The 124,588-nt window shown below is 39.3% G+C and overlaps 13 protein-coding genes across 27 annotated transcripts; 5 read left to right on the top strand and 8 right to left on the bottom strand.

Moving 5' to 3' along the window:
- Positions 1 to 3,671: 3,671 nt before the first annotated feature.
- Positions 3,672 to 12,160, bottom strand: gabrr3a (gamma-aminobutyric acid type A receptor subunit rho3a). The gene is made up of 9 exons (XM_031320476.2): positions 11,706 to 12,160; positions 10,895 to 11,007; positions 7,759 to 7,826; positions 7,434 to 7,657; positions 6,491 to 6,573; positions 5,673 to 5,810; positions 4,698 to 4,850; positions 4,185 to 4,378; positions 3,672 to 4,063 (listed from the first exon to the last, which is right to left on the bottom strand). Exons 1-9 carry the CDS (start codon positions 11,840 to 11,842, stop codon positions 3,761 to 3,763), a joined length of 1,413 nt encoding a protein of 470 aa, XP_031176336.1. The 5' UTR covers positions 11,843 to 12,160; the 3' UTR covers positions 3,672 to 3,760.
- A 12,012-nt stretch (positions 12,161 to 24,172) lies between these two features.
- On the top strand, positions 24,173 to 40,172 carry phldb2a (pleckstrin homology-like domain, family B, member 2a). 6 transcript variants are annotated; one of them, XR_004894920.1, is made up of 18 exons: positions 24,173 to 24,456; positions 26,131 to 26,255; positions 27,422 to 28,392; positions 28,518 to 28,850; positions 31,956 to 32,090; positions 32,354 to 32,491; positions 33,503 to 33,649; positions 34,541 to 34,651; positions 34,725 to 34,820; positions 34,977 to 35,108; positions 35,488 to 35,587; positions 36,315 to 36,513; positions 37,128 to 37,218; positions 37,305 to 37,451; positions 37,563 to 37,782; positions 37,933 to 38,018; positions 38,279 to 38,503; positions 38,622 to 40,172. XR_004894920.1 is itself a non-coding variant. In XM_035990871.1 (17 exons), the coding sequence occupies exons 2-17, from the start codon at positions 26,201 to 26,203 to the stop codon at positions 38,417 to 38,419; spliced, it is 3,057 nt and encodes a 1,018-aa protein (XP_035846764.1). In that variant the 5' UTR covers positions 24,173 to 24,456; positions 26,131 to 26,200; the 3' UTR covers positions 38,420 to 38,565. The 6 variants fall into 6 exon arrangements, 5 of the variants coding, with proteins under 5 accessions (XP_035846764.1, XP_031175842.1, XP_031175839.1 ...); XM_035990871.1 differs by lacking the exon at positions 38,622 to 40,172 and having other exon boundaries at positions 33,548 to 33,649; positions 38,279 to 38,565; XM_031319982.2 differs by lacking the exon at positions 38,622 to 40,172 and having other exon boundaries at positions 34,725 to 34,814; positions 34,989 to 35,108; positions 38,279 to 38,565.
- A 2,822-nt stretch (positions 40,173 to 42,994) lies between these two features.
- Positions 42,995 to 47,307, bottom strand: si:ch211-244c8.4 (APC membrane recruitment protein 2). Its single transcript, XM_036008923.1, has one exon. The coding sequence runs from the start codon at positions 47,029 to 47,031 to the stop codon at positions 43,912 to 43,914; it is 3,120 nt and encodes a 1,039-aa protein (XP_035864816.1). The 5' UTR covers positions 47,032 to 47,307; the 3' UTR covers positions 42,995 to 43,911.
- A 3,478-nt stretch (positions 47,308 to 50,785) lies between these two features.
- Positions 50,786 to 54,267, bottom strand: LOC116064755 (organic solute transporter subunit alpha-like). Its single transcript, XM_031319986.2, has 8 exons — positions 54,057 to 54,267; positions 53,596 to 53,747; positions 53,345 to 53,418; positions 52,253 to 52,411; positions 51,928 to 52,039; positions 51,689 to 51,835; positions 51,233 to 51,338; positions 50,786 to 51,137 (listed from the first exon to the last, which is right to left on the bottom strand). Exons 1-8 carry the CDS (start codon positions 54,133 to 54,135, stop codon positions 50,977 to 50,979), a joined length of 990 nt encoding a protein of 329 aa, XP_031175846.1. The 5' UTR covers positions 54,136 to 54,267; the 3' UTR covers positions 50,786 to 50,976.
- A 1,933-nt stretch (positions 54,268 to 56,200) lies between these two features.
- On the bottom strand, positions 56,201 to 63,324 carry LOC116064754 (palmitoyltransferase ZDHHC20-like). 2 transcript variants are annotated; one of them, XM_036008924.1, is made up of 13 exons: positions 63,177 to 63,324; positions 61,299 to 61,325; positions 61,096 to 61,190; positions 60,794 to 60,914; positions 60,127 to 60,196; positions 59,649 to 59,681; positions 59,363 to 59,483; positions 58,770 to 58,902; positions 58,544 to 58,670; positions 58,196 to 58,282; positions 58,016 to 58,095; positions 57,823 to 57,905; positions 56,201 to 57,736 (listed from the first exon to the last, which is right to left on the bottom strand). In XM_036008924.1, the coding sequence occupies exons 1-12, from the start codon at positions 63,292 to 63,294 to the stop codon at positions 57,826 to 57,828; spliced, it is 1,092 nt and encodes a 363-aa protein (XP_035864817.1). In that variant the 5' UTR covers positions 63,295 to 63,324; the 3' UTR covers positions 56,201 to 57,736; positions 57,823 to 57,825. The 2 variants fall into 2 exon arrangements, with proteins under 2 accessions (XP_035864817.1, XP_031175844.1); XM_031319984.2 differs by having other exon boundaries at positions 56,596 to 57,736; positions 57,823 to 57,869.
- Positions 63,325 to 64,960: 1,636 nt separating this feature from the next.
- On the bottom strand, positions 64,961 to 70,297 carry LOC116064716 (choline-phosphate cytidylyltransferase B-like). The gene is made up of 8 exons (XM_031319905.2): positions 69,957 to 70,297; positions 68,685 to 68,784; positions 67,738 to 67,854; positions 67,369 to 67,520; positions 67,194 to 67,272; positions 66,962 to 67,104; positions 66,655 to 66,843; positions 64,961 to 65,382 (listed from the first exon to the last, which is right to left on the bottom strand). The coding sequence occupies exons 1-8, from the start codon at positions 70,035 to 70,037 to the stop codon at positions 65,161 to 65,163; spliced, it is 1,083 nt and encodes a 360-aa protein (XP_031175765.1). The 5' UTR covers positions 70,038 to 70,297; the 3' UTR covers positions 64,961 to 65,160.
- Positions 70,298 to 72,021: 1,724 nt separating this feature from the next.
- On the top strand, positions 72,022 to 78,910 carry lipia (lipase, member Ia). Of its 3 annotated transcripts, XR_004899143.1 has the most exons (12): positions 72,022 to 72,283; positions 72,757 to 72,840; positions 74,582 to 74,952; positions 75,039 to 75,147; positions 76,114 to 76,215; positions 76,331 to 76,420; positions 76,834 to 77,001; positions 77,154 to 77,243; positions 77,794 to 77,902; positions 78,014 to 78,187; positions 78,299 to 78,466; positions 78,641 to 78,910. XR_004899143.1 is itself a non-coding variant. In XM_031319903.2 (11 exons), exons 2-11 carry the CDS (start codon positions 72,783 to 72,785, stop codon positions 78,381 to 78,383), a joined length of 1,356 nt encoding a protein of 451 aa, XP_031175763.1. In that variant the 5' UTR covers positions 72,022 to 72,283; positions 72,757 to 72,782; the 3' UTR covers positions 78,384 to 78,910. The 3 variants fall into 3 exon arrangements, 2 of the variants coding, with proteins under 2 accessions (XP_031175763.1, XP_031175764.1); XM_031319903.2 differs by having other exon boundaries at positions 78,299 to 78,910; XM_031319904.2 differs by lacking the exon at positions 72,022 to 72,283 and adding an exon at positions 72,347 to 72,572 and having other exon boundaries at positions 78,299 to 78,910.
- Positions 78,911 to 79,093: 183 nt separating this feature from the next.
- On the bottom strand, positions 79,094 to 82,019 carry si:dkey-71d15.2 (SH3 domain-containing kinase-binding protein 1). 2 transcript variants are annotated; one of them, XM_036008694.1, is made up of 8 exons: positions 81,845 to 82,019; positions 81,402 to 81,499; positions 81,076 to 81,176; positions 80,598 to 80,708; positions 80,292 to 80,491; positions 80,100 to 80,163; positions 79,770 to 79,931; positions 79,094 to 79,697 (listed from the first exon to the last, which is right to left on the bottom strand). In XM_036008694.1, exons 1-7 carry the CDS (start codon positions 81,904 to 81,906, stop codon positions 79,893 to 79,895), a joined length of 675 nt encoding a protein of 224 aa, XP_035864587.1. In that variant the 5' UTR covers positions 81,907 to 82,019; the 3' UTR covers positions 79,094 to 79,697; positions 79,770 to 79,892. The 2 variants fall into 2 exon arrangements, with proteins under 2 accessions (XP_035864587.1, XP_035864588.1); XM_036008695.1 differs by having other exon boundaries at positions 81,124 to 81,176; positions 81,845 to 82,014.
- An 814-nt stretch (positions 82,020 to 82,833) lies between these two features.
- si:ch211-114c12.2 (uncharacterized protein LOC336578 homolog) lies at positions 82,834 to 92,435 on the bottom strand. The gene is made up of 10 exons (XM_036008693.1): positions 92,278 to 92,435; positions 89,534 to 89,595; positions 88,650 to 89,339; positions 87,671 to 88,309; positions 84,703 to 84,818; positions 84,468 to 84,579; positions 84,256 to 84,328; positions 83,728 to 83,799; positions 83,474 to 83,623; positions 82,834 to 83,374 (listed from the first exon to the last, which is right to left on the bottom strand). The coding sequence occupies exons 2-9, from the start codon at positions 89,572 to 89,574 to the stop codon at positions 83,483 to 83,485; spliced, it is 1,884 nt and encodes a 627-aa protein (XP_035864586.1). The 5' UTR covers positions 89,575 to 89,595; positions 92,278 to 92,435; the 3' UTR covers positions 82,834 to 83,374; positions 83,474 to 83,482.
- A 1,127-nt stretch (positions 92,436 to 93,562) lies between these two features.
- LOC116064781 (MAP7 domain-containing protein 2-like) lies at positions 93,563 to 107,138 on the bottom strand. 5 transcript variants are annotated; one of them, XM_031320023.2, is made up of 17 exons: positions 106,691 to 107,138; positions 104,864 to 104,956; positions 104,319 to 104,405; positions 104,141 to 104,218; positions 103,420 to 103,583; positions 103,066 to 103,162; positions 102,317 to 102,406; positions 99,998 to 100,104; positions 99,762 to 99,877; positions 98,530 to 98,912; positions 98,286 to 98,433; positions 98,010 to 98,184; positions 97,766 to 97,870; positions 97,599 to 97,649; positions 97,350 to 97,389; positions 95,964 to 96,615; positions 93,563 to 95,858 (listed from the first exon to the last, which is right to left on the bottom strand). In XM_031320023.2, the coding sequence occupies exons 1-17, from the start codon at positions 106,725 to 106,727 to the stop codon at positions 95,600 to 95,602; spliced, it is 2,682 nt and encodes an 893-aa protein (XP_031175883.1). In that variant the 5' UTR covers positions 106,728 to 107,138; the 3' UTR covers positions 93,563 to 95,599. The 5 variants fall into 5 exon arrangements, with proteins under 5 accessions (XP_031175883.1, XP_031175882.1, XP_031175881.1 ...); XM_031320022.2 differs by having other exon boundaries at positions 97,350 to 97,386; positions 104,310 to 104,405; positions 106,691 to 107,136; XM_031320021.2 differs by having other exon boundaries at positions 104,310 to 104,405; positions 106,691 to 107,135.
- Positions 107,139 to 107,739: 601 nt separating this feature from the next.
- pdha1a (pyruvate dehydrogenase E1 subunit alpha 1a) lies at positions 107,740 to 116,305 on the top strand. Of its 2 annotated transcripts, XM_031320027.2 has the most exons (13): positions 107,740 to 107,822; positions 107,856 to 107,927; positions 108,969 to 109,037; positions 109,134 to 109,307; positions 109,559 to 109,685; positions 109,837 to 109,928; positions 110,488 to 110,580; positions 112,121 to 112,276; positions 112,710 to 112,781; positions 112,868 to 112,935; positions 113,565 to 113,673; positions 114,536 to 114,749; positions 114,787 to 116,305. In XM_031320027.2, exons 2-12 carry the CDS (start codon positions 107,880 to 107,882, stop codon positions 114,698 to 114,700), a joined length of 1,173 nt encoding a protein of 390 aa, XP_031175887.1. In that variant the 5' UTR covers positions 107,740 to 107,822; positions 107,856 to 107,879; the 3' UTR covers positions 114,701 to 114,749; positions 114,787 to 116,305. The 2 variants fall into 2 exon arrangements, with proteins under 2 accessions (XP_031175887.1, XP_031175886.1); XM_031320026.2 differs by having other exon boundaries at positions 114,536 to 116,305.
- Positions 116,306 to 117,241: 936 nt separating this feature from the next.
- On the top strand, positions 117,242 to 121,187 carry prdx4 (peroxiredoxin 4). Its single transcript, XM_031319993.2, has 7 exons — positions 117,242 to 117,578; positions 118,479 to 118,596; positions 118,693 to 118,809; positions 119,113 to 119,235; positions 120,396 to 120,526; positions 120,641 to 120,675; positions 121,061 to 121,187. Exons 1-7 carry the CDS (start codon positions 117,371 to 117,373, stop codon positions 121,109 to 121,111), a joined length of 783 nt encoding a protein of 260 aa, XP_031175853.1. The 5' UTR covers positions 117,242 to 117,370; the 3' UTR covers positions 121,112 to 121,187.
- A 1,453-nt stretch (positions 121,188 to 122,640) lies between these two features.
- Positions 122,641 to 124,077, top strand: LOC116064762 (diamine acetyltransferase 1-like). The gene is made up of 6 exons (XM_031319996.2): positions 122,641 to 122,900; positions 123,040 to 123,091; positions 123,212 to 123,292; positions 123,389 to 123,490; positions 123,652 to 123,692; positions 123,802 to 124,077. Exons 1-6 carry the CDS (start codon positions 122,835 to 122,837, stop codon positions 123,967 to 123,969), a joined length of 510 nt encoding a protein of 169 aa, XP_031175856.1. The 5' UTR covers positions 122,641 to 122,834; the 3' UTR covers positions 123,970 to 124,077.
- Positions 124,078 to 124,588: the final 511 nt, after the last annotated feature.

Genomic DNA, 124,588 nt, shown 5'->3' with positions numbered 1-124,588 from the left:
GCACACACACACACACACACACACACACACACACACACACAATATATTTCCCTACTAATTTACCCATAACCTGTTATTCTTCTGATGGCTGTCTGTTTCTTAACTACACAAAACTTCACAATGCTGTAACTTCTTTGTAGAGTAGTATACAGTTACACCCTGAAGAGTGCACACACACTCACCCTAACCCTAACCCTAACCTGAAAAAAAAACCTAACTAAATATAGGCCTATATCATATATTAAAAACACAAGGAGGAGGCCAAACTGTCAGTGGGAGGGTTCATTAACTAAATAAAGTTATAAATAAGGATAAAATGACAAACGATGCTGGCAGAGGAAGTAAACAAAGGAAACCTGAATTTGATCCTTCATGTCCTGGTAACCCAGAGATTTGTTAATTATGGATTATAAATGATAACTATTGATCTGCAAACCATTAATGATTTGAAAACCATAGTAAGTTAGTTAGTAACAACCCTTGTGAGTACACCCTTTTGTATAGTGGTACCAAACAGATTTGATGCTGTACCAGCTTGAGTTTGGTGTAAATGAGATAAAGATGGAAAAAGAAGAAAAACAGCTGTAGTTCTCTATATGTACACCAGGGGGAGTCAGGAGGCTAAAGATAATCACAAGCCAAGTTTTTATATCTGTTAGAATCTAACCTACTTGTACCACAGTTTGAGAACCAGTGTGTTAGATGGTTGGGAACCATAGTGATGGCAGAGCAGATCCAAATAATGTCTTTCTTTCAGTGGCGTCTTTATTCTGTTTGAAGTGAGATGTAAAAGGGTTTAATTGCATTATCTGTTTAATTTCTGCTGCTGATTATTGTGCATGATGTCCCATACTGCAGCATTCACCTTCACCAGAAGAGATCACCAAATGCAGTCACACCCTAATAGTTGTATATCTAAAATGGTCCATTGTTAGTGAGACTTGTATAACATGTATAGACTACTGTGCAAATACAGTACAAAGGGGGTGAGAAGATATTCATATTATTGAAGCACCACACAGTGGATGTTGTTTGTAATATATATATATATATATATATATATATATATATATATATATATATATATTTCAACTCAGAGGGGCGGATCTATTGACAGAAATGGAATACAGTATTCATAAATTAATGTTTTCATTAGTGTATAATCAACTTAAATTAAGAATCTTTGTGTTTTCGTCAACTTAGAATGAGCCCTTCATATCTGGGCAGCGGGTCCTCTTCCACTGAGTCCGCCCTGTTGCACTGCCATGTGTCTACAGTAGCCCAGAACAGACAAGCAAAACACTGGCTCTAGAGAGGGCATTTCACTTTTTTATGTTACCTAAAAGCCACTGTAGGTTCTCTACACGCTTGGAAGGGGAGGCGTGAGTGGAGGAGTATTCATGCAATTTACAACCTGTCTGCTAGATGCCACTACATCCTACACACTGGTCCTTTAATACCTAATGGTCACTTTTAGCTATACTTTTTTTAATTTATGATGAACCCCCCCCCATCACCACACAAACACACACACACACACACACACACACACACACACACACACACACACACACACACACACACACACACCAGGGCTCTAGTCACATTTCATCACATTATCCATCAATCACCTTTGATTAATCTGACATCCTGCTGGCTTCATGTACCATAGCATATGTTATGCAAGCAGAGTTAACTGACTTAATGGCATGTAATCCCCTCTCTCCATCTTTTCTCCAGGTTGGCTGGTGATTGCTGAGTGAGCACACCTGCGTTCACTCAGCTCCCTGAATAAAGGAGGGAGGAGACCCCACGACTGCCCTTCTCCCCATGTGTTTGCCGGCAGTTGAGCTATGCTTGTGTTTTTGGTTTTGTGATTCCTGTTGCATATTTTCTTTTTTATTGTTGATAAATTGTGTAGATAACTTTTCAATCCTCTCATCCTTCCTTAGCCCACTTAACATCAAATGTTAATCCCTAATTCCAATTCGGGACAGAACATATTTGGGGGCTCGTCCAGAATTTGAGGGAGGTGAGGAGATTGTTTGTCGTTTTGTTTTTGTTAAACCGAGCATGTGTTTAAGCATTTCCTGTGGCTGCAGTGGTGAGAATTGGTTGGTGTCAATTGTCTGGTTTTAATTGCCAATTAGAGAAATAGCTTCCTCAGAAGAGTTGGGGCGAGTGATCAGCTGGGCTGTTGTCACCTTTCCTTTCGAACACTCCTTTTATTATCTTACCTTTCTTGTTTGAGGTAATCCTGGGAAGGGGGGTTAATCTCCCGAGCCTGGCACGCCTCAGAAGATATACAAGTGAATTCAGTAGGGTCTAGGGAAGTTTGTGTGTGTGACACTCTGCATAAGAGCTATTACTTGTGTCTGCTGGTTAATGTTGAAACTTACTGTAATTGTACGGGTGTGATACATACAACATACATATGATATACATAATACAAACCCCCTACGTAACACCTGATCTACTAATTTCTATTTTACATAAATTAGCATAAAATGTGGTCTTTTTTGTATTGTACACAGTATAGCAAAACCACATAATACATTTTGCACTATTAGGGATATTAAAATATTACACTGAATATTTCACTACTAACACTGAGACATTTATAGAATACAATATAAACACTGAGATATTTATAGAATAAGCAATATCAAACATCAATTAATCGAAATGTTACGGTATCACAAATGTAGGGTTAAAAGCCTCCAGCACAGGCAAATGAAAGCTTGCATCCTGATTCACATGCATAAACTGTATATGTCTAATATTGTTGTCTTGCATGCCTGCTGTAATCTTTTTGTATGATTGTGTGTGCATATGTGTCATGCATCTGTTCTATACACAGCATTAATTAGTTGAGAAAACAGACCTCAAGGTCCATTTAGTAGCTGTTCTAGAGCTTTTGATCATTAATTGCATGATTATCATAAGCAGATGGAGGTATGGCTTTGATGCTTTAGGTATTACATTTTTTCTCAACTGCTGTTTCCAAGGTCAATAATGAACTTTAAATCCTTAGCTTTTAAGCCAACGTCAACAAGTCCTTAATGAATCACATGACTATGTGAAAGGAGTCGCTCATTTAAGCTTCTTTTAGCTCATGTTTCGGTTTTAAGGCTGCACCTTTACTGTTTTGGTTCAGTCTCAGCTGCAGCAGTGGGCCATAGATAAAAATTAGCCTTGTAGCTAAATCTGACACATGTACATAACATTGATGTTGTGTGCTGATTGAGATAAACAAAAAGCTAAATAAAGTGAAGTAAAGTAAATATTTGTCAGAAAATGTTTAGCTCCACACATACCTTTAAGACCATCCATTTATTTTTCAAGACAATGTACAGTTATACAATTTGATGTTTTGTGTCTAATTAAGAAATATATATATATATATATATATATATATATATATATATATATATATATATATACCTATCTGTTTGAATAAAACTTTTTCGCTTATAAAACAGGCATGCCAAAAACACACGTAAACATCCACAAAAGTAACAGCCATTCAGTGCAAAGATCTCAGATTTTCTCCAAGTGACAACTGAACACTCCTTGAGTAGAAGACATCATGCAATATATCTACTGTATGCCCATCAGCAGACACTGTGCAAACATGAGGTCATATCCCACAGCAGAACAGTTTTGTTTACATTATCTTTGCAGCCTGTTGGTGTTACACTGTATAATGGTGAAAATTGTCAAAAAGGAATACTGTTTATTCTGCTGCATAGTTTATGTACTATGCATACATACTCCAGTAAATTATGTTGAACAGCAGGTAAGTCAGGGGAAATATGACTCTGGAGTAGGAGTCGATCATGTAGCTGTTGCTCATAATGAAGCTGAGGTTTAGCTTTAAAGGTTCTTTTCGGCGTAGCCTGGTGCCTTCTGTGGGTACGGAGACAGTAGAGTTTCGAGACTGGGTGTTCCTCTCTGTATTTGGGGTGCTGGAGACCTCTGGAAAAGAAGTCAGGTCGATGTCATTGTCATGGAAACAGCCATCGAATGCCATAGCCTGGGTGGCGTTATAGGAGTTGGGGATCTGAAGCAACATAGGAAAAAGAGGAGAGTTCAGATGGTAGGAAATTATTTTCTGCCAGACTAAGATGATGATTTAAGAAGATGCTATATTCTAGGCCACATAAAAACTTAATAGGAATGACCTTTGCCCTCTTGAGCTTCTTCATCTCTTCCACTGTGGTGAAATAGTTGACAGCAGCATACTCAATGACAGACAGGAAGACAAACAGGAAGCTTGCCCACAAGTAGATATCCACGGCTTTGACGTAAGACACCTGTGGCATAGAGGCTGAGACACCAGTGATGATAGTGGACATTGTCAGAACCGTGGTGATGCCTAGATACAGAAAGCACCAATAAAACACAAGAGTATTAAAAATTACCTCACAAATAAGCAATTAGTAAGCAATAGGCATAATGAAATACTCAAGTTGCATGGTAAAAATGGTCCTTTGTACTAATTAAACAAATGAGATAAAACATGTAATTAGTGAGCTTCAGGGGTGCTCGTAGGCAGAGCCAGGCTATAAAACAGAAAAAACTAAGCGTGGTGATATTTTTGTACCAATTTTAGATAAAAATACAAGTTGCATAGTATTTTCTGAATAAATATGTCAACATGTGTTAAAGGCCATATTGACACATGGTCTCAGTACCCAGAGAGACACGGGCAGGTACGGCCCTCCTGTCTATCCAGAAAGACACCCAGGACAGCATCACCATTAGCATGGTGGGAAAGTACGTCTGAAGCATGAAGAAGAAGATATGCCTCCTGAGAATGAAGTTTATGTAGAGACGATTGTACGAGCCTAAAACAGAAATAAATGGACAGAAAGTGGAGGTGGGGCAGGCAGTGTGAGAAGCAGGGCATAATAACAGGGAGGGGCAGCAGACAACAAGACAATCACTCTGAAAAAAGGTGCAAAAAAACACAAGACCAACAGGCAGAACCTAGAACTTAGATGAGAAAGTGATTATTTTCTGGGACAGATCTGTCTAGAGCTGACGTTATATAACAATCTTAGAGCGGATAGGTCCCCAAGATTATTTCACACTGAAAATCTCCCTGGCCCCATTTCTATCTTTCTTTCTCACACTTAAAATGTGACAGTAGAAGCAGGCAGAGTTTCAAAAAGTGGGCTTCGCTGTTTCCCCCTGCTACCACTCATTATGCTAAGGTAAGCTAACTAGCTGCTGGCTTCATATTAAGATATATGGTAGGCCAACAAGAAAGTAAGCATATTTCCCCAAATGTGAAACTATTCCTTTAAAAGGACAGTTCGGATGTTTAGACATACAGTGTTACTGATACTTTGCTACGGAACAGATTGAGGTAAAAGAGCTCTGAAAAGAGAGGTCCAGTTGTATTTAGTTATTTTTACACACATGAATCTGATGCTACCATAAACTAGTCATCATCACACTTTTCTCACTGTTTTCTGTAGGTGTGTGTTTGGTGAACAAAATATTAGATTGTATGTGTAGGTGTAAATGTCTAAAATGTTCTTTTTTCAGAAAAACAGTAGAGATTGTTGTGGCATACACTGTATTTAGCTCAAATAAGGAGCTCTCTGATTGTTCCCAAACTGGGTTCAACTCAGAGGGGCCCTCAAAGCCCTAACTTCACATACCAGTACTGCTGTAGAAGGCAAGCCCAAAGGAAGGCTGGAAGTCTTCAATAAAAAACTGAGAGAGCACGATCTCGTCAGTCCTTAATGAATCATTCCCGTTCTTCCAGTAGAGCATTAGGTCGTTCTCATTGTAAGCATCTTTAAGAGAGAAGAGAAGGGGGGCGAGGGGTTGTAACACCTTTACATGTTGACTCTCATGGATGTTTTTCTCAGAGGAAAGGAGAGGGCGCACAGAAATGGGACTCCTGACTTTACTCTGAGAACAGGATCCATGCTTAAATCTATGTCCGGTAATTATAGAGAAAGAGATCAAGAGAAAAAAGCAGGCCTAAAGACAAAAGATTTCCCACATAGAAAGTAATCAGAATGAAAAACAGAATCCCTAAATCCTGCATCAGACAGAAAAGCACAAGTGTATAATAGACAGAGATTGATCTGATTGAGGATTATGATTTATTTAGTCAAAATGATGGCAATGATTACTGTGTGTTTATGAAGTATATAATGCATTGGACACTGTGTGTTTCTGCCACAGTAGGCTAGTATATTTAATAGTGTTTTTGACCAGCAGCATGGATACTGTTGTATGTAATTTAGTGAGCTCAGCAGTATCACTAGCCAGTGCCTTTAAAGTATAAATCAGTGTATCTAAAGTTGTGTGCTTTCCAGCAAAACATGCCAAGCAAGCACATTAGGTAAAGTAGATTTTTGTACAAATTTAATGCAACAAATTATACATAAATCCTCTGAAAAACGGCTTTGGATAACCTATCAGGCATTCGCAAAAAGAAATGTCCCAACTGAAGTTTGATACTCACAGCTCTCTAGCTCCAGAGAGCAATTCTGTGTGTCCAGAGGGAAACTACTGAAGTCCATTGAGCAAAGTGCAGTCACAGTGATCCTAAAACACAGCTTACAGTTAATGAAACATCCACATAAATCAAGCAATTCAGCATCTGCTACTGTGTTTACAGAAAATGTTATATTTATTTTAAGCTGCTTAGGCTACATTAATCTCAGTCAACTAGTAAGACATCAAAAAGGATATAAAGCAACATTACTGAACTGGTGGTAGAGGTGACATGAATTTGTTAATTGACTACTGTGTCTGTGCCTGACAGGCTCTGTCGCCGCAGCAAACTGTTAGGGATTATGCCATACTGCTGACATCTGTGGCTGAAATGGATATGATGATCTGAAAGCGTCTCATATTCCTTTCAGGCACTGCTCACTTAACCTTACATTAATATTCTAGTGGATTGTTTTTATATCTTGGTTGATATTTTAGTAATATTTAAATCATGACTCATGGACTTTATATGCACAGGTGCATTGACAGGTGAAGTTAAAGAGAGACAATGTAACCTTTGAAAAGAGAAATGACACACTCTACCTTTCACAAATATACAGTTGAATTCATATGCAATACAATGCACCATTGTTCATTTGTATATATATATATATATATATATATATATATATATATATATATATATATATATATATATGTATAGGGGATTTGCTGTTACTGCCACACTGCCATGCTAATGTTAGCAAACTGTGTAAATGTACTGCTGCTCTGGACTAAACTTTTGGGAAATAAAGTCAAATTCCATGTGCCATTATCCTGCAATTACCATTTGTGGCCATGGTAGGGCGCTGTTGATCGCTGTTCATCAAAAGTTAGTCTTGCTTTAATCATTCCTACTTTGATGGTGATCTCTTTATGAGTAACGTAAAGAGAAACTGTTTTTGTTTTACCTGACACTGTAGAGGATATTGCCATCAGGGAAAACCCTCAGCATGATGTTCTCCATGGTTGTGTCATGGATAAAAGAACGCTTGGAGTGTACAAAGAACACGTCAGGAACCCAAATCTTCTTCACAAGACGTGCATCGAAGGTACGACTCTTGTTGTTGCTGGAGGGGAAGGCCAGCCGATCGTCCTGCCAGTAATGCCTCAGGTACAAAGTCATGGTGAAGTCCTGAAAACAAACAAACAACAACACTGGTGCTCAAGCCCAGCAGAGAGAATGAGATATTGTATACTGGTTAGACAAACTGCAGAAACCCTAGTGGCACGTACCATGTTCACTTCAGATATGCTGTCAATGCTCTCCACCTGGACATCGATGCCGACAGGAATAGCTGTACCTGCAAAAGGTCAAACGTTGTAATGGATCAGCTTTGAGCAACAGCTGGATCACATCCTCCGTGAATCATCTGTTTTCTGCACATCTGCCAGAGATTATATATGTGTAAATCCCACTGCTGAGCTATACAACATACACTACATTTTACAGACTACAGAACAAAAGGTTGATGAAAGGGATGACATCATGTTGGTTCTTAAGCGTGACACAGCTTAGAGTTGTGATCATATCATTTTTTAATACATAAACAACAACATCACTTTATCAGTTACACACAACTGACATGGTTCATACACAACACCTTGGGTGAAGCAGTTACCCTCATCGTCATCTCTACAAGTCTGCTGCACATTACATAAGCACAAATAAGATGCTGCAAAATACTTGAAGGGTTTATAGATATATAATATTTAACTGTTCACTATAATACTATTTCAGAAAAATTAGAAAAATTGTATGTTTGTAAAAGATAACTAATCGTTGTGCTTTTAAAATGTGCAACGACATCACTTTATGAGAAATATAGATTTATTTTCCATGATTTTGGCTGACTAAAACAACCTACATGGATATAAATATCCCTTGCGTTACGTAGATTACCAAAACACTTATTTATTCATCAGGTTATGTTCTGTAACTGCTATTTCAATCAGAGTCTGAAGCCTATCCCATCATGCATTGAGACAAACAATCACTGACCCTAACAATCCTATCAGTGGGTCTTTTAGTTCATATGACCTGGAGTAGAGCCACACAAATACTGAGAGAAAATGTCAAAAGGGGTCAGAGCCAGGAAACAAACCAAGGCTTGTTATTGCTATACTGCCTGCGTTGGCCCGATTACTGAAACACTGTAACAAACAGGTTCAACTTAGACTCCAAGCACATATGCCAGCGCAGCAGTCTGGCTGGATAAACCCAAACATTTGGTCAAGAAACTGAAACATTACAATGCTATTTCAAATACCACTATATTGTACTCCATAAATATCCTATGTAGATTTTTTTTTTTGGAAGGTGGTGTTGGAAAAACCTCTAACAGAATCCCCACAACTATGTTGAGGGACACATCTCTTGTGCCACTTACTCTGCTCACTAAAGCAGAGTTTGGACTGACAGTAATAGGTTTTATTGTGGTGGCCAGGCTTATACGCAACTGGAAGAGCCCACATAGGCTAGAGTGTACAGAGTGGTTTAAACACATGACAGTGAGTGCTGCCTTTGAAAATATGATCGCCATGGTAAATAACCTCCCAAGCAAAACTAGCCAAATGTGGCAAATGTTTACATTAAAGGTGCAACATCTTGGAGAGGGCGCAGGGTACTTGTGGACAGGATGTGTATGTATGTATGTACTATATGTATATACTGAATATGTGTATGCATATATGTATATATGCATGTGTATATCTAAGAATTATTGGGGTGTGCCTGCCTTTTAAGTTGGGCATTTTTTTGTATAAAGTAATATGTTCAAATGAATAAAACCTAAATATAAAACAATTACCTATGTAGAGTATAGCTGGTCCTTATGTCATAGTCCAGTAGCAGAACACTGTAAACGTATGATGTGTACCGTAAACATCCTGTTCTCTCTGTGCCATTATCTAATGAGGGTTAGCACTCAGAACCATCAGTCTACGATTACAGTAGAGAAGTGAAATGGGGGGTGGGGGATTACATTGGGCAGGTAGGGTCCTAGAGGTAAAGGACTGTTATTTTTATTTTTTACAATGTTAGGTCACTGAGGTTATACTGTAGATAGGCATGAAACTCTCTAATACCAACAAAGAGCGACTGCAGTGAAAGGTCAAAGGTACAAGACTGTAAATGCAAACCTGAAGGACTCCAAGAAGCAAAGCAATGGGAAGCAATCCCAACACATTATTTTTGACTGAGCTGGAATTGCATTCATGATTCAGTAACAGCTGAATGGTTGAGTTTAGGAATCAGTCTCATTGACTAAGTGTCTTCAAAAGATTTGTCAAAAATGACTGGGGTGAACTCTTCACCTCCATTAACGCTGTCATTTCTTTAAACAAAATGTGACAGAGAAGAAGTAGAGTGCGAGGATCTCAAATGTGCAAAAAGAAAATCGTGCTGTAGGCACACTGGTACACAGGATTTTAATAGGAAAGGGTTTTACAGCGCAATCAAGCCAACCACCTACACTGATGATTTTGTAAGACCTTATACAAAGAAAACATGATGACGTAAGAGTTGACACAGTGACATACATACAGTTAAAATCAACTGGTCACAGGACAATGTTTTTGTATGGAATGCATATTTGCTGTGCTTTAAAAAAAAACTGGCTATATGGTACAACTGCTCTTAAAATGCTAAATGACAGTTAAGAGTCACAACTCCTTGGAGGCTTGTACTCAGAGAGGCCTGTTATTTGGAGCGTCTGCTGCATTTACTTTTCAAGAATAGTGTAACCTTACTGAGGATTGAGACAGCCACTCAACCATTTGCTGAACTTGCATCCCTTTCTGACTAGAGAAAAGAAGCCTTCGAGTCAGTCAACGTGAAATTGGAAAAGAAAAACATGCAGTGTCTGACGCACCAGAAAATATTTTTTTAATGTTAAGTTGTTCTGGTATGAATGATTCTGGTACACCATTTACTCGAATTAATAGCAAAAACAAAAACATTAAAACAAAATCCAGTGCTGAGTTTTGAGGCACATAAAGAATACAAAGTTTGCAGTATATAGATTTGCTGTACATATTCTACAGTCTCAGATATGGAAATTAAAATTAACATTCTAGTTTTTTTTAATATCCTCTAACATCAGGCTTTCCTTCCCCCCACAGAACCTGTACGCAGTTCAGATTATTTTATCTGTACTACTGTCTGCAGTCATTGTCTCACGCGGCAGACAATCTAGGTCACTAAAGGGTTTTTTGGTAGACGTAATACCAAAGACAGCACAGTAACCTACAATAACCCTACTGAGTTGCCAGGAAAACACACAGCCTTTAAAAATGACAAACTAAAATAAAAAGAAAGAAAGAATATTTCTACTGTATACAGTTAGACAAATAGATTAGATTTGTGTCTTACTTCCAAAGCCAGGCCGCATTGCAAAGTCATGGTCTTCAATCCGAAGCAGCTGCTCAGATTTAATTAGCAGAGACTTGGTGCTGTCCAGCTTTTTCATCTTAAGATCCACCCGTCTGAGAACCAAAGAGAACAATTAACAGCTTAATGTAGAAACTCTTTCTCTGTCTCTATCTGTCTCTTTCGAACACAGACACACACTTGAAGCAGAACTGACATCTGGTCAAGGGAGTTAGTGATAGTTAATTGGACATAAGCACTCTGATTGCAACCAAAGGCCTTGGTATTAAGAAAATGAAAGTTCTTTACTGATCTAACACAATTGTAACTGGGTCGGACATATTGTGGGGCCTCTCTTGTGTCTCTCTCATGCTTTGACCTTGCACCTGAATTGCTTATTTTTTTGAGAGACCAATCTGTCTGAACTGTCTTCTATAGAACTCCTCATGGCGAGGTTCAAGGGAACCAAAAATGTACTCTAATGATATTATTTTTGTTCATTTTCATTTTCCAATTACTAAGCGATATGTTTAACAATATGTTGACTAAGACTGAATATCATTTTATAATAAAAGAGAAAGTTAGTCTAATGAAATGCACAGATCACCTTACACCTCACATGATATATCACCTGCTCTTACCTTTCCATATTTGTAGGTCCATATTCTTAACCATATTTGTGATGACATTGTAAAGAAGCATACAGAGAAGCCTCCCACAAAGCCACAAAATAAAGTTGCCAAAGTAAATTTTTACAGCAAAAGCTGCTCCACAACAAAGCAAGGAGTCACACACATATCCCACTTTGGCTTACCCTCCATGCTTCTGTTTGGTGTTCTCTCCATATTGCTCCTTGTGTCTCCTCTTGTTTGGAAGGTGGCTGCTGTTGTGGCTGACGGGCCACAACCAGGCCAAGCACATCAGTCTTAGGGCCAGGAGGACCACTCTCATGGTTAAGCTGGAGCTTGAAAGATGAGAGGAACCCAATCGTTCCTCCCACTGCGTCAGTGCCTCGCCCAGGGAATGCCACAGCTGTCCCCGTCTTCTACTAGCACGTCCATGTCCCAGCAGCACTCATTCTGCCACACCACATACACACCCAGCTACTTCTGCATTATCCTGCTGTTTCATCTTCTCTAACATGGTGAACATCAGTCAGATATCCAATGCAAAGGCATCCCCTGGTTGAGTTTGCTTGCCACTGTGCCATCCCTCCGCTTACGTCTCTTGACAGAACATGTTGCTCCGACTCCCCACTGTCCCCACCCTCTGATTTAAAACCAAATATCAATTTATTCCTATAATGACAAAGGAATACCATTAATTCCTCTCTAATCTTCTTATGTGTGGTTGGTGAAATCTTTCAGTAACCTACAAACTGGAGGCAGCAGAGGGCGGGGAGAGGGATAATACAACCAGCAGTTTCATCATCATTCTGAACAGATAAAAATAAAAAGCCTGTGGCTTACTTTTATACATTGCAGGATTTTCCCTCGAATTGCACACTATGGTGGTGGGAGGACGGATCCCATCCAGAGGAGACTGACGCAAGCATATGTCTGAGCCACATCTGCAAATGTTGCACTTATGAGCAGATATCATTCACGGCAGAGAATATGATTCCAAAACTGAGGCTCTGAACTGTTTTTCCCCTCATCTAAATTTTAGAAAAAAAGGATTACGAATAAAGTCGGTGTTAGTGTTAGTACAATTGCTACTATGATCCCATGCAGAACAACATCAGTCACAACATGGAGTCAGATCATAAACTTAGACATGAAAGGTTTCAACTAAAGGTTGTGTATTGTGTTTTGTAATGTTTGACAATATTCACAAAACTGCACCTTCCTTTGTGATCCAGCATTTAAATCTTGTTAAAGGCCACAGGACCCCCTGCATTATGGGAAAATGGAAAAACTAAAGCAATGCTTAATAATATAATGCAATTCAGTGAAATCACCAAATATACACAGATAAAATATCATACAGTTGATTCAAGTCCTTTCTGAAACAAAAAGAACATTATGACATCTCAAAAAAAGCATTTGTTGCAAGGCTGTTTTAATGAATAATAGTCTTACTATTATTTTGTCCATCTTTGTACGTCTTCCGTGACAAACTACATGTTTATGATTATGCAGTTTAACCCCATTGTACCTGTCACTTCATCACCTCATGATCACATCCATGATGGACACTTCCCCAAACAAGCAGCTGGCATTCATTGACAGCACCACAGCAGCTTCTCCCTGGTTAAAAGGAAAGGGGAAAACTGTTTCTTCACCTTCCCCACCCCTGATCAAAAGCAACTGCTGCAAGTTTCCAGAGAGACCTGTGTATACATATGTTGATGTAGCTGATGTTTCTCAAAGGAATTTATTTTAACAATTTCAAAAATGTAAAGGAGACAAACGTTGATACTACTACTGAGGGCATTGAAAATCTCTAATAATTCAAGTATCAAAAAAAATGATGAGAAAAAACAATAGGCTCAAGCATGTTTAATGATACTGTATTAAATCATGAATAAAAACCTGGAACAGAGAAAGACATACTTCAGAATCCACGATAAAATCAAAACACAGGTGACGGGACTCCATTGTAGTGGCATGGCGCCTTTAATCTGGGATTAAAGTTGATTGAGGGCAGACATGAGCAATGCTATCTTGAAGAATCATGCACGTGGACCTTGGCTCTCTTGTACATGTGACCTTGCAGCTGCTGGACAGCAGGCGGCCATTCACATGTGGAAGTGACATCTCATCGGTGCCCTCTAGATGTCATCAACTGTCAAAATATATTAAGAGCTCTGTAGTGCAGCGGTCTTCAACGTTTTTTAAGCCAAGGACCCCTTAACTGAGAGAGAGACAGAGCAGGGACTCCCTACTACATACATTGTAAAAAATTAAGTTGCATAATAAACTGTATCTAGTAACATGTAGGGTGGCCTAAAGCCTTTATACATGCTTTTTTTGCAGATAATATTAAGCTATTAAAATTGCCTAATAATTGTTGGCATGATTTTATAAATCATGTTTTAATGTTAAAACATACCTGTGGCACAGTGAATCCTTAGGATGAACTGTATCTGTGGATGGCTACCTTAGTGACTACAGAACCTTACATATAGGCCAGTAAGCCCATCACCAGTGGGGATCTATATTTGCTAATAATATATTAGATTCATGTTAAGACTTTTCAATTTTTGAAAAAAAACTAATAATACAACACAACACAAAAATTAACAATAATTTGGAGGGCCCCCTGCATTGACTCTGAGGACCCTCTATGGGTCCCGGACCTCCTGTTAAAGATCCCTGCAGTAGTGCATTTGTATTCATGAACAGCCAAATGTATGTAGCCTATGTGTTTATACCAAAGTATCAAAATAACGGCATTATCAAAAATATCAAACTTTTGTAATTTCTTTTTTTTCACCTTCATTTACTGAGGGGGGAGTTTCACTATTTTTTTATTTTTTTATGTGAACACCCTGATCACATTCACACTGTTACACATTCACACCTGGAAGCTGTCCAGCACAATCACAGTCTGATCTGTTGGACACACAGTTGGGATTAGGGAAGGGCAAGCACTGCTTTTCACTTTCCCAAGCCAGATTTATCCTGCCAGTGATTGAACCAAGTAACAGTTACATTGAACAGTAAAAGTCCTCCATTGAAAATGTTACTTAAGTAAAAGTATGTAAGTATTATCAGGAAAATGTACTTAAAGTATTAAAAGTAAAAGTACTCAATGCAGAAAAATCCTCACATTTTAGAAACTGGAAACAATCACAACAGTTCTAAGTTTAATTATCTAATCATTTAAGTTATACTTGTAGAGCTATATATTGTTAATTAGATGAATTTATAACAAAACATCGTATTTTATAAACTGCATGTGGTTTGTATGCAAATAATCTTAATTTGTAAAGTATCTAGTAACTAAAACTGTCAGATTAATATAGTTGAGTAAAAAGTACAATATTTCCCTAAAAGACTCAAGTACAGTACAAGTACTTCAAATTTGTACTTAAGTACAGTACTTGTGAGTGAATGTACTTAGTTACATTCCACCACTGCTGAAATTGGTTTTGAGCCAAATTGAAATCACTAATACATCACTTCCATCCATATTTTTTACTCTGTAATGCCTGTGTGTAATGCCCTTCCAGCTGGCAATGAACAAAAGGGAAACATTTATACATAAAACAAGAGGATGTTTCAATCCTGTTTGAGACAATGTTTAAGTTTACTAAACACTATAATTTTACATCAGGTTAATAGAATTAATGAAATGTTTTGTAACAGTGTGATACCGTTTAAACTAGTGATATCTTGAGGTTGTGACAAAAGCTTTTGTTCAAAGTGCATATAACATACTAAGCATGTCTTTTTTTTAGGATATAGCCTCTTTAGACAAAAGTACTGTCTTGTTTAACTTCCTTCATCCATCCACTTACATGTTTTCCTCTGCTTTTTCTCTGCTCAGCAAGTCACTGTTTTCTGTCATTAGAGGATGTGTGATTCATAGGAGCTTCTCCATTCATACTGAACAACATTTTCAGACAGCAGAGATGGCATGTACTCATGAATGTGAATATAAAATAATATTACAGTGGGTGTTTTTGTGAACTATTTCAGTAGAGGTGTTGTGTAGTGAAGCATTCACAAGGAGGCTGGTTAAACTTTTACCTGCCTGGTTAATTAGTCTGTGTTTCAAGTGTTAGGAAGGATGTAAATTAGAATCACACAGAAACAGTTCACTGCACCCCAAACACTGTTACAGGATTAACAACTCAGCGCAGGCCGTCTGACATGGCAGAGACACACGGACTAATGATTATGCTGCTTATTATCTTGGAGAAATTGTTACTGACAAACTCAAAAGGTAACACTCAGCAGCTCTTCCTACAGTTCACAGATGAGTGATTTATTCTCAGCAAAGGGAATTAAATAGATAGGATGCTTTAAATAGCTTGCTGTGTACAATATGTTTTGCAGTATGTAAGAAAATGCTTAACTGTTTGGGCGGAATGCCTGAGTTGAGATTTATTTTGGTATCATTATCATTTGTCATGTAATTTTAAATTTGCAAAATCAAAAGGATTTGATGGTGAAAATGAGTTGAAATTGGAAACACTTCTTCGTAATTCTGGCAAATATTTACAAATCCTTGCAAAAAGGGGAAGGCGAATAAGGTTTTGTTCCATTGAAAAAGCAGTTTCAGGTAAATAATGATACTTGTTTTTGCTGACAGTGTACATGTTACTTCATAAGAGTATGTTTTTCACTATAGAAAGCACAAAGCTACGATACCCATCCATAAACTGATGATATCAATTTACGTAATTATTAATGTTGTAAATGCCAGACAGGCCACAGTAAGAGCACCGCATGGATATACACTAGATTTAATTCATATGTCAAGAAGTTAGTGTAATGTATTGTCAGTCGAGTATGTATTAAAGAATGACAACGGGCTTTAAAATTACAGCTGTTGCAGATAACATTAGTTTGCATTGATTTCCACAGCTGCACTGTGTCCTCAGCGCGCGTTACCCAGCTGTAACAGCTGCACACATCTGGGGGACTGAGCAATTATTTGGGGTAAAGTGTGACTCTGATAAAAAAAACAACTATTTGCAACAAACAGCTCAGATAGTTATTAGACCATAAAACACAGAAATAGAGGACAGAAACTCTTTTGTAAGAATTTTGCATTTCTTGTCATGCTGTTGTGAAATATCAGAAACGGAACCACAATTAAATGGTGCAAAAGTCGAGGATTCCTAATTCTGACACACTGTTGTTTTTGTCGTCGCCGCAGCAGCAGCAGATGTGTTTTTGAGGTCAAATGAAAAAATACTGAAAGCATGAGCAGTGCAGCAGCAGTGGCCTGATCACCAACAAAATAATAATAATCACAATATATATATATATATATATATATATATATATATATATATATATTTTTTTTTTTTCTTTTTTTTTTTTTCTCAGATTTCAGAGTTGAACAGTTATTTTTTCTAAACCTTTTGTGAAGTCTGTTGACTACAGACTTTTAAAAATTGCAAATCCAAAACACCACAGATGTGGCTGGAAAAGCCTACAAAAAATGTCTACAAGAATATGTAATTTTTAAGGAACTTGATGGTTACTTTTCTTGTTTTTGTCATACTGTAGAGAACAAACTTAAAAGACAAATTCTGAAACACAAATTTAAAACATGCAATGTAGACGTCTTAAATAGAATTTTAGATACAATTACAGATAACGTTATTGTCCATTAGATTTGCATAAAATGGAAATTTGGCACTGGCATACAGTACAAGACAACGCACTATAAACAACAGTACATAGCAATTGTGCATCTTAAAATCCTAAAGTGACAAAGTGGTCTAAATTTGGTTGTTGTAGCAGTACAGTAGAAACAACAGAAATAAATACAGATAAGTATGAAAAGCAACAGAAATAAATAATAAGAGGTAAAATAGAACAGAATAGAATGGTAAGAGACAAATGACATGATAAAGTGACAGTGGTGTGATTAATAACCGAGTTGACAGGTCTATGTAAACAGTGTACATTAGACTGATAAGGTTAAGTAATGGAACTTAAGTGTTTGTCTGTAATAATATAATAGAATATAGAAATGTAAACTAATATCACAACAATGCATGATGCTCAGCGGTGTTTAACAATACATACATAAATAAATGTACATTAAATGCAGTCATTACTCACTTATTATATGAAGAGAATCAAGATTTCTGACCCTTTTAACCCAGCAGTTAATTTTTTGATTGAACATTAAAAAATAATCCTAATTATATTATATAAGTGTTTTACAGAAAAATGACAAAACTGGAATAGATGTAGCAATACGTTTATTTTGATCAGCACAACTCTAAACTGTTAAGTTAGAATGACAAATGTATAAACAATGCAGTGCTCTTGAATCTTAACAGTAGCTTTATCATCTCAAAGTCTTATTACCAGATGCCAACGTCACCTGCATCATCCCTGACGACTGCATCCTGCCCTGTAGCTTCAGACCCACCGGCACTGTGGTGATCCACTGGTACAAGCAGCAAATCCCCGTTCACAGCTACTACTACAACAAGGACCAGTTTGGACTCCAGAACAAGCACTTCAGCGGAAGGACTTGCTTGTTCAACTCCCACATCCCTCACGGCAATGCCTCCCTGCTCCTCAGGAGGGTCAAAGTTCAAGACAAGGGCAGGTACAAATGTTACACGAGCACACGGAAGGGCAATCAGGAGATCTTTGTCAACCTAGAGGTGAAAGGTGAGTACAATTTGACAGCATTGCAGTATTAATAATTTTACCCATTTCACTATTCTTCCATGTTGTTTTTGGCTTTTTTTCTTTGGTCTAAAACTGATGAATTCGGCACTGATAAAGCTTTGAGTGGTAAAGCGTCTCCATTCATAAATTACACCCAGGGACGTGACAACAAGGTGGAACATTATGCACTCTTTTTTTCCTCCACTACTGCCCAGCAGAAAGGCTCTTGGCTGTGTCTTAATGGCAAAGCAGCTGGAAAGCAGACAGCAGCAATTAATGGTGGATTATCATGTTATCATATAGAGAAGTTATACACTCAGTTTCAGTTGTTGAAACAGTTTTAGATTTAGTTTTAGGTATTGATTCAACTTTATGGTTGTTTTAGAGGATGTAGTCTGTGGTGCTGTGGAATTGCATTGCAACTGAGTGTATTTATAAGGACAGGAAGGACAATTGCTTATTGTTTAAATGTTCTGGCATTAAGGAAGATAACTAGAAAAGAGCATTGATGCATTAAAGAAGAGATTTATAGAATTGTTGCATTTTAGCAGGATTTCTAACAAATCCTGAGAGGAGACTAATGCTAAAAAACATCCACATAAAAAGGGTGTATAAAAGGGTTAGTTTAATTTGTGACCTGGACACTGCGATGTCCAATCTAACAGTCTTCACTTTAAAACCTTCCATTATGTGCTAACAACAAGCGTCTGGATACAGTCTGCACTAGTTATGCCACGTTAGCCATCTGCCCAACTATAACTACAGTATAGCGAGCCAGGGCTTTGGAGTGCAGCAGAAAAGCACCATCTGTAGGATATTTGTATGAAAGAGCAGCTAAAGGCCAGCACTGTAAGGTACATGAGTGAGAGAACAACTTCTAGCATCACGTTCACTTAAAAACAAACGAGAATATGAGAATCACACTTACAAAGTTGTTGTAGCCAGTAGCCAGTGCCGCAAATGTAATCATATCCCCATTAAATGCTCACACTGTTGTCTTTTCTGCTTTTCTCCCAGCTCTCATCCAGTCAGTGATCATGGAGATGACTGATGAGATGGTCACCTGCTCCTCTCACAACATCTACCCCATCCCTCAGGTGATATGGGCCACAGATCCCCCCTCTGCCCAGGAAACTCTAGAAAATTCAACCATCAAATCAACAGACCACAAGGGTCTGCTCACTGTGGAGAGCACACTGAGGATTCTGGGTAATCTCTCCAATTATACCTACATCTGCTCTTTCATAGCGGCTGACAAGACCCAGGTGTGGACTGCCTCTCGGAAAAACAGAGGTGCGTTTTGGTTGCATAATGATGTAGTTTAATAAAGAGGATGATTTCTGACAAATAATAGCAAATATCTTTCAGAGGGTATAACACGGGAAGAAGGTCATGCGCTGACCATCCCATGCATCGCCCCGCACAGTCTTCAAAATTTCTCCCTCACCTGGACCTTCACCTCGTCCACTGAGCCCACAGTTATCTTGAGATATGACTCAAAAACCAGACACACCTTTAACCTGTGGGAGGGTCAAGCTGAACTGGACCAGGACCTGCTTCTTCTGGGAGATGGATCTCTTCTGCTTCACAAGCCAGACATTGAGGAGCACTCTGGGACATATACCTGCACCGTCTCAGGCCTGCAGAGCAGACACATCGTTCAAACCAAAGTAAACATCACTGTTGCATCAATAAGTGAGTATTAGAGTCTTCTGTTCTGTAAACTCAATGAATCCAGGACAGAAAATAGGAAAAAAATGCACTAAAAGAAATGTGCCGTGTTTGCCCTGCAGGTGTGGACGAGCAGAGTGTGCAGAGGTCATGGTGGAGCACTGCAGCTTCTGCAGCTTTTTTCTTGTTTACCATTACTGTAGCTCTCCCTCAATGTGTAAGGCAAAGAGGTATGTAAGATATTTACTCTGTGATGTATTCAAGCCTTTGTGATGAAAAGTGAGTGCATGTATCAATTGTAGCCCACTATGGTTCAAAGCTGTAAAATAGTTATTTGATTTCAGCAGCGTAGTCTGCTGGTATTTTATGGTAATATTATGAACGAGAAAGCATTCAGAGAGAACAAACCCCCACCACTGCCAAAGCCGCACTATAATCCTTAGGTAGAAAGGTTGTTAGTACAGATAAGTAAAACTGCATCCTGATCCAGATATGCATCAAAGCACAAAGTGACAGTCGTGCTGATTTATGGGGGATTGGACTACAAGAGTTGAAGTGAGTCCGACTCGTGACCTTTTGAATGGATCCTGTTACCTCTATTGGGAAAATAATATCTAATTTTGCTGGGCAGCTCGTATTTTGAGTTTGTTAGCAACTGCAAAATCACAATGTGTTGAAAATGATTTTTTTACAATAATTTGTATGAGTGTAGGTAAAAGTGTTTTGCAAAAAAAATGCAAACTGGAAGAAAGTGTATTTATTTGGAAATGGGTGTGGCCTATGTTGACAGAAACACTAGGATCCCGTAAAAAAAGATTTTTGCTTTCAAGCCCCAGAGTGCAGTGCAGATGAGTCCTTTATAAATGGCCATATGGTGGCATTGTCTGCACCAAAAACTCATCAGTTTTCAGGGCTGATGGCCAAACCTTTCGCTACTAATTAACAAACAAACAAATGGGGCCATTAACAACCTAATTGGTGGAAGCAATAATATTGCAAATTCAACAGCACAACCTTTTAATTGACTTAAGTATCGCTCAATATTACATGTGATATCTCATTGCCTTTCAGCTGTTGAATAACTCTTTTAGATTTTCTCATACAGGTACAGCAGTTGAGACCAGAAGTGCCTCACATAGATCCAATGGAGCAGGTTTTGTTGAAGGTGGGCTTCACAAACATCTAAGTGCCACAACTTCATACATAATCGGACAACATGGAGTTGAAGACAACAGACCACAACTTCAGTTTGAAGCACAGGATGAACTGGCAGGCAGTACGCCAAACACAGCGGAGGACTGTTCTGTGGCTTTACCACCAGGTACGAATACAGAACAAGAAGAAAAACCAGTAGGACCACCTGTGGAGGGAAATGATGGGCTGCAATCCATTAGTATGGAGAGGGATGGATGTGGAAACATTGAGGCTGGGCTTCATATAGCATGAACTTCAAATAACTCACAGTGGAGGATAATGCACGTATAAACTACCTCCAACAAATCTCCAGATCAAACATGTGATTCTGTAAAATGTATTAAGAGCATGTGCCTCACCATGTCTTCATCAGTGTACAGTACCTGTATCGTATACTGTGAAAAACTATTATTGACATTGAGTGTAAGCTTGTTTTCCTGCATTTAAATTAAAAAAAAGAAACGTATTGCAACATTTTCTGTACTGTGCTCCAATTTGCCTAATTTCATACTTTTTGTCGGTAATAAACAGAAAGCAATGTACAGATTAACTTTCTGCTATCTTACATCTTAATCATTCAAAGTTGGCCAGAATGGTTAATGACAAGTAGAGTAACATAAGTTGCAGAAGTAGCTAAACGTGTTGCTTTATTTCAGAGTGCACAAATACTGTATGTCTCCAAGGAGTTCCCTCCCACTAACTTCAGCTGTTATCGTCTCCTGGAGGATGAGTCATGATATCACCATGTGCAGCAGCATACAGAAAAGCAGCAGCTTACCAGTCCAAGCTTTCCTGTATCTTACACTGCCATTGCTTTTACACCCTTCAAAGTGACTCATTTGTGAAGACTGAACCAGCCAATGGAGGAACTTGCTTGCATGCCAAAAGTTAAATAACCCACAAGAAAACTACAAAAGGTCTGTGTCGACGGACTGCAGTTTGATTTTGACTATGAACAAATTGCCACTAAAGATAGGGACATGATTAAATTGTCTTTTGCCTACAAACATGACACTGCCCAAAGATGTCCAGACCACCGCCTACATTACACCACAGCCATATAAGCACAGGTTCAGTGGCATAACAAACACTCAAACATCTTGTTTTGTGGTTTCAAGTGGGCCTTAAGCCAATTTTCAAATTAAACTGAATCTGATCATCTAGATAAACCCTGCAATTAGCTTTGATGTGGGTTATCTTCACTATTGGCCCACATCCTGGTAATTTTCTTTATGGATATGGACTGTGGGATGACTCCCCAAAACGTCTTTGGGACTGGCTCATCTTGTCACTAAGTAAATAAACATCTTTCAATTGAAGCAGGTGTGTGTAGGTTGAGATGGGGGTTAAACATATAAGTATCCAGGACCAGGTGAGAAACATAGTTAGATTAGACAGAACAAAATGGAGGATGAGTCAACAAGGCCATACCTAACTACATTTAACACCAAAAATTGCCTATTGACTTCGGCCTCTTGTGATTGGGTGAGACACTTGAGACGTTTCACGCTGTGACTCAGACCTTCCAACAATTACCAGAGTTGATCGTAGCCTACACCCACTCCCACAATCTGACACACCAATTTTTCTTCCATCGTTCTCCTCTCTATCCTGCTTTTTTCCACAAACTTCACTCAAAATCACTAGATTCACTCTACATATGGTTTTAGTCTATTATAAAAAAAAAAAAATGCATACACATGCAACAATTTGCAGCAAATAGGCTGTTGGTGTGGCTGCTTAAAAATCTTACCTTTTTGAAAACTTTCTTTGGACAGGAAGTGGAGTATCATTCCAGCGCTCTATGACCATTACATCTTTGTGTTGGCAATAAATTTAAAGTGACCCACTTTTCAAATGAGACCTTCCTGGGATTTATGTGTCATTTTATTTTCCTGAAATTGTGAGGAATGAGAGAGAGGGATAGATAGATAGAGATAGAGAGAGAGAGAGAGAGAGAGAGAGAGAGAGAGAGAGAGAGAGAGAGAGAGAGAGAGAGCAAGAGGCAGACAGACTTGTGCGTGTGTGCACATATGTGTGTTTTTATGACAAAGACCCCGGCTCTGCGTCTGGAAGTAATCATCTTGTCCAGGCTGCACTCCGCAGCCCCCTCCCTATGATGTAATTGGAGTTTTTGTGCATGATTTTCAGTGGGATTCAGGGGATTTTTCAGGGAACGTTTCATTCATTCTACTACCTGAACTTTATACTCTACATTTAAATTGCTTGTTTTATACCTGCATGCTGTTTGGATCAGTTTAAGAAACAATCTATTACTGTAGATCAAATAATGATGAGAGTATTTGGTTTGTTTCATGTTGCAGTGTGGGTAATGTCTCCGACTGTTAGGGTTTTGACTCTTTGCAGGCACTTAGTAGGGGGAGTGAGGTTGGCTCTGTTTCAAACACAGCGATGGGGCCTCCTCCCGCCTCCACATACGGCTGAAACAACAATCTGAGAGTTGACTTTATTTATTTTTTACAACGTTGAGCATTAATACCTACTTTTGCCTTTGTGCGAGAACCGGGAATAGTTCATATTTTTGTAACAAACTGGCTGGACAGCAAGGAAACTGTTGCCATTACAAATATAATGTGAAATGTAGAGAGCAAAGTCTATGACAATGGAGATTAGACTCTGTCACATGACAAATACAGATTAGCAGTGACTTGCTCAAACCAGTGTCTCCATGCTGGAATATGATATAATGATAAAATGATGCTGCAGTTTATTGATCATTGTGAGGTCAGAGGTCTGAATCAGACAGAAAAACAAAATCTGTGCTAGAGGGGATTAAACATACGGATTCATTTGATGACACTTTTAATTAGAGCTAACAGCTTTAATGCTTCCTAATTTCCTTCCTTCTTGCCTTTTGTGTTTTTCTCGAGATAAGAGCAATCCCCTATCTAACCAGAGAGGGGCAGCAGCAGCGCCTGATGATGAAAAGTAAACACACACACACACACACACACACACACACACACACACACACACACACACACACACACACACATACACATACACACACACACACACACACACACACACACACACACACACACACACACACTCTCTCTCTTCTGGGGAGGAGAGTCTGAGCTAAAAGTTGAGGTGGGAGGTGGGATCCTGTCTGATCCTTTTTCATATTCCTTTGTCATATGAAGACTACTCTGCTGTTTCATATAAAGAGAGAGAGAGAGAGAGAGAGAGAGAGAGAGAGAGAGAGAGAGAGAGAGAGAGAGAGAGAGAGAGAGAGGGAGCGAGAGAGAGAGAGAGAGAGAGAGAGAGAGAGAGAGAGAGAGAGGGAGCGAGAGGAGTTCAGCTTCAGCAGCAACAGAGTACGCTAAAAAACTTGCAACTATGTGAATGGGACAAAAAGCAAAGGTTAGTCGCATTTCTTTTAATCGCAAAAGTAGATTCACTCTGCTCCTACTGTAAATGTCCTGGTCGAAATGATGCTCCGGGAGAATCACATGGCTGCACTTTATCTAATTTACACCGCTATGTCAGACTTAAAATAGGTTTGTTTATCATATGCTGCATGCACAGTTATTGCCAAATGTAGAGATGTGAACATACGCATAAAATGACAAATGACTTGAACTGAATTGTGTTTTTTGTAACTCAGGCAAAGAGACGTGCTAAAAGTCAAGGGATGGATTTTGAGCTGGTCACATTTATCTGTTTGGTTAAGAGGCTAAAAGGGGTGGTTCACTCTTGATGTTTAACATTGCTGGAAATTGACACAACCAATTAAAAGTGAATGACAGCCAACGGTGGTTATTAGTAGCCTAATTCTTCAAACTGTTGACTACATCGTGTGTGTTCTTGTCATGCCTTATGTTGAATCAGGTTCTCGTATTGTAAAATCAGCTGCATTGAGTTACGAGCTGAAATGGTTAGTTGATTAATCAATAAATTATCCAATCAATAAGTTGCTCCAAAACAAACCTTACTAATATGAGTATTTGCTGCTTTTTCTGTTTTTGTATCGTTGTGAACTGAATATTGGGTTTTGAATTGTTAGTCAGAAAAATTCTGACATTTGAAGATGTCACTTTGGCCTCTGGGAAATTGGAACAGCTATCACTATTTTCTGACTTTTTATAGACCTATGATTGAACTTAAAATAATCGTTATTTGCTGGTTCTAATTGATTTGAAGCTAATTTATTTTTACATCTAATATGTCCCATCTGATTTTTCTTTTTAAATTTTCATTGAATTATACATGTTTGTCTGGGCAGTGAGTGAAACTTGTAAGGCAAACTTATGCAGTGTGAAGGTATTTATTTTAGCAGATTATCCATGGCCATTCCTCAAACTGTTTACATCATTATTTATGATTTGCACTATCCTGTGAAGCCGGGGTCCCCCCCCACACCCCTTTTTTCAGGAGGTCTGGAGAATGAACTCATGCTGATTGATTGTGTGACTGTGTAAAAGGATACCCTACTTCCTGTAGGCCCTCACTCCAGACAGCAGGAGCAGAAAATCTTGGAGCTCTGTCTTTTTATGCAGTGTGTGTATGCTGTCTCGGCTCTGTGGGAATACTTTGGAGGGCTGGTCATGAGCTTGGGGCTAAAAGATTAAGGTGCAGAGTGCTGCTTTTCAGACTTGGATTTTATTGGTGACACTGAGCCAGGCATAAAAACTTTCCTCTGGATCTGTTTTCCTACTTAGTCTTCAGAATTTTTTTTTCTTTCCGTTTAAATATGCACATCTGAAATATCTGCTTGAATTGAGCTATTGTTGTAGAGCTGTTAGAGGATATGTTGGGGGGCCGCAAGGCATGGATTCAACTTCCTGTGATGTTCTTTAAATCTTTTGTTTCTAGATTGAAAATGCTGCTGTGTGATGTGGCAAGAATACTTGTATGTTAAGAAAGTTAAACTGATTCAATTGTTACGTTCAGTATTTATTTGAATTTCAATAGGTAAATGTATCCAATTTATATATGAGGTATAACTCCTTTTGACAATATTAAGAATACAAGACGTTGCAGTGTTTTCATGTTGTGTGAGTTTTATATTGACCCTTTCGCTTTTCTTCTTCTCAGGGAACAAAGCATGTAGGGCCCAGCTGAATCCTGCATCCTCAGACTGAATCAGAGAAAGCAGGTCAGTGTGATGAACAGCATGCTTCCTCAGAGGAGTGCTGTCACCACACTGGGCTACAGCTCAGGTAAGACAACATTCAAGAAAAGGTTTTGTTTTCTTGTCATATCTTCTAATATTGATCACTTTAATTGGACCATTGAGCAACGAACCTTACAGTAAACTTATATATCATACTTGTACATTTCACATCTAATATTTTATTGCATGTCATTATAATCTTTTAATCAAATCTACCCCCCACCTGTGTTCAAAGAATAGAATCAGCTGAATGACAATAAACGGGATCAGTTTAGCTGGCTAAAATCATGCAAATCTGGATTAGTTAAGTGCTTTATGAAGCTTTATTGAGTTGTCTGCATAACCTTTCTTAACCTGGAACCTGGAACAGCTTTTTTTGCATCAGTCCATGTTCAAGACTTGAAGAGCTTCTAGGTTTTAATCAAATCAGAAAAATGTCTCTTGGAACAGGCTTATAGCCTATATATTTTCTGAATAAACACACAAAATGCTGATAATTTTAGCTACAGCTGTTTTTAAAAGAGGACGATACAAGCTTTATTCCTTCAGGATCTCTGACAAGAAGTTAAGTTAAATCATTGTCACATATTTGCATGACGGTATTCAAGTTTATTTTGCAGCAAACCAGAATTCATTTATAAAACCCAAATTTATGAAGGAGTTTTTGTGACAAACAAGTACAGGAGGTGGACATTCTTTAATATATTCCTTTGGGATGTCATTTGGGTGTGCATTTTTTATATAAGCCATTACAGGTTTCTACCACATCCTCACATGTATTTTATATTTCTTCAATGTGATTTGTATTTATGTGTGTGAAACAAAATAAACTAAACTATCACAACTCAGCTTCCAGCCACCCATGACTCAGGGCACCGTCCTTACACTGCTTGCTAAGATATTTGAGCTGTGGTGGAAGTGATTTCTCTTGCAGTCGAGACTATGATGCATTTTGGCTTGTCTTGGTCCACCAGCATTCTTCCATTTTTAGAAGAAGCTTAACCACTGATTGAGCCAATGTTTGTATTGGGCTCAAAACTGTATGAGCGTACATTCTTCACTGGTTTCCCCTCCCCCTTACTCAGCATATGAGTGATAGCACTTCTCTTAGCTGAGCTGGTGCTTATTAAGTGGGTTACATTAAACTGATTTCATTACAGAGTCCAAAAAGGGACAGGATTTCATGCTCTACCAACTCTCTCTTTTCTACAGACTGTGTGAAGATTGAGCACAGCGGCAGTGGCTCAGTGGGTGGGACATTGCTGAGGGGCTCCCGCTCTAAAGCAGAGCTACAGGACCTGATGGAGACACTGCAGCGCAGGAAGAGTGCTCTGGAGGCCAGCTTGAGGGCAGCCGAGTGCAGCCGCACGTACCTCAGCGTGCCCTCACCTGTTGGATCCCAGTCCGCAAGGCCACCGTCAATCCTCAGCAATACCGAACGGCCCCCGTCTGCCTCCAGAACGTTTTCCTACATGACCAGCAGCAGCAGCGTGCCTCCATCACCTCGACAAGGTGAACGCCAGCTGAGCCCTAACGGCTTGCATCGTCATTCCCACTCTCGCCACCAGTCACAAGACAGTCTGCTCCTCTCTTACGCAGCAGATGGAAGCTCTCTGCTCTCTTCCTATGGGCAGCCCCTACCTCGTTCTCCCAGGGTCAAAAGTGGAGCAGCCAGCGTGCCGTCCAGTCCTCGCATGGGCCGCAGGCTCTACTCTCAGGGCAAAGCTGGACAAGACTCCCGGCAGAGGAAATACTCCACTGGCTCCCTCCACAGCCTGGGGACGCATAGCCGTTCTCTGCCACGTCTTCACAACGCAGCAGAGCCCCCTGCACTGTCGCTACCATCACGACACTCAGTGGGTTCCCACAGAGGAGTGGGCTCAGCAGGGCAGCGGCGCAGTCTCTCCTCCCTCGAGCAGCCACCAGATGTGACAGTACCAGCCAGCATGCCCAGCACTCCCAGGAGAGCCAGCCTGGTCTCTCTGAGCTCTCTGGGTGTAGAGATAGACGGGACAGGCTTAGATCTGGGCTTCGGAGAGAGGAGGTTATCCTTTGGGAAGGGTGGGCTGGGTCCAGGACAAAGGGTGGGCAGCATCAGCTCCTTGAATGGCAAAGAGGAGCTTAGAGACTATCACCAGCACCAGAGAGATGAACGACTCAGGGAGCAGAAAGTGCAGAGATTGGTGAGTTTCAGTTTGAACCTAATTCATCCACTTTTCGACTCAAACAACCTTTTAACACCTTGTTTGACCTTGTTTGAAAGCGTGAAAGTTAATAGTAAAGTAACTATAGCGTCACCTGTCTAAAGGAGTGCCAGCGTCTCGAGACCATCTTAAACCTGTGCACTGAGTTTGGCCATGTGGAGAGAGAGCCGGCGGGCTCAGCTGTTTCTGACCTGCAGAAGATCAATAAGGAATTGGAGAAGCTGCAGGTGTCAGAGGATGAGTCAGTGTTCTCTGACTCTCCCAGCAGCGCTGCTCCAGAGAGCTGCTTTGGAGCCAAAGCCAGAGACTTCCAACTCGCTGAGGATCAGCAGGTCAGCCAGCGTCAGCAGAGCGGCTACAGAGAGGCCAGGTCCCACTCACCTGCTATCAGCCTGAACAGCAGTGCCCCCTCACCATCGACCCACCACAGAGCCAAAGTAGGTGTTGCAAAATGCATGCTTATCTACAGGTCATCATAAACATCAGGTCAGGAGGGCGAGATTGAATATCGATCAATTATATGGAATTACAAATTAAATTAAATCCCAGTCAACCTTCAAATGTAAGCATTTTGTTATAAATGGGTCATTGTATTGTTAGATTCATTAGAAAAACAAGTCAAGTACATTTTATTTATAAAGCCCAAAATAATAAATCACAATTTTCCTCAAAGCTTATTTTCCTCTGCTTTACAACAGAACAAAAAAACAACAAAAAAAAGGAATAAAACTGCAACTCATTCTGCATTTTAAATAAATGAATTGTAAACTGATTTATCTCCAGGGACCATCTTAAACACATGCAGACCATCTAAAAAGCCATCCCTTCTGGGATGGTCTGCATGTTTTTATTTCAAGTACTCTACCCTTCATTGGTTAGTATTTGAGCTCTGAATACAATTTTTGCTAATCTGTAAAATCTGCCACAGGCAACCAAGAATACCACTAGGATATGTTCTATCCATTACAGTACGGTTCTACTACTCTACTTACATAGGTAGCCACTGACATTTTGTAACAGTAGAGCTGAATTAATTGATTTTCTTGGTACACTTTGGGACAGAACTCCATGATAAGCTAAGTAACAACTCCCACAGTGCACTATTAGCTAGCGTGTTAGCATACAGCTACTTATCCGGCAGCAGATAGGAAACAACGTTCATTTGGAGTCTTTTCTCTGGCCTCTTGACCAATATTCACTCTATTTTTATTGCAGTTTGTGTCTTCATGAACCTTTGACAAAAATATCTGTGGCTAAACTGCTTCACTACTCTATGTTCACTAGCTTGTCGCTAACTTTGTCTAATTTGCTAACTTTGGTGCTGGACAATGGGTTTACCAGGTTTTTCTCTGTAACTTTGTTACTGGGGCATTTGAATTGATCAGAGCCATGGTTAATGTTATTATAGTCTTGCATTGCCAGAACTTCTGTGTCAGCGCTGGAGTCCTATGTTCTTTTCCTACTGTGACAAGTCAAAATGTCTGCTTTGAAAAAGGCCTGTTAAATCTACAGGAAGTAAAGTTTCTGATTAGGCTGCATCACCTGAATGTTTTTGATGATGAAGGGAACATCTGCCCTAAGTATATCCACATCTTGTTCTCCTATTTGCTTTCCGAGTTAAAGTGAGTGAAGAGAGGATCAAGCTGTAGTGAGGACTAATGGGACACACCCCTCCTGTGGAATGCTGTTTATCAGACTGCTGATAGCTTGTTGATCTTTGCTTGTTTACATTTTGTAATATCAGGGTAAATCCTTTCCACATTTCCACAGAACATCATTTCAAAGTCTAGTGCAGACTACCAATTTTCCATATATCAAATGTGTCCGTATGTGAATACAATATGTGTATACAGTTATGTTCAAGACATCTAGAATATTTACAAATATATATATATATATATATATATATATATATATATATATATATATATTTGTTTCAAACTGGATTTGTCTCAATAAAAAGTGCAAACATGTGTGGCATGAAGCACTTGTGCAGGCTCTGAAAGAAATACTGGCATCCATGGTGGATGAATTTAGTGTGTGTCTTCCACAGTATTATTCAACATATAAACTTATGGTTGTCGACGCAGATTCCTCAAAATCACTGGGCTTTTATTCAGAGGTTTTGTACAGTGTGTGCAATCAGTTTGTACATTTCCTGTTTATGTGGGTTGTTCAGACAAATAAACAGGGAAATCACAGTTGCACAAGACCTCCTCACAGCTTTGATGTTACTACGATTTGACCTCGTTTTCTCTTATCAACTTTTTTAAATGTATAACAGTGGGAAGTTGTCGCAGTGGCCTCGTCACACATACTGAGAAATGAACGAACATGTTCAATTTACAAAAATAAATATATTGGATGTATCAAACACTGTGATATTAGCAGGCCCCCTCCTCCACTGTCCAAGTCCTAGTGCCGCTACTTTACTGTCTCTCAAACAGTGCAGCTTTTTTTCCACTCTCGCACAGTAACAACCTAATGGTGTGTCTGGTTTTAATGAAGAAGTCCTAGTTTTGTTTCAGCACTCAGCCATTCAAACTCGAGGGAACAGGAAATGACTTTATCCCAAGGAGAATTATTGTGTGTGTGTGTGTGTGTGTGTGTGTGTGTGTTTGTGTTTGTGCATGCACAACTGTGTGCGGGTGTGTGTGAGTGGAAGAATGCTAGTGTATATGCATAGCAAAGACATGCATTTTTTCCAGATGTTTTGAACTTTTATACTGAGGCTCTAAATGGATGGAAGACCTTGTGAAAGTCAGAATGTAGTGAACACATTTACTCAGCTATTCCATTTATTTCATGTGGAAGACACAATTTTCCAACACACCTAGAGTTTATTTAAATTATTTCCAAGTTGGGACCATCATTTCAGCAATGTGTCAATTGTGGCAGAGGTTTACAGACTCCAAATACCCTCTCTTCCACCATCTGCATTCCTCAGTGTGTGCAGGAAGAAAAGCGCTGACAACCCTCCTGGGGAACTATAAATCCTAGAGCTGCTGGCCACATGAGGCTGTGACCACCAAAACAAACCTCCTGACTCCTAAAATAAAGAATACCTGATAATAAAGGATCTCTTAAATGTACCTATGTATGAGTATGAATGAGTGTTTGTGGGACGTTGGTAGACCGTAGACGATTAAATATGTGGGAGAACTTTGGCGTGACTGGCAGTGGAGTGCACTGATAAAGATTTCCATTACACCAAGTGGAAAAGAATCCTGCCCCTGTTGTCAGCGATCCAGCTTTGGATGAGTTAAAACAGCAGCCGCTGTCGTTGTCTAATCCATAAAAAATGTATTCTACTGGCTGGCAAATTAGTTTATCAACATATTTAAAATGATCATGTTATACTTTATGTATGAAATATACAATCACCAAGAGAAGCTACTACCAATAGACTTTATGATGAGGATTTTTATGTGCATTTCTTAAATGTACATTAAGTATACTTATTTAGTTCTATGTGTGTATTCACAAAATGTGAAGTCTCCTGTACAGCCAAGCATTTATACGCATTCCTGATGTGACTACAGGCCTTTGAGAGAGTGCAGCTGAAACAGGAAGTAACGCATATAGAGGAAGAGAGGATTCAAGTTCTGAACAACATAGAGGAGCTGGAGCAGAAGATCAAAGACCTGGACAACCAGATGGAGGAGTCTGTCCGAGAGGTAGACAGCACAATGCAGTATATAAACTGACACCTGAAGAGCTTGATAGAGTTTGTTCTCATCTAGTGTCTGATAAACTGATGACTTTTTGATAACTCAAGCGTAAATTGTACAGTCGTTTATCACTCAAGCTCATTACAGTAAAGCTGATGAAGTGAGCTGCAGAAATCCCACATTTTACTCTTTTGTTTATCTTATTCTATCTGATTATCTATTTAATTAAGTTTGGGTTTTTTTTTACTCTGTGCTGCTGTTTCTCGCAGATGGAGGTGGAGTGTGCTTTGCTGGAGGGGGAACAGGAGTCAGAGATGACCCAGCTGCAGAGGGAAAAGGAGCTTCTGGACAAACTTAAGAAAAATATGCATAGTATTGCGAAGACGAGCCACACTGAGAAGTCACAGGTAAAATATATAAAATGCTCAAGCCATGATAGGCTTTTGGCAGACATAGTATGTGGACATGGGTTCTTAGACACTAAAGCTACAGCTCAAGCAAGGATCAGTTCAGTTCAACCACAGGTTCCTCTAACATGGGTTACATTTCCTTTCAAACTAAACAAACAAATCAGGAGGAAATGCTTACAACACCAGATCAAGCAGGTTCATCACAAATTGGATCTGGCTAAAAGACATTTACCTAAAACTGTCCAAATGTGCAACAGAGAACAAAGAGCTGAAAATCTCCAAACAAAGTAATTAAACAGTGCTGTGTTTCTGCATGTAGACCTATTAGCTAACTTTCTCTGCAGCAGTATTCTTCTGGTAATCTACTGGACAGAACCCATAAACTCACTCCACCGGACAATACATGGCGGTTTATTCTGTATTCTCCAGATTTAGCTCATGTTAGCAAGACTCACAAAAAACTATCTCAGGTCTCATGTTTTATCTGTGCTGTCTGTTTTACTTTTCTTTTCTTCCCAATTTGTTTCTTTTTGCACCTGCATTATTTCTCTTAACTTTTTTCTTTCTAATCCTGGATCCCTTCCTTTACTTCCTGTCTCACATTCACTACTTCTGTTTTTGCCTTTGTATTCCTTAGACCCACATTTGGGAAGGGGCCCAAATAGTTACCATGTGTAAAAAAACAAAATGTCAGTCCATCTGACTACAATTTCGTGGAAAACTAAAATCACCTCAAAAACCTGACATCACTTGGAAGGACAAGATATTTAACACTTATTATTGTCCAAAACAAGTTAAATATTAATTAGGATGAATTACTTTGCTAAAAACACCAAGACTGTTTCCATTCATGGATTTCCATAGATACATGCACAATCTATCTAAAGTTATAGTTTGTTACTTGTGCCCAAAGTAGATCCAATTCTTAAGCAGGGTATTCTCATCTATGTATGTATTTTTATATTATTATTGGGGTATTGTTGTGTGTGCGTCTGCACTGCTTCTCAGGAGGCTGAGGAGCAGACAAAAAGTTTGGAGGATTTGGAGTTTCAGAAGCTGGAGAAAGAAATGAATCAGGATGAGGATAAAGAAAGTGAGAGCCAAGAGCTGCTGCGAGAGATTGCCGAGTGTCAGCGTCTTACAGTCACACGCAAGGTAAGGCGAGTGAGGTTTTGTGAGTGTGCATGTAGCATGTATTGCATGTTTAACATCGCAGGCAGGGCTGGCATCGCATCACTTTGAAATGTCTGATTTTTAGCCAGAAATATCTACAGTTCAATTACTAATGTGGGTATTTTGGAGCATGATAAGTTACAGAACACACCAACAGTGTCCATAAAGGAACCAAATTTACTCAAGATCTAAATGTGTACTGTTTTATTGTTTTATGGTGGTTGACTTCTTGTCAGTTGTAGTAACCCTAAAAACCAAAATGCTGAGTTTGAGCCTACTTTCTTATATTATCAGATGAAGTGCATTTATTTAAATGTTCTGACCTTAATCTGCCAGACCATATAAAGTTGAAGTACATTTAAACCCTTAAAACGTTTTGGTGGTCATCATTTTAAATTTTATTTTTGGGGGCTTTTTTCAATTACGACATTGTGGTCTGTCATTAATCTTACCACAGGTTGTGCATGAAAGTAAAGCTGCAAAATTGTGAGATTTGCAGCACAAAGCATGAACTAATTACAAGAAACAGCAATACCAACAATGGTAAGCATGAAATACTATTTACATAGTAATAAAGACAAAGAAAATGCATTGATTTTTCAATTGAAGGCAATTCCACAGAGAGGGGGCAGGAACAGCGTGAGAATATCACATTAACGTGTAAAGAAGATGTAGTTGTAGGACAATAAATCTCACAAAAAAATGATTTCCCATCCCAAAATGAGAATCGCTCTCTGCTGCTGCTGCTGCTGCTGCTGCTGCTGCTTCATAATAAAACACATCTGGAGTATCTGCTAATGTGACAACATTACTTTGTTTCATATAAATTTGCAGGATGTTGTGTCTTGATATTGTGCTTTTTTTTTGTCACAGGAAAGACTCACAACGCTGAAGAAACAGTCCTCACAGATTACGTTACAGGCTCAGCAAGAAAGAGAGAATTTCCAGAGAGAGAAAAACAATTTGCTCATCATGCTTCAGAAGGTAAGACAATTCTTTGCATGCTGATGTAGTAAATATTTGATTTCATTTACTTGAAGATCTTATCTTGATGCAGGAGAGAGAGAAACTGGCATCTTTGGAAGGAAAGTATGCAGAGTTATCTGAGGGGCAGACCTTCACCAACAACCCTGCAGCCATCAAAGAGGTAGGTGTAAGTTACAGCTACAATTAAACTTTATATTTCCACCAGCAGAGTGCTCGTCTGTCTCTGTCACACAGAGAATGACCTAAGTTTTAATGTCTCAGATGAAAAGTCCTGTTTTCATATTATTCTTTGTGATTCATCTGATTTCTGTGATCACTGCATAACTCTCTGAAGGAAAGGAGAAGAAGCAGCAAAGAAAACTCTTCCCACCCAATTGACAGCCTACCTCATAAGAGGAGCCAGCAGCTCCTCACATCTTACGGCAGATCCCTGGGACGCACGCTTCCTCCAAAGGTCATAATCTTTTTGTCAAAAGTAATCTCAGAAGTCATTAAATGTAGTAGAATCAATCATTATCTAAAGAATACTGTAATACTACGGTAAAGGCCTTACAGCAAGAATAACCCAGATTGAAAAAAAGTTTCAAAATAATGGCGCTCGTTCTGATTCTGGAATGCAAAAGAGGGGATTTCACTGCCCTTATTATTTGTATAGAGAAATTGTTTGAACTTGTGGTCCCTTGAGAATGGTCCACCCAAACAGGAATTCACAGTTTCAGTCTGGCTTGCAACACCAATCCAGCTCATACTTTGCAAATGAGAGAAGTTCGTAGTTGGGTGAAGGTTGTAGATCCTGATTCTGAACAGCATGTGTGCTGCTGTTTCCTCCTCAGCCCCACTTGCCTCTGTCCCAAAGCTCGAGCTGTGGCAGCGTCATCTCACAAGGCTTCAGCTTCTCCCCCAGGGACCTGAGCACCCGTCGCCTGTCCAAAAGTGAGTCAGAGTACCAGATAGTCGCATGTTGTCTGCATCAAATCTAAACTGTGTGACTGGCTTTGAACCTCAGGCATTATACATGTAGGAAAGCAAATGCTGAACAGAAGCAATAATCTGTAGCGCAGCACTAAGAGAGACACATTTAGTCCAAATCTGATATCAAAGAGGACATGTTTGTCTCAACAGAGTACTGTACATTATACCAGATAGGAATTTGTGATTGTGAGGCAAATTACTTGTTTGCGCAGCTTGCTCAAAACTTATACAAAGTATGTTCATTGGTAATGGCAATATATAATTCATTAGATATTGTATGTGTAATGAGGTTTTGAGAAGAACTTGTCAGCAGTTATTACTAAGGAAAGCATGATGTTTTATACTGTAGCATAATAGCCATACCGTTTTTTTTTTTTAGAAGATTGAGTGTTTTATGCTAAAGAGCAATTCTACAAATTAAACAGCCTAATACAGTAGACATACAGTAGGTCGTGTTGACTCAAATCACATATAATAACAGCCTTTGTCTTTCTTTATCCAGTTTAATCACTATTACTTGGCCCGGTTGTTGCAGACAGATTTTCATAAGATTATCATGAAAGTAAAAAAGAACTATAAAAGATGCAATCCCATTTAGCCAACTAATGAATGAACTGACACCCTGCCATTTAGATCCTGCATGCTGAGGGTATTTCCACTGTCTTACTGTAATATTTTCTTCTGTCAGCAGGCAACAGCCGTGCACACATGAATGATGACAGACAGAGAAGAAGTGATTTTTGCAGCAGGATGATCTCTGAGCCCAGCGTGTTCTTGGACTCCTTCTCCTACCCGGACAACAGCCAGGCCTCAGATACTGTCAGTGTGGACAGCTCTGACAGCCTGGAGACCAGCTTCTCCGCCTGCTCCCCAGACAATATCTCCAGGTAAGAGAGAAAACGCAATGATGTAGAGATGAAAGGTTACTTTGAAAAGTTTAGATAGAGCAAATATGTGTGTGTGTGAGTGAGAAGACGAGGAGTTGTATTTTTAGAAAAGACATTGGAGTAAAGGCTGCAAAAGATGATCAGGAGAGATATTCTGAAGAGCAAACAGAAAGAGGAAATGCTTTATAAAGAGGCTGTGATGCTCTCTGTTTGTGTCAGATGATACAAACATATCCATATATCTAGCTCTCCTTACGCTTTCTCACAAACAGTTACATACACATTAGCAAATTCAGTCACAGCCTTTGTAAAAGTGTACGTGGAAATTTGTCTTGGGGCTTACAAGTTCATTTTCAGGGATGTCCCGGTGTTATTAGAATCCCCTTTTCCCTGAACCTGAAAACTTTTTATGTTAGGTATTCGTACAAATGAGTTGAGTTTGTTTGCATGGCGTCGTTTTTAGTTTACTCATTACAGTGTATTTTATCACCTTGATTTGTTTTGTTGTTTTAGCTGATGATATGTGTTCCACAAACAGGAGTGTCTTCCCCCCCTTATTAGAGAAATCTGGTTCTTTTTTTTTTTGACAACTCGTGTTTTCAATGTTTCATCAGTGCCAGTACGTCCAATATGGCAAAGATCGAGGAGATGGAGCGTTTACTTCGAGAGGCCCAGGCTGAGAAGCATAAGCTCCTCGAGAATCGGGTAATGTGCCAAACCTAACCAAAACATCCTGTGTATATAGATGTGTGTGTGTTTGATGATGGATGTAATTTACACTATATGTGCAGGAGCGTGAGATGGAGATGCGCAGGCATGCTCTGGAAGAGGAGCGGAGAAGAAGGGAGGAACTGGAGAAGCGACTGCAGGAGGAGACAAGCCGAAGACAAAAACTTGTAGAAAGAGAGGTGAAGCTCAGGGAGAAACAAAGATCACAGGTATTCAGAATAACCGACAAGAAGAGGTTGAAATCTGATGTTCTCTTTTCACCATAAGCTTCGTGTAAATACTTCAATCTGTTGTTTAATTTCAATGTTTTTTTTCCATAGTCCCGGCTGTTGACTCGCTACCTCCCTGTAAGGAAAGACGACTTTGATCTTCACGGCCATATTGAGGCAGCTGGACACAACCCAGACGCCTGCTTCCATCTGGCCATCACTGATAAAACCTGTCGAGGCTTTCTGGTCAAAATGGGCGGCAAGATCAAGACCTGGAAGAAACGTTGGTTTGTCTTTGACCAGAATCGCAGGACGCTCACCTACTATGCAGGTGAGTAACTTCTGCTTTCAGTTCTCTGTTGAAAATGTGCAGTTTAAGATGTGAGACAAAGTTACTGCAACAGTGATGTCACTCTTAAATTATGCCAAGACCGAGCTTTGATCACAGTGCTGTCGGTTCTGTTTATATTCTCCGTTGCAGACAAACATGAGACCAAGATGAAAGGAGTCATTTACTTCCAAGCCATAGAGGAAGTGTACTATGACCATTTAAAGAGCGCACACAAAGTAAGTCAGTTTATGTGTGTGTGTGTGTGTGTGCGTGCGTGCGTGCGTGCGTGCGTGCGTGCGTGCGTGCGTGCGTGCGTGTGAATTTAGCATGTGTCTACACATGAATCATTTTCTTTGAATAATGTTGACATCTGCTTATCCTGTGCTTTTCTCCCTCCATTTGTCTTTCTCTCTCCCACACATGCATCATCTCACCCCTCTCCCCTCTATTTTTATTTCACTTTTCTTTCAACATTACATTCACTTCCGCACCCAAGAGCCCCAACCCCTCGCTGACGTTCAGTGTGAAGACCCACGATCGGGTGTACTACATGGTGGCTCCGTCGCCTGAGGCCATGCGTATATGGATGGATGTTATGGTTACGGGTGCAGAAGGACACATGCATTTCATGGTGTAACTGATCCCAACAGGTCAGGGTCCACACCACTAAATTCCATTAGTAAACGTTGTGTCACATGAGAAGTTTTGCAGCACTTTGCTTGTATCACCGTAACAGCAAACGCGTTGTGTAGAGCTGAGATTGATGTTCATCAGGTCAACAAAACAAATGAACTTCTGTTTACACACTCTATAATTTAATCATGTATAACAGATCAAAATAATTGATTTACAGGTTTTATAATTAAGCTGTTTAGTTATTTCTTTAGTTGTTTATGTACCGTGGTCCGTGAGAGGCTGAAGCGTCACTAAATCTTGCACCAGTTTAGTAGTTGCATTGTCCAACTTTATCCTTCCTTAAACAAAATCTCTGCCGTCTCATATTTCAGTCAACACTTGATCAGGGAAGCTTCTCAATGATTAGAGAGATCTGCAACATTTCTAAACTGCGGTACATACTGATGCTGCTTGTCTATAATAGATAGCATATCTACCAAACAGCTTTCTATAACCTAGCCTTTCGTAATATATGTAGCCGCCATGTACAAATCAGAGTTTAAGTTCTAGGTCCACCTCTGTTTCCTAGCCCTCTTCTTCTACCCTCCTCTTTACTTCTGGTTGGACGTCAGGCTGTATCAGTGGGTGACAACTTCTTCTTTTCCCAGATAAGATAATCCCTTCTGTACTTGTGTTTGCAAGAATGCACATTTTTATTTCAACTCAGATTTATTATTTCTATATTGTCACTAATATTCAAATGTAATTAGTGTGAGTATTATTTTACATGTTTAACTCAAGCATTTTATTGCTGCTGCCAGATGATAAGCATAAGCTTGTCTTGTCTGCTTATTTAAAGCAGGGCTGAATATCCACCATCAGTTTTCCTTCAAACCACATACATGTCTCTTTGCATCATTTTCATTCCAATGAGTCTTAATTTGGGCTTTTTCTTCACATATGCAAACTTCAGTCATGAAGGAGAGATGATTACAGGCACTTTTCAGGTTTTATTGTTATGAATTATTAGTAATTGTTGGCAAATATTCTAATCATAAAAGTAGAAAATCTGACCAAATCACAATGGTACTGGGTGTCATGCCTAACACTGTGCAGCTAGCTCCCTCTATCTATAGTAGAGGCTGCAGGCCTGATATGATGAGGCCATGTTGTGCAGCAGGGATACTATACTGTATGTACTGCGTCACCCGCATTTCATTCGTTTGTTCACCAGCAGAGGTCCTCAGTGCAGAGTTATTGCGCTGAAATGCCGTAATGCCCCTGCTTCAGGTCCATACTCCTCAATGATCCATGTTTTCTAATGCTTATATATCAAATATGTGCATGTATAAGCACATGCATATCAAGCTTCAGATTTGTTTTTTAGAAGCTAAACAAAAGTCATGTTCAGGATCTTGAGCACAAAATGATTTTTTTCTAATTTTGTTTTGAATGTTTTATAAAATACATATGTTTGATCTGTATTTATTTTTTTTTACTATTTGCAACAGTCAGACGGTATTTGGTAATTAAAGACCACCATAACACCAAGCTGTTGGTTTACAGACTGCAGAGTGCAGGTGAGGCTGCAGAGCTGACAGTGTTGCAGATAAGTTGTTGCCTTTCCTGGATGCTTCTTAGTAAACGGAGGTATCTGTCATGTAAACATCTGATCTGAAAACTGTAATCCACTGTATGAGACACAAGCCTTGAAACTAAACTAAAAATTACTGCATTTATATATATATATATATATATATATATATATATATATATATATATATATATATATGTGTATATATATATATGTATATATATATATATGTATATATATATATATATATATATATATATATATATATTAACACATTTAATTTTTTTGTGTATGAACAATGGTAATTTTAGTCGACTCTATACTACAGTTTTTTATATTTGACATCATGTCATGTTTCAATATGGATAAGAATAAATAATTTTGATTATGAATCATAATTGTGAAATGTCATGGTTACTTTGTGTGTTAGATGTGAACATTATGTTTCACAGGCTGTAAAAACCTGATCATGTTGAACAGTGGAGGTTATCCAGGCTCTTGCTAACCCTAACCCTAACACTAAACCCTTGATGAACTATTGCTTTGTATGTTGGAGCACTAAAAGGAATCTTTTTAAATTCCAACATGGCAAGATGATGTGTTTTCCCATGGATATTGAGTACCATAGCACTGTTATGCAGCCTAATAATAGCCATGATAAGAGCCACACTGTTATCCCAAATTAGTTGACTTTACTAGAAATTTGCGTTGAAACCCGTTGGCTTAAACCGTTTAAGTTTTTAGACAAGGTGAAACATAACAGGTCAAGTTGTATTAGCACAGACTGGTAGTTTGATGCAGTAGACAAATCACGTTCATACATGTATAAGTAGTCACTACTAAAAACCATTAGTAAACATGTTACCTTTGTTGAAATATAATAAATGTGAAACATGATGCTCTACTTATCATGACTGTAGAAAGAAATCAAACTTATAAATGTTTTTTTTTCCTTAAAACAGCAGAGTTTAAAGAACAATGTATTCAATACATTAGTTCCAGTAAAACAGAAAGGAACATGAAAGAATAAGTAGTGATCACTAAAACGTTTAATTACAACTAAATCTGGGTTTACAGTGCAATGCCACTATAACTCTGGCATGTTGTGTTAATTCATCAGCTCCCAGTATATCTGAAAACATTCTGAAATGTCTCAGAATCTCAAAAACAAGATTTTCTGGAAAAGTAATATCTATATTATGTGGTGCAGTCTTTTTCAAAACATTTAAACACATCTCTTTAAGTTTTATATTCGTAGGCATGTAGGATGGGTATTTTCTGTTTCGCTGCATCCACAGACAGAAAATTCAGCATTGTTGATTTTCTTTTAACATGGCTGGCTCAGGTCAATGTAAAAACGAAGTTTGGAAGCAAATTGATAATTTATTTAAAATATTTCTCAAAATTGTGAACCATTAGCAACATTATCTTAATTGTTATAATTTCATAATTCCATTAAAAATTGTGTAAGAAGTAATAACTGGTCTTATTAGCATGTACTGTATACTGTGAGTGTGCTCATTAAGGCGCTCATGTTTTTAAACTCCTCCTTCCGACACTTGTAGCCTTTCATTGGTTGACCTAGTGGGGTTGGCATGGAAACACAGAATAAGGCATGCTAAATTAGGTTCTAATGAGGAACATCGTCTCTCCAAAGGCAGAAGCAGACACAAACACATGCAGACCATAGAAAGCCAGGGTGGCCTCAGTGCATTATAGATGCTGTAATTTGTGTAACACATTTGGGGCAAGGAGCCTGGCCTTAAAGACACCCATACAACCTATAAACAGGCACTCCGAGACAGCTTTTGCAATATTGTTCAAAGGCTTATTCCAACATGTCCCCTGGTTGTACTTCACTCAAGTTGTCACTTATAAGCACGAAAGATTGCTGGGAAATCATGTGAATGTATGTTGACAGAAGGCAGCATTCACTAAATTTCAGGCATGTTCAGATTCAGATTCCTCTCCAGTATATATCATAGCATATTCATACCAACAGTTTCTATAATGAAGAGCATGATATGATGTATCACACTGTGTCACAATGTGAGCCCTCATAACCAACCCGATATCCGCTCTAAAAGGCGTGATTATAAATATACATGCTGTTTAAGACAATTTTTAAATGTTTAAATCCCAAACTGTAGGTGTTATGAAGAGGCAATCCTGTGTTGTGTCAGAGCCTCAGGGAGGATCTGTTATTTTCTCAGGGAGATGGTTATACCCTCTGTAGTCTGTGTCAGCACCTGATGGTGTGAAATCCTCGTGTTTTTCTCGGGCAAATGATGGTCTTCTCTACTCAGCTTGCAGCCTCTGGCTTCCTGAAGTACACAGAGGTCTTTTTGTGTCACCTCCGCACTGCTTTAAAAAAAAAAATTCACCCTTTGTCCTTTAGGCCTTATTCCCAACACCAGACTCCTCTTAACATTACCCCATGACTTAGATCAGCTTCCCATCCTTAACCTGAGGTTTTACTCTCACCCCTAGTAGCTGTTAGAGTTGCTTTTTAACGTGTTTTACCTACATTTTCTGTTTATAGAACATTATATTCTTTTCTGGTTCACTACAGCTTTTTCTGTAGAGTAACTCTGCATTTTGTTATTTTCTACAATGATATCAATTACCCACTCAGGAATTATGCAGCACATCCATCGGATGCATTTACACTAAGAATAGCAATGACACACATTCCCTAACCCTTTTCCTGATAATAAGGTATGCATGTTAAGCGTTTTCCCTTGCAGCTGATTGGCCGACCTCTGCTGACATTCATGTGCTCGCTTTTCAGGTCAGTGAGCTTCGAGTGTGGATGATGTTGGAATGAGGACACTCGGAGCTGTAGTAAGATCGTGAGCCACTGTGGGGATTTGCCGTGAAAATATAAAATGTTTGTCATATCTCTTTACTCTGATCTTTAAATTTCCCTCATGTAATTTCCTTCCACATAAAATTAAATATTGAAAACATGCAGGATATAATTCACAACTTAAACAGATCTCGTCTTGCGAAGTACTCATACTGTTTTATTGATTATATAGGAAACAGAACAACATAGATGAGATGATACACAGAGATATTGTTCTCATCTGAGTATAAGTGGGATAAGGATAAGGATGTGCCAGTGTATGAGAGATCTCTCAGCATCCTCTCTGTCTCGCCCAAACATCCACAGTGCCATTCATAATGGCTGCTGTCCACTGTCCTTTTCATTGTAAGGAGTGATTTCCATTCCTCCAACAAAACCAGTCTCTCTCAGAGTTCACAGTGAGATCTGATCATGTTACATATGAGCAGGCCGACACACAGGCGCTGTACAGTTCAACATCTTGTGTAAAATGTAATGGCACATTTTCTGCTACATAGATCCAGAGATAGGTGTGGAATGTAAATTTGGTTGTTGCATTAATTTATGGAGCTCCTGATGTTCTTCTCCTACCATAAATAAAAACAGGTTATTATCAAATAGACTTGCTGAAAAGAAAGACAAAAAGATTTAACGGTTCCTACAAAAAGTGGGAGTAACAAAAGTTAAAAGTACTGTAGAAAAGATTAATTCTGAGAGTCTGTCGGAAAAGCACCCTTTAAAAAGGCACTCGCCAATGTTGTGTGACTGTGTTCCCAGAAGACCTTTTATCTTGCTTATCCTTAGTTACCGATGCTGCTGTGTGTTCAGGTGTGACCCCGAACCTTTCCTGAGTGCATGTCCAGTTGGCTCAGCACCAAAGAGCCAGACTTGTTGTTCGGCTCCCTGTGGAGATGTTTTGTGCTTGAGTGCTGTCGGCCTCCTTGACTCTGTTACTGTTGCTTATGGTGTAGTGAAACCAGGAATTACAGTCTAGAAATATGAAAAAAAGGATGGTTGTGTAGTTATATTGGGAAAAAAGTTGCAGTCAAAGCCATAATCTGTGTCGTGTGTTTTATTTTCTTATCTGGGTGCTGCCACCAGCAGCTGCAGGTTTATTACCAGCCCTGCGGACAGGAACCTTGGACACGGGTATCTTGGTGCGAGAGGGTTCTTTAGCTTGAGGGATTTGGGAGGCAGTGTGAGACTGTGCGCCGTGCTTCACAGGGATTTTTGAGTCACGCGGTAAACTGGTGAGGACCTTCGGCTGGGGAAGCTGCTGACTCTCCTCCTGGGTGTGTTTTGAGGTGGGCACATTAGTCTCAACATTACCGATTTTATCTTTGCTCCCTGCATCATGTGAGTTGAAATGGGGCCTCTCTTCTTCTCGCACAGGAGTAGGTGGGTCCCTGCATGCTTCATCGTCAACATGTTGACTGTCCCGGACAGGTAGCTTGCCTGCTCTGCCCCCTCCTACTACAGGTATTTTGCTAAGTCCTGATGCCTTTGCTTGTGGTATCCTCCTTTCTCTGGAGGGACCCTGGAGGCTCTTTTGTGACTCATTATGCAGTTCCTCTGTTTTGGATGGTACGGTCTGGGCCCCCTGGGCACTTATGCTACTTGGACTAGTCAGTTGCCCATCGACTGATGCCTGTCCACTTCCTTCCTTCATCTTAGCAGAGACTGGGGCCTCACTCGGACAAGTTGCAGGGGTAGAAGGAAGAGAAGTGACAGGGCAAGGGACAGGGGTTGGTGCAGGAGGGGCTTTAGATACAGAATCTGGGATATGAACAGGAGCAGGAAGGTCAGTAGATACAGAAACGGGGATACAAGCAGGGGCAATTTGAGCTTTAAATTGGGAAACTTGAATTTGAGCAGGAGCAGGCGAATCTTTAGACACAGAAATTGTGATCTGAGCAGGGACAGGAGGGGGTTTTGATACAGAAATTGGGATCTGAGCAGGGACAGGAGGGGGCTTTGATACAGAAATTGGGATCTGAGCAGGAGCAGGAGGGGGTTTAGATTGAGAAACTTGCATTTGAGCAGGGGCAGGTGGATCTTTAGGTACAGAAATTGGGATTTGAGCAGAAACTGGAGGGGCTTTAGATTGAGAGACTTGGATCTGACCCGGAGGAGGTGTTGTGGATGCTGTAGAAACAACAGCATGAGTGGTAGGAGTTGGGGTCGATGTGGGAGCAGGGGGCATCTTATCTAATGAGACTGGTGCAGGAGTGGGTTTAGTCATGGGAGGAATCTTATCTAAGGAAGTTGAAGATGGAGTTGGGAGAGATGCAGCGGCACTGGGTTGGGTTCTAGTCCTGGGAGTAGGGGGAGAGTAAGGATAAATATCTGGAACACTTACAAGGGAGGGAGGGGTCTTATTTAAGTCCATTGGGCTAGAGGTAAGGGTAGGTATGTAAAGGGCCGCAGATACTGAGCCTGGGGTTGTAGTTAATGTGGGAACCATTGTCATCTTAGAGGGGATAACTGGTGCAGGAGAGGAGGGTTTGGTTGTAACTGCACAGGCCGGTGATACTATCACTGGGGCTTTAGATTCTCCTGCAGCTGAACTTAGGGAAAGTTTGTAGGAAGTGGAAGTTTGTGGGTTCAAACTGCTAACTGAATCCAATTTAGCAGGTGAAGGTTGGGTGTAAGCAACAGGGGTGGGAGGGCTATGGGTTACTGGTGGAGGTTTAGCTGACACAGGAGTTGGAGTGGTTACAGAGATGGGTTTACTTACTGAAGCAATCATTTGAGGAGGTGCTGCAATCGCTGAAGCCAATTTGCTAGCCTTACAGGTAAGAGTTGGGCTAATTGAGGGAGCCTTGACTACAGTGGCCGGGGTGTTTGGTGGAGCTGCAGTAGTAGTAGAGGTGGAGCTCAGTGCAGATTTAATTGTCATAGAAGGGGGAGACATTATTGGAGCCGAAAAGCTTGTTAAAGTTATAGGGGCTGTTGAGGGTTTTGTTGCAATGGGCGTAGAAGTCAATTTAATTTTAATGCTAGCAGAAGGCTCAGAAACTGAAGTAGAGTCTGAACTCAATTTCACTGAGTGAGTAGTCAAAGTGGAAGATTTGGTCAATGTTGTGATGATGGAGCTGGGCTTGGCAATGGGAGAAGAGGTTGAAGTTGTCTTTGTCAGAGGAGTAAAGGATTGGGTGGAGGCTGTCGTGGGGACGGCTACAGTTGAGGGTTTTGCCATAGTAGCAGTGCTGACAGAGGCAGAGGTCAGTGGAGTTGAGATGGTAGGTTTAGAGAAGAGAGATGTGGATGATGGCGTGACTTCCGTCACCACAGCACCGATGGGACTGCTGGCTTTTCCCCACTCTGCCTCCACATCAGCCATGATGTCGCCACCCCCTGAGATTGAGTCAAAGGTCAGGAGAGAGGAGATATCTGCCAGCAAGCAGCTCAGGCTGTTATCACCGGGTACCAAGGGTGGTTCAGAGGTGGGTAAAGGCGGCACATGCTTATTAGTTCTACTCACATTGCCTGCTGTCCCCTGGGGACTTATGGTCTCTGATGGGGATGTGGCTACACTGTCCTGTGTTGTTAAGCTCTTCTCAGGATCACAGCTCTCAGTCTCAGGGCTGTCCAGAGAGCGAGGCTGGAATTTAGGGGTAAGGGTGAGGTCCTCTTTGATGATTTCCACACTGTTGGCGCGGGACGACATGAGAAGAGGGCTCGGAGGGGCTTCCTCCTTCTCTTTATCTTTTGATCGGAACCTAACATTGTCAAAGAGACCCTTCAGCCCACGACGATGCCGACCCACTGGCTGGGACACGGTGTGGACTCTGCGGTCCCCCACTCCTCTCCGGCCACCCCTCAGCAGCGACAGGAAGCTGAGGGACTTGGCTGAGCTGGCTGAAGAAATGGAGGCGCGAGCAGGGGCAGCAGCCAGAGTGCCATCTTCACCGAGCGGCTCCTCCTCTGCCTGCTCCATCTCTCCTTGACTCACCTCCTGTCCCTTTTCCCTGTCCAGCTCCTGCTCTAAATCCTGTGCAGCTGTCTCAGATAATCCATCTATGGTAGTGCTCCTGATAACAGGTGACTTGTTGTTTCCATCTCCTTTGCTTCGAATAGAAAAGATGTTACCTGGCTTGCGTTTGCCAAACAGCTTGAATCCTTTTCTGATTTTTCCACTCGACTGGGATTCACAAGGCAGGGGGTCCATGTTCTCTGTTTGTACATCCATCTTCTCTCCGTGTCCCCCTTTCTCTGTATCCTCCAGTCACTTGCAGTTATTATTCCCCTGCCAGTGGAGTGAGCATTTATATCCAGACCGTATCTCTATCTCCGTCTGTAGCCTTGCTTTACCTCTTTTGCTCTCAGTGCGTTTCTTTAATGGCTGTCTGTATCCCTCCCTCTGTCTATCTTTCCCATCCAGCCCTTTCTCCTCTATTTCTCCCTTGAAAGCCCCTCCCCTTTGCCTCATTTTTGTCTGGCTGCTCTCCCTGGTTGCCATAGCAACTGAGGAGCTAAGCAGCTTTCGTCAGCAATGCAGAGCCAGGGGCTGTCATCAACCCACCCTGAACACAGCTTTCCCTTCCTCTCTTCCTCTCTGTCTGATGACTATGTTTACATAATAGCAAAGACAAATACTCCATTAATAGAGCCAAATTTTGAATTCCGAATGATCTGGCTTTATATAAAAAATCTTATCCAGATTAATGCAATGTACCTCTATATACAGCCTAATAATCTTTTAATAGAACAGATTTGCTTTTATTCTAAATAAATACATCAAGTGTGTCACAGCAACCTACATTAACTCACACCAGTCTGCTAAAAAATAAACAAAATGTAAGAAAAATTTAATTTTATAAAGAGTTATTGCAGTAAAGTGCAACCATTTATCACATTCACGTTTGGTAGATAATTAGCACATTGACCTACATGTATATTCCTATATGTACAGCATTTTCATCTTTCATTCTATCCACTATGCTGCATATTATTTCAAAATGCATAATTATAAGACCTATTAGAGAAACAAAGGTAATGCTTCTTGTGAAGTTCAGAAATTTCCCAGTTTGGGATCAGTGAAGTCCATTTATCTATCTAACTGTTGACGTTTCTTTTATAAATCAGGATCATGGTTGTGGGAGGGCGTGACCTTTTAACAACCTTAACAGAGTCCTGAAGACAAACAAGCCATTGACAATGATTACATAATTGTAAATGAATGGTAGTGTTAATATGATCTCTCTTATTGTCTGTTTTCTAAATGTTAATTTGAGCATTGTTTAGAATTCTAGCATTCAGTAAAAGGGAGATGTGATTTTTGGAAAACGTCAAATGCAATCCTCTAATTGACACAATGCTCAAGCCATTGTTTACTTTCACACCTTTTCAGATGATTGATGTGAATGTTGTTAGGAGTCTTATTAACCAGTCAATAGAAATAAATACCATATACAAATTACTTGAGAACCATTTTTAAATGACTTTAAGTATTCCTTTTGAAATAAGGAACTGTAAAACTAATGTGAAATTATATATATTGTTTAAAAATGTAATGATTTTGTTCTGGTTGCACTAAAAACAAATAATCAACATAAATTAATAATGTGAGTTAAGGAGAGGTGACTGGGTTTGGGGTGGAATGAGCACGGCCTCTTGTGGTTGCTTAAGAAACAACACGTGGCACAGTTTGACTGTAGATGGCTGTTAAGTGAACTGAGTCTGAAAATAAAGCTGCTGTCTCATCCGCATGCATTCCTTGTCCCAAATAAGTCTGAGTAAGTAGGTCAGCAATCTTTGAACAAATCTGGCTGTTTTTTCAGCCTGTTTTAAGACCATAGACTGTATATAAAAGGTTAAGAAACAGTAGGAGGTTTATGGGTATAGTCACACTGATACGCAGTTGAAGAGGACAACTAATAATGATTAGATTTCATTAATAAATTCAATAGTAAAAAGTATGTCTGTTTTTACAGGGAGCATACATTATTGCAGCAGAGATTGACGTGAGATTCACACTAAAATCGAATTGAAACCAAATTAAAAATGTACAGTGTACAAATACTTCCCTGTACATGCTGCTTGGTAAACAATAGAGAGAACAGATCATTTTTATCAAATACATTTATGTTTTGGTGCTTAGATTCTCAGTATAGGTTAATATATGCATCCTGGGTACTGTAATGAGTGCACACACACAAAAAAAACAGAATACTTTGTAGTTTGTAAGCATTTACTGCCAACTTTAGTACAAGAAAATACATCAGATGTTAATCTAGGCCTCATTTGAACATCCCCACACCTTGGCCAAAGTCACCAGTATTGTGGTTACACACACACACACACACACACACACACACACACACACTATACACACACATTACCACAAATAAATAGGTGTTTTTAATTACTGTTTTCATGGGCAAATGTAAAAATGTTGTCTTCAGCACACACATATTCATATACCAATGAAATCCAAATTTTACGCTTTTTGTCCACTCTGTTTTGTTTCAGTATGACATGCATATATATTAACTTTACAGTTACACTGTTGCACTTCTCTGTACATCATATCGGTATTTTGTAGGAAGGCTCCTAGTTACAGGCTGTTAACCTCCAATGTCTCTAATATTTATTTGTCTTTTGATACTAGTAAAGCTGAAGGAATAGTTTGTCATTATGGGAAATATTCATACTTGATTTCTTGCAGAGACGTAGATGAGAGATTGATACCACTCTCATATCTGTATGGTAAATACTGTATGAGATGCATTAGCAAGACCCCAGGAAGTCATTTTGCAAGCAAAGAAAAGGTCCTGTACATAACCCCCTGTAAAACCAGTCTTAATGCCAAGCTAAGCTAACTGGCAGTATAGCTTCATATTTGCTGTACATACACAAGAGTGGTGTCAATCAAAAGGAATAAGAAAAATGTCGTAAAATGTCAAACTATTCCTTTAAAGGGTCAATTCACTTAAATCAGAAAAATGAAAAAAATCCTCCTTCTTCTCTATCTACTATCTATCACATAGTATTGGCTAATTTGCACAAGTTTTGAGGTATCCATCTATGAATTTTTGCCTCCACTCCAGTACAATGGAAGTAAATGAAATTTTAATTTTGGTGCTCAAAACATTAAAAAACATGTAAACAATTAAAAAGCCAACATCTCTTTCCAGAATCACTGTCCTATCTACTCTGGGCAACCAACAAAGCTCACTCTTCAGAGAGACCATTCCTCAGGCAGAAAGTAATAATTTGGGTGAACCCTTTAAGTTTTGTTACCTACAGCAGTCATTCTGTATTGTCTTCATGTTATGTATTGTTGAATAATGGTAGGGAACCCAACATGACAAGCCCCCTGATGGTTTCTGGGTTCCCTTTGCATGCCCTTTTTTATTTAATGTATCTTAAATGTATCATTGTTTCTGTTGCTTTTTTGTGCTAAATAAATCAAATGATTTTTTGATTAAGAGAATACATCTCTTAATTGAAGATTAAGAGAATACATCCACATCTTAACAGTAAGTCAACTGTAACACCTAAACACTACATGTTGCAGATATGTAAGCGTGTTAACACTAGTTAGCAAGCGAGTACAGACATTTGAACAGTTAGCTAAAAGTAATAAATAAATGGTCAAAATGAATAGCCAAAAGTAAGGACTAAACAGTTCAAATGATAGCTGAAAGTAGTGAAGACGGTTAAAATTGAGTTAGTATTGGATAAATGGTTGAAACATTCAGCTTCACTCCAAGTAGTAGTAGCCTAGTAGGCTAGTAGTAGTAGTACGATTGCTAAATATCGATTGTTCAACAAGTATGAAAAAAATTAACAATATCCACTTTTATATAATGAATAGTGTTATACATTTGGAACATACATTGCAAACCGATGAAGTGAGTTCATCTGACAGGGCTGTGGGGATACCTCAGATCAAAAAGGTTGGGAACCACTGACCTACAGGATACCGATTTTGACAAAGGTCTGTGAGTGCTATGTGAAAAGGTCAAAGAAAAAAAGGGTTGAAAGTCACCAGAGTAGTGATGTTCTCTTCTGTTACATTTGAGTGACAGAATGAGGTAAAATGTTACATCATATCAAATTTGATGATAGATTATCTGATACTTCATTAAAGAGCTGTGTTGACTTCCACTCAATTATCACGTCTCCTCTTTTAGACGTCATGCTCCACGAGAGCAGTCTGCAGGGCGACTTTAGAATTCTGGTCGTTGTCATGTGCCTCAGAGGGAAGTGTCTCATATGTACGACGGTACAAACACCGATTGAGCAGAGTGAGGATGAACATCTCCATGATCATTATCTGCTGATTTAGCACTGCAGGACAGATAGAGAGAGAAAAGAAAGTTTGGGTTTCAGATGAATTATTTCACCTCACATGTGAGCAACAGACATTCAGAGATGGTTCTTACTGGAGCCACGAGCTTGAGAAGAGAAGGGAGGGGCACAGGCGATGGTTCCATCCAAGGCCACGATGTTAATGATTGATGTCTGCAGCTGACTCAGTACAAGTATTAACTAAGGAGAAAACCAATACTTGATCAGTTCCTGTACATGCAGTTAAAGGTACAGTGCTTGGCATCTCTAAATATCAATATATTTTTTTTATTTTTATATTGGTGTTAAAACTCTAGTTTATCAGTGGGTATGTGTGGTGCTTCTGTAAACTGAGACTACATTTCCTATAAACCCTGTTGCTCTTTTAGTGTATCATTTTTTCTTTTGCTTCGCTGAATAGGATGAACACACTGGAAGGAATTTTTTCACCAGGCTCCCACTCACTCCTTTATTTGCCGTTGTACTAACAGTTAAAAAAAGATTTTTTTTGACATTGTAGCAATCCTATGGTATTGGTTGTATTGACTCACTTGGTAGATGGCATACTTGGGTACAATTTTGAGGCTGCGTAGGAAGCTGTTAGTGTTCATGAAGATGATGGCAACAGGCCAAAGGGCAATGATGGTGAGAACGCCTATGAATGGGTTAATCCAAATGGCTGTACCAGTGATCTCTAGCTGGGGAAAAAAAAAACAAAGAAATAATTAAATTTCATGTCATTTTATTCTCAGTACAATCAGATATATAGAAAAGCATTTCAAACACTTACATCAGACAGATCAAAGTTGCCATTTGTCCACAATACTATGGCGAGGACAGAGAGCACCGTCTTTAGGATTGCATACTGAAGAGAACCCAACTTCAGGAAGAATAACAATCGCCTGAATGATCCCATCCAAAGAAAGATCCACATTAGAAATGTACACAATCACAACACAATGTGCAGTCGATATATAAAGAGCATGAATATAAATAAGAGCAGGATTAAATTGCCATAAAAGTCTCAATTTATTAGCAGGAAAGAACACAGGATTCAATTATTATAGCCGGAACAGTAACACCCAGAATGTATTTGTATGAACACGTGTAAATACCGTGACATCACCACGCGGGGTAAACAGAGGCAGCAGCAGCAGCAGGGTCCTGTGGTGATCTTAAAGGTTTTACCGGAAAATCGCTTCAGAAAAACACTGCTGCCTCCAAACTCCTCGATAATCAGAACCAAGACCTTATACATCACCACTGCAAAATAACTACACAGAGAAGGAGAAGTGATTTAGGCCGGTTTGTAGAGAGCAGGTACAGTATGTAATAATTCTCAAAAATCCCTCTGTGGCCAAATGACAAATTTAATTTTTCATTTATTTATTCATTTCATAAAAACACACCTCTTGACACATGAGGACATAACAAACAGCCCTTATATATGGAGTTATACCAGCTGTTGAACATGCTGTACTGTATGTAATGTACATAAATCCCATAAATCAGAAAGCAAATAAAATGTATCACTGCAAGCGGCAAAAGCCTATAAAGAGTTCCTGTATTTTATTGAAGTTGATCACATGCTAGTTGGAGATGTGGCATGGTCTTTGTGTGGGTAATGATTAATCGAGTGTTTCAAATATGCTGTGACCTTAAGCTAATTCATACAAGGCTTACAAAGTTGTCATGCCTAACGCTTAGTAGCCTATATGTATGCATGAACGGTTACAGGGACAGAGTCTCGCAAAAGATAACACTATTGGATGAAATCTTACATAGGCTACCGAATAACTTTATTAAATTCAATTATTTACAATGACAGCCTGCCTGTTACAAAGGCAAAAAGGCTGTTGAGCTTAAAAAATAACCGAATAAAGTTATATGGAGGAGAACATGACAAAGGAAGATAGTGGTTTCTATTGGAAGCTGATATGTCAAACAAGATAACAGTAGTGGTGAGTTCACTGCAAAGTGAGATCTAGCTACTGGTCACAGCTATTAGATAACAGATATGAAACTGGTAGTTTTTGACGTTTAAAGTAAGAACAGGAAGTAAGTGCAGATAAGAGAGAACATCTGTAAATACAGACTCCTGTCCGATTCAATATCATATTTCAGCTTTTTAGAAATATCAATGAAAGAAAGACTTTACTGTATGAGAAAATGTGTACTAATTTAGGTGGAGTTGAGAGAAAACGCACCAGTTGGACGTCATGTCTGTGACCATGACTGCCCTCGGGATCCACATCCCAAAACAGGCCATGGTGGCAATGACCTGAAACAGAGCAACACAATAATGTGCAAAATGATTTCATGTAGTATTTCAAGGGGGCCTTGTACCCGAGTTCTTAAAACTTATTTTACAAATATAAAGTGGTTGATAATGATTATTTTCCTGTTGGTTTTAGAATTAGCAGCAATATTATAACCCAAAACAGGACCGAATGCTTACTGGTGCGGCACCATTTATCCAAATGATGGTCGTCTTCTGGGGGTAGGGCAGTTTTTTGTAAATGTAGAGACACTGCTCCAGGTACAGCAGCAGGGAGATGCTGGACATGAAGGTGAGCATGGAGTACAGACACAATCCAAACACATCTAGTTCTAATGTAAAACAGAGAGGGGATCAGATTATTTCATAGTACAAAACATATATTTATGAGACACTTTATGTGAAATAATCACACACAAACAGCACAACACAGATTTTGCTTGGGTTAAAAAAAGGTGTGGGACATTGTTATATTTTTGGAACAGAGGAAAATAAAAGAAGAAGAAATCAATATCATATGGACTCTAAAACACACAGCTGCATGCGTGACACTGCTGAGTGAGCTGTTAATGTCATTAGCTCAGATTGGCTGATAAGGAAACATTATCAGCAAGCAGGATGTGGGAATGTGGTTCACTTACGCTTGATCACGTCGATAGCCAGCGGGGGCTCTTGTAAACAAGTTGGATCAATGGTGCTGTTGAGTTGAGTTCCATCCATGGCATGCAGATATTCCTAATAGACGAAATAAATCTTTAAATTGAACTCCGTTTTTTTTCTCCTTGTAGAAATGACTTAAAAACCTGTAAAAAAATAAAAAATAAAAATAAAAAGTTGTAATACAACAAGTTCTACTTGACACACTAAAAAAGTGTGTTTCCCTTTACATTGCAGTGTCTGCTGTGCATTCTAGTAGCAAATTTAACAGCAAGTGTACTTTACCCTTTAGGTGACTTTTAAGGAGTGAAATGGTGGGATGGCACCTTAAGTTTACAAGAACACCTCTGTCCTAACTGTTGCTCATTCATTCACAGAATTAGGTCACAGTAATTAAAATAATACAACGGTCAGAGTTTTGGTTAAAAGTGAGACCCATTAAGTGTGCCAGGAGAGTTGAACTTTGACAAGGTGTGTTGTTTCCTACCCAGTAAATATAAAAGAATATAAAAAGATAAAGACATTTCTTTCAAGCTCAAGCTATGAGGAATACATATTTTATAATGATATGTCAGTGCCTTCAGTCCAACACACAGCACTTCAAAGTCAAATTACATTATTTTCTTTACATTGGTTTGTCATTATTGTGTCACATCATGTCCCCCAGTTCTCGGCTGAATCTTCAGTATGTGACTACTGAATCATTTTGAATTATTTGCCCATGCAGGCTGAGGTTGATAAGGTCAGACAACATGCATGTTTGGGACATAAGGGCATTATTATCAGGTTTAACTGAAAGAAAAATTTCAGAAAAAAAAAAAAAAAATTTCAATGGGGGAAAACTGTTTTCATTAAATGTGTTTGAAAGATTCACCTTTTACACACAAATAATCACTAAATGCTAGTTAGTTGGAGAAGCAAAAGAAATGGACTTCACTCTGAGAAAATGTATGTGGTTGTCTGAGTGTTGCTGACATTGTCCTTCTAACACTAGCCTACTGGAGTTAAGAAAAAATGAATGTTTTTAACCTTTTGCTCAGTACACCATCAAGAATGTCAGTATTACATTAAAGTGGCCGTGAGACACTAAATAATTAAATGGATACAAATTTTGAATAGAAAGTTTAAGATCTATAATTAGACAACTTGGATAATCTTTTATAAGCAAGCTTTAAAGGTATAAATGGTTTACGTTATCTGTTGCATTGTTGTGGAGAGGTGAATGGCACTGAGGTCATTCACCTTTTCCCGGCTAATCTTGTTCCCCGCCCATCGTCAATCAATTTTATTTGTCACATAAAAATAAAATTGATGTACCTGTAAAAGTCAAGTTATGAAACGCTTGCCTGAACATGTCAGACTCAGCACTGTCCAACTTAAATTATCTTGAAAGGGTATTGTTCCATGTGTTCCTCATTCAGCATCTCTTCTACAATTGTTTGAGGATGGAATACCCACCACTGAAGTGTATTTACTATAGCAACTGTCACAGTGAAATACTTTTCTTCACAAATTGCAATCCATCCTCTGGGGATCATGAATGTCTGTACGAAATGCCATGGGAATCCATCCAATAGTTACTGAGATATTTCAGTCTGGATCGAAGTGACATTAATACCATACCACTAGCGTGGCTAAAACAATTAAGACAGCACTAGAAATTTCACCCAAAGATATTGTTCTGTATATCGTGCAAGTCTGATGAATTTTATGTTTAAAGTACAAACAAAGTTGGAATATGCTTAGAATTTTTTTTTAAGATTATATTTTGGGGCATTTCTACCTTTCATAGACAGGACAGTTGAGAAATTCAAGGGGAGAAAAGGGGAAGACCTGCAGGAAACCGTCACAGGTCAGACTCGAACCCTGGACCCTCTGCGTCGAGGAATAAACCTCTATATATGTGCGCCTGCTCTACCAACTGAGCAACTGGCCACATATGCTTCAAAATTAATCCCAAATGCTCCTATTTTTCCTAGTGTCATATTTTCATTACACGTATAAATTGCCATCATGAAAAAAGGCAGATATAACCCCAATTTGACGACTAATATTCAAGGTTGCGAAGAGCCTGCATTGCAAATCACAAATCACAGCACACCATGGTTTAAAATGAAAAATCACACCATATGGTTACATTGCATTTATTGTTACAGAACAATGAAGGTAAATTAAAAAAACAGCAGTTTTTTACAGGGCTAACTACAACTGGGGGTGCATTAAGCCAAGTTCGGTCAGTAAAGTTAGTTGTTAAACTACACACGCACATGGGCAAGCAATCAGTCAGTAACATCTACACACACTTATTCAGTCTACTGATCACTCAGGCAAACCCCACACTATGCTGTGCATCATTTCCACTAAAATGAATGAAACACAATGGAACGTCTGCCAGGAGCACAGGGAGGAGCACTTACGATGACACTAGCCTACTCTTTAATTACTGGTATAAAAAGTCCACCTTATCTATCCTGGGTCAGGCTCAAGGACACAGTGGATTGAAATGTTACTGAATGTTCTGAAATCTTTTAACAGTTTTATTGGTTTAATTGTGTGCATTTACTTTCAAACAAATCTTATTAAACTGGAAAAAAAATAAAGACTACAGATGTAATCATTGGCATTAACACTCAAGATTGAGCAACTTAAAAATGAATACATACTGTAGCAAAGGATTGACCATAAAAGTGAAAACATTCTGTGAAAAAGGACAATGCCCATTTAAATAACTAAATAAATATAAATACTACAAATAATCAATAGACACTGAAAGACAATTCAATTCATTTATAAAAACTTGAAAACAAATAAGTTACAAATATTTATAGTGCAATGAAAATGGCCATCTCATTGTGATCTATTGGTCATGTGTCTTAAACAATTATTTGAAATGAGATGAAACTACTATACCATCTTAACTATAGTTAAAGTTGATTTGGTCTCACATTATATGCTTATATCACCTGTATGTATTGACCATAGCATAACATTTGAAATGTAAATAATAAATATCTTAAAAGTGTAAACAGAAAGACCTATAAATGGTTTAAATCATGTAAACTGTAAATTAGACCTGGTAATTGACTACTGGTCTTAATAATTGCACTGTGCTTGGAGTTAAAAACTGATGAGACATATTGCGCACACTGTTGACAGTGTTGAAATGTCGCAGCCTTTTGTATAAGTTATACACACACTTTAGTGGCTCCCACTGGTTTCTCTAAGTTATTAATGCTTGATTAATACTGACAAGGATGATTCTCTAGTCAGAATGTATAATGTGATTAATCCATGTATATAGACACAGACAATGTAGACATGCATTGGCTCAAGATGGAAAAAGCAGTCCCAGAGTTTTTCAGATGCAATAATAACAAAACATTTGAATGTTTTTGGCTCAAAACAAAGACAAAACCTGTGAATCACTTCTGCTTCAGACTGGTGCAGTCTACATGGTCGCTGTACAGTCCCTGTTTACATGAGAACAGTATTGTTGTGATGCTGGTTTAAAGCACGCTGGATGAAGGATGGTCCATATAATGTACACACAAAACATGTGGCTTGAGGCTGTACTGTCAACTCAAAATGATGGTGGAGGACGGCTCCTGCAGAGGTGCTGATGCTCCTGGTTTAAGGCATCATGATTTACTGATGTACCTGCGACCTGCAGCAACAGCCAACAAAAGGTACAAATAAACACAGTAGGACAAACAAGCAAAACTTTACAGTATTCATGTCATGTTCACATACCTGCTATGGCTCATTCTCCATCGTCACCGAGGTTATCTGGCCTCCGTCTGAAAAAAGAAGGGACACAAGAGATGTTTCAGGAACTCTTAAAGGGTTAATTTTTGCAGTAAAAGTATTTACAAAAACAATGAACATAAGAGTCATAATGCAACAAAAAAATGCAAAAACGTGAGAAAAGGCATCAACAACTAACCACTTTTCTCTTTGCTGTCGTCTGCTGTGCGTTGTATATTGTTACCGAGTACACAAGCGTTGGCCTCCACATCAGCAGGGCTGTAATCAAAGTCGCATTAGAGATGAACAACCAGCAAACAAAACTAAAAGGAAACCGTTTCAATATTTGAAGAAAAAAAAAAAAAAAACTATTACTAGCCTTTTGCCATTTTGCTGGAGGACACTGTTTGCTTGTTCAGGATTTATGTGTACCAATCTGGTAACAAAGGAATGTCCATCTCCCAGACTGATAAAAAAAATAGATAAAGACAGCATTGGTAAACATGTTAGCATTGGATGGATTCAGGGTAAATTGTACTTTTGGGACAAGTCTTCACTCCATTTAAAATAGCTTCAACACTAATGATAGAAATGGAGTTTATAAGTCTTCTAATACAGAGCAAATCCTCGAGCACAGTTTAGACAGACAGCAGCGCTTTTTATTTGCATCATTGTCATTGCTACAGTGATTGATACCTGCAGTTATATCAGCTCAGAGTAGACTTACCTTGAGAAAACAGGAATCATCCAGTACTTCCCTTGATCTCCAAACACCTCAGCTGCATTCCGGCTAAAGCCCAGAGAAAACCCGTTTTTGTCTTGACCGTTTGCGAAGACAGGACCCCTAAAAGCCTCTGAAAATGGATGTGAAAAATATAGTCAGTCAGTCAGTAGTGACTTTTCAAATGATATAACCAGCAGTTGAATTAAATTAAACATTTATTTATAGCTACCTATAGTGGTCCTGTTCTTTCCCACAAGCCACAGATGGTAGCTGAGAAGGGACAGGATGCTGATAAAGAACAGAGCAGCCACGAAAAACAGAAACAAGATGTGGAATTTGGCATGCGTGTCAGGCAGCTGTTTCTTCAGAGGGGAAGAAAAACAACAAAAGTGTTAGTCATGTCAGTCTGCAAGAATATTTCCTGTTCTCGTATCAAGTCATGCTTACCCAACTAACATGTTATTGTTATTTGGTGGTCTCGCTGCAACATCTTGTCTTTGCACAGGACAGTATTATACGTGTAGTATTTTTTTTTTTTTTCTAGAACACAATATACTCCTTCACTGTCTCATGCTAAGCAGTATGCTGAAGAGAATCTCCTGATAAGTGTTCGCATGACACACTTGTGCAACACAGTGACACATTTGTAAACCAACTGGTCGATATCTTACAACGCAATCATCACATGCCTCACCATAACCGGACTGCACTGAATGTTATAATTTAATTCAATAATTAACAACGTTCTTCATCGTCATTCAGAATTAATTCAATTTTTGTTCAAAATGGCAACAAAAAAAAAGATGAAGTTTCTGTACTCACGGTCCAGAATTTGATGAAATATTGGATGACTGTAGCACAAATTACCACACAGTAGAGTGAGGCGTAGGCCAAGAACAACACAAAGTACTTGTAGTTTGAGAATCCAACACAGTTGTTCACCCTGAAAGAGAACACAACAGAAACATGAGACAGAAAGTGATGCTTATCGCTCTACGTTTTCTTTCAGAGAAAAAAGACAATTTGCTGACAGACAGCAGGGGAAGCAAACTTCATCATGATGGAATTAAAAACAGCTTAAATGAATAATTAAAAGGAGAAAGCATACCAGGGGCAGTGATGGTCCATTTTCAGCACACACCTTGAAGAGTGAGAATAAGGAAAACATACATCCTATTAGTACCATCTAGAAGATGTTAACATCTTAGATATTTGGCTGATCCAGTTACCCAGAAGCACTCACAATGCATGAGCAGATGTAGATGGAAGAGAGTACATAGTGCCCAATATTTAAAAATGAAATGTCAATATCTGTGCTTATGTTGTACATCAAAAAATGGATACAAATGCTGTTTAAAATCAGCAAAAATATTCTGTTAACCCTTTATTGTCTAATTTCTCAACAGCAACACATATGTATTTTCTCTTCACTTTCTGTTACAAGAAACTGCAGTTAATGTTTTCTTGCAGCCAATGTTTGTGAACATAAAATCGGAGTGAGAATCAGTTTAAACACATCTGCCCCTTTGGGGAATACAGTAAAAAATTAAAATAATGAGCCTTAATTATACAGTGCGGACACTTACATCTCACAGGTTGAGCAGTGATGGCAGCGGTCAGGTTTGACAACCTGGCAGTGGTCGCAGTATCGAATGGCTATTTAGAGAAAATTTAAGCATAATTATTAAAGTACACTATCATGGAGTATGTGAGGTAGCAGATACTTAAACAAAATACGAATTCCAGGTGCATTTTTCTTTTGTTTAGAAATGTCCTGCTCTTTTCAAACACAAATTCTCCATCTCATTAATTCTATAAGTTGAATAAAGGTTGAATATAAATATGAGGGCACTATTTTCATAAAGTGTCTTTTGAAATGTCCCTGTGAGACCGAGTAGGTGAGATCATGATCGTTGAGTAGAAGAGCCAGGTGTGGCCTGTAGAGAAAATAGGTGTACCTCCTGATACATGCAGTTCAGTAAACACAATACAGATGAGCCTGCTATGCATTAGCAGGGAGGATCCTAGACTACTTTCTTTTATGAAGATATAAACAGTGTTGCACTTTTATCCAAAAAGGGGAAGACACAATGTAACAACACATTTATGCAATTTCATTTGAGGCAATGATGACTATGGTAAAACAGTTACTTAACAAGACAAATGTCCCCTGATGGTCTGCTTTAAAGCAACTACTGGGCATTTAAATCGGAAGCCAACCAGTGTGTTTTACTGCTTCGGTGAAAGCCTCACCTCCTCCTGCTGTGCGTGTATACACGGGTAAATTCCTTGCCACTTTCTTCAGAATCTCTTGTTGCATCTCGGCTCGCTCCTCTCTCTCATACAGTTCCTTCTCTGCTCTGGGCAGACCGAACTGACAGGAGGAGAAAAGACTGGAATCAGAGACTGCCTGACAAATAACAAGCTGTAAACGTCTATTGGACAGTCATAGACAGTTTTCTGTAAATGTATATTTACCAAATCTTACCTTCTAAACATGAAAATAGGAAGTATTCATGGGAAAACTTTTATTCTCATCTTTTTTCTTGGCTTACCGCTTTTGAGGGGCTGGCTGGTTTGGACCAGATAGTTTTCCAGTAGGACCATATAAACATGGCGAGGAAAATGTGAAAGATGACCAAATAGCTGACTGTTGAGAAAAAGAAAAAGTTAGGTTTGCATTTACATTGGCATCTCTGACATAATTGCTATGAATGATGGGGAAGGAGGGGGAAGAGGAAGTGTGGGTATCACTTACTTCGTTCTGCATTATTTGGGATTGTATCTACATAAGGCAAAGACAAAATATATTAGTAAGCAGTAATGAAAGTCCTAAGAATGCATGACTACACATCCCCCACCGCACACAGACCACCCCTTTCTCACACCATGTGGCAGCAGCCTGGCACGGCCAGCAGTGACCCACCCATAACAGAGAGCTTTGTTTAAGCAGCAGGGATGTCCCTGTCCTGACCACAGCCGCTGATTTACAGACATAACTACAGTATGACTACAGTCTGATCATGGTATCAGCAGTTTCAGGCCGAAACAAACTATAAAACCTACTGTGAGTGCAGTAGGTGGGGGCAGTGCATGTCACATCACGCACAACTGATCAATATATATTTGCTGAAAAATGCCATCTAGGACTGCAACTAAGAATTATTTTCTCGAATAATCGATTAGTTGTTTGGTCGATAAAATGTCAGAAAATGGTGAAAAATTTTGATCAGTGTTTTTCAAAGCCCAAAATGACATCCTCAAATGTCTTGTTTTGTCCACAACTCAAAGCTATTCAGTTTACAGTCATAGAGAAGTGAAGAAACTAGAAAATATTCACATTTAAGAAACTAGAATCATAGAAATTATTATTATTTCATTAAAAAACTACTCAACCCGATTAATCAATTGTCAAAATAGTTGGCAATTAATTTAAAAGTTGACAACCAATTGATTAATCTTTGCAGCTCTAATACCATCAATACTCATGTAAGCTGAATTGCTTCAGACCTGCTTGTTTAAGCTTGGATGATCACATTTGATTGTGAGAGAAAAGAAGGAAACCATATCCTTTGCTGAATGATGAGTCTGTTTACAATGGTAAACTAATGATGACATTTATAAACTCTTCATGTGAAACAATAATTTGTCTCTATTTCTTTGTCTGCATCCACTTAATTTATTTACAAATAGCCTATATGACCACAGCATGGTTTTTTTTACTACTAATGTTTAGGTGAAGGTGGTTTGGTAGCTTGCTCCTGAACAGTTGAACAGAATGCCATAATTACAGCTTCCCATAAACATTGAATAACCTATAATGCATCATGTGGTAAAATTATAGCCATCCCTCATTATGGCTATTGGTTAACGTTATGATTTTACAGCTGGCTCCCAAAGGTTTATCCATTATTGCTCAAACAATATACAAAAAAATTATACTATCATTATCATTTGTAAAATGTCAACTTGTGATCAATTAAGATATAAAATATAAACTCAAAATAAATGCATGCAATAGCCTATACTGTATATGTCAGAATAAGGCGTGATATATACAGAAATATAGGAAACAACAACAGGAAATAACTTGGACCCTTTTATAATTTAACTAAATGTTTAAAACCGTGAAAACAATGTAACGTTATTATCATTTAAAGGAGGTTTTAAATTAGAGAGCTAACTTCTCCATTCATGTACAATACAGTGCATATTTAAAACAGGAAAAAAAGGTTTGACTATCTCTTGCACATTCCAGTTAACTGGCTTTGTAATATCTAACGTTACGGTGCATTCCAAATTGTAATGTATCTATTATCTATCTATCATGAATGAGGAAGTTATTATTCATTGATGACTGGATAAGAATACTGTCTTTCTCTCCCAATCTAACCGAAAAGGTTGCGCGATTATATTAACGTTATAGTCATGAAGGATATAGCATGTATGTCAATGGTTAAACAATGAGAAACAAAAGTATCTAATGGATTATTGCCCTGAGGTTTAAACGGACGTACAGTGTGCATCCAGAGTTTAAGCTCACTTCAATTATCAAAGTTGGCTACCCTGAAACTGTTAACACAAGCAGATATTTGCCCCGCGATAGCTAAACACTTATACAAGTGAGAGTACTTACAGACACAGAGCTCCACAACATATGCGTAATAAGACCAGCCGACAACAAGGTTTATAAACAGGACAGGTACCCAGTTCAGAGCCCGTGTGCAGCACTTCAGTGCATGAGAGGGCGCCATCTTTAATCTGTGGGACAGCTGATGGTGACGTCATATTCATGGCTAAATATTCGAGCCAAAGACTCTACAAGAGCAAGATACTGAACTGAGGCGCAGCATCCATGTGCAGCATGCGCTGATCGTGTTTGCAGTTCTCAAGCGTCCCGCGTGTACTTTGATTATAATTGTAATGCTCGGTTGATACATTAGACTCATCAGACTGCTTTGACTTGACTACAGAGACGCTAATACACAATTACAGACCAAAGTGACACCCTGTTATAAGTAGCCTAAGCCTACTTTTAAACTTACTAACCAATTCTCATACACAAGTCGGACATCTTGTATCTCACTACTTTGTTTGGCTGTGTAAATAAACTCTTTCTTGAATCATATGCTTTTATGTTTTTATGTTTGCATTAATAACATTCTGAAGAATTATCATGAACAACTCAATAAGTAGAAAATGCTCTTATTTAATAGTGATTTAAGTAGTTTAAAGAGTTCAGTTAAAAGCTGCACTTATTGTCTATTTTGGCCACTTGGGGGCAGAGCAGAGGAACTCCACAACAAGCTGAAAACTGAACATCTGTTATATTATCACCTTAGAGTTATGTCAGATGTGTTAGCACACAATTACCTGTACTGTAGGCTACACATTATATTATATACGGGTCTCCACCAACTCCTGAGTCTTTAGCTGCTTTTATCATCTGTCAGTAACTTTGTCTGTCCCCTGTTTGGTGCTGGGCAAGTGACATACAATTGGTTTATCAGAGCTTTATTGCTAAAAACAGCTGTCTACTGCTGCTGGAAATGAAAGCTGATTTTTCGTAATACCAAAACAAAGAGCTAAAAATAATATGTGTTAATGACTACATGTAACACCTTTCACATTACAAATAGTCATTTGATCTATTTTATTGTTAAAATAATATTGATTAGAGTAGCTTAAACCAGCAATAACTGATCTTTTTGGCCACCTGGAGGCATCGGAAACAAGTTGTGAACACAATGTTGACATATCATCAACGTTTGTGTTGATATGGTGATTTTTTAGCAAACAATTAATCCAGCAGCTACGGAGCAACTTTTAGTTTTTACTTTCAGTCAATTTACTGAACGAACAGCTAAATAATGAGCTGACACTCGTTATAAAGATCCATGAAGCCGAGGGGAGCTGCAGATTTGGGTGCTATTTCTCTCTTGGTTCATCTATGAGGGACCCCTTTCACAATTCAAATTGTGTACATTTGATAACCTGCATTGATATTATAAAAATGTGGATTAATAGCCGACCCATTAAAGCAGCATTTGGACTGTTTAAAAGGATTTATGGCCATATTATCATTCAGACTTTGTCTAGTTGTTTGTTCTGAGGAACACCAGGAATATATTGCTTCGAAATTACAAACAGTACATCGTTCAACTGTATTAGCACCCATTTGGCCTGTCTCCTTTAGACCGATAAAATTATCTTAGAATTACTTACCCACCCATATTTACAGGAAGTGTGTTTCCATGTAGGGCATTAAAAGACAGGGACTATTGGGTTGATTATCGCTCAGTCTGAAATGAAGATAACTCATTAATACTCAATTACTGATTCCTATAAAGGCATTTTGAGTATGTGTTATATACTCGACATATCAAAGAGTAACAAATGACAGAAGACAAATAACATCCAAGTATACTTTAATGTTCTATTCCTTTTATGTTTCCTTTTTAGTGAAGAAACATTATATACATTATGATATATTGCACCAGTAATAAATTATTTCCTTTTTATTCGTTCATTTTAATGAATAGCCTCTTTGGACATATTATGTACCAGATTAATTACCAATAGTCTGCAAGACCAACAAAGATGACCAAATCATGATGAGCTCATTGTACATATGTGGAGGCAGCTTTAATAGAGGAGCGTGTGGCCTTTTTAGATGAGGAGGGGGAGGAAGGAGGAGAGAGAGAGGAGGAAGAAGCAAAGGCAGAGGAGGAGTCCGGAGAAACAGAGCGTCTTCTGGTGGGACTGCTGCTGGGGGAGCCACGGGGTGAAGAGTAAGGTGACAGGGCCTGGAGCATACGCCCACTGCGCTCCTGAATCACATGCTAAACAAGGACAGAGACAGAACAAGTTTTACTGTGTTGTAATGTTGTGTTTTGCTGTTTGTTGTACTCACTTTCACCCAACCTACCATATGTATACATCAGGTATTTCCCACATTACCCAGAGTGCCTTTTAGCATTGCTCACAGAATGGCCAACAATGTGTTAGGTTAAAATCATTTTAATTCTTAATTTCCACTGTATAAGCCAGTGGTGGTCAGATGCTTTGCTGCCCTCTGTAAATTTCAGCCATTTCTGATTGCACTGAAACTATGGAGGGACAACTATCACATTTTTAACAACAAGAAAACAACAAAATGTTAGGGAAATTATAATACATACTTTCCCTCTTGTTATTTATTAAACTGTTTTCATAGAATAATATTATAGTGATTACTATTTCTCTCTCTCTCTGTTAAATTAAACTATTTGCATAGTAAGAAAACATAACACTACTTGTTCCCACAAGATAACATGGAGTCATTGTCTAGCTTGACTGGGGCTCAAGGACAAAACATGTGTCTCTCTAACCAGATAAAGGGGATGCCATCGAGTCTGACCAGATAGAGGAGACAACATCTAAACTGAAAAGATGGACAATTGACGACGTCAAATTCTGTTATGATTGCATTTCACACATAAATAAGCTACTGTTTGAGGCTTACAGCAGTCACTTTCTGTAGTTGTGCTGTGAGTACTGTAAACTGATTCTACTTACAAGTAAACTAAACTTTATTATAACTTCAGTGGTCCCTGTCTATTCTTGATAATGTATTTATTCTAACACAAAACATGATGATTCTGAAGCAAGATCTGAAAAAAATATCTTTTTTTTTTGCGTCCGCGATGGAGAAACCATCAGAGATACTGTTACCCCAGTGTAAGTTGTGTTGATTCCAGGAGTGTGTGTATCCTGTCTGAGTTCAGATTTGACTGAGTTATAACTGTGATAAAGGTTTGTAAGGGAAGCTCCAACTACTTTTTACCACTTCCCTATGTTGCTCCACTTAATGGTGCCGCAGGCAATTGCCTATGTCCTAATATAAGTGTAAAAATGTTAATTTATGCTTTTATGGGGGTCATGTGCATGTGACTATTTTATGGCCAGAAGCTGTGACTTACTGGAGTGTCCACTGGTTGCCTGGCAACCACAAGGTGACGACTAAACCAACCAAATTATATCACTTCTGATCTATAAAAATAATATTAATGTGCCACTAAACACAAACACACCTAATGTAATGTGTATGTGCATTAATGTAAAAGTGAAGGTACCCAGGCTCCGTCAGGTCCAAAAAGCTCCAGAAAGTTGCTGATGAATTCTCGCGACTTCTCTTCCCACTTGTGGATGAGGTCTTGGCTCTTCTCTTCTACTCTGTAGACAAAGTGTTTGGACTTTTCCTCCACCGTACGGACCGTCTCTTTCATCTTGTCCACCTGGTCCTGGAGCCGGTATTTTTTCTCCTGTCAGTAAAAGACAAAGCAAGTGACCATTAGTATATTTGTGATTTTCTTCTGTATTGTTTGTTACAAAAACATCAACATTCCGTTGTTTTAATGAGATTAAATATAATACACGAACATTAATGAATCCAACATTCAGATCTCGGGCTGAGTAGCCTCTTTGCAGGTTGCGTCGAACATAGATGTCATAGTCACGGACGATACGAGTGATCAGATCAGATGTGGAGATGCCTTCTGTCCTCTCAGTGGCCACGAACATCCCTGACATTAAAAAATAAACGATTGTAATTAATTCAAGTCATATGAGAAATGACAGGACTTAAATTTATTATATGAACATTCATGTTCACCTGCTTCCTTGATGTGTTTATAAACATCCTCTGATCCAGCAGAGGTGTAAGGGATATCATCATGGGTCACAAAGTCAATCTGTGAGTGTAACATTACAGTGTTCAGACTGATTGATCACCAGGTGTCTTTGCTGTTGTCACTGAATGACATTGACATGACTGCGTGACCTTTAACCTTATGTTTCTGGAGGAACTCTGTGGAAAGGGTCCAGGGAGCGTCCCGCACCACCTCGTCAACGTAACGGCAGTGCCTCAGGGCGTCGTAGCGCTCATCCTCTGTCATCACCGTATAGCCCTTAAACTTGTGGGTGAGTTCGTCACTGCACACTAGGGTCACAAAGACAGAGACATAGAATATGGAAGTAAAGGTTAATCTGGAATTACTAAACTAGTAGATTTTGTGTTGTTAGGGTTGTTGAATGTTGGTCATTTAAAGGCTATTTTGTTCTAAGATTAGGATTTCATGTTTAGCTATCAAAAGCCCATTCATATACAAACTGTCTAACTTTTCCTTGCATCACTGGGAGTGAGATCTATCCTTTACCTCCTACTATCAGGTGTGTGTTGGGGAACACATTTTTGGCCTGCATCAAAGCTCTAGCATGCCCCGAATGGAAAAGATCAAAAATCCCATCAGCGTAGACTCGCACCGGACGATGAGCTACAAGAAAAGAAATACGAAAACACGTCTTTAAATAGCAACATGACATTACAAAACCTCACTTTTTGTTCTATTATTTACAGAGATTTACTGATGCGGCGTTTTGAAGCTGATGCCGATATCTGATCGGCCATTAAAGATCTTCATACTTTTTGTCAGGGTTTTGGTATTTTGTGGTGTGTATTATTTTTGTAGTCGGTTTCTGTTCTGTATTGTGCTTGTTTCCTGTTTTATTTTGTAGTCTGTCTTGTCTCCCTTGTCTTGTCTAGCTTTCTTCCTGTCTTTGTTTGTTTCCCGCCTTTTTTGATTTGTTCCACCTGTTGTGTCACCTGCCTCTCGTTCCCTCGTTACCTTGTGTATTTAGCCTCTCTGTTTTCCCTTGTCGGATCGTCTCGTCTTGTTGCTGTGTGTTCTGTTTGTTTCTGCATTCCCTGTCATGGATTTCCTTTTTGTATTGGATTATATCTCCAAGTAAGTTTTGCTTATCTTAAATTAAAACTCTTTAAACTGCATTTGGGTCCTAACCTTGCCTGCCTTCGCACCAGCCCTGATACTTTTAATCTGTTGTTAACTCTTCAGTCAAATGGCGTGACATACTGTATATCTGGAGAAATGGATAATGATATAATAAGACCAACCCTGCAATCAGCCAGATAACTAGCAGTAAAACAATATTATACTGATAGTTAAATGACTTTTTGCAGCTGAAATCAACTGATACCAACATACTGAAGCATCTGCAGTTAGTAATTCTCCCACTAGTCTTCCCTTATTCCTCTCAGTTGCATGACATTTATTTGCAATGGAAACAAAAACTATTGAAGTGTGACCTGGTGTGCCCCTCCGTGCTTGGGCAATGGTCAACTTGTCTTGGGGGATCTCCGATTCACAACCTGTAGACTTGGCAAAAGCAGCTGGCTCCCGCAGAGCCTGAACACAGAGAGCAGAGGAGAAAAAAAAACACATGTTAAGTTTGATCAGATGCTGTATTTTCCCAATTAAGTTCATCCATCTTCGAAACCACTTATCCTGCTTTTTTTTTTTTTTAGGAAGACAAAATACAGCAACAGTGTTATTGCCGAATTTAGAATTACAGCAAGCAATTTTAACAGCGCTGTTATACTGTAGGTTCATTTTAATAGAGAATTTATAAAATATAACTTTGCAGGTTGTCACACCCTTTATCTGGTAAAAAAACAAAACAAAAGAAGATATCAAGGCCAGATATGCTTCGATGATATCTTCAAGACAGATATGAATGATGTCAACACACTGAAGTAATGAGCGTCTGCATACAGTGTATGGACTTTGTGCTGTGTGTTGATACATATACGCAGCTTTATCTGCTGTGTTGTAAGGTATACTTTGAACTCTGATTCTACTGAAATGTCCGGTGATTCTTGTGCTGTGTTAAACTGTTTAATTTACCAGCTTACATTTTATTTTGAAATCATCAATAGTGAATTATATTAAGTTTTGCCGTCTAAGCGTTCTGTCTCTTAGTCCTTATAGTTAGCCATGATTTAGCCACTTCAGGTAAGAAGTCAACATGCATGCAGGTTTTCATAATGGAGACACAAATGTTTGATACAGTATTAATGTGCACCTCATGCACTTGATTATATACTATATGACTCACAATTCTTTCATACATTATTTAATGATATTACTATATGTTAAAGACTGACTTAATCTACCTTTTATCATTCCAAGAAAGTGCTTACTTAATATGACTTGAGAATTATCATATATTGCTCTACTATATTGATGACATAAACATGATTCATGGCTCACCTAGCTACTCAGTTAATTCTCCACACCCAGGCACAAGTCAAATAACAACAGGGGAAACAAATTACTTCTGTAATATTTAAAGCCTGTCACATAAAAAACCCTATCTAATCTATAAAATCTGACTGATACTGTCATGCACTTCTACCTATGTTCTTATTTCCAGTGTCTTCACTAAATAATGTCCAAAAAACAACATTTAGGACAACCAGATTCTCCTTTATGGGACGCTTAAGTTCTCATATGATTATTATTTTAAGTGTAAGAATAAGCATGGTGGCCACGTTTCATATTTACAGAACTGGACATACCCTGCGAGGGCCTCCTCTTTGGTTCTGCGGGGCCTGTTGTTGCTGAACGTTGCTGCCTCGGCCTCGTCTCTTTCCAGCCATCCCAGATGTTCTGCTTCCTTGTCTTCTAACAACACCACTGCAACCACCTGCTGCTCCTCTCAGCTTGCACAGTGCACACAGGATTTCTAAGCCTGTGTGTTTTTAAATGTACGTCTCATCAGCCTGCCTGGCCCTGATGACGGGAGATTGTAGTGAGCAAAGTTCAAGCCACTCTGGTAAAGGTATTTAGAAATGTAGCTTGCACTTGACATCAATACTGAGCTTGTGAGGACTTTCTTCATGTGTTAACATGGAACTTGTAGCAACAGGATGGTGTTGGGCAATGTTACACTAGTAAACTCCATAAACTATATGTAACAGTCCAGTTGGAAGTGAATGTGAAGAATGCTCAGGTTTTGAAACATTTTTCACATTTCCTTCTAGCTGCTGTGACATGGAGATGCTGCTATTAATGAAACTTGTTGTGCACAGGGAAGCTAGATAAGATTAACTTTAAAGTTAAGTATGTGTCCAGAGCTTTTACATTGGCAGCCTTTGGAACCAAACAGGGACATTGTGTTCCAACATTGTCACAAGTATCCCCCAGTGGATACACAACTGGATATTACAATAGCTGTTTACAGTCTGGGTATATTTTGAAATCAATTACATATTACCCTCTCAAAACAGACCTTTTGTAGATATTTATGATCCCCAGAAGATGAAGCTTACTGACTTTACCTCTGACACCACTTGACATTTGTGGCTTCATTACATTCAGATTCCCATCAAGATGAATCATAATAACTTATAATAATGGTTCATCTATCACCATTATCAGGTGAACATTTTAATTTGTCCAATACTTTATGGTTTATGAGCAAATATATGCAAATGACATACCCATCAGCCTCCACTGTACTTTGATTTTAGTGCTGGTTAGCAAATGTTAGCGTGACAACATTCTAAACAAACCTTATACCTGTTAAACATCAGCATGTTAACATTGTAATTATGAACAAATCCACACACCAAATAGCTCCTGTAAGAAGGATTGTAATGCTTGTGATGTTTCGAGCCTGCGGCTCTTCCCTTAGACTTCTATTACAGCATTGTAATTTTGAGCATGTTGAAGAGACTTATTGGGGTGGAGAGGGAGGTTAAATCTTTCATTTTATAACAAAGCATAATCAACATTCTTGTGAGACCCTCTCTTAGACTTAGGAAAAATAACGAAATGCCTTCCTTTAGTACAAAGACTGTTGTCCTCTGCATGTGGCCATAGAGCTTAAAAGATATCTAGATGTTTTATACAATAAATCTCACAAGGTTTGGCTGAAATAAATTATAAATCTTGTATGACAAAAAGTTACCTTTTTTCAGCAAAACGATTGCATAACCCTCCCCATTCTCAAGTCCCTTTCAAGCTGCAGACATTTGGTAGTGACAAAGATAAAAAAAAATAAATGAAAAATAATTTACTCAACACCCATAGCAAATAAAACCTAAGGACCAAGTGACATCATCAACCCCCCCAATGCCTATTCATTTGTTTGCACATAAAACATTATTATAAACACACACACACACACATATACAGACACAGTTTACATATCCTCAGACTTATATGGATTTAAAGAAAAAAAAAACCTTGAGCAGGAGAGGTAGAAAGCTAAAAGCTATGCAAAGAACTCTTCTAAACAAATTTAAGAGAGATGAGCAATACATAATGATGGATGGAAATGCTGTTACAATTTCTTCCAATGCTCTGAAATGTCCATGACAGGTTAATCATATTTTACTGCATACTAATCCATATATGTGGGGAAATCTTGAGTTTAAATGATGTACAATGTGTTCTTGTAAATGTCAGTGGAATTTGCACTGACTCAAGGTGAGTAAGTCCTAAATAAATGTTAATTTCTGGCAAAAAGGGACAACTTCTTGGAAATGCCCACTATATGTTTCACTTTCACTCTGGATTTCTTGAAAATGAAAAAAATGAGCAAAGAAACAGAGACTAGATTGTTTTCTCAGATTCAAAATCAAGTAGAATGGAGACACAAGAACCGGTTTGAGTACACAGAAACCAGGTGTGACTTCACAGGAACCTGTGGACACAATGACCTGGGGCAAGGGGTGTGGTTATCCTGGTGAGAGTATGTAGGGCGGGAGTAGTACTGCTTTGCTGTTCCACCTCTCACTTCCTGAAGTGAACGCTGCCCAAATATGTGGAGATACAAACAGACCTGTAATGTTCTGGACCTTTGACTCACCAGACCAGGAAATATTATCCTACGGCAAAGGTAAGACTCTGATAAGAATGACATGTTGTGCTTTCTCATTGTTGTCACATTTCTTAAATTACATCTAAGGAAGAACACTGACGCACTGTAAACATGAGGCGTCTACTGTAGCAGAAGAACTTTATTGCAGACAGATTTCTGCAAATTTTAGTTTCACTTACAATCACAGTGTCATTGGTTAAGATTAATCACAGTGGGTGGGGCGAAAAAACAGATTTCAGGCTGCAAGTTACTTAAATGGCACTGAACATGTTCATTAGTTTTTTCCACTCATTCATGACATTGGAAGGTAAGTAGATAAGCATCTCTTTTCTTTGCTTCGGTCCAGTGAGTGTCAGAGAAACATCTGAAGGGTTAGGACAGTATTCTCCTTGTGTTGCTCTGCCTGTTGTGTTTGTGCACATGTGATTTGCTCTGTTAATTATATTATGAGGCAAAAACGTCTGACAGGTGTGTGTTGACTCTGTGTACAGATTATTTACATGTGCTGGTGTAAAGCATGTTCCTGTGGCAATATCTGACACTGCTCCTGCTGACAACTGTTCAAATATACAAAGGTAAAGCCCAAAGCATAACGTCTCAGTTACACCTACAAAATACATGGTTGGAGAATAGCAATGATGATTAATGTTGTGATGTTTAATCGTTGTGCTACTTTAGTGTCCACTGTGAAGCAATTACTGCCATAAACAGTATGTGAAGATTACAGCACAGTGCCATCTTATTTCAAGTCTCTTTAATATCTGTGGTTCAATGTGACGAGAGTTGACGGAAATTCAGGCTGTCTCCTTTTTTTCCGTAGTGATAGCTAACAAACTAAAACTGAAATGATTTACGTTCATTTTTATTTTATTATATATTTGATATATATTTTGGAAAAGTTTCAGTTTTTAATTCATAATAACCCTGATACACACACATCCACTGTTAGATAGTGTAAATCCCCTGGAGGGGGAAAAAACACTCAAGCAACATTTGAAGAATTACATTTCTTAGGAAAACCAACATAATTGAGCAAAGGGCCTTCACTGTGGTTTGCAAAAACCACTGGCACTATGTAGAGCTCCACGGCTCTCAGCTGATGCATCCATGCAAATGTGATTTACATAGCCTTTGTGGAAAGCCACATCTATTGTGTAACACTTACTGAAAATAGCTGATGCATGAAGCTGCTCTTCCATCTGCTTTTCATTATGTGAAGTTTTTTATTAGGAAATGGAAATTCGTTCCCAATACCCAATTGGTTGGGTTGTTTAAACAGCATTGAGTCATAATTAAATGCCACATTTTCACTACACCTCCAGACATTATTGGCTGTGGAGGCACTTACGGTTTGTCATAACCTCTGTCATAATCTTTTGCTAGTCTATAAAAGGCTCCTTGACTATATGTGTCAGTGATCTAGATCAGTGGTTCCCAACCTTTTTTCCTTGGCGCCCCCCCTACTTATGTCTAAGAAAAGTTGAGCCCCCCGCTCCGAAAACGAAGTTGAGGTAACTCTCGAGATAGAGCCTTACTTTCTTTTTTGATACAGAGGAGTTATCAGCACTTTTACGTTTCTCCGCCATGTTTCGTTCATAAAATAGTGATGCCGTGGCGGCAGGAAAAACGAGGATGATAGCAGCTAGCAGCTGACCCGATGACAGCAAGGGTCCCAGGTTAAGAGGTCCCGGAGGTTTGGCCTACTAAGTAGCCTGCCTACAATTTTAAGCGAGAACAAAAATATATAGTTTTTATACAGACTTTTGTATACATTATATATTCTAGTGTATTATCATAATTTGTTTAACGTGCAAATATATATTTTTTTTTACCTCAAACCAAATAAAGACTTGCGCACCCCCTGTGATCTTTGCCGCCCCCCTGAGGGGTCCCCGGACCCCAGGTTGGGAACCACTGATCTAGATGATGTGAATTGTCTGCATACTGCTTAAATTTTGGGTGAATTGGTCCACAAACTCCTGACAAAGTTTATTACAAGTAAATAACTCAGTGTTGCTAAGTTGTTTGCTTTCCCAGCCAAACTTGTTCACGATGCGTCTCTCTGGTGGGCAAGCTGTGTTTGAAAACAGTTTCAACCTAGTGTTGCACTGATTACACCCACACACTGACTCATATATGGGACTATGTCACTGATGATGGCAGGAACTTTGGATGAGTTGATAAAAATATTAAGACTTCTTGAGCAATGCTTGTTAAGGTCAAAATGGTCATATGTCATTTATTCTTTCTTGTCATCCTCCCCTACCCATATACGCCTTTCTCTGTCTGCCCCTTTTTTCTCGCCATCCCTCTCAGCTCAGAGATGTGAAGAATTTACAGATCTAAATCTCGGTCACGCAATCATTGGAACCAGCCTCAAAATTAGGTTGTTGCTGTACACCAGGGATAATGGCACCTGTGGTACACTCGTGTCCCACACGGACCTGTCCGCCCATCCCCAGTTTAACTTGTCCAGACCAACCACCTTCGTCATTCATGGCTATCGGCCTACGGGATCTCCACCTGTGTGGGTGCAGAAGATCTCGGAGCTGCTGCTGGCCAGGGAAGACCTTAATGTCATAGTGGTGGACTGGAACCACGGAGCTGCTAATGTGAATTATTTAAAGGCCGTGGAGAACACGTACAAAGCAGCCAACAACCTCACTGCTTTCATTAAAATGCTGCAGGTATGAGATGTATCTGACATTCTCTGTGGCCATCTCTGCTGTGTCTTGCTGTTGTGTGTAACCAGACTAATAACCGATCTTTTCAGGAATATGGTGCCTCTCTGAGCTCCATCCACATGATCGGAGTCAGTCTTGGGGCTCACATGTCAGGCTTAATAGGTGCTAACCTTAAAGGGTTTCTTGGAAGAATTACAGGTAAGGGTGTGCATATTCAAATTCAGATTTCTCTCTCAGACCCAAGATTCAAATTCCAATCCTCAAGAAAAATGAGTTCATAGTACATTGTCAAACAGCACAATAATAATAATGATAATCATTCATACTTTAATACGAAACAGCTTCACATTTCTGTCCATTTAAACTTTACAGAAAGTAGCAAACATAGTATGGACATCGGTGAAGAATTGTATGTCTTGTTAAGTAAAATCAATGCTGCACGTATTGCCACCACAATTTATTTAGTTACACAACCTTTGGGCACTTATTTTCTGCATCAGGAAATAAATATTAGCTGAGATGGTTATCAAGGACATTTCATGATAACTATGACACGTAAATGAACTTTAATTCCTAGATTGCTAACATCACAAGCAACTTATAACACAGAGTGGCAAAGTCCTTGCTGACAAAGAGTCTGTCAAACTTTGCAGAGTATATGAAGGTGGAGTTGTGGAGTTGCAGCCACATATCACAGTTCAGGTTTTGGCCATCTGGGCAGTAGTCACCATGAAACAATTGACACCATTTCGATGATTCCACCCAAAATCCCTACTGAGAGATTATCCTGAAGTGCGAGACCACAGATATCCAGTTCAGCACTGCTGTGAAGAAGTATCGAGTATACACCAAAAAGAAAAACTGGTCCAGACGTCTGGAGTTCAGTCATATAAAACAGAACCAGACATGATGGTATCAAAAAACTTTTGTGTGAAAAGAGCAATACTAGTTGGGTCAGATGGGTCGAAGTTTGTTTGAAAGTAATCAGGACACAGTCCAAAGCAGCAGTGATAATTTGGAAAAGGAAAGGAAGTAAAGCAGCAAAGGGTCTTAAACTTAGTGATACCTAAATCGTTACAATAAGGTGAAAATGAACATTAGCTAATGTTGAGTTTGAGAATAAACTTGAAGCTCTACTGAGATCTACTGATGTGATGTTTGCAGCTCTGGATCCAGCTGGGCCTCAATTCACTGGCACTCCTCCAGAACGCAGACTGGACCCCAAAGACGCCCAGTTTGTGGATGTCCTGCACACAGACATAGACGGTCAGTTAAACTGAAATACTGTATTATATTATTCTCTCAGTCATTTCTAATTGTTTTAAATGTCCTATATAAGTTATTATTATTATTATTATTGTTATTGGCATGTCATTCACAGCTCTTGGCTTTAGGGAACCTCTGGGTCACATCGATTTCTATGCTAATGGTGGAACAGACCAACCCGGCTGTCCAAAGACCATCTTTTCTGGTAAGGTCTCTTTAAATTGATGGGGAAAAAACACTCAAATTGTTGATCAATAATCTTTGTGTACAAAATGTTGGATTTATAATCATATGTGATGATTTGTATAATAAGAAATGAAACAATGCTGCATGCTAACAATCAGCGCCTGAATTGGTCCAAAAAAGGTGCCAGTGCAGCACCCTAATTCAGCAGTTGGATGACATGATCATTACATATGTCTTAGATATATTTATATTCATACGTATAGGCCTATCCTGTAGGGGTGACCCCGAATAGTCGACAATTAAGTGTGTGAGATGAAACAAAGGATCATTCCATCCAGGCTACATCAGGGTGCTGAATGTCTGATGAATGTCGGTACTTTGTGAGTACTGGCCCATTTCAGGCAATGGTAACAATGACTTACCCCTGTGCAGGAGGAGCCTATTTTAAATGCGACCACCAGAGATCAGTGTTGCTCTTCCTTGACTCTGTGGTTAGGACGTGTGTCATTAAGGCCTTCCCCTGCTCCTCATACGAAGACTTTCTGGATGGTAACTGCTTGAACTGTGACCGCTTTGGTGCTGCTGGATGTCCTGTCTTTGGTTGGTACTTTAATTATCTCATAACAATGATGATTTTTACATGCATTTATTTAATGTACAAGATAGATGGTCTAAATGTTTTTAAGTTAAAAGTGATTGGATGTTCTTTCAAAATGGATGTGACCTGATGTAGCTGTTTCACTCAAATCCAGGTTATGATATCATCGAGTGGAAAGAGGTCCTGTTGAGGCTGAACCAAACAAAAACTTACTTCACCACAAATCCAGATTCTCCATTCTGCAGTAAGTAACACAACACTAATAATCACAATCATAACCTTAATAACCAGACAGAAACACATAGAAAGACCCTTAATCCCAATGCAGTTCACATTAAAATGCATAATTTTGTTAAATTATGCAAATAATATGAAAGTGAGCATTTAGCCCCTCAAATGGTTGAAGTTGCAAATGTTTAAAAATTCTCTTAAAACAGGCCAGGCCAGGGGATTTAAAGAAAACAGAACATGAAATGCATCACAAGGCAAACTAAAATAAATCAGCGTTCTGTCTAAGATCCCTTCCTAACACCAAAGTTTATCTGATTCTGGTGCGTCATGGCACAAAAAAGCTACAGTGAATTTTTCAAATAACTAGTGCATCGTGCTTTTTGGGTTAACTGTGGAGTGTGTTTTCACTGAATGCAGTTTTGTCCCACATTATTGGCATTAAACTCTATGTGGAAAGCTGCTATTAAAGCTATTCCATGGTCTGCTATATCAGTTCTAAGAGGGCATATCATTTAATTTCAAAATGGTGAACATATTTGTGAATACAAATTTGAATGTTTCAGTGACAAACTACAGGTTGGAGGTGATGATATGGAACAAGGATGTACGCTGGGGATACATGACTGTTAAACTTCACGGTAACGGTAAAGAAGCAGTGGCAACCATTGACCAGTAAGTCTTCACTTCATTTATCATAAGTTCTGTAGCAAATATTCCACCATGACTTCTCTTTGTCCTTCTGTTACTGCGTACTGCTAACATCTCTATTCTTTTTTACATCAGTAAAACATCCCAGTTCAACAAGTACACAGAGACCAATTTGTTTGCCCAGTTTGACAAAGACCTTCAGTCAGTGGAAAAGGTGTCTCTCAAATTCTCCACTGGGAATGTATTCAAGCCCAAATATAAGCTCCGTGTTCTCCGCATCCGTCTAACACATCTGGAACGCAAGGAGAGGTATGCAACACCTACTGATTTTTAAAAATGTGTAATATCTTTCAGAAATTTGATGTATTTCACATTAAATAGCTGTTTTCACTTCAGTTATGTTGACTATGTCCTTCACAGGCCTCTCTGTCGATATGACGTCCTTCTCGAGGTGAACAAAGAGGTTACCTTCAGGCCAATTTCCTGTGAAGAATCCAATTTCTGAAACAAATTTGGACCCCGCGTCAAAAAATTCAAACATACTGGAAGAGATTCAGCCGTCTCTTCAGTTTCTCAAGGATTGTACAGGAAAGCAGGGGTGTAGCACAAAATTCTGGGCTTTGTAGAAAGGTATTCTCCATGGGCCCCCTCCCCACATCCACAGCTATTCATTCTAGCATCTTTTTGGGCCCTCCTCACATGAGGGCCCTGGGTACTCAGTCCCCTTTCCACCCCCAGTCCGACAACCCTGCAGGAAAGCAATAAGGACTGCAAAGATAGCATATCAAAAGTGCTAACCTGGCTGTGACGTGATCATTTGTGATCTAAAAATGAAATGTGATATACTATATATGGTGTATATGGGTTTTTAAGAGAAAATGTGTTTTTTGTAAGAAAAATATTGGCTGAAAAGGGAATTTATATGCAATTCACTTGTAGGGTGAATTAGAATTTTCGTTCATGCATTTGAAAATAAATGTATCTCATAATGACCTAATGTTATCTCAGTAATGGACTTGGTGAAGGCAACAACAAAGTCAAGGCTGGTTTTAAAAGAATAGTAGACTTTTTTTTCCCTTTCTCGTCTGCTCTGTCTTTTAGAAGATATTTCTTCAGTCAAAACTCAATTTCTTTTACCATATGACATCACTTGTAACTTTATATTTATTTGTGTATATGGATGCATCCTTACTTATTAATAAAAAGTCAAGTCAATAATGTGCAACATCTTTAATGAATTCACAATGCTCCTACACATCAACAACATGAACATGAATTCACTGACATCTTGGTCAGTACATTTTTGGCACGATAAAAAGGCAAACTTACATTTTTGAAAACTATATGCACCTTAAATATGATAGAAGCTTCAAGTTTGCGCCTCCACATCACATTATTATAAACTAATGATAGCTGATTAGCTGCTGGCTCTTATTACATGTCCTCTCTGTTTCACTGTCAGATGTTTTCTACACGGCCGGATAAAGGAAAAATTATTAGAAAACCAATTCAACAGTGATGATCTCCAACACATATTTAGGCCAACAGCCATGGGAAATGAAAAAAAAAAAAAAACGTTTTTCTCTTCATGGAAACCTAAATACATTTTGGAAAACATTTACCACACTACAGGATTTATGATGCCATAGTTATTAAGTCCATCTACAGAAATAAAACAAATTGAATGTATAACAGTCTACTGCTCATTTCCAGAGAGAACGGTCAACAGATACTCTTCTCTTATATCAAGTCTGATCCCACTGTACCTCACCTTTTAACTTTCAGCAATGACTCAGTAAAAACATTCGGTCCTCTTGGCCGACGCATTCGCCGGTCCAACAAAAACAAAAGCAAATAAAATTGCCTCCTAGAGAGGTTTTTCTAATAAAAATATTATACTTTTTCATCAAAAAGGAGCGAGGATGATTTTTTAAAACTTAGAAAAATATTGTTTATCAGATAAGTATCAGCAGGACCTTTAAAATGTGTCTTTAATGATGGTGAAGTTCTCCACTCATTTAGACATGTGCTTCTTCATACGTTGAATCTCCATCTAAAACAAAACAAAAAAATCAAACCATGAGTGCAAATATTGTCACCTTAAATTAATTCTGCAGTTTCTTATATTATAAAAAAGAGATACAAAAGAGCAAACAAGAACAAAACATTATTTAGCACGTCCTTGCAGCTACATGAATTCCTTTGTTTCTTCATGCCGCACCTGTAAAGTCAAGCGAATCCTTTTCTCTTCATCAAGCTCATTCATCAGCAGTTTAATTTCTTTACTAGAACACAAAATATTGTCAGATTAGTGAAGAAAAAAATATATGACAAAGGCAGTGATGCAGGGATGCAAATGTCATGTACCCACGAGGGCAGGTTAGAAACATAAATCCCATTGACAAAGCCATACTTGTGCTGACTCTTCATCAGTTCAAACTGGTCCCTCAGGTCTCTCAGATCTGTCTGCAGTTGTTGCAGGCTCGGTGGATTTCTGCTCAGCTGGGGGTCGGAGTTGATGTGTGGGGGCAGCGTCGGATGTAGTACAGCAGAGAGAGCCTTGGGTAACAGGGAGATGAAGGACTGCATGGGAACACTTTTGGATGCCGCTGCCTGTGGAGAATAACCCAACATTATTGGCTGACAACATAACACAAATGTGAAATATCAATTTGAATTTTAAAGTGTGTAATACCTTAACTTTCTCTTTTACACTTACAGGCAGGGCAGACCCATTGTGGCTTGTTTCCTGAGAGTTTTCTTGAAGTGTTAACGCATCCGGCTCTTCACTCTGGTTTTCTTTTCTTTCCTCCTCCATCATGAGTGTTACCTGTAAGTTAAGTCTAGTTTGAGACATCTGATAAGTAAAAGGCATTTAAAAGGTAGTTCACCCAATGTTAGTATGAAAAAAAAAAAGTTTTTAATCCAAGTACAATTCTGAAAATATAGCTCACATTCATTACAGGGCAAAGTACCTTTTACCCTTGTTTTATAGAAGGAGTTAAAGTAGATATCTTCCGCTTTTGTATGTGGCTGTGTGTGTATGAAGCAACTCAAAAGTTAAATTTATCCCAAGGACAGATAGGACACAAACACACCAGACACACTTTCACACAGTGAGCCAAGTTATAATAGTAGTGTTTAACTGGCTAATATAACAACTCTAGATAACTAGTATTAAAAATATGTATACTTCCCAGAGTCTGAAGCTCTGACTGTAACCTCTCATCTGCAGCATGAGCTACCTGCTCATTCAGCTTCTCTGCCATCGACACAACTGAATCAAACTCTTCAGTGTCTTCAGTGAAAAACGGAGAATAGATGTTACAACACTTGCAGAACCCAGAACTAATTTAAACCCATCGCTATACAGAATGTAGGCCATTTTCACAGTTATAAACCCACATTTTTGTGATTCCAAAGCCTGCATTGACATTCCGCCTTTTCAACATGCAGCATTCAAGCATGTGTTTCAAAGTATGTTGCAACAGATAGTTGTAACAATAATAGTTGCAAGGCTTACCAGGAATGAGGGCTGAGCTATAGCTGCCCATCGTGACAGAGAGGAATACAAGTGTAGAGAGTGAAAGACAGAAAAGCCTGCAGTCTTTAAGTCTACATCTACAAATGACAGATTGGAGCAAGTCAGTGGAGCAGAAATCAACAGAAACCAGTCAGCTCAGTGCAGTCACACATCATGCTACATCTTAATAAAATGTATAATAACCAAGTTCAGTTTGTACATTAAAACTGACATCAAAGTGGGGGAAACTAAATGTGGGTGGTACAATAGAGGTAGCTGTTTCTCTAATGCCACAGCAGTGTAGTGAACAAATGTGCAACACATGCTAGAGCCAATGCACAGAAAGGAGCACAGTGACAAACTATACTGTACAATCATAAGTAAACAAAGTAAACAAATTACAAGATTATTCTCTCAGTCAAGGCTCTGGGACACACACTAACCTTGTTTGGCCGGCGACACCAGTGAGATACAGCAGCATCTGCGGTAACGTGACACCGTCCATTGTAACCCACTGTGGTCTGCTGAGTATGTTGTGATGATGAGCGGTAGCCTACTGTCAGGGCTAAGTTTAGCTCCACTCCGCTCACAAATATCACTGGGGCAGAGCGAAGGCCGTCACAGGCTGAAGGGCGAGGGGTGTGTTTAAAGGGACGAACTGGAGCGCAGTTATGCAAACAGTGATGTTTGTAGTATTGGGAGAAAGAAAAGCAGAAAGGATGATGATTTCATTTATGGTGAAACCTGAGGAAGGAACCTGTTTTGATTGGCTAAACAGTACAAAAGGCACACTCCACTGATTTTACAAATGGAAGTCTAGTTTGCTAGTCAGCTGTATCATGTATGTGGCTCTGGAGGGAGATTGCTAATTTTTTTCTTTTTTTTTTTTAAATGACCCTGATGATTTCATCATGATAATTATATTAGGGTTATCTCAGCTTTGACTCAAGACTATGACAGATAGCCTGAGTAACAAACTGGAGGTGTGGAGTTCAAAAGAAATGGGTAAAATAGACTATTAAATTGCATCATGGGAAATGTTAAGAACCAGCAAGCTTGATCCACATTAGGGACTGCAAGTCATCGCCTCTGCTGCTTCTTTTGAGTTCCCCACTTAATGGAAATTCAAATACTAAACTGCTGAAGTACAACTTTAAACATGTTCAGGTAATTCTGCAATATCGTGAAATCACTTCTCATTTAATTATATTGTATATAAAAGCATTGTATATCAAGAAAAATTCAAACATTGTGAAGCCAGATTTTCTTTAAGTTAGGGAATAAAGCTGTCTGAACAATTATGTCTAACTATGTAGGAAAAAAAATAGGGATTCTAGGTTTCATGATTCTTACAAACAGCATAACTGCCAAAGTGATTATGTCCTTTGTCCAAATCTACAAGCAAAAAAAAAAAAAAAAGACAACTCAAAAAGTTTGTTAAATTTGATTTTATTTCAAGTCTGAAACAATAAACTGAACATGTGATTATACAAGTTTTACAAGTAGTAGCTAAGCGTCATTAGACAAACTGCTGTTTCTAATCAACAACCATGATTAATCAAACAGGAGACATCTCGTGATAAGTCTTTACAAACGTTTCTTTGGACTTTACAAACTTAAAAACGATAGCTGCTGGTAAACAAAGAAAAAGCTAAATCTATTTCAGTAAAATGAAGACTGCCAAGATCACAAGCAGAAACTCTCAAATAATTACACACAAGAAAAAAAGCAGGACAGCATCATGTAATGCCATACGTTACAAATATCTAAAACATAAGAACTGCAGTACTTTATACTACAGTACAAATATGCAACTGAAACATTTGTACCAGTAAACAACTGTAAGCAACAACACTTCCACAATATACAGGCAGGTTGGGATTGTAGTGAGAGAAGGGTTTGTGGAGTCCACCCAGCAGAGAAGATCTTGATGAGATTTTCCAGAATCGTGTCTCCAGAATGTGGTACCTGTGCTAAAAATCAAGAAAAAAAAACTCATTTGAAACATTTCTTGAAGATCTTGTTAAGTAAATAATAAAAATTGAATTTGCCATACTACCATGAAAACTTACCGGAGGTTATCACCAGCGTTGTTGGTTGGGTCCTCTGTTGTATGGTGGACGCTGACGCATTACTCTCATGGTGCGGTATTTGGACATGATACTGTGACTTTTCCTGAATACTGGCCTCTGATTTGGGAAGGGTCGTGGCACTAAGCTCTCCTTATAAAACACAAGAAATTAAAACGTTATTAAGAAAGCAGAGTCAATGAGCCATTTCACATTTTCCAGCAGGAACCGAGTGATCTCTGAAGACGTATGCTTACCATGAGCGGTCTTCTAAAATTTCCAGACAGTTCAGGGCCCATTTTCCTTGGACCAACCGTGAACTTTGGTCTCTGTAAAACACAACAATGAAGGCTGAAGTACATACAGTATGCAATGACCCTCATTTATTCCATTTCCATCTAAAATTAAAACAATACAGTGCAGACGTAAATATAAATATATTACATCTGCCAAAACAAGCCAGCTGACATGAGTGGTTATTCACAGTAATGATTTCAACCATGATTGTACGGCTCAAATTCTTAAGGCAATACACATCCTGGAAGCTAAAAAAAACGTACAAAATATTATGATTTAGAACAAACCTCTGACATTTTACTCCTTTTCATTTAGTCATATTTGCTTTACTTCAACATAATGAAACATTTCAAAACTGCAATATAGCTCTCAAATTTTTAAATATGTAGGCTTTGCTTGTGACCACAATTACGGCGGTAATTCTTTGTGAATTTTCATATACAGAGGCACAAGCTCTGCACACCCTTACCAATAAATGTTTCACTCACCTGCATGGGTCCTGGTCCTGGTCTCCTAAAGGGCCTCCCGGCTCTCTGGTTGTCCTGCATCATATTAAATGGCCTACAAAGAGCAAAGGAACATCAAAAACAGGACACGCTCTGCATAAAGCTTGCATTTGACCTACTGGAAAACACTGCACTTGCAATGAATTAGAACCTTGTTTCAAAACACTGAGAAATACTGATTGTATGAAATGTACCTAAACACCCTCTTATCCATAAAGCCCCGTCTTCGGTCTTCAGGCAATGATCTGGAATCATTCGTCTTTGATAGTCGGCTGTTTGGTGTGGCACCTTGACCTGAACTGCGTTCTACAAAAAAAAAAAAAAAAAAAAAAGATAAGATAATAAACCTCTGTAGCTGAAGCTTATAATAAGATACCGGCCTCTGGATTCCCCTTACAAAATAATACGTGAGAAAACAAATTGTCTTACCATTCTTTTGCTTTGGGCTGCGATCTTTTGTAGGTGAGCCGTCCTTAGAGGAGGAGCTCGGCCCAGGTGGCCAGTGGGACAAAATAACAAGGTCACGTTTCTCTATGGGAGAAGATCTGGGGAGAGATCGGTGGAAGCAGTGTTAATGCCATCAGCATTCCTATACCAGTGTCATGTAAGGCTTATGTCAGTGTATGGACATCTTAATGTGACCTGGATACATTAACATCACGTCATTCAAGTTATCACAGTGTTTAAAAGAAAACAGATTGCAAGTAAAACATATAATCACCCTGTCAACTTTTAGAAATAATGCAATTTAAACCAGTAATGAACAGCACTGTTTTGCAGGCAGACAAATGATCACAAAGTCACGCATCACATGGGTACTTACAAAAACCATGGAATGTCCATGCTTCTTTACTCCTATTTTTGTACCCTGATTCAATCTGAGCCCTCTTCATTTACTCAGTGATCGAAGTGAGCAGGAAAATCTTGGAGACAACTTTAAGATACCAAATCTTCTATCATCCCTCTCTCAGAAGCACAGTCTTGCTTTGACCGTCGGACTGTACTTCAGAAGGTTTTGTCATCAGGTCATTCCTAGGTCCTTTAGTTGTCTTCAATCATCATCATCCAAAGAGTTTCACAAGATTTAATTCTTGGGAGACACCTGTAGTTCTGAAGTGAATGGCTGAACATATCCAGGCTGGTGATCATGTCAGCTTTACAGCTTCTTCTCCATAGCTGTGCAGTGGTTTTAAGAGATGATCCAGTATTTGTCTGCCCACGAACAAGGCCACCGACTAATAGCTTTGCAGTGCCCACAAGTGAGACTTCTATTCCTTTACTTCTCCTGCTCTTCTTTTACATCTCCTGTTCTTCTTTCACATCTCCTGATCTTCTTAACATCTGGGGCGTTGGGCATGATTTAGGAATAGGCAGGGATTTAACAAAGATGATCCTCTTGATTGTTCCGGTACAGTCAATGAGCTAGCAGTATCAGCTAGCACTGTCCTCTTCGTGTAGTAGTTTTAAGTTACAGTGGGATTAAGTGCCGGGATTTGATTGAGAATATCTTTTTTCCATCATACTAGGCAATGTCATGCAGGTTGACATATGCAGGGTTTGGGTTAGAGACTTTAGGTGCCGTGGACTTTGGCTGCATTAGCCTTGTAAAGCGGCTACTGAATATTCTGATTTCCCTCAGGCTGATGATGCACACCTCTTATTATTACATTTAGGTCACAGGTCAGATAAGACATAGGAACTGACCCAAGCACATGCTGACCTGTGGGTTTAGACCAAATGCATTCACATTAAGAATATAACAAGGTGGTACCAAACTGGTCTTGCTTCTGTCCCCATGTAGTATAAAGTTGGAATTCTGGCCACTCCTTATTTCTTGTTCTGATCTTTGAAATCCATTCTCTCTGGTTCATCTCGTTTCCCCATTTGGGTCTCGTCAATTGTGTCAGATGTAGAGCCTCGTGTTCTCAGCAACTTAATATAGTATCTGTTCCCAGGGATTTAAAATGACACATCAATGCCTGTTTTACTGCAGGCATTGCTAATATGATTACAATAGAGGTGGCCAAATAGTTGCTTTACGGTCACAGGTTTGACTTCTGCAAAAGTTGACTTTACCATCTCTGGTGCATTTCATCAAAACACTTGGCAAGGTTGATGCTTGATGAATGTCTTAATGTGTCCTTGAAGTTCTCATGAGTGCAGAGAAGTAGAAAACCCCACTATTTTAATGCACTGTATGAAGTGTAAGTTGTAGTTTGACTCCTCTTCGTTCTGCTGAATGGGAATGGTGACCATCAACAAGGTTTCACACGGCACGGCAGAATCGTGTATTCTACTCTGATGAGCCAATCTTTCCGGGGTAAATCTACTTTGCACACTGCTAGAACAAGATTTCCACTTCCAAATTTCTCTTTTGTGTGACACACAAATTTGGCATTACTCCGGGTCTATGATGATCCTGAATATCGTGATTGATATAGTGTCAAAAAAGATCAATTGTTTGCCAATTCTTTGTCTTGGCTTTAAGCTATTTTTAAATGTAGTGTAACCACCTTGGGACTTTAGAAAAAGAGGCTTCATTATTTTTAATTTGATGTGCATAAACAATGGAGTCAGAAATATCAATCCGCATCAGAGTTTGTATCGGTTAATTTATCATGAATGCATGTGCACTTTGTCATATAATGGATGGTGGCCGCTTATTTCCTTCAACAGAAATGCCTCTTCATTGTTTTCTGGCTTTCGTTGTTTCTGTTGTCATCAACAATCACCGTCATCCATCTTGACGACATGATTATATTTAAAGTAAAACAAAGTGTCACAGCTCGGACCAGCTTTGGTTTTGTACATCCCATGATCAAACATGCTACTTGTTGGACGTTCATTTAAAGAATCTCTTTTCCCATGGTCCATGTTGCCAATAATTCCAAAGGGGCAGCACAGCACTTTCAGTTTAGGCATTTTAGGTGCAGTCCTCTTCATGTCTTCAGATACAGTATAGTTTGACAATACGTGTTGGAACTTCAGCTTCAAATTGAGTTTGTTCTTTAACGAGGATGAAGGGGTCTTCACAACCTGCTGAAGAGCACTTGTTTCAAGCGTAATGCTGACAAACTAATTTTTCCACACTCTTCATCAAGGGTATTAAACATTTGTCAGGTTTAAAACAGGTTGGCTTTATCGATATGGTGCGTAACTTAGTACTTTCTCTTCGACCCACGTCATAGGAAGATATTTTTGAAACATAGGCACGCAGACAGGGAGGTATTTGAAAACCTTTGCAGTTTTTCATCAACTGAATCAGTGTTGCACATTTAGCTCATCACGACATCTCCATTTTCCACAGTTGGCACCCCCTTCACATTGAGACATTCTTTCTTGACCTCCTAATCATCATCAAGCCCCTGCGAACAGTGCTAGAAGGAATATACCGTACCTGTGTGTGTTCAAGGACCGGCGAGACTCCACCTGTTCTTTGCCTGTATCAGAGTCTCTTGAAGACTTGCTGGCATTGCCTTCTTCTCTGGGGGGTGACTGTTGTGGTTTCCCCCTTCTTGGTTCCAGCTTTTTCAGGGGAACTGCATTTGACTGGAAACGTTTCTTCCTGATAGCAAGAACAGAGCTGAAGTTTTCTTGTGAGGCAGAGTCATCCAGATGAGGCCTGGGTTTCACAGATGGAGGTATTCGGAGCCCCATGAGAGACTCTGCTCCGACTTGTCTGCTCTTAACCAGGAAACTTCTATCCCTAAGAGACAAAGGTTTACCACCGAATGGCCTGGGAATACTGAGCAGCTGAGGCCTCTCTCTCCTGGGGTGTTTAGGATTGCCATGCTCCAGTGCAGGGTCGGAGGAGGGCATGCTGATGCCTGATATCCTCCTCTTACGGGGTCCTGCCATCTGCCTCTCCTGAGGGTCCCTTTGGTAGGAAGATGACGGTGATGGACCTCCTTTCCATGAGGGGGATCTGAAAGGGGGCAGGTGAGGGACATCTTGAGCCCTCTCTCTACTGTTGGATCTGCTGCCCTGCCTCTCCACCGGACCACGCTGCCGCCTGGAGTCTTGCTCAGATGACCACCTGCACATCCATCAAACAATAGAGAAATCATTACAATGATAGATCCATTGCCATTTTAAGTGGGAGGTGGAACGTTTAACTTTTATCTTAATGCAGCCCCTTCATAATGCCATGACAGAAAGAAACAGGTAGGAGAAGTAAATTTTCAAAGAGCAATTACAGATGTAAAACTCCTCTCAATGGCAGGTGAAACCACATTTAAATCAGACCCCCATTAATCCCCTCTAATAATTATGAGTTGGGGCAGAGTAGGAGTAATCATTACGACCCCAGTGACTGGGAGGACTGGGCCAGCTTCAGCTAATTTTACCCAGCTGGGGTTGTTGCTTCACTCCTGTACCTCTCTGGACATGAGCCTCTCCCATGCATCTCTCTGGGGTTCCTCTGTGACCCAGAGGGCCCATGTTCTCCATTGTGTGGATGAGAGAACGCTCCAGCGTCGTTCCAGCGCTTCATGCCATGACCTGAGTGCTCATGGGGCCTTTCTCTAGGACTGTAATTCCCACGAGGGCCTCGACTCCGCTGCTCCTGATGCTGAAAACCTGACTGCCTTTTGGGGCCCCTGAAAGACCCCTGGTAGGCTGGTGTAGAGCCTGGCCTCCTGTCGGCTGGGTGGTTGCGAAAATGTCTTGGGGAGGGTGACCTCTGACCTGAGGGGTGGCCATGGAAAGGTGGGCCCCTTTGACTCACGGATCCTTGAGCAAGACTGCGAGGGGAGGACTGATGCTGGACATGGGGGGGGCGGTTTGGCCGAGATGGAGAAGGCCTCCTCTGGCTATGATGTGGTTCCATTTTGGGAGGGTGCGATTGAAAGGAATCCTGATTCTGGGACCTCCAGTGATTGAAACGTGGCTCTCTTTGCTCTCCCATCAGGGGTACTCTTCTGACAACTGGGGGTCGTCCTCTACCTCTGGAATCTCTCCAGTGAAAAGGGGTCTTTGCTGGGTAACCCTGGACATCTCTTCGACTTTTGGAGTTAGGGTTGTAATTCCCTTCATTAGGTCCAATGCCATGACCATCTCCGTAAGGTCTGAGAAGATACAAAAAAAGAAGAAGAAATTTGTGGATTACAAAACACACTATGCCACATTAAACATACCATCATTTTACAAAAACAGAGGACAGCATGTAGCTTAAATCCCTAATAGTACCCATGACAAAAGATTTAATCATGAACATACCACCAAAGTATCTGAGTGCAACTTTACATAATCAAAACGTTACCTGGGCTTCAAACGTGGTGGTCCAAACTGTGGTCGAACCATCTTTGGAAGTGAGTGAATAATCTATGGATAAAAAAGAAACCATATTGACTTGTAGTCTAAAGCCGAGTCAGTTGTCAAGTGTTAGTTAATTAGGGGTCCAAGTCCGAGGGGGCTGGGATCCCGCATTCCCAGTAGTGCTGGGAACCCTATTCTAAAATCGTAAAGATTATTCTTCTTTTTATTTTTCCGGAGATGAACGTGTTGCTACAGCATAAACCGTGCATGATGGGGCGGTGCCATTTTCAGGACTGGTCCAGAACCCTGCACAAGATTAGCATTTTCTAGGATGGGGAAGTAATGTCCCGTCCTGCTTTGCCTCTGATTGGCTAGTACTCGTTGCCTTCGTTGGGTGGATTGGTTAGGTTTAGGCATGAGGAGTGAGATTGGTTAGGGGCAGAGATGTATAGTAACGAAGTAGAACTACTTCACTACTGTACTCAATGCCGCGTTCTATTTACCTTGGAACTCGGAAGCCGCAACTGGGAATGACGTCATACCCGAGTTGAATGCGTTCTATTTAAAAGTTGGATTTTCATTGTTTTCATTAGCTCTAGCCCGGTTAGCTATTATTAGCAATACCAGTTGATAACAACGCATTACGCCGTTTTTTTGTGCATGCAAACAGCGTAACAACATGTCCACAGATAGACGTTGAACATGCCTGTGTGAACGACTGATTTAGTGAGACACAAATAAGACAGAAGTGCTTATAACTTTATGTTACTGCAGCTTTCACAACATGTTGGATTTTGAACTCGGACTACTGCGAGGTTGTACGAGTTCCGAGCTCGTAAATACGAGGTCAGGGGGCGCGTTTACGACTTTGACCTCGTAAAAAACGAGTTGCAAGGTAAATAGAACGCGACATAAGTCTAAAAGGCTGTATCTGTACTCTTCTGGAGTATTATTTTTTTCTCTTACTTCTTTCTCTTACTTGAGTATATATTTTCGATGAGTTTAATACTTTTACTCCGATACATTTTTTATGTGCTGCATGATGTGAAGCTGCTATTATCTGTATTTTGCTAGCTTGCTAACTTTCCACTGTACAACACACATATTACTAGCTAGTATGCAATACGTTTTTTGGGGCTTTAGGATGTTCATTTTACTTAATTGTACATTTTATTTCAGTATCTGTTAAAAAGTGATTAATAACCCACTGTTATATCAGATAATAGTAGTTAGAGACAGCTGTGACATTAATGTATCTTTTTGGAGTTTATTTCAGAAACTTCCTTCATATATCCAGCAATGTACAGCTTGTGACTGCCTGTAATGCACCATCTTACTACCAAGTAAAAAGCTGAACTCCACCTGGTAACTCGTGCTCTCCGAGCCCTGGAGCAGCTAAAACACATTATCTAGCATTCACAAGGTTAAAATCCCAACAGTTACAATTATAAAAGTGTTAGGAATCATTCCTTGTACTGCTGTTACACCCAAAGGAAGTGTGAGTGTCCTTTAGGCTAAACATTTGAAATAATATAAACAATATGATATTCAAACTGTTGACTGCTTTCTTTAATAACTACATAACACAATACTTGTACTTTCAGTACTTGAGTAGTACATTTTAAAATAAACTACTTGCAATACTTAAGTACAAAACATGTTGAATACTTTAGTACTTCCACTTAAGTGTGGTGCTTAAAGAGCACTTCAACTCAAGTCACTTTTTTGATAGAGCACTTGTACTTTTAGTCAAGTATGGGTCTCTAGTACTTTATACATGTCTGGTTAAGGGTGAGTGAAAATACCAGAGTAAGCTAATCAGAGGAGAGACATTCCTTCGCCATCCAAGGAAACTTAAATTCGCATCCAGAACACAGGACCTTATTCCTGTATATATTTTCTTGCACCAAATAGACACATCTGACTAATAAACCAATTAAACGTTCTCACGTGATGGATTTTGGTTCGCTTGATTTTTCTGTGTGAAACGAAACAATGGGAAAACGCCCCATGTTTACATAACGTTACTCATCAACCGATTCGAATTAGAGCAATCGAACTCTGAACGTGAAAACGCCCTCAGTGTCGATTGGTCTAGCTAGCGTAACAGTTTACTCAACACACGGATCTAACTTAACCTTTTCAGACGCAAGAGCACGGTGGAAACTGTACGAGCTCGTTCAATAGTTTATTTTTTTAATATCGCATATTTCAAACAAGATGACAAGATCAAAATTGTAACCAAATAAGGTTGCTTATTAAAATGGGCTTCGTGTTTAGGTTGACCACGTTCCTATGGTCGCCGTGGGTTCAGTTTCAGTCTCCTTAAATCTGGTGAGGGATCTGGGCAGGACGTGCTTCCATTTATAGTATTAGCAACTGGCAGATCTAAAGAAATAACACGACCCAGACATATGTTATTCTGAGGGTAAAAACAAACCCTACAATGCAGTGGCGAGCACAGCATTGACGCTAGTAAAGTAACGTTACCTCAGTGTTTTGGGCTGGTTTGGATTTAGCGTTGGCAACAAAAAGAAATGCAAGTCGAGCTAACGCTAACAACCTTATCGTATTGCTAAGGCCACTTAGCTAGCTAGCCTGGGTTAGTTTGTAAGGCAGCTCTCGGAAAATGACATTCATATTGTGAGTCATTTGTACATCTTGGCGACAAGATTAACAAAACAAATTACCAAACGCTATACATTAACTACCAATACGTGCAATTCAGTAATTTAGCTAACTACTTACCAAAGACAAACCGTCGTTTAGATGAAAGATAGGTAGTACGTGCGACTGCGACACAGTTGAGCTGCTTTTCTTCGTTGCAAGCAAATAGGTCGCTCGGCCCTCGCCCTTCAACACAACACGGCGTATGTCAGCCAAACTGAAGCGCCACCTACTGCCTCGGAGTATGTACTACATATCTACGTAGACTGCTAGATGGCCAGTGTAATTGTCTTGTCTTTCAACATGCTTTCATTGCATTCCCCACTGTTAAAAATATGTCCTTATTGTTCAGAACTCGTTTGAAATAGCTTGTAAATTAATCAGCCTTTCAACAGCAAGGTTTAATATTAACAGTTTATGGGTTTTGCAAGGAATTTCTCAGTAAATTTGGGCTCCCTATTACTCCTAAAGAATATTCCACCGTTTTGGAAAATCTTCCCTCTGGAATAACAATGCTTTTCAAAATGTTGTTAATGTCAGTTTTACCGATTCTCCAATTCTGGACCCAAGTGACACACCAACAGGAAAAATGTGTTTCTTTACTTTTTAGAAAAAGCTCTAAAAAATATAGGCCTATGTGTGTGTATGTCCTTTAGTGTTTTTATGTAATCGATGCCTATTGGTATGTTTTGGCTTTACAGTCTCATAGTCTTCTTGTTTATTTGTGCAACTCCAAAAGTGCTTTATGTTGGTGTTTCTACTATTATTGTACACTTATATGTACTGGGTTTACAAATAAAGTTTCTTTAATTTACTAAACTTATGCAGTCTAATAAAACAGCCCTGCAATCAGTCCCACATACATGAAGGTTATAATGTTCAGTTTAGGTTGAATCTGTTTTGGATGTTGATTCAGCTTCAAGGTCATTTTTGAGGGTGTACTTTATCATATTTTAGCCACCCTGTTCATATTAGCGAGGGTAGGCTGAAGTTTAGAAACACCTCTCATTGTAACCCACTAGGATTCATCCGCACCAGAAACTACACCCTCCAAAAGGACAATAAAGTTTAAAACAACACCTCCCTATAACAGTTAAACAGGAAATTCATGAGGTTGCTGCAGGATTTATTGTGGGGTTGTTACATCAGACAGTGTTGGTTTTACTTGTGTGTATGTTTTATAGCGGTTAGCAAACAACAATCTATCTGTTTGTGTGATTTCTTTCTTTGTACGTCTCATTCTCTTTCTCTGAAGTCTTCCATCTCTTTCTTCACTTCATGTTTGTGTTCCAGATATAATCGACCTTTCCCTATGTTAACTGATAACACAAACACACATAAACACACAAACAAAACACAAAATTCACAGTTGTAGATTTTATTGTTTCAGATAACAATGTTATGATCATGCTAACCATGCACAATGTCTACAATAATTACATAACTTAAAGAATTGAGCTGACTGTGATTTGTTTTGAAATATGGGTATGGACAAACTTGAATACTTTTTTTAAGTGGTTGTATATACTGTATAACTTCTTTACACTCATTTTTTGTTTCAATCTTCTTTGCAAAAGACTGTCATTTTAGTCAATGTAGAACTGCAATGTTTGAATGTGCAAATTATAGGCCTACATCAAATCCTAACTTTCAAATACTGTATGTTACGTACATATATGGCTACTTCACATAAGACAATTAAAAAAGCCTTTGTCTTTCCAGGCTATGTATTGTCTGCAGAACAATAATCTAAATGTCACTTTATAAATGGCATAATAATGTTTATAAGCTGTTGGCATAGTTGTTTTTTGCAGCATGGCAGAGATGAAGCGTTTGAAACCAAGGTTCAAGTATTACAGGTCACACGCAACAACCCCAGTGGGAAAACAGAAAAGTTACACAGCCAGAAGACTGTAAAATGATTTGCACAGAAATTCGCTAACTAATCAGTCCCTCATAAGGCATTTCTACTGAAATCACATTTAGAGACAGAAAATGAAACAAAATTGCAATTATCATTTTATGAATTGCTCAAGAAATTAAAGGAGTCCATTGGATAATTCCTACACAGGACCACACTGTACAATATAATGGAAGGAGAAAAACAGCATATTTTATAGCTACAGGGCACACTCACAAGTTGATTGTTAAGCAGACATTCCTGCCTCAGTGCAATTCAGTCTTACACATCAACAGCCAGATACCTATTGATTAGAATCTATTTATGTACTGTATGTCGAATAGATTAAAGCATCTATTAGCGCTGCGCCTTGGAAACCCTTTACATATAAGGCACACCTACAGAAAACCTTTTAAATGACATGAAGCTGCTCAGCTGTCACTATTTTCATCACAGGGAATCCATCTCATCAATGGAATCATTGAAAATATGAGCATCTTGCCAGTTAAATCAGCTTCATTAATGCAATTACTGTATTGCAGTAGAGTTCAAGTTAGCAATTAACTCTAGTCTGCAACAAACATGTAGTATAGGTCTGTGCCATCATTTGCATTGATGCCATGATTTTCTCAATGTGGGATAACATTCAAGATGATAGCTTTGGAATCATCCTCTTCACTAAACGTGCAGTTAGAAAGTCCCAGTTAAAGATTTAAAAAACATAAAGGGAATCATCTCATTGCAATTCAATATAAAATGTTAACAATCCCATGGTCCGACCACGCTGGGATAGGAAGAGTAAAGGAGCCCTGCTGAGTTTAGTTTGCCAGATAAATCCATTAAATTCAAGTCAAATCAATAATCAACACATGCATGAATAACATGGGATGAACATTTTTGAAATATTATTAAATTAGGCTATCAGGAAAATTAAATAGTCATGCCTTTTCCAGCAACACACTGAATTAGATTTAAAGGCTTAAGAGGGCATGTGGAAAGACAGAGGTACAAATGCAGTCATCAACGCTCTGAGAAGGCTTTGTTGTTACTCCTGTACTGGGACTGAACTGGGACCCCAGTGAGGAATCTGTGCAGGGAAAATTACCATACGTTAGCAATAGTGTGTTTTCTAAGTCTATAATATTTAAAACCCTGATTTTTGTCTTTTTGTCATTATTTCACGCATCCAGACAAACCTCTCCCTGACCCTTTTTCACATGTGCTCATCTTGCACACACAGACATGGTAGATAGAGTATTTGACACAGAGGCCTACTTTCAATGGTCAGTTGCTATGTGATTAGAATATAATGTGTTTTCTTTATATTGCAAGTCATGGTTTATAGTTTTTAAGTCAATCTCTATGGCTCTATTCCCATAAATGTAGTGACACGGGGGCACACACTCAAAGATGTGACATCCCGTGAGTGTGTGTGTGTGTTTAACAGAGAGAGGGAAAAGAGAGAAGGCAAGCGAGAGAGGAAGAAAAAGAGAGATTAATGGACTACTGGATGCTAAGTTTATTTGAGGATGGAGGCGACATCCCAATGAGTTTTGAGTCTGACATGGGACTAACAACACCCTCAATGAGGTTCTTGTTGCAGTCGCCTTTGTTGTCCCCAGAGGACAGTTTGGGGAAGGTGACGCTGCCTGTCAGGTCCATCAGGTCTTCAAGAGCACGGGTGTTACTCACACTGCTGTGCTGGATTTCGTTGACTGGTGAGAACTCTGGGATGGAAATCAGTTCCTCCTTTGAAGCCGGGCTGTAATGTAATAATAAAAAAAATGTAAAAAAATTCATAATATTGGTGTCCTTGAAGACCAAGTGTGTAATGCGGACAGTACTGCAGGGTTACCTGATGACTCACCTGACCTCCATGGACTGCACCTCATCAGAAGACCCTGTACCCTTCACATCTAGTGGCGCCACCTTGATGATTGGCGGTGAAAGGTGTCCCAACGGCAGGGGTGCCACGGAGGGTCTAATGACCTCCATCTGGGACCCTCCTTTAGCAGCTGTCAACACATGCAGGCTCTGCCGTTTGCTTACCTCAGCAGTTAGATGGCTTCTCTTCAAGGCGTTTACTTCACCCTTTACTGCTCCATTCATCATACCACCCTCCCTTTGGTTGACTTTAGCATCTGCTGTTGGCTTTGTCAGCTCTTTATTTATTTGGTCTTTAACATGTGCTCTGTGCTGCTTGTTTACATTAATTTCCACCTCTCTTCCCTGTTGCTTGAGGACACAGGCTTTGCCCTCTCTGGTAAGTTGGCCGCCATGCTCTTCAGTGGTGTGTTTGGTGTCTGGCCTCTTGTCAGGAACACTGCGTGTTGTTGTCACTTGATGAGTGTTGTTTTTCACTTGCAAACTCTTCTGATTGTCAATCTGTGCTGCTGCTTCTTTCTTCACCACGGCGCATTCCTGCATGTTGACTGAGACCTGCTCTTTAACCTGAAACTCAACCTTTTGGATTGCTTGCTCGTTCAACTGATCATTAGTGTGAACAGTCTTTACTTCACCTGTGGAGGATGAAAAACATCACAGTGGGCTTCACTTTACTTGGACTGTCCCGTTTACATCAAATTTATTTCATTTGTGTCGACTCATCTTGTCACACATCAACAGTTTTACTGGACAAGTTGATAGTAAATATTGCCTGAATATTGATATTGGCTCAATTGTAAAACCCAAATGAGTTGAAAATTAACACCGGACACTCCAAATAAAGTGTGAGCTCACACTGCGCGTAGCAGTCTCTGAATAAATCTTCCAAGGACGTTTTCAAAAGCAGCTAATTTGACAGTCAGCTCCCATGGCTCTGCTCTACAGTAAAAAGTGCCCTATCAGCACCAAGAGGAAAGTCCTTGGCTGCTGCTCAATACTCCATCAAATGGTTTTAATTGTATGGCCCACAGAACAAATTGCTTGGTTGATGTAGACAAGGATCATATCTGTTCATGCTTCTGAATAGCCAAAGCCAAAGCTTCAGAATTATTCCATAACAAGACAATAACAAGAATGCTGGAAAAAAATATTGGCATATGTCCCCTCTTGAGATTTCACACTCATAAAAACTCATAAAAATGTACATTACTGCTGCGCATGCTCAAATAAGATAATAAATGAATCACATGATAAACTATGCATGCCCTGTTTGCATTTTTACAGCTGCAAGGCATACAGAGAGGGGTAAAGTAAGCAGGGGCAGCAAGCAAACATAAGTCTTTGCAGAGCGACTGTATAACATACTAACCTGGTGGTGAGACGGGCTTCGTCTCCACCTGCTCCTCCTTCTGATTTAATGCAGAACAGAGACGATCAAGTCAACATTTGTGGTAATCAGGACACAAAACCATAGTATCACCAACAATAAAATTTAATAAAGATAATAACAACCGAAAGTCAGAGGTTTAATCAATTAAAGTTGAAAAATGACATAATCAGCAGGTGCTTAAAGGCAGCAGGACTACTGTACGAGAACGGGGGACGTCTCTTACAGTACCTTCAAGTCAGCTTCACCCTTCCTAGTTCTCTTCATGATCTCCTCAATTCTCTGCAAAAAAATTTTTTAACATTCAATCACTGTGTGCTTTTACCAGAATTCAGAGTTTAAAATATTCCAAGTGCAACATGCAGTCAGCAGTTTGTTCTGAGTCTGTTTAAAATAACCTTTTTCCTCAGTTGCCTCTCCTCTTCTTCTTGTTGCTTCTGCAGTTCTCTGTCTTGCCGCTGAAGCACTGTGTCGACCTGAGCCTCAACTTGGGCTTTTTCTCTCTGTTAAGACAGAGCACAATTTACACAACATGCCAAAAAATTCTCCTAAAATTCACAAGAAATTTACTAAAAATCTAAATCCACTACTTATAACAACAGGGCAAAAACAACTGCCTGGCACATTATAAAGAACTCTCACCTCTTTGTTCATCTGGGTCTGTAGCACCTGCTCCTCCTTCTTTTGTTTGTCTTCTTCTTGTTTCAACTTGTGAAGATCTTCCTCATTTTTCCCATTTTGCTTCACTTGCTGAGCCTTTGCCTCCTGCTGTCGCTGCTCCTGTGCGAGTTGCTTCCTCAGCTGCTCTTTCCTTAGTCTGATCGGCAGGTGCGTACACTTATTAAAACCATTTAAAGACTTAAACCCCACAGACTATTCAGTGCAGTCTTTAATTCATGATGTATTCAATGAACTCACCGTTCTTCTTCCTCTTGTTCCTGCTTTTTCTCTTCCAGTTCTTTCTGAGCCCGAGCCTGACGTCTACGCTCTGCCAGCAACCTGGTAGCCTCCTCTGCATTTGTTGTGCCAGCTGCTACCTTCCCTGTGGACGAGCATGGTGCTGATTCTGTCAAACACACAGAAAGACTGGTGTAAGATCAGTGCACTACTAAAACTTGATTTAGTGTAAGGTTACAAATTCCGTCATTTCTATTAAGTCCACCTTTTTTCTTGTCTCCATCCTGAGCGTTGCTCTGTGTCTTCTTCTCTGAGGAATCCACTTTGGGAGACATGTGGTCCTTTCTGTCAGGGGACTGATTTTTTTCAGATGTGTCACCTTTGAAATGCCTATCCAAGATTTCACCTTTAGAAGATCTGGGTTTAATGATTTCAGTGTTGACCACATTCTTCTCATCTTGTGAAGATGGATTTGTGCTGTTGATGTCGGCATTCTTTTTCTCTGCTTTGGATTGTTCACTGTGTTTCTCCACCTTCTTGTCTTCTGCTTTCCTATCATCAGGTGACAGGGTTGGACGATGTCTTGTAGGAGAGTTATGGTACTGAGGTGCATTGCTGGGAGACTGGGCACGCATCTTAGATGCCAGCCTGCACACAGATAGAGATGATTGGCTTAAGGGGAGACACTACAGGTAAATAGGGTAAAGATTTTAACTAATAGATAGCACCATGAAAATTCCCCAGTAATATAGATGTAAAGGCTATGAATGATATATGATCAAACCCCTCTGTAAAAACCTTCAGAATATAGATAGAAATGAAACTAGAACGTTTGGTGTATGTAAGTGCTACTGAAGTGGAGATTTCTGGCTCAGAGTATGAGAAAAAAACTCATTTTGAGAAAACAGTCTTTAAAGATGTATTGTAAAGTTTTATAGCAACATTTTGCAGGACATTACAGGTGAATAGGGTTATAAAATGTAACCAAGAGATATCACCGTGAAACTTACCCAGTTGATTACTTACATTAAGAAAATTTGTTTTTGTATTAGAAGTTTTCTGAAATTGAATTTTTAAATATGCAAATGAGGCAAATGAGCTCACTTTTGGCGAGTTTAGGAGAAATCTACAGGCGCAAATAGATAGTTAGCTAGAAGTAGATAGAAGTGTTAGTTAAGCTAACTTAAGTTAAATAAACACCTAAATGTGTATTTTGGATGTGTACTTTTCACATGTTATGGAGGCAAAATAACCAAAACCTCAAAATTGACCAGTGCATAAAAAAACTATGTCTAGCCCATAGTGTCTCCCTAAAGAATGAAATGACAAAAAATGTATGTATATATATATATATATATATATATATATATATATATATATATATATATATATATATATATATATATGTGTGTTTTTTTAAATAATGCTGTGTGAACAAGGTAATGGTCCCTGCTGACAGCCACATTTGCCCACCGTTCACCAAACAAATAATCTCACTTAGAGGTAGTAGGGGAAGCCAAGTGCCTTGTGACACTTGCGGGGGATTCCGATCTTCTCACAGGGGATCCACAACCTGGGGATGCAGTTCTTCTCTCCCCGCGCAGCCGCTCTTTCTGTAAGTAGTGTAATTTAAGACAAAAGATTGCAGTATCCATTAATGTTTGATTCTGACAGATGTTATGTTAGTATATTGTATGTCAAGGTACAGCACATGAGTATGTACGAGTTCTGACCTTAGGGGTATTGGGAGTGGACTGAGAGCCACCCTGAAGTCCAGCTCTGTTGTGATCCGCAGGGTTCAGCGAGCCGCGGAAAGGTGACCTGTGAGGGCTGCAGGGCGCTACATAATGACAAACACCATGCGTATCAAATTAAATGATGGCAAACAAGTGACAAAGGAATTTTAATACAGTTGCCAGGGGAGGGCTTGACTGGACACTGTGTGCTGCACCCAGCTGGAGCTTACAGACTCATTTTTGCAGCCAAAGTCAGTTGGCAGGTCTGTTGCATTTTAAGCCACAAGGTATAAATGTATTAGGGATTTACTGCATCCATGTTTCACTGAGTGATACGTTTTTCTTCTCTGGTTGAAGTTGTGGTAATCAGTTTTTTGTTTGGATAGAAAACCTGCAAATTTACAAAACAATAAAATATTCTCAGCATCCCAGTCAGCACTTCTGTCCTATTGGACATTCTTGTTCTGTTTCTGCCAAAAAGAGGCTATTGATTTCCCCGAATTAGATTTTGACCTGACTGAGGGTAGGATATTGAACGCGCCTTTGTCTTTCAACTGCCCGTATGACTGATGCAGCCAAGAGTCAGACATAATATGGTGTGTTGATGCCACTGTTAATCCTGAGTCTGTATGCTGCTATGCAGTGTGACACAAGCACACACATGCCAGCATAGTGGCTGCGAAAAATAATCTCGAACACAATTCCCAACATTTCTCTCTTTGCCGCTCCCAAAACAATGACAGCAAATGAAAACACACAAGGACCTTGTGCAAACTCACAATCACAAAAGCAAAGACCCAACACATCGAACACATCGAACAACACCAGAAGCTGCCTTCTTGTCATCTCTTGTAACTTCTCATCCATCTGTCACCATCTGTAAAGAGTAATCTCTGTGCAGCTCTCTCAGTGGGATAACTGTATCTCTGTCTATTTTATTTCTATTCTAGGTCATGTGCGATTAGTCTACCCCAGGGACCTGGAGTCAGCACCACTTAGCTGCTTTCATTTTGAAAGCCATGTTATCAAAACAAAAATGAAACAAATACTTCTAACTCATCTACAAACTGTGAAAATAATACTTCTAGTGTTTAAGATCATTGAGAATTTTAAGTCATTCTGATCCAGTATCCTTTAGCCTGTTTGTAATTACTGAGATGTTACTAATCTGGGGAATCTAATCCGGAGGTTGGTTTCTAGGGAAATATAAAAGAGAACTATACATACTGAACACATGTTTACGTAAAGGGGACCTATGTTGTACATTTTCAGGTTCATACTTGTATTTTGGGTTTCCACTAGAACATGTTTAATGTTAAAACACATTATTTTTCTCATACTGTCTGTCTGATTATACCTGTAGTCACCCTCGGTCTGAAACGCTTCATTTTAGCACCTGCCTCTTTAAGATGGGTTTAACCTGGGTCTTCCGCATCTGCGCTCTCAGAGTCTCTGCACCGTCATTGCAGCTGGGGAATGACAGTAACGGCACCTAAATATAGTATAGCTGTGACATCACAACCGTACGGAAGTCCTAACAGCTCTTTAAATGCACTGTTTCTGACTGTGTGCATTTCTCTGTGAGTTAAAGCATTTTGATACGTTCACAGTATTGATGTAGCATCTCGACCTGCATCATAATCCAAAAAGAAATGAAAAACCCATTTTTTACAATATGGGACCTTTAAACAAACGTGACACATAGGAATACTGGGCTGAAAAGGACAAATTAATGGAGGAAAACAATAATTATTCAGTCTATGAAATAGCTGATGCTGGTGCATTTTCTTATTGTCCTCTTTTTTCCTGCATGGTGGTCCGTTTGCTGTCATACTGCAGTTTGCCTCTACAAGAGAGGAAAGAATGAAAGTCCCTCGAGAACATTAGGAGGATAGAAATGTTTCAGCTTTTTTCTACCTGAAAATTAGGTTAGATAATAATAAGACCAGTTTGAATATATGCCAGGAAATGCTGCCGCACTGATAACATCTTCCTGTTTATTTGCACCCCTGAGGCCCGTCCCCACAGTTGTGACGGTAACTCAAAGATGAAAGCCACTGCAGCAAAGCACAACACAGCAAACATACCAAAGCCTAGAGAACATACAGATTACTTTGCAGAAGTATATTTTATCACATTTGCACAGAGGTTCAACAACAGAGTTTTTAACAAGCATGCATCAGAGGAGGAACACATTTGCGTTTGGTTTGAGTTGATATTTCAGCTCGTCAAAAGGCAAACGAACACAGACAGGGTAACTGTTGGATGAACAGGAGGGGTGATACATTTGGGAGGGCAAGGGGGGCTTAACTTTACCAGATTCGCTGACAGCAGGAAGGGGGGAGGCAATGCCATGGGAAAAGGCGGAGGCAGCAGAGAAAGGGAGTGGGGCATTCTCACTGTCACCTATAGGCAGCGGGCGGAGCAGAGCAGAGCAGACATAGCATTATGAACAGTTTATCTGAGAAATTCCTCATCCAACTGTAGAGACCTGGATGGAAGTTAACATACCAGCAGGGATGTCCTGATGTAATGGAACCAAAACAGGCATTTTGTTGTTTGTCTGATTTAAAGCCATTATGTGTAGGTTATGAAAATTTCAGACTGTGGTGACTTCCCATTTGTGATCAAAAAGGCCACTGTGGCAGACAGTCATGCGCATACATGATTTCTGTCATATTTTCACATTTCCATTATTTCAATCATCCACAGAAGTTTAAAAGGTGTGGTTTAGTGCTACAAAGACTCCAGTGCAGATATGTAACTTCATCCTATCTCTGTTGGAAAACCAGGAACACATTTCTGCTCATGCGTACTTCAGCAGCCAGGCTGTCGGCAATGATCAGGTTAAGAGAAAGGCTCTCTTTTACACACACACACACACACACACACACACACACAAACCTGTACTGTGTCATGATGTCTCACAGAAATACAGCAAAATGCAATCCTTCTGGAAAATGCAAAACTTTTCTTCCATATCCTACTACTTCTCAGTTTCAGATAATTCACGCCTTGCATCCATGCCTCTCATATCCAAAACCATCTGCAGGCTGTGTTCTTACCTGCTCCTGTAGAGCAGCCTCTGCTCCAGCGTTTGGTCCTCTGCTCCAGCTGAAGGCTTCGCTCCAGAGAGCGTTTCATCAGGGCCTCAAGTCGCTCCTAAACGCAACACAGCAGAGCTGATCTTTAATTGAACACTGTCACCTCACTTCTGCCAACCCTCTGCTGGTTTGTTTATTTGTCATTTTTACACACTGCCAGGGATAAGTCACATGAATGGATATTGTATGTATCTTGCACACACACACACACACACACACACACACACACACACACACACACACACACACAAATTAGATGCATTCTTAGACTGGACAGATATTGATTATGATTTTTTGTTTGTTTAATCAGCTGACCCTGTCCTCCTCGAGCTGGTGCCTCCTCTTCTCTCCCACTGCATTTCTGCGGAGCTCTTCTTTCTGCCTCTGCTCCTCCAGACGCCTCCAGCGTTCCTCCACTGTGCGTTCGTACTGCAGCCGAGCTCTGCGCTCCTTCTCCCTAATCAGCTGCTCTCGGGCCGCTGAAAGAGACAAGACAAATTCTGCTCCAGGTTCCATGGACAAAAAATCTGAGTTAATGGACCAATGTTGTTGCCGGTGGCTTTTTACTTTTTAGCTGGTCACGTAGAGTTCAGAATATAAACACATTGTGTATTTTTCATGTAACTACACACTTCCAAAATCTTTTAGTATTACGTGAACTTCTATGTGATTTTGTATCCGTCAATCCACACTGGAGACTATCATGAAGATATAAATCCTTGTCATCACGAGGCAACTGCAGGAGCTGCATGATTAACTGACCTACTTCTGGAAAATTCTGTGTTACTGTCACATTGTCTCAAGTGACATAGCTCATCATATCAAATATCCAGTGAACTCCACTTCTACTGGCTAGCAAAGCCCTTCCATACCCAATTAATCTGTGGAGAGAAAAAGGTCATGACAAAAAACTTTGCAGGGAAACTGCGCTGACAAATAATTTCAGCAGGAACTTACAGACATTTTAGAGTTTCTCAGTTTACAAAAATCAACCTCTTTATTTGCACTTGTGCAAAAAGAAAAGGACATCACTTACCCAGGCTTTTCTCCCTCTCCTCACGTCTCTCTTTGGCTAATCTCATCCTGTCGTCCGTCTTCATATAACCCTCCACATCTGTAAGATGAATGAAGATGTCAGAGAACAAAAAAGACAGTGGGAGCAGAGAGAAAAAAGCCATTTAATAGAATCAAACATAGATACTTACTTTGTTTACCTGCATGGTTGTTATTGATGTTAGCTGCTAAGTGTGAAGGGGATGCATGTCCATTTATTTGTGGCTTCTTGTCTGTGTTAGATGGAGCTGGGATCACCATGACAGAAGGAAAGAGAGCACACTTCTCTAAAGAGGAATAACATCAGCACCACACTAGTGACCTGCAGTGCTGCTTTGTTACCAGCAGAGGGAACCATGTCTTCAGCTCTGTTGGGGCTGCTTTGTGTTAAATGCATTGTGTTGCAAAATGTCAAGCAACCCATGCCAAGGGCAAACTGCAGCAATATGCAGGAGGGGAGGAAGCTGTCCTTGATGGGATAGTCACTCCACACATGCTGAATGCCTCTTTTGGTTATAGTTGCTGCTAATAACAGAGCAGCCCTAAAACACATTTCCCTAACATGTATGGGTCTACTCATATCATGCATTCTATAATGTTTCTTATTGTGCAATATTTATAATCATTGTCAGTGATTTTTATCCGGCTGAAACCACTTGGAAGGAAAGAGGGCATCATGTAACAAAAGCCGGAGAGTATTACTCACTAGTTTTTCCAGTTCGGGCTGGAGAGCTGCGACCATTTGTCGGAGATCTCTTGTCAGGAAGTAGAGTGATGGACGGTGGTGCCATCTTTTCACCTAACACACAAAACAAATAAAAAGATACATAGAGCATTGATCTAAACAGCAAGCTGCTATTCTCACATCACTATCACAATGGTTGTAAAAAGTCTGAATGGAGACGAGAAAGATGATTCTTTCTTCTTCTTCTTCTTCTTCTTCTTCTTATTCTTTGAAAGAAACCACAGTCACAGGCTCAATAGAGTAATATAATATAGGCACCTAAACTGGGGTAAATATTCTTAATGTGATACCTTTTTTTTTGTTTGTAGACCTACTAATATTAAGCAGATATAATTAAACAAATGTCTTATATATCAGTATAGTTAAAATAAATAAATTAAATAAATAATAATTAGATAAATATATTATGTAATATGGATATCAGTTGATAACAGTCTCCAAATAACTATATATTGAACATGCCTCTCAATCCAAGTGAACCAGAAGTAAAAAAAAAAAAAAAAAAAGTTTAATTCCACAAATTAACTGATCAATATGTGCATTGTCGGCTAAACTGCCAACAAAGTCAGTCGCTTCACTTGATCAAATGAATTACCCTGTTTCCAGTCAGGGCTTTTATTGTGAATACTGAAACCTGGCAGACAACCCTGAGGCCCTCTTAAATGTAGTTTAGCTGATATCAGACAGGAGAGCTACTTTCTCACTTGACCTAGGGTTTTATGTTATTAACTAAACATATTACTGTACACATCCATCATGCTTAACTTGTAACATTTATCATTTTCCATGCTAACATTGCATTGATTTCTTCAGTGGCCACACTGGTAGTCTACCTCAAATGAACTGGGTGTATTTAGCTTTTATGGTTTTGAGGGGAATATCGCCCATATGCTATGTCTTATAGTGCTGCAGGCATTATTCTGTAACATCCAACCTGACTGTAAAAATACAAGCTGCAGAAACAAAACAATGTTTACAAGATGCTGCTATATAGACATGAGAAAGTGAAATGAAGCAGTGAACTAATGTGACATGGGGAAAGTATTTTTCTCTTTTCTAGAATAGTATAGTCACTCATACAATTGTGTCAAATGTATGGACATGCAGGAAGATTTTCCTTCTTTTAGGGAGTGGAGGACAATGACCCAGTCTTTAACAAAGTCATCACACAATGGTTTGCTGCTCATAAAAAGTACACAGTATAATCCATGGGTCTGTCCTCCAGTGTCAGAGGCAGCAATCCGGTGTCCTCACTCTACACCCAATTGAACCCTTTTATCTGATTGAGTGACGTCATCACAAAAACACACACACACACACACACACACACACACACACACACACACACACACACACACACACACACACACACACATAGTCTGATTTAGCTTTGACGGGACCGGACACTTATTAAATCTGTAGGCCTATGAGAAAGTGTAATACATCTGTCATAATAATATGACAGAAGCAAAGCACACAAAAGAGGCACAACAGTTCTGTTTTGCTCACTTTCACTCTTAATAAAAACCATAAGGCCTGGTGATTTGGGTTCATTTGAAAGAAAATAAAAACGTGCACCTTATAGACTTGCATCATATTAAAAACAAACAGACCAGTGAGCCTTCCCGAATAAAGAAAACAGTAAAGCCCGATCATGACCGTACATCCAGCAACACATAAAGCAGTGGAAATGTCAATTGCGTCATTCATGATGCTGCTTAAAATCGCATCAACAGAGCCCGAAAGCGTGATTAAACTTAAGCCTAACAAACGTTACATCAAGCTTACCTGTTATTGCACTGGATGATGTGACTGTTTTCGCCATGGTAGATGTCACAGGCACAAAACACCCAAATGTATGAACGTGCTGTCACCCAAAACACTCTGCGGTGATGCCAATGCAGCACAGGTAGCCTATCCGTTTCCCTTCACGTCAGCAGCAATAAGCGCAGCCACAGCGGACAAAAACAACAACAACAACAACAACACACTATTCAACTAGAAGGTCATTATGAATGCTGGAGATGATAGGCAGGACAGGAGATGATAGGCAGGACAGGAGAGTCTTTTGTGGATGGATGGAGGAGAGAGATGCTTGGGCTGGAGTGGAGATGATGATGCGCACACAATCGAGTTTGTACCGACCGACCACACTGTGCGTCGCAGCGTAAGCCCGCCCTGATATCAACACATTACCGTTAGATGGGGGAGATTTCCTCTCTGCACACAGCTCAGCCAGGTCCAAACCAAATTTAGCTGGCTCTAATGCAAAGACAGGCAGAAGGACAATACGCAGAATCAGAGCGTGGTCGCCTATAGGCCGAGTTTGCACCCATTAGCCTATATTAACGCAACAATTAGCCTAACTGTTTCCTACTTGATTTTATCAAAATGCACAAAGAGTTAACCATTGATGACCTATCACATAGCATGTTCAGACTTTGCAGTGCATCCCATGGATGTATTAAGAGAACAACATAAGTAAAGTCACCATGGAAAACCAAAATATTATTTGTTCATGCATTGCCCATAAAACATATAAAACGTGACATGTTTCCTTATTTAGTGTAATAGCAATGCTTTATGGTCATTTCTGTGTTTTGTCACCATGCATCATCACTGTGTGAGCTCAGTTTGTGGCAAAGGGAGGATGATCACTTCAATACTTCCCTACATACTCGGTTTTAATTAGGCCAGAAAAACATGTAAATACAAAAAGATTGATTATTGTAACACTAATACTAATACGTAGTATTATCATTGTTTATTTATTTAATCCAAAAAAAATATTATTTCAAACATGTGTTATCACATACAGACCAGAGGAGAAGTGGTGGCAGCAGAGTACTTTCTGCCGTTATTGAAGACAGAGAAGAAGAAGAAGAGCGAACGGAGCCGGAAGGACAGAGCCTGGGCGAAGGACGGAACCAAAGCCCGTCTACGGAAATTCTTTGACGGAACCGTGAGCTAGCTAAGGATGCTGACCAATATCTCTAATGTGCTGAGGGCTTGTGCTCAGAGGAATGTAAGTATATTCAATTTAAACTATAGACGCTCTTAGCCAAACATAGCATTACAGTCTCCCTCTAAGACATCCAACGTTTACCCAAAACAAGACTGTCATCGCTGTTCTGACCTTGTAGGGCCGAATGATAGCTTGTTTGGCTAGCTCAGCTAACATCTGCACAATATGCAATGTGTAACGTTATATTTTATGTAGTTTAACTCTTTTGTTCTCAATATGGATTCAGGAGCTGTACTTTATCTATTCTGATTAATTTCATTCTAAACAATGAGATACCCTAAAATTTGTAATACTTGTGGTCAACTTTGATATAACGTTATATGTTTCCTACCTAAAACAATTAAGGTTAGTTATGTCAGTTTAGTTTTTTGATCATGCACAACAAAACAAAACATGCAAGAATTAAATCCCCCTTCCAATACCATGGATATAGTGCTACTTGACCAGGCATGCCAAAACATGTATGCACTTTAATATCCAATGGTAAATAATCCAAATGAAATGACACAAGTGGTGTCAACATAAGACAGCACTTTCAAGCCGGAGAGCGGAGTTCACTATGCAGCGAAAACAAAATACTTTCACACTAGGACAGCAGGTTGTGTTTTAGACAACAATTAATATAATTAAAATTAATATTTTATATATATATATATATTATTTACCTTTACCCACTAAGTCATTATATCCACTTTACTGATGATTATCAAAAATCTCATTGTATAAATATTTTGTGAAAGCACCAATAGTCAACACTACAATATCGTTGTGGTATTGATATCGAGGTATTTGGTCAAAAATATCGGGATATTTGATTTTCTCCATATCGCCCAGCCCTATTATATATTATAACTTCTGGCCTATTTTGTTAAATGGGGGGAAAAAATGGTTTTGTTTAAAAACATGCTTGTATTTTTTTAAAGAAAGAAAAAAAATATTGCTTTGCTATTGATACTGAAACTCAGGTGTTGTATTGAACATTTTCAAACCTTAGCAGATTTGTCTTTATTTCTTTCTTTTTAAATCTTGTATCCCACGCAGGTAGCTGCAGCAGTCGTGTCAGCACGCACATATGCTGACTTCACAACCGAGGCTACCTTTGAAATAAAGGTAACCTTCAAACACCCAAGTTGAATTTTGTACGAAACTGATCAATGTATATATATGGCAGCTTGTGCGTTATTGTGGGGATTTTCTTCTCTCTAGAAATGTGACATCCATAAGCTGGACGAGGCCCCGGCCACTCAGGTGGTTATGACTCGTGAGGAGGGTCTGCAGTACTACCGCACCATGCAGACCATAAGGCGTATGGAGCTGAAAGCAGATCAGCTGTATAAGCAGAAGATCATCAGAGGATTCTGCCACTTGTATGACGGCCAGGTTGAGTGCACTATATGTTTTCCTAAACTATAGTAAAAAATATAGAAAGAGTTTCACTTCATTGTTATAGTAATGATTTATGTTTGCTGCTGTGGAAAAAAATATTAAATGACATAAAGTAAAGTCTGCCTTGTAATACAACCGGATATCATTCATCACTTTAAAACTCTACTGACGGCAAAACCTATTTAAATATATCAATTATAATACATTTGAAAAACAATTTCAAGCGGTTTGTTTTTTCCTTGTAGGAGGCCTGTGCAGTTGGAATCGAAGCGGGAATTAATTTGACAGACCACCTGATCACTGCGTACCGCGCCCACGGCTACACTTACACCAGAGGAGGGACTGTGAAGGAGATCATGGCTGAGCTCACCGGTGAGTCTGCAATGCTGACACATTGTGACATTTTCCGTCACAAGATCATTTTGAGCTCCAATCACGGTTGATTTTGAGATGCAAATACTTCTTCTGTTTATCTTTCACCTCAGCTTTCTTACTCCTGCATGTTTTTGTTTTTAATTTACAGGCAGAAGAGGAGGTATTGCAAAGGGCAAAGGAGGCTCTATGCACATGTACACTAAACACTTCTATGGAGGAAATGGAATTGTCGGAGCTCAGGTATATTAGTGGTCTAATTAGCATGCTGTTTTGAAAAGGAAATTAGTGAATTTATCATTGTTTCTTTGTCTCACATGCTCTCTGAGCTGGAGTGATGATGAAATTGGAACATACCAATTCACATGCTGTGGGTGTAAACATAAATCTACATGTCCTACCAGTATGCTGTCAGTTTGATGTAGTTATATGTCTTAAAAGGTATGGTGGGTCTGATATTGTGGAAATATAGTGGATCTAAATGAAGGTGACATTGGTCACAAACATGCTTATGTTTGCCTGCATATTCCATAACGGCGTGGCTGGTGCCCCAGTTTTGCTGGAAATATTATGGCAAGAAACCAAGCAGAACAAGAAATGATTGATATTATCTGATTTCTCGAGCCATAAGTTGTCACTGAACTCGAGGCACCACCCAGACTAATGACGTTGTGTCAGTGCCAAACAAATCATAACAACATAAGACTCTACTTCATGAAAAGCTTCTTATGTTGTTTAAACAAGTGCTTTATACATCAAGATTGATATAATGTAACCCCAGACATCTCTGAATTCTCCCCAGGTTCCCCTGGGTGCTGGTGTTGCTCTGGCCTGCAAGTATCTTGGCAACAACGAGCTGTGTGTCAGTCTCTATGGTGATGGTGCTGCCAATCAGGTATAGCCCAGAAATCCCTGCGGTTTTAGTGGGTATTCACAACAAGAAAAGTGATCCGGTGATTTTCCGCAGGGTGGTGCGGCGGGGCGGAGTGTCAATGAAACGGGCCATTTGTGTTAAGTCCTGTTGTGTTCTTAACCCCCCCCCCCAACAAAGCACAATGACTGTTTTCCGTCAGATTGTTTACAGATTTCAACGTTTCCGACCGCACTTGAAGGCAGCTTATTTCACAGGGGGAGAGAGTGAAAGAAAAGAGCCGAGCGAGACGCAGCGAGTTTTGTTGTTGCAGGAATTTGGCTATTCTACAAACTCCCGGGCCGTTCAGTGCTTGTGTTTTGTTTTTTACCCTCATAATGTTTATTTTTACCCTCGTAATTGTTCTCGTGGCAGCGATAGAGGCAGAGATACACTGACAAGTCTGAGCCACGATTACATGATTGGCCACTGCAGCGTGACGTGGGGTTGCGTTTCTCCAACTTTTCGGTCTCAACTTTTCGCCGCAGGCTTGCTGCGTTTTTTGAGTGTCCAGCCTGCGGCTACCCCCACTGCAGCCTAAATGCACTACCCCCATTAAAAATTAATAATAAATAATGTGTATTTGCCTGAACGCAGCCTTAGTCTAGCTTTGTTTAATTACTGGATAGGATCAATAGCAGCTTCGTTCAAAGTAGGTGACAGTCTTTCTCCAATAATGAAGGTTTTATACTACTGTACTTTATTAACTACTACTACTACTACTACTATACTTCATAAATATCTATCCATGCGGCAGTGGGGGCTGCAGGGCGGAGCCGGAACAAAACCGAGATTCAACTTTTGGAGAAACACAACCCAACGTCACTCTGCGGTGGCCAATCATGTAACCGGCAATCAGACTTGTCAGTCCGTTTTGAGGCGGTGTTAGAGTCCCGTACAGTAAACAGGAAACATCACTGCCTCTATTGATGCCACAAGAAAGTTTTATAACCCTATGAGGGTAAAAACAAAACACAAGCACTTAAATGGCCAGGAGTTTGTGGAACAGCTGACTGTTTGCCAAACAACAAAACACATTCACAGTCTCTTTTCTTTTTCTCTTTCGCCATAAAATGAAGCTGCCTTCAAGTGTGGTCAGAAATGTAGAGATCTATAAACGAAAAACAATAACTGTGAAATATAAAGTCTACTTGTGAGGGCCATTTAAGTGACACTCCCAACACCGCACAACCCTGCTTTTTCTGGTCTGAATGGCCCCTAATAGTCTGTTTCTCTACTTTTGGATCAGAGCTGCTACTGATCCTATAGACATCTTGTAACTGAGCTAACCTAGGCTGCTTACTGCACACCTTCAAATTCAACACAGGGACATAAAGTTGCTGCAGGGAAAATGGTTTACCTCCCCAAAAGAGTTAACTGAAATGAAATAAGACACTTCCCAAGCTGTTTACATAAACAGACTTGCAATATTTACTCTGCTCTATACTTCTAATGTAAGCTAACAAAAAGAAGAACAGTCATATCTTTGCGCCACGTTAAAAGAAATTCTTTGTGAACTTCACAGGGTCAGATTTTTGAAACCTACAATATGGCAGCACTTTGGAAGCTGCCCGCCATCTTCATCTGTGAGAACAACAGGTATGGCATGGGCACGTCAGTGGAGCGAGCTGCAGCCAGCACAGACTACTACAAGAGAGGAGACTTCATTCCTGGTCTCAGGGTACTGTCCTTACTCATGTCTTTGAACGTTTTTTCCACCACTGATTAAACAGACTATACAATAGAATTCCTATGTTATTTCTATATGTTTGCACAGCTTTAGTTTGTAAATTTGAGCAAAATATCTGCGGTGAGAACAAGTGTCTGCCAAATAAATGTAATGTAATATGATGCATACCTGATATCACTCCAAACCTTCATATACGATACAGTACCCCATATACACAGTAGCCCTAAAGTTGTGAGTTTATCACTCATGTATTTAGTCAACAGCATTTTTTGTTGTAATGTGAAACTTGATAAAAAGGTGTTGTTAGTGAGTGTTGTTGTCCTTTTGCTGTCCATATGTTCAGTTCAGTAGAAATTCCTATAATGTATTTCTTGAAAGGGGCACATGATAAATTAAATTTGGGGTATTGTTTTTTTGCGTCCAGGTGGATGGAATGGATGTTCTGTGTGTTCGGGAAGCAACCAAGTTTGCAGCTGATCACTGCCGATCTGGGAAGGTGAGTTAAAAACACTGAATATGAATGGCAGGATATGTGGTTGTCAGTTTCTCAGCTAAGTTATTTTTGTTCTACCTTTTAATCAGGGTCCCATGCTCATGGAGCTTCAGACCTACCGCTATCATGGACACAGTATGAGCGATCCTGGTGTCAGGTAAAAATATATCACAGCTCCTGATCTTTGTAAACTTTACTTTATTACAATTTAAATGTTTGCTGTAACTGATTGCTATACATATATTATCTTTAAAGCATGTTTCATAATTGAATAATAATCATTTTATTCATGTATTAATAATAATCTGATGTAAAAATGTTTTCCCCACTGTGCCACTGCCCCTTGCTTCTGCCACTGTCCCACAGTAGTCTTTATGTACCCTCCTTCCTGCTGTAGTGGCCTTGCAATGCCCAGACCACAGCCTAGGGATGGGCTGAATACAGACTCTAATATTGCTATTGTCTGTAGCAAACGAATGCCTGGCTTCAATAATACAGGATGAGAAATGTAAACACACCACAAATCATAGCCAAGTTACCTGAATTTTGTTCTGTTGAAACAAAAATACCAGATCCCTCCACCAGTATTAAGGGGATTATTATGGTTAATTAATTAATTAATCAATTATCTTCATATTGATAGTGGTTAGTAAAAGGAATGTATTGCTGGTAATCAAGATTTATAAATACTTAAGTTGTAGCACTTGGATTTGGTGTCAGCTCTAAAAAAGAAGACTGTATTAGTGCATCCCTACAATATTCCTGCACCAATCTCTCCCCTCTCAGCTACCGCACACGTGAGGAGATCCAGGAGGTCCGCGGTAAGAGTGACCCTATCTCCATGCTGAAGGACCGCATGCTCAGCAACAACATGGCCAGCATAGAGGAGCTCAAGGTAGCAAATATTCTCAGTTTGTAAAGTGAAAAAATGCTGCTATGGAGAGTTGTCCACTGATAAATTCACATATATGTATCATCCATAGCACTTTTTTAAATATTGTTTTTAGTTTAGATTTTGAAAGTGTAATTAATCCAAGAGTCGCACCATGTGTTTTCAACAAGGTTGTCGATTTGTAAAAGAAGACAAACACGAAGGGAAAGAAGTATATTTTATTGTGAAGATGGCTGGAATTAATGTGTGTTTGGGGTAACGAGATTGAAACCACAAATTGCCAAACCAATAAACCGAACATTCTGAGGTGGTCATGAATGCATCTAACCACATTAACAACCCATAGGTGCAAGACATCTACATAACATGCATCTAGAAAACACAAGCAATACAATATTATACCATATAACATTAACATGGAGTTTAGGGTATTGATTAAGCATTAACACACAAAGCTGCAGTGCATTGTTTGAACACGAGAGGGCTAGTCTCACTGGTCCTTTGTGATCCCAGCTGAAGTAACCACAGCATAAATACTGTAGATGACAAGCTGGCCTCAGGCAAACGCGGAGGACTTGAAGTGCAGTGCACCATTTGGAAGTGTTTTTGGTTTAGTTCAGTTCATTAATAAATTGGCAAAAATACAAGATTTGTTTTTAGTAAGACACATTTGTCTGCTATATACTGTATGTTGTCTGTTACAGGTGCCTCAGTGATCAAGACCTATTGAAAATATTCCTGAACATACTGTATATTCCAATGTATTCAAATTATATATATGATTTTATATATGTATTTTTTTCTAAATAATGTTCTAATTATTTCTAAACTTCTATAACCTGTCTTACCTGTGCTGTGTCTGTAGGAGATTGATGTGGCGGTGAGGAAGGAAATTGAAGATGCTGCTCAGTTTGCCACCACAGATCCTGAACCCCCACTGGAAGAATTGTGCAATCACATCTTTTACAACAATCCAGCCCTGGAGGTGCGCGGTACGAACCCGTGGACCAAGCTGAAGTCTGTTAGCTAAAGTATTTTCATCCCCTCTTTTCATCACGTCATCCACCCAATAATATATTCCCCCCACCCCCCACCCCACCCCCACCCCTTCCACTCACACATGCGCACACATCATACAATGTACCATAAACTAGTGCCTCGGACCCAGAGCTTGAACCATCAGCAAGTAAATTAATTTCAGTGCTGTACAGTTTTAACAGCAGGGACAATATTCCCAAAGATGTTCTGAATATAAAACTAACAAAGATTGACAAGGTAATACCTTAATTGTTTTTATTTTAGAGCGAACCTCAAGAAATTACTTAAGCAACTGTATTTAAGGAATATAGGGTTCCCTTAACATTAGGCACTTAGAAGGTTTGGTAAATCTGGCCCCATGTGAATAAAATATTTACTAGATTCTAAATTTGCTTGATTGATGATTATCTCGGGTCACTTTTGAGGTGTAAGAAAGCAAATGTCCATCCATCGCTGTTCATGTCATTAAGAGAATGATATATCATTCAGTTTGAGTTACCAATTTTTGTCTTTTTATTTAACCTGTTACAAAGAACGATAAAAGACAGCAGGGTCAAGTCTGTTGTTACTATCAACCTCCTCAATATATAGACAATGTTTTTCTTTTAATATACTGTAAGAGAGGGTGAAGAATACCAATGGAAAGGTTTGAAATATTTTAATTTATCTTGCCAAACCAAACGTGCCTGGCAGATCTCATGTTGTTTAGAGGATGGATGTGTCGTCTCATGTTTGTGTCACTCCGAGCTGAGCAGCTGATGCTAACGCGTCTAAAGGTCAGATGGTTGAAGACGTGTTCACAGTGGGTTAACTTTCATGTGTTTATTTTGCCGATACTCTGGTGCTCAGGTGCCTTGACAAAAACATCAACTGCTCATTTTCATGTATTTGGAAAGGTTTTATTCAAATTTTGATGTACATTGTGTGTAAATATTTACACTCAAAATGACCACAAGCTGAAACATCTATTACGGAAACAACGGTGAATGTAAACATGATGACTTATAGTCAGAGTGCATTCATCAGCTAACCTTTATATTCCCGTAAGAGTAAAGTATTGTTGGTTCAGTAGCTTTGTGTGCTACTTGTATGTTTTGCTCAGAAGGTGTTTTGTGCTATTTAAACACTTTAGCGGTGGTACATTATTGGCTCAGATATACAGGGATATATGGACATTTAAAATTTCAGTCTGTTTTTTTTCTTGTCAAGTACTTGAACACATTATTGTTAAAAAAAGAAAATGACTACACTAGGTAGCAAAATAAAAACAACTTGCATATCAAGACTGCTAGCAGCGAGCTGCTATGTTATTTTTCAGTCATTGGTATTCCTAAACATTGTAACAAGTGCTTGTAACCCTTTAATGGGTACCAGAAGGGAAGGGGCTTTTCTCTGTCACATGAAAAGTATTTAGTCAAATAAGAAGACAGACTAAAATTTTAAATGTCAATACCTGTCTTAATACAACCCCCACAGTGCGAGTATTTGTTGTAATAAACTGTTACATTGAGGGTGACAGATGACGCAGGGAAGCGCTCCATGGAAACATTGTTTTTATGTGTGCGCCACTGTAATAAAAAGACTGTAAGATACTGTATTTGTGTACTCCTCTTTGTCTGTATGTATGTTGGGTTAATTCTCCCAAACTTTGAGCTTGTACTTCAGTGAACCATACTCATGTTACTTTTTATAGCAAAGTAATTATTGGTTTATAAATGCAATAGGGCATGTCTTCCAAATGAATACCTTTTATTTTGTAGGACTATACCAGTAGATGCAGCACTGGCTCTTTTTTGATCATCTAAATATTTGCTTTTAGGGAGAGTAGTTAGTCTCATGTCAAGGCAATTGGATAAATAGTAAAGTCACCAGTCAAGGCATTTCTTGTAGAGACAATAGCGAAGCAAATCAAGTTGTTTGATTGTGGGGTGAAAAGTTTGATCTGTCAACACTGCAAATAAATGTGATAACCTGATAACGTCATAACCTGACGAAAAGGAAATTTGTAAATTGTAAACTTTTATGTCTCATTTTCATTATTAAAAAATAAGCTTTATTCAGGAAAATCATGAATGGTCTGTAAATTCAATAAGGTGTGACTGTTAATGCATATATACTTTGCTTTTTATAAAACTTTATAGGTGTCTTGGTCAGTGTGGAGGCATACTATGATGGATCATGTGCTGTGGAGGGTGCAGAGTGAAGAATAGATAACTTCTTTGGGGTGGCAACAATTTTATGTTTTCAAAGATGCTTCCAAATGTTAAACCCCTACAGTACTTAGCAACCCAGGCTGAATGTCAAGAATTTCAACGTAGGTCAGGTACTAACAGTGTGCAGGAAATATGTAGCATGGAGACATACATGTAGCTAAGAAAGAAAGGGTATGTTGAATTATGGCAAGGCAGTGGTATTTCTATTTTATTGAGGAAACTGGGTTAAAGAGGAAATAATGTGGTGAGGGGAGTGGGCGTCAGGAGCTAATTATCTCCAGAAGATGGCAGTAATGCAACAATAAGGACGCCAGCTGGAGCAAAATCTAAATGAAGAAGAAGAGGAAGAAGAAGAAGAGGACGAAGGCTGGCTCCTGAAATCCTACCTAAAGGCTGAAACACATTGCCATTGCCAGGCAGTAGTTGGGTGCTCTCAAGGGGACGATACAATGGAGTTTCTCTTGCACACTAATATAAAGAAGGAGCTTTTCCGTGCGCTCTGCACCGCTCTCCTCTTCCTCTTCACAACATCTGCAGAGGAAGGCGCTAATGTAAAAACCTCCCAGTGTCACAACTACGCGGGAGGAAACGTCTATCCTGGAGAGGCTTTCCGCGTACCTGTGTCTGACCATTCCCTGCACCTCAGCAAAGCCAAGAGTGAGTTTCTCTCCTGAGTTCATCCAGAGGTGGCAAGTTAGTATTTTGTATAATGAACGTGCGCAGTGATAGTTTTTTCTTCCTGACAAACGCAGCAGCTGCTGCAGCTTCAGCATTGTGATCCTGCTGTCAGGACAAAAGAAACAAACTGACAGTGCCCGCCTGCAGCTTGTGCTCACAATAAGTTGTGTCTTATAGTTTAAGTCTCAGTTGACAGTTAAGATGTTTGTCACTAACACATGAGGCCGAACTTTTAATCAAGTGTGTGTGTGTGTGTGTGTGTGTGTGTGTGTGTGTGTGTGTGTGTGTGTGTGTGTGTGGTGTGGGCGTTTGTAGGACACGTCATTGCATGAAATTCATTGGATTGCGTTCCTCCCTCCACCCGTTCGACACATGACTCCTTATAATAACAGCAGGGGTTAGACAAAATAACAGAAACACTTAGAAACTATCAGAGGCATATCCATAAAACTCACGTGGGCATGTATGACTCTCTATAATATGTAGTCTTGTAAGCAAATGTAATTATACTTATGGCCCCAGCTGTTTGTCTCGGTATGCCATGTGTCGTCATCACTTTTGAGAATGACACTACCCCATGCCACAGTGTTTGTGCACCAGCACACATGGACTGTGTTCCACTTGTGAGAAGAATACTGATGGCATATTATGTCAGGTGTGCATGAACAGGGGTCATAGAGATTTAAATATTTATCACAACCAAATTGCTTGTTGCCATCTCCATAGACTGGTATATAGAATAGAGAAAAATATATAAACAAAGAGAAAAATAAGAGCAAAGTAGTAAATATAATAGTAATTCAAGTGGATACGGAATATGGGATATGCAATGCTGAGCAATATGGGACATCAATTCATGTATTTTTCTTCCTACATAAGTATCGAAGCCCGCGCCACACTGGGAAGGAACAGCCGTCATTAACGGTGAATTTAAGGAGGTGAAGCTGTCCGACTACAAAGGCAAATATCTTGTCTTTTTCTTCTATCCACTGGACTTGTGAGTAACATTTGAGACACGCATTACATTATCGCTACATTTGTGTTGCTGCACAACAGAGTCTTTTCTTATGTAAATGTGTTTTTTCCTTTGCAGCACATTTGTCTGCCCCACTGAGATCATTGCATTCAGCGATCGTGTGCATGAGTTTCAAGCCATCAATACAGAATTGGTCGCTTGTTCTGTCGATTCCCAGTTTACCCACCTGGCCTGGTAAGATCGCTGTCCCCATTACACCCACAGTATGCTCTCAGACTTTAATGGCCTAGTTAAGATAAAACCATCCAATCCAAACAGACATCCAATAACAGACACTTTAGTTGACTGACTGAAGTGTTATATGGGGAGTGGGTGCTTTTTGTATTACGTTTTACCCACATTGACTGTTTGTTATTTTGTGCTCTAGAGCTCTACTTAAATTTTCCTTTTGCAATATATTTTTTGAAGAGTGTGAATAATTTTTCTAACAGTACACTCAGAGAATTGTGTTTACCTCACACTTCTTGTTATTTACAGGATCAATACGCCCAGGAAGCAGGGTGGACTTGGAAAATTGAAAATCCCTCTGTTGTCTGACCTCACTCATCAGATTTCAAAAGACTACGGAGTCTACTTGGAGGACCAGGGACACACACTAAGGTACAGTTTCACATTTACACTCACCTAAAGGATTATTAGGAACACCTGTTAAAATTCTCGTTAATGCAATTATCTAATCAACCAATCACATGGCAGCTGCTTCAATGCATTTAGGGGTGTGGTCCTGGTCAAGTTCTCCTGAACTCCAAACTGAATGTCAGAATGTGATCTAAACAACTTTGAGCGTGGCATGGTTGTTGGTGCCAGATGGGCTGGTTTGAGTATTTAACAATCTGCTCAGTTACTGGGATTTTCACGCAGAACCATTTCTAGGGTTTACAAAGAATGGTCTGAAAAAGGAAAAACATCCAGTATGCGGCAGTCCTGTGGGCGAAAATGCCTTGTTGATGCTAGAGGTCAGAGGAGAATGGGCCGACTGATTCAAGCTGATAGAAGATCAACTTTGACTCACATAACCACTCGTTACAACCGAGGGATGCAGCAAAGCATTTGTGAAGCCACAACACGAACAACCTTGAGGTGGATGGGCTACACCAGCAGAAGACCCAACCGGGTACCACTCATCTCCACTAAAAATAGGAAAATGAGGCTACAATTTGCACGAGCTCACCAAAATTGGACAGTTGAAGACTGTAAAAATGTTGCCTGGTCTGATGAGTCTCGATTTCTGTTAAGACATTCAGATGGTAGAGTCAGAATTTGGCGTAAACAGAATGCGAACATGGATCCGTCATGCCTTGTTATCACTGGGCAGGCTGGTGGTGGTGGTGGTGGTGTAATAGTGTGGGGATGCTATCCTATCAATATGGGCCAACATTTCTAATGAATGCTTCCAGCACCTTGTTGAATCAATGCCACAAAGAATTAAGGCAGTTCTGAAAGCGAAAGGGGGTTACACATGGTATTAGTATGGTGTACCTAATAATCCTTTAGGTGAGTGTAGATTAATGGCCATTATCAAATGTTACCAAAGTTTTATAGGCAATCAACACTGTTATGCAACTATGAGGTGCTTTAGGAGTAAACAAAAGACAAGGAGCCGTAAAATACATACAAATCGCATTTGATGCTTCTACAATGTGGAATAATGTGCTTTATACCGTTTAAAAGTCATAACTAGCTGGTTATTTTAACAACTATGTAGAAGTTTAACAGTAAGTCATGCTTGAATCTCACCTGTCTGTCCGTGTCTCTCTCAGGGGACTCTTCATCATTGATGACAAAGGCATCCTGAGGCAGATCACCATGAACGATCTTCCGGTGGGAAGATCTGTGGATGAGACTCTGCGGCTTGTGCAGGCCTTCCAGTACACTGACAAACACGGAGAAGGTACGAAGAGTTCATTTAAACTGCAGTACCTGAAAACTAATAAGTGGTTTTCAGTTGATTCTTTGAGCTGTCTTTCTTGTACTGTCTGGAATTATGTATTTTTTTTTTGTACAGTGTGTCCAGCAGGATGGAAGCCAGGCAGTGACACAGTGAGTATCACTGGGGCAACGACTGATTTGGATCCTTGGTCACTTGTTCTATGATAGATATGTATTTTCTAATCAGTCTGTCTGCGTCCAGCTAGTGCAATAACGCATATTGTGTCTGTTTTGCAATAAGAAAACCATTGCACAAATAAGTTAAGGAGTTAATTTTTGTATTGTGAAGTTGGAAACTAAGCAATACAGGAGACATAATAAATACAGGATACAGGACAGAATAGAGGATACACCCAAGCAGACTACTTTGTTGTCAAAGATCTGCATAAGTCACAGCCTGATTTACAGCATTTTCTGGTATATTTCTATCATCTAGTGTATTTCTTATTATCATAAATACTTATTGTGCACTAATTTGATTAATTCTCTCCCGCAGATCATTCCCGACCCTTCAGGCAAGCTGAAGTATTTTGATAAACTCAACTGATCTGTGTTCCTGTTGTCCCAGTCTGTGAAATCCCTCACTTACTGAAAATCCAAATAAAATGTGTTTTCATAAAATGCTGTCTGGCTGCTCTTTTAGATTCATCTGACTGAGTGACCACACACAATGGCAGTTTTAGCTCTGTTCACACTGGGAAACTGGGAATGAACAGCTGTCTATTGATGTGAATTTACCCAGTGGCTGCCAGATGTTTACTCGCAACGGATTACAAAGAGTTATCAGACACATTAGCATACTTGCTTTACCAGTTAGGTGTATGTTTTGTATTTGCTAGAATGTAAATGTGCGGTAAACACAGTAGCCTTCACACATCTTGCCTTGGAAAGTATCCCCAGGCTCAGTCAGTTAAGACAACTTCCCTTAAGCATTACTCAAAGAATTAAATAAGTTCACATTGGTAATGATCTTCGAGCGAAACTGCAAATTCTGGGTAAACGGCATACTTCACATCACCTCAAGAGAAACTGAGTTGGTCAACAGCAGCACATTACTGCTTTGTCCTAAATCATAAAGAAACAGGAGAATAAAAGTGGTGTGAAACGTATCAAAGAACCTGCCAATGCGAGTTTTTGCATGTGGGTATAGCTGACTAATGGCTGAGATAACTTGGGGGGGAAAAAAACGCATTGTGTGGTATTTTGCAAAGAACTGGACGTTCAGTACAGGTGCACTAAATTTTAGAATAGTGCAAATAAGAAATGACCTAACATTTTAGAAGAATATGACTACGTGATTTGGCCTTGTAACTGAAATGTCATGTTTGTGATATGGTATGTGGTTTGTTCGTAGTAGCAGAAACATTTCTCTTAAGCAAGTCAACCAAACACAATTGCATCAAGCCTGATACACCAAACACTGAAGGGCCAGTATATCTATGACTGTCACCAGAGAATATCATCTTGTGGGAAGCTAGCACATTTTTGTCTTTTCAAAAGGCACTGTGTGAGGCCGTCTGGAATATCAATACAAAGTCTTAAAACGTGACTTAAAGATGCTTTCCGGGTTAATTATTACACAAAAGATGTCGCTACATCAAAACATTGTTTCTAAGCGACCACATAAAAGAATTAATCTGTCACCTGCTCATTCATGACTGTTAATAACCTCAAATGTCCCAACTCATTTTCCTTTTTATTGGCAGTACAACCCATTAACAACATATTATATAAATGGGACCATGGATAGATCAATAAAAAAATTGTTTTTCTGATCTCAGCAAAGCACATCATTGTTTGACTGTGTCTGAATGGGAGAAAGAGTGACTTACAGAAGAACAACTCTATTGGTAAATGTACAGATTTTACACTTGATTTTTACATATACATACATTCATTACTCAGCTCTAGAGACATGTGCACTGGTCTTGTTTTTTCCAGGTCTGGTTAATATTTACCTTTTAAACAACATTCAAAAGAAGTACAGTGATCAACACAAAAGATAAGGAGTCAACAGGAAAAAAAGAAACAGGATGCAAAGGATTGTTTGACCATATATGGATTATTGAACAGGTTTACCTCCTCCAGAGATAAATAAAAGGGGAGTCACTGAAGCTGCTGTACCACTCATGTGACACAGCCAATGTATTCTGTGTTTCTAAATTCTTTGCCAGGGGATGAACTCCTGAGGAGCGAATGACGAAACAAATTTTGCTTTTATTCACATTCAGAGGATTAGTAAGGAAAGGGAAAAAGGGGAAAAAAAGAAAATGGCCAGTTTTATATTACGGAAAGCTGAACCCAACGATGTGTCAGATATCTTGCGACTCATAAAGGTAAGCCAAAGTCTAATATTTTAACAACTAATAGGGCATTTGGGCCATTTGATCGCAAATGCATTATATCTGTTTATTAATTGTAGTTCTTGTTAAAAGCATTCTTTTTCTTAATTGTTTCTTTCTTTTTGGCTTTTAGGAACTTGCTAAATTTGAGGAGATGGAGGAGAAGGTCATGCTGACCGAGAAAGGTGCTTTAACCCACTTGATGTTAAACTATAAGCGTACATTTTGTACAAATATTTACCAGGATTTTCAATTTTTTTTGTCAATCTTCATACATTCTTATAAAGTCAATGTCCCACTTGTAGATCTACTTAATGACGGCTTTGGAGATCATCCATTCTACCACTGTTTAGTTGCTGAAGTCCCAAAAGAGCAGAGCTCAGAAGGTAAAAACATGTCTTTACAATTTAAGATTTCTATTCCTTAAAAGAAATAGTTCAACCCTTAAAATGTAACCACTAACTTGTGGTGTTTTCTTCAAGGGTACACTGTGATTGGCTTTGCCATGTACTACTTCACATATGACCCTTGGATTGGAAAGTTGCTCTACTTGGAAGACTTCTATGTCATGCAGGGGTTTCGTGGTAAGATTGTGGACAAGTGCTGTTATATGATGGTGGTAAAGGTTAATAAGTTACAGAAAAAGTCCTAAGGGGCCTTTTCACACACACACACACACACACACACACACACACACACACACACATTAACTAACTGTTAATTGTACTATTTCATCTTTCACCAGGTTTGGGCATTGGTTCACAAATTCTGAAGGTTCTGAGTGAGGTACGGTACCCAATGTACAGTTAAAGATTCTTTGGTGACATATATGCAACTTAATTTCAACTATTCAATATTTTATACAGTATGTCCTTGTGTTTTCTTCCCCATATAGACGGCAGTGAAGACTCGCTGTAGCAGCATGCACTTCATCGTAGCAGAAAACAACACAAAGTCTATTGAGTTCTACAAGCGAAGAGGAGCATCTGATCTCTCATCTGAGGAGGGCTGGCGTCTTTTTGAGATTGAAAAGGAGGATCTGCTGAAAATGACTGCCAAATAGAGTTTACTGATTATTGACTTGTGCTGTTGGTGATAGCAATACTCATGTTTTGTTTGATTTGGCACAGTCTTAATAAATACACTTAAAACTGTTGTCTTTGATAATAAATTGGTTCTGCTCATTTGAGTTAATCTGAAATTTAGAAAGACCTGCTGATTAGTGAAAAAAAACACTGAGGTTTGGGAATAACTATGCTAACTATACTGAGGCCTGTAATGGTGAAATTCTCTAAAGATTTGAGAAAGGTCACAAATAATAAACATGATTTTGTGTATTAGCATTTCTTTTTTCCCAATGTATCAGTCATCTCGAGACACTTCCGTTTCATGTTGCGACTCTTTGTTGGACCCTGCAGGTTGGGAACATTGGAGTAGCCTAATTTGCAGAGAGAGTGTTTTAGTTTTGCATATTCATATTTTTCACTGCCATTACAATAAATCCAAAAAGGGTACCCAAGAATTAACCTTTGGTTGTAGTATTACAAATACCATGTTACAAGACCATTGTTAATCCTATGTGCCATGTAGTTTAAAATCAGTGGTGGAAGTTTTGAGATCCTTTAAGTAAAAATAGCAAGATCAAAACATTCTGAAATGTGGAATGGAAATTATTCTAGTAG

The sequence above is a fragment of the Sander lucioperca genome, chromosome 13 (assembly GCF_008315115.2).
Source record: "Sander lucioperca isolate FBNREF2018 chromosome 13, SLUC_FBN_1.2, whole genome shotgun sequence".
Lineage (NCBI taxonomy): Eukaryota > Metazoa > Chordata > Actinopteri > Perciformes > Percidae > Sander > Sander lucioperca.
Note: the sequence above shows the minus strand (reverse complement) of the source record. Positions and strands in the feature narration are given on the sequence as shown.

Bases quoted from the DNA above. Each gene is read 5' to 3' on its own strand.
- phldb2a (XM_035990868.1), top strand. From the start codon at position 26,201: ATGAACAGCATGCTTCCTCAGAGGAGTGCTGTCACCACACTGGGCTAC. The intron at 34,652-34,724 runs GTAAGACAATTC...ATCTTGATGCAG, and splicing joins TGCTCATCATGCTTCAGAAG to GAGAGAGAGAAACTGGCATC. The intron at 35,109-35,487 runs GTCATAATCTTT...TTTCCTCCTCAG, and splicing joins GACGCACGCTTCCTCCAAAG to CCCCACTTGCCTCTGTCCCA.
- LOC116064781 (XM_031320021.2), bottom strand. From the start codon at position 106,727: ATGGCGAAAACAGTCACATCATCCAGTGCAATAACAG. The intron at 103,163-103,419 runs GTCAGCTGATTA...TGTTGCGTTTAG, and splicing joins ACCAGCTCGAGGAGGACAGG to GAGCGACTTGAGGCCCTGAT. The intron at 98,434-98,529 runs GTGGACTTAATA...TGTGTTTGACAG, and splicing joins GGATGGAGACAAGAAAAAAG to AATCAGCACCATGCTCGTCC.
- pdha1a (XM_031320027.2), top strand. From the start codon at position 107,880: ATGCTGACCAATATCTCTAATGTGCTGAGGGCTTGTGCTCAGAGGAAT. The intron at 109,308-109,558 runs GTTGAGTGCACT...TTTTCCTTGTAG, and splicing joins GCCACTTGTATGACGGCCAG to GAGGCCTGTGCAGTTGGAAT. The intron at 110,581-112,120 runs GTATAGCCCAGA...TGAACTTCACAG, and splicing joins GTGATGGTGCTGCCAATCAG to GGTCAGATTTTTGAAACCTA.
- si:dkey-71d15.2 (XM_036008694.1), bottom strand. From the start codon at position 81,906: ATGGACGGTGTCACGTTACCGCAGATGCTGCTGTATCTCACTGGTGTC. The intron at 81,500-81,844 runs GTTAGTGTGTGT...TGTCATTTGTAG, and splicing joins GGTGTCGCCGGCCAAACAAG to ATGTAGACTTAAAGACTGCA. The intron at 81,177-81,401 runs GTAAGCCTTGCA...TTTTCACTGAAG, and splicing joins TAGCTCAGCCCTCATTCCTG to ACACTGAAGAGTTTGATTCA.
- LOC116064762 (XM_031319996.2), top strand. From the start codon at position 122,835: ATGGCCAGTTTTATATTACGGAAAGCTGAACCCAACGATGTGTCAGAT. The intron at 122,901-123,039 runs GTAAGCCAAAGT...TTTGGCTTTTAG, and splicing joins ATATCTTGCGACTCATAAAG to GAACTTGCTAAATTTGAGGA. The intron at 123,293-123,388 runs GTAAAAACATGT...GTTTTCTTCAAG, and splicing joins AAAAGAGCAGAGCTCAGAAG to GGTACACTGTGATTGGCTTT.
- si:ch211-114c12.2 (XM_036008693.1), bottom strand. From the start codon at position 89,574: ATGGTTCGACCACAGTTTGGACCACCACGTTTGAAGCCCAG. The intron at 84,819-87,670 runs GTACGGTATATT...ATCTCTCCCCAG, and splicing joins CGGTCCTTGAACACACACAG to ATCTTCTCCCATAGAGAAAC. The intron at 83,800-84,255 runs GTGAGTGAAACA...TGTGTTTTACAG, and splicing joins CAGGACCAGGACCCATGCAG to AGACCAAAGTTCACGGTTGG.
- prdx4 (XM_031319993.2), top strand. From the start codon at position 117,371: ATGGAGTTTCTCTTGCACACTAATATAAAGAAGGAGCTTTTCCGTGCG. The intron at 118,597-118,692 runs GTGAGTAACATT...TTTCCTTTGCAG, and splicing joins TTCTTCTATCCACTGGACTT to CACATTTGTCTGCCCCACTG. The intron at 119,236-120,395 runs GTACAGTTTCAC...TGTCTCTCTCAG, and splicing joins GACCAGGGACACACACTAAG to GGGACTCTTCATCATTGATG.
- si:ch211-244c8.4 (XM_036008923.1), bottom strand. From the start codon at position 47,031: ATGGATGTACAAACAGAGAACATGGACCCCCTGCCTTGTGAATCCCAG.
- LOC116064755 (XM_031319986.2), bottom strand. From the start codon at position 54,135: ATGGATGGAACTCAACTCAACAGCACCATTGATCCAACTTGTTTACAA. The intron at 53,419-53,595 runs GTAAGCATTCGG...GCTCTGTTTCAG, and splicing joins GGATAAATGGTGCCGCACCA to GTCATTGCCACCATGGCCTG. The intron at 52,040-52,252 runs GTATTTACACGT...GGGATCATTCAG, and splicing joins CCCCGCGTGGTGATGTCACG to GCGATTGTTATTCTTCCTGA.
- gabrr3a (XM_031320476.2), bottom strand. From the start codon at position 11,842: ATGAGAGTGGTCCTCCTGGCCCTAAGACTGATGTGCTTGGCCTGGTTG. The intron at 11,008-11,705 runs GTAAGCCAAAGT...TTTGGTTCTCAG, and splicing joins ACCAAACAGAAGCATGGAGG to ACGGGTGGATCTTAAGATGA. The intron at 4,851-5,672 runs GTATGTGAAGTT...TTTCTGTTTTAG, and splicing joins TGCCTTCTACAGCAGTACTG to GCTCGTACAATCGTCTCTAC.
- LOC116064716 (XM_031319905.2), bottom strand. From the start codon at position 70,037: ATGGCTGGAAAGAGACGAGGCCGAGGCAGCAACGTTCAGCAACAACAG. The intron at 67,855-68,684 runs GTCACACTTCAA...CTTTTCTTGTAG, and splicing joins AGCACGGAGGGGCACACCAG to CTCATCGTCCGGTGCGAGTC. The intron at 67,105-67,193 runs GTGAACATGAAT...TTTTAATGTCAG, and splicing joins TAAACACATCAAGGAAGCAG to GGATGTTCGTGGCCACTGAG.
- LOC116064754 (XM_036008924.1), bottom strand. From the start codon at position 63,294: ATGGCGCCCTCTCATGCACTGAAGTGCTGCACACGGGCTCTGAACTGG. The intron at 60,197-60,793 runs GTGAGGCTTTCA...TTCTCTAAATAG, and splicing joins TACACGCACAGCAGGAGGAG to CCATTCGATACTGCGACCAC. The intron at 59,682-60,126 runs GTAAGTGTCCGC...TCACTCTTCAAG, and splicing joins CACTGCTCAACCTGTGAGAT to GTGTGTGCTGAAAATGGACC.
- lipia (XM_031319903.2), top strand. From the start codon at position 72,783: ATGTTCCTGTGGCAATATCTGACACTGCTCCTGCTGACAACTGTTCAA. The intron at 76,216-76,330 runs GTCAGTTAAACT...TGTCATTCACAG, and splicing joins CCTGCACACAGACATAGACG to CTCTTGGCTTTAGGGAACCT. The intron at 77,244-77,793 runs GTAAGTAACACA...TGAATGTTTCAG, and splicing joins TCCAGATTCTCCATTCTGCA to TGACAAACTACAGGTTGGAG.